Source organism: Mangifera indica, chromosome 9 (genome assembly GCF_011075055.1).
Source record: "Mangifera indica cultivar Alphonso chromosome 9, CATAS_Mindica_2.1, whole genome shotgun sequence".
Taxonomy (NCBI): domain Eukaryota; kingdom Viridiplantae; phylum Streptophyta; class Magnoliopsida; order Sapindales; family Anacardiaceae; genus Mangifera; species Mangifera indica.
This window is the reverse complement of record NC_058145.1, coordinates 16905090-17033507: the sequence shown is the minus strand read 5'-3', so window position 1 is coordinate 17033507 and position 128418 is coordinate 16905090. Positions and strand designations below refer to the sequence as shown.

Genomic DNA, 128418 nt, shown 5'->3' with positions numbered 1-128418 from the left:
GTCATTTATATATTTCTAACAAGCCAAGCCCCCCCTCTGATGAATCCCTGAAAATTAAGATGTTTTCATTTGCTGAGGGTGGGCACTTTGAATTATTACTTCAATTATATATATATATATATGTATGTTTGCGTCAATATTCGTCGCTTTCGTTTTGGTTAATCTATATATAATTATAGCAAGAATATGTAATATAGATTTGTGGCTGGCCACTAGATTTGCCATGCCATGGTGGGTTGGCTGTTTAGCGATATTTAGGCCATGCATCTACATCATGCAGGAGGGTCACCCACTAGCAAAATGAGAATGAAGTTTGCCCTGAGTTGAGTTGGCTTCAAATGACCTACGTAGTGTGTGGAATTGGGCACTAAAGCAAACAAATAAACTCATATAACCATAAATAATAAAGTAAAAAGACATACAATTTATTTCGGTATATCCAAAAATAAACTCATATACCCATGGATGCTCTCATATTCTGTTTGAATCTGTATGTACCTACAGATAAAAGATTTTTGTAAGTTGAATATGTTCATGGGTACCAGTGGGCGACCATCCTGCATGATGTAGACGTTAAGATTTAAGAGTTGTTGAGACAATAAAATCGACGAAGATATATCTGGTCTGAAGTTTAACAATCAATGGAGCCAAAGCCAAAGCCAAAGTTAACCTAATCCCCTTTGATAAATGGAAAGAGAGAAAGATGGATGCATTATTTTGCGTGATTGAAGATGATTTTATTCGCTGCATGACACGAAATATTAGTCAAAAGAGATTGGATCATTAATTATACACGAACATGTGAGACCGAAAATGACTTGAGTTGATGGAGGGCCATCAACACAAACAAACAAAAACCCCAGAGCGTCCACCAGAAACAAGTGGTTGATTGATTAATCCCATGATTGTATACATATGATTTCACTGTTAACATCATTCTATTTCATAATTTTTTCCGGAAAAAATAGAAAGAAAATGAAAGAACTCAATTTCAAGGAGAATTTCATTGCACGAATGATGGAGTTGAAGCCGGTACGTGTCAACACAAGGTAGACTCAATTAGGGTTGAATTCTATTTACTTAAATTGAGTTAACTTGGGTTTGGTTAAAGTTCAGACTGCGTTTATAATATTGAGTTTGAGCACATTTAAATTGGTTTATAGTGTCATTGGAATATTGTCAATGGACTAGAATGAATAATGTTATCAAATGAACAAACACGTCGATCTTGATCTATATTACCGAATTAAAACTTCAACTCAATATCAATTAGTTTGAGTTAAACCAATCAGGATCATATCCATTCCTAAACTCAATTAACATAAATGCAACAGATCGAATTAATAAGCATCATCACTAAATTCTTGAGTTCAAGTGGGGCATCGACGACATCAAAACTTATGAATTGAAATATTCTTCAAATGGGACATTTGTTTCATAGGATTAGGAGTAAATTCGATTTGAATATGCTCAATTTGAGTTCAAGCCTATTTGAGTTGATATACAATATCATTGAGAGGTTGTTAATGAGATAAACTGTATTATTGATAAAATAAACTATATCAACAATTGAACTGTCAAATTGAAATATAAACTTAAAATCAACTAATTCAAATCAAACAATAGACTTGATTTGACCCAGATTAGATCAAATCCACCTAGACATAAATGGCCTAATACCGTTGTTGGGGTTGAGGGATGACGATAGTTTTAAATTATCCATTAAACCCTATGATTGGTTGTTGTAAAATTGGGATGATGCGTCAGATTATGATTTATAATAAATGGAGTGTTAATTACACGATTGGAAGAGATTAAGATAAGTTAGAGATGATTAAAATGGGAGAGGCTGGAAGACTTAACATTCATACGACAGCAAACACAAAATTAGAAGAAAAAAAAAACAATGTCAATAATGAATTTCCACGATTAAAAAGAAAGAAAATGGACAGGCACATTTGCTTTAGAATATAACTAAACCAACTTTATCATCCACACAAATTAATGTTAGTGGACGAAGACTATGTACCAAGTAGTACGCAAGCACAAGGAAACAAAGTTATTGTCAATCTAATTAATTAATTAATTAATTAATTGCTCCCACTAAGCATTATTATATTTATTAATCAATATTTAATCCTCTTTAATAACATGTAAAGCTTATCCGTTATCCAACAGTCTCTGTTGATTTCAACACCCTCTTCTATCATTAAACAATGATAAAAAATGTATCACATTTAGTTTATTGGATATATAAACCCCATTAGATAAATCAAGATTTTTTGATTAATTGGAGATTTTATATGTATTTATTGGATAAATAAATTCTATCAGATAAGTCAAAATTTTATAAGTGTGACAAAGGCTTAAACCCAAACTTTTATTTTAGAATTTTTAATATTTTTGAATGATAACTTTTAATAAATAAATAAGTTATGTTAAAGTTAAAAAAAGGAGAACTAACTAATATATATAAGATTATTGAATTCTATGAAAAATTTAATAAATATTAAAGTGCACACTGAAGTTGTTTGCCAATACTATATTAGATTTATTTTTATTACTCACTTATCATCCCCAATTTATCATTAGATTATTTAATTATTAAATTTTATTAAATCAAAAGTATGATCAAGTAGGGCTGAGCTGACATTCCAAAAATTTCCAACATAGTCGGCTTGGGGTACCCAATATTTCAATTGATTTTTTTAGCTGAATTTACATTATACTGCCACAAGCTCACCATTTCTTTATTTTTACATATTTTTCCAGTTGAAAGTCCTTGTTATAATGATTGATCGGTAAGTCTGAACGAAATAGACTTATCGGATTTTTTAGTATATAAATGAACTATTCTTTTATACGAGTGATATAATAATTTATTAATAAATATATTTATTCTAACAATAGAAGTGGAGGGATATTGAAATAAAATCGATTCTATTAAATAAAGTTATATTTTGAACGAATTAAGATAAATCATATGTTCTTTCTCTATACTTTTCAGTGTGATTGTTTATTTCATTTATTTTACACTCTCGTTTAATTATAAAGTACTCCATAATTGAGACAAAATCAAATTATTGTTACATGTACCTTGATTGTTGAAAACTTTAGCTATGACGAAATGAAGAGATTAAAAATAGATTTATAAATTAATGTTGAAATTGATAAATACTTCGTTAATAAGATTGTTAACGCATACGATATACTATTAGAGTTTGTCTTAGAGATAAAAAATAAAATATTATATAAACACGTTATTCTCCTACGTAAGTGAAATAACAATTCTTTAGTAAATACTATATTTATTGTGATTAGAAAAGTAACAAAATATTAAAACTGTAATTTAAGTGAATCAGGATAAAGTGTGTATGTTCTTTTGATTAAAAATCAAAGGAGTGGTGATTTGAACTAGAAATTTACATGAGAAAGCATTAATAAAACAACAAATATCCTTGATAGCTGAAGTGGGGTGCACGACTGGTACACTTGACAATACCCCAAATAATCAAAGCTCCCCATTCGATAGCTAAAAAGAAAAACCCTAGAGAGGAAAATAATTAGGAGTCTTTTGAACATGAGGTGACAAGTTAGCCAATGAGGGCAGGACTTGGTGATTAAGCAAACCACGCGAGGCTTGGTTTGTAGGGTACCCTACAGGACTCCACATGTTGATCATGCGCTGTGGTTGATGAGTCTGTTGATTATTTTCATTTGCAGTTAAATCAAGCACCCTTCTGTGGATCACCCTGACCGCTATTTTTGGGTTGTGTTTTCGTTCCCAAGTGTTTATGGCCATTCTGGAATCGATGATCGGATGTGGAGAAGGATTCTGTAAGGTGGATAAGATATGTATGTTTAGTGAGAAGAAGTTTAATCATTACTTCCACATTTTGTTTGTGGCCATGTTTGTTTGAAATATGCAGTGTAGGGGTAGATTTAAGTCTAACCAAATTAAGTTTGAGTTCGAGCTAACTTGAATGGTGAATAAAAACATTGAAAAGAAAAAGAAGAGTAACACAAGAGAAAGAAAAGAATCATTAGAAAATAAGAGTTTTGGTGCATATGGCTAAGGGTGGATCCAATTTGAGCTGGCTTAAAATGAATTTATAGATCAATTTGATCGAGTTGATTTTGATTTGCAATTTCAACTAGACTCAAGATTGATTGGTTTCTTCATGCGATGACATTGTTCATCCTATCGGTATCCGTATAATCTCTCTGATGATGCTATTTATCGGTGGCTCTCTGGTAATATTGTACACTAATTCAAATGAAATCAAATTTAAGTTCAAACAGGGTATTTTGGCTTTAATCTAAGTTCGAGAAGGTTGTAGGCTTGGCTAGGATCAGATCAAACTGAATCCACCTCTAGGTGTAGCAACATTGACGAGTCTTCGAACTTGAATTAAATTGCTGAGCTAGAGTCGAACATGGAAGTATCAAATTATACGTACATTTGCATGTCTACTTCTACTCTACTGTACAAGTACAAAACAATGGACCAAATAACAATATAATCAGATAAAATTTCAGTGAAAAAACATTCGGTAGACAGGAAAAGAAAGAGGAGTCTAAATCTGTCTAATGATTTTTTTGACCAATCAGTCCACTCAGTTTAGAGAAAGAGAGAAGAGGGCATTCATTTGCCACCGCAGAAATTTTGTTTGTGTTGGCAATGCATCCTTTTTTATTGGTTTAGTGGAATTAAGATAGCAATTCAAAGTACATCCAAATATTTCTCCATCTCAATCTTGAAGGCTTGGACCCAGCATTATAATCTTGAAGCTGAAATCAGCATTCATTTTTGTCGTACTAAATGATAAAGGAGAGAAAAAAGTTGGGATTGGAATTCTGGTCTCTCATGATAATATAAAATTGGACCATAACAGGTCACCATTAAAATGTGGCAAGATTTTTTCTCTTTATCAGTCGTTAGTGTTCTTGTATCTAATCCAATTGACCCAAAAGATTAATTTGCTATCGCAAACTTTTGTTGTTGTTTCAAACCTTTATGCCGAAAGTTGTTAGATATGGTGACCTGAATTCAAGAATAGACATTTCAGGAGAAAAATAGATGTTTAACGGCAACAATATATAAGTTTATATCGGAAAAATCATTTAACATCTAGCCTTTTACGATGGATTGATGATATTATTTTGTGGTACAAAGCTTACTATACAAATGTGACAAAAATGATAAGGGATAAAGTGGTGTTGATGTATGAAGTGTAATTACTTTGTGAAGAGCATCAAATTAATTGAAGTGGTTGTTGAGTCATCAATTTCTTAAATAATTTAGCTCACCCTGACAATGATACAGTCAAGAACACTATTATCTGTATCTAATTTTGTATATTTAATTGAGTATCTCAATAATATATCAATATATGATTGAGTATTATTTTATTTAAAATCACTATTATCCGATCGTATAATATGACATATCATTTAATATTCAAAACTAAATACATATAATTTTGTTAAGTGAAATAATGATTATCTTTCATTCTCTCCTTTCCATTCCAATATCCATTGCGTCACAAAGTCGTATCAGCTTAAAGGGTGAAACCCCATATATCTGAGATAAACTTGGATGGGCAATTGGCCAGAACATATATAATTGTCCACTCAATTGATAAGCTTGACTAACTTTACACCATTCACTCACTTCTACTCTCTCTTACCTAAATCCCCATTAAAATAAGTGAAAACGACTATTTTCCACCCAAATTTTACTCTAATCTCAAAATTATACCCATGACAGATAAAAAATCTTAACACTCACTTATGAACTAATTGTTATCCAAATTTTTCAGTTAGAGATAGAGATAAAAGTGTCAGTTTATCTATAAACTTAGAAATTTATATTATTTCCCTCAAGTTTTAAAAACTAAACTTTAACCCATTATCAAAGTCTGAAAAATTTAGATTTTACCCATAGAGTTTGTTTTCTTCTCCGACCACTATCATTTCAACTGATGGCCAACGTTTTTTACCCATCTTCTAGATCCAGGTATGAAGAACAATCATCTAAATGGGACAACGAAACATCATCCTTCGTCTTTTAGAAGAATTGACAAAGGACGACACAACGAAGGACGACAAAGTGTTGTCCTTCGTCGAGTCTTTTGGATAGAGACGATGTTTTATCGTTTAGATCTAGACAACAAAAAATCACCCTTAGCTAGAGAAGACCTTCACTTCTTCCGATTTGAACTAAAACTTGGGTGGGAAATTGACCTTTTCCCTTAAAATAATTATTCTCCCCACAATACAAGCTTCTTTATCTCTCTCTCTCTCATGTATCATGTATCTATATGCTTCATCATTCATCAATGCATGCATATAGAATTAGGGGTGGATTCCATCCGTCTTGACTCTATTTGAATCTAATAATCGACTTAAATAAACTAATTTCAAAATAGAGCTCAAACTCCACAGTTTGGATTAAAATCAACTCATTTATTCATCTAGTGATATTGTTTATTCTTCTAATGAAGTTGTTTATTCTACTAACAATTTTTTAGTGATATTGTATACTAATTCCAATAAACTATTTGTACACTATTTTGACACATAATTTAGATGTACATATGATGTGTTATCATATGATTATATGATTTTGAATTAAAGATAAAGTAACACCCAATCATATTATAACATATTATCTATGTATTTAAATTGTATGTAAAAAATATATACATATATATTGCTTTTACATACTTAATTTGTCTATGAGTATAAAATGAACAATATCAAATGTTAAATTTATGCTGACAAAAAACTAGTATAAACTCGAATTACTTTTATGTTCAAAGTAAATAATATCCACTTAATTAGACACCCATCTTAAATATTATCCAATATTATTGGACAAATATTACATGATTAGAATGATATAACTAAAATCAGAGGTGTTGTGAATTTGATGCAAAATTGCCAACAGGGTAGGGACCTCCTAAGCCCTTTTTTCTCCCTATATAAACACCTCCTTTCTTCAACCTTTTTCCCCGTTCAATTCTAAAACTAACTGAAACAATCATTCATTTCTCTTCATATCTTCCTAAATTCAATTGAATCTTCCTCAGTTTTTCAAGCCATGCAGCCTAGTGATGTTTCAGGTCTCCATTATCTTCTTGCTTCAAACCTCTCCCCATATTCACCTCATTTGGCCTTGCCTTCTCAGAACAACACACCCACTTGCCCCTTCAACAGTTTTTTCAACCCGATTCTCAATTTTCAAAATACCGCTCCTCAAATCCAAGAAGGCAACTCCCAGTACTCATATTCCTTCAGCAACAACTCAACTTCTGATGAAGCCGATGAGCAACAACAGAGTCTCATCAACGAGAGAAAGCAGAGAAGGATGATATCTAATCGAGAATCCGCCAGGCGTTCACGTATGAGAAAACAGAAGCACCTCGACGAGCTGTGGTCGCAGGTGGTTTGGCTCCGGAGCGAAAATCATCAGCTTCTTGACAAGCTGAACCATGTCTCGGAGAACCATGACAGGGTTCTGCAAGAGAACGCGCGGCTCAAGGAGGAAGCCATAGAGCTTCGTCAAATGCTCACTGACATGCAACTTAAAGGCCCTTACTCTACCTTGGGGGATTTGGAAGACATTCAATGCAACACAGATTTGCTAAACTAGTTCAGATGGCATCGCCGGCGATCAATAGTTCAATTTTTGTTCATTGTTTCACTTTAACCGGCACTATTACCTGCCCCGTCTTAAAGCCTGTGTGAGATGATGATGATGATACAAAGAACATGGTGTTTTGAGTATTTTAATTAATAATTTCTCTCTAAATCAATCTGCGGTTTCTGCAATATCTGTTATGAACACGGTATTTTCATAAAAAACTAATACATGAAAAAATACAGACAATCGAGAAAGAAAATTTACTATGAATTCAACATTTTTTAATTTTTATATACATTTTAATACAATTTTTATATGAAAATCTTAAAATATAAATACATATACTTGCTGGTTGTATTTCTATAATAAATCGTATTTACATTACAGTAAATCATTTCAATACATAAATCGTATCAAATCTGTTCGATTAGAGTAACAAATACGCTAACAAGATCTTAACCATTGATTTATGTAAGTGAATTAGGAGAAAATTCACTTTTCAAATTTATAATACTTGGTTTGGGATAACCCACCCTTTAATTCAGCCACTACTATGCAACAATATTTTATTTCTCAATTTCTCACTAAGAGATCTACGCAAAAATACAGTGGCATGAGGAGCAAGAGATCACATTAATGGCTACAGTGAATTGAAATGTAGTTTTCCTGAAGAAACAATTTTAAAAGATTCACAAGGTATGTTGATAATGACGCACCCATACATATATATTATGAGTAAAAACAAATTTAAATGGGATGACTGTGGAAAAAGAAAGTCATCAGGTCATTCAGGTGTACTAGAACAGAAAGAAGAATGAGTGGGTATTAGGTAAAAGATTGGTTCATGATGCAACAACTTCCATGAAAAGAAATATATATATATAATTGAAAAGCTAAAGCTATCCACTTGACTCTGAAGAGTTACTGTCCCTTTAGCTTTCTGAGAGCTACTTTAAGTGGCCGGACTTTGTTGCCATGATGCAACCTTGGTTTCCTTGCTTTGTTTATAGTATTTTCAACAGAAAAACCAGCTTAACCAGTGATGTGGGGTGTGCTTTGAACACACTGTGCTAGGAGCATCACATGCAATTGAAATGCTCATCTTGTATCCCTCTCACATTTTATCGATATGATATTTGTCTAATGGTTGTTTGATTCCAGAACAGGGGAGGGGAGTATTCATGTTGAACTCAGAAATTGAAATGAATTATTCAGTTCTATTTTTCTGAACACAACAAATGAAATCTTTCATTATTGCCCTGGATGCAGCATGCATCATCAAATGAGAGAGAGAAAATAAAAAAAGAAGAAGATTATTGCCAATATCTGTGATGATGGATGCTTCCGAATGGAAGAAATTCAGTTCAATATGAAAATGCAGAGTTCAATTTAGGCCTTCAAAACGAACCCAACAAAATCACTCAGAGTTTCATCTTGTGAGCAAGGCCCCAAACGGCATCTGACACCCATTTCAAACTACCAATGGGTTAAGGCATTGCTGCTTGATTTGAAGGGCAATCATGGATCATTCTATTGCGTCAAGCAGCAGCTGTTTAACTCTTAATTATGTAAACGTTTCAGTTGAAGTTGGATTTGAGATTAATTGAACTCGAATTTTGTGCATATAATTATGTAAACGTTTCATTGTTTTCATCTTCTATGGAGATCACACTTCTAATTTTGTGTATATTTCATTGGTGTAAGCTTTTACATCAACACAATGAAAGTAAATGATTGTAGGTACCGTAAAACTTTGGTGGAGGAAAACACTTTTTTGGGTTAACTAATGTGTTATGCAGTCAAAGCTTTTTCTCTGTCAAACTTCAAAATGCAATAGCTAAAGAGATGATAAACGATTAACACATAGATATTAATCTAGTCCACAAGTCGAGATGAAACACAAACACAATCTTATCGAAGAGCAGTAATAAGGAAATGCGAATACTCATTTTTGGTCATAACCCATGTATTGGAAACTTCTTAAATCTTTTTCGTTGCTTGTATTTATGAAAATACAACATGGTATAAGCTGTTCTTATTGATGAACCAGCAATACTCAACTCTTCAAGACATGGAAAACACGTCCTTCACTGCATCAAACACCTTTTCAATAGGCCTCGCAGCATTGATCTATATCATTGCAACATTATGAGTTAAAAGAGCAAGGCAAGGCACCATTAAAATCATAGAATTGGTGGCTAAAAGTTACCTTCCGAATTTTGCCATTTGACCCGTGATTTTCCAGACAAACTCAAACAGAGTTAGTCAATGGTTTCTTTGACGAGCTCCAGCTCACCCTTAATGTTATCAAACCAAGCTTGAGTCAAGCAACACTTGACCTGGCTCAATGACACTCCTAACGACATATACAAATGATGTGTACTGACAGTTACAAATTAACATGTAGATTGAGTGATCTAATTGTTTGAATACGAAACATTATTGAATATATATTGCAACAACTCACCTGATTTCTATTCAAAAGCCGTTTTATCATCTCTTCTTCAGAACAATCAAGAAACAACACAAAATCTGGCTTGATTTTCAGCTTAAGAACGATGGAATAAAATAGTCACTGTTATAAGATCAATGTAAAAGCGTAATTATGTGACTTCTAGCTGCGATATAAAAGGCTTACAATGTGTTCAGCTGCATCAAGATTTTCTTGTTTCCGAGGAAAGCCATCAATAAGAAACTTCTTGTTTTTGCTTTCCTGCATTGCCTTCTCCAGAGCCTCGACCAGGATATCAGATGGCACAAGTTTTCCTTCCTTCTTCAAGTCCTGCATCATTTTTCTGTCAAGCATAAGAAACATGGATGCATAACAAGATGGTAAGTTATAAAAAGGTGATACGATAATTCAAATATGTGAAAAGGGTTAATCAGAAGACAAATTTACCCATAATCAGAACCAGAATCAGCTTCTGCTTGAAGAAGATCACCGAAACTCAGATGACAGAACCCAAAGTGTTTCTCAATTAGTGAGCATTGGGTGCTCTTTCCACTACCAGGTCCACCTGGGAAAACATATTTCCAGCTATAAATCGAGGTGCCATAACTAGGGGTGGATTTCAACTAACCTTCAAGTTCCTGTATGACAACTTCACCCGAGATTGATTTGGTTATCTATTTAATGAAACAGTTTGAACTAGTTCGAAGTGGGCATTACTGCAGATGGAATCCACCCCTAGGCCTAAAGATACAAATTTAATTACCTAGAACATATACAATCGTGCACTGATTTGAGGAGCTTTCTCTTGAATCCTGCCAGCAAAAAGTCGGTTTTTACAACTCCGAACTACGAGATATTTGAACTCATGTATCTAAGAAATTGTCGAAATATATTAAATATATAAGTATATATATTGAAACTCATAATACATAAAACCAATTTACTTGTGTTAAAGTTGAATTCACCACATTTATATATCATTCACTTTTATTAGATGTAAAATCATTTTCTTTTCAGTCTTTAATACTTTTTCTCAAATACAACTATCATAGATTATTAGGGTATTAATTCCACCACAGTCATCGTTTTGTATCAAAAATTTAAATTGGTGAGTTTGACAAGTCGAACACCCTAAAACTCAAGCTCGAATTTGAATTCGAAAATACCGAACTCTTATATTGGAGTTCGAACTCTTTTTAGATTTAACCTAATATCATTAGAATAATAAATAGGCTAAAGGACAATTTTCCACCAAAAGTATGTTCTAATCTCATATTCCCATCCTTTAACTTTGAAAATCTCAAACACCCACTTATAAAGGGTTAAATCTGTTAGTTTAAGGGATAAAATTATCATTTCATCTGTAATATTAAAAATAAATTAAAATTTAATATTTTTTTCCCCTTAAAACTTAAAAATTAACAATTCCCTCCATAGACAGTTTAAAAAATTGATATTTTCACTTCGAGGGTTTAGTTTTCAAACTTCAGTACTATTACCGATGGTCTCTTCTTCCTTGAAAAGTATAATTTATTTTAAATATAAATTAATAAAATAATGTATATTTAATTTTGACAATAAATAATATATTAATGTATGATCAAACAACCTTTAATTAAAATAAATTATCTTTTAATAACACGTGAATGTATAATTTAAATAATTAATTAAATATTTAAAATTGGGAATGTTAAAATCTGGCAATCAATCTCGGTCCAAACGCCGACAAATCAACCATAAGTCTGATTGTACTCATTGAATCGTTCTACTACACCGACAGATCGCTGTGTTCCGGCAAATTAGCTATCGGAACCCGAAACCTAATGGCGGTGGCCGTTCGAGGAGGCGGCGGCGGAGGTGGTGTACTTGGTATGGGCTCACGTGGCTTCTTCTCCTACCGGATCTTTGTCTCCGCCATGTTCTCTCTTCTCTTCCTGGCTACTCTCTTCGTCATTCTCACCACTCACCCCTCCACTTCTAATCACGACTCTGTGAGTTCTGTTAACTTGCTACTTGTTCAATGATTTTTTTTTTTCGTTTTAGTTTTTAATTTAATTAATAATTAATGAATATTTTGAATAGGCACTTAGGAATGCTGGTAATGTATATTTTCAACGAACGTTTTTAGCATTGAAATCCGATCCACTTAAGACGAGGTTAGTCTTGATTCACAAACAGGCCAATGATCACATCGCTTTAGTCAATGCTTATGCTGCACATGCCCGGAAGTTAAAGTTAGATGTATCTAGGCAATTGAAGACGTTTGATGATTTGGCTCGGAACTTTTCCAATCTTTCGGCGAAACCCCCTTATAAAGCTTCCCTTTTTGAGCCTGAGGGTGCTGTTGATGAGGATGTGTTGAGGCAATTTGAGAAGGAAGTCAAGGATAAAGTCAAATTTGCTAGGTTATTGATTGGTGAATCGAAAGAGAGTTATGATAATCAGTTGAAGATTCAGAAGTTGAAAGATACTGTTTTTGTTGTTAATGAATCGCTGGTTAAGGCTAAGAAAAATGGGGCTTTGGCCAGTTTGATTTCGGCTAAATCGGTTCCTAAGAGTTTGCATTGTTTGGCGATGAGACTTGTGGAGGAGAGGATTTCACATCCGGAAAAGTATCAGGATGAGGAGCCTAGCCCTGTGTTTGAGGATCCCACTTTGTATCATTGTGCTATATTTTCTGATAATGTAATTGCAGTGTCAGTGGTGGTGAGGTCTGTGGTGAAGAATGCTCTAGAACCATGGAAGCATGTTTTTCATGTGGTTACTGATAGAATGAATGTTGCAGCGATGAAAATTTGGTTCAAGATGAGGCCTGTTGAAGGAGGTGCACATGTGGAGGTGAAGGCAGTTGAGGATTATACCTTCTTGAATTCTTCTTATGTGCCAGTGCTGAGGCAGCTTGAATCTCTTAAAAAGCAGAAATTTTACTATGAGAATAGGGCGGAAAATTTGACAAAAGATGTGAATAACATGAAATTTAGGAATCTCAAATACTTGTCAATGTTGAATCATCTTAGGTTTTATCTACCAGAGATGTATCCAAAATTAAATAAGATTTTGTTTTTAGAAGATGATGTGGTGGTTCAGAAGGACTTGACTGGGTTGTGGAACATTGACTTGGAAGGGAAGGTGAATGGAGCTGTGGAGACCTGCTTTGGTTCATTTCACTGTTATGCTCAATATCTGAATTTTTCACACCCCCTGATCAAGGAGAAGTTTAGTCCCAAGGCTTGTGCGTGGGCATATGGCATGAATATATTTGATCTAGACGCTTGGAGGCGTGAGAAATGCACAAAGCAATACCATTACTGGCAGAACTTGGTAAGTACACCTCTACTTTTAACTGAATTATAGTTTTATTTAGTTATAGCACTTGTTTTAGAGCAGTCTCTTGTTAATATATATATATATATATATATTGGTATTCTCTTTTGCTTTTAATACCCCAAAATTAAATTTTATTCACATGCGTAATCAAGAAGGTTATGAAATTCAAATTGCGGCAGTTTACTCATGTTAGTCTCGGAATTTCAAAGTTGATTTTGAGGTGGGATGTGTCAATTAATTTACATATCAATTTTATTTTATTTTATTTTTTCCCATCAGAATGAAGATCATACTATGTGGAAATTGGGTACCCTTCCACCAGGCCTTATCACTTTCTACTCATCAACCAAGTCATTGGACAAATCCTGGCATGTGCTTGGACTTGGGTACAATCCAAGTGTTAGCATGGATGATATCAGCAAAGCTGCTGTCATTCATTACAATGGAAACATGAAACCTTGGCTTGATATAGCTCTGAATCAGTACAAGAATCTCTGGACTAAATATGTGGATAATGATATGGAGTTTGTTCAGGTGTGCAATTTTGGCTTCTAAGCGAGTATCACTAGGGTTCTCATTGATCAGGTAACACGCCAACAGAGTTTTTGTGATTGTTTATGGTTGGTTACCCATATCCTCATAACTTTTTTCTCATTTATTTGTTGTAACCTTTGGAGCAAAGCTTAGTGATGTTGCTGTAAATCTTCCACAAGTGGAAACGATTTTGTTGTTTCTTAATTTATGTTGGCTAGTTATGATACTGTCCAGCATAAATTGTAATTATTTAAACTGAATTATGCTCAAGCAGAAATTTTTTGAAGCTATTTTCTTGGCAAAAGAATCTTATATTGTTTGACATGTACCTCAGAAAATCTAGACATGCATATGTGCTAATTGGCCGATTTTATATTCTTTTAAAGTTATTTCTTTAGAAAATCTTTACATATTCATATAGTAATGCCTTCACTAAGTCAAGCTTGATGTATAATTTTGCCTCTATTTTTGTTCCCATAGCATATTAGAGTTCTTGTGGACTACTGTAGGGTTGTGTGCTCTTGGCATCATAACATAGCTGCAACTGTTTTAATTTGTTGAATGAAACGATGGGCACTGGTAGATGTTATAAGGAAGAGAGGATACAAACAAGGTGTATAAATTAAGATAATAACATCTAATTAGGTAATTTTGAATATTTAGAAAAAGTAAACAATTACATTACCTAATTATGAGTTGCCTCACCAAATAAGTTTGTAAAATTTGTTTGTAAACATGGTTTTATTTTATAAGGAATTATAACCTGAAAACTCCTTTTCTTGGAGCCATAAATTTCTGAAATTATTAGATTTTTTGCTTCCTATCAGTGGTTTAATGGTGGCTATGGTTTTATCTGATAGAGTATGTGTTTAGTGGGATATTATGTGTAAGTGTGCTTGTCAAGTTAGGTGCATATGCTTGTTGACTGCATTTCCATTTTGATTGGAGAAGAGAAATTAGGTAGCAAAGGGTTATTGGTGGCTCGCCCAACTATTAATCACTCCTCTCTCATCAACAATTGTTTTAAAACAGAGTCCGACTGTAATCTGGTATCAAATCTGGTTCATGTCTTAATTAAAATCTGTTTTAGTTTTAGTTGTCAGATTAGATTGATTATGAGTTTTATTAAGTAAATCGTGTTGAATTATGGTTTAACCGTTTGATTAAACGGGTCTAATTGTCATTCTGATGTCCCAGTTAAGAACTGTTTGAAAAATTTTAATCATGTTGAAGTTCAAGGATCCTCAGATTCAATGAGAGACGTTGACAAATTTAGGAGGCAGGCCAGCCCAAAAAATCATGAATTAAAATTTGACCAGGAATTTCAATGAAATATCTAAAAGAAAACTTGCATAAATTTCGTTTTCCTTTATAAAATATTAATATTAGAGAAATATAAAAAATAAATCTGGAAAGTCTATAATTGCGTCTCCCGCCTTGTTGGAAAAAAAAAAAGAAATTTTTATCAAATAAACAATAAAATTTAGTATGATAATTAGAATTTAGAAACCTACCCATATAAACATGAATTAATAAAAAAATGTATAAAATTCCCAAACTATAATGTTTTATCTATTAATAATAATAATGATTATAAATATAAGTATAAATTATTATATAATTAATTAATTTTAAAAATAAAATAAAATAATATTTTGTCATATAATAATTAAATTTTTATATTTATGTTTGTATGTATTATTAATATATTTAATACTATTAATAATAAAATTATGTATATATATTTTAGATATATAAATATATGTATATTTATATACGTTTTAATATGATTGAATAATTTTAAATTGAAGATAAAATGATATTCAATCATGTGATAATATGTATAAATATATATATATTTATGTATCTAAATTGGTTATGTATAATATTAAGCTATTAATAATTTTTATGTATAACTTTATAATTATGTGTTGTGAAATAATTTTAAATTAAATTGATTAAATAATAAATAATTCAGTCTTGATCTAGCCTTTTTTGGCGGAATAAAAAAAATGAAAATAAAAATAAATCAGGCGGAGAAGATGGAGGTGAAGTGATTTGGCCGCGTCAGCATGTCGTTGTGGAAACCAGATGACCTGGCAACTACGAACCAGTATGGAAGTGGCTAAATTTGACCAGCTGAAGAGAGAGATCTCTGGGCTGTGTCTTAAAAAAGTTGGTATTTTTTTTTTTATTTTAACAGGAGGGCTCTTCTTTTTCCTTTGTTTTTTTTTTCAAATTGCATTTGATCATTTTATTGTATATTTACTCTCTAATCTCTATCCCTTGCAAAACCCAGATCTTAGTTTTTCTTCATTTCTCAACAATCCGCGTTAAACAAGTTTAAGAGTTTCAGGTTTGGTTTCTCTCTACTCTGTGTATTTGTACATGTCTTGCTATGATTTATGTGATTAAAAAAAGTAGTATTGTTCTTGGGTTATCGTTTGGATTTTGCTGATCTGGGCTAGCTTGTTGTTTATTTGGCTATTTTCACTTGTTTTTTGATCTTGCTGGTGAATCTGATTTTGCTTGTATCTAGATCCTATTATTAATGAATCATTCCTTCATGTAATTTCACTAATTAATGATATCCTTAGTGATAATGATAGGTTAAGTGTAATTCAGTTGAAAATCCTCTTGAATCTTACTGAATACATCTGTTTGTGTTTAAAAGTTTGATTTTTCCTTCTTTTGAATATCAAGTCTGGTAATTTTAAGAAAGAGAGAATTTGATTCTTTCTTAAGTATATAATCTTTTTCATTCATTATATATATAATCTGATGGAATCCTCCTGCGATTCTCACCCAAACACACAATCCAAAACCACAACCACACACGAAACAGAAGAGAATGAAGAATATAATCTGATTTTATTTCTCTTAATGAACAAGAAAACGATATACACACTCACTACTACAATCAACCTACTCAACTACACAAAAACAGTCAACAATTGGAAATTCCAGCAATTCGAGGAGTTGGAGAACTCTTTTCAGCCAAAGGCTGCCCAAAACCCAAAAACAATATTTTTCTCCCTTTTTATCAATTTTTCCTTCTAACCACATGAATCTTTCTCCAGCCACGTGGTCCTCTATTTCAAAGTGGGTCACACTTGTTTTGGTGCCACCTTCCTCCCTCACTTTTGTGTGCCCAAACTTGTTTTCCCCTGTGATGGTAAATAAAACATTAGTCACCAAGGGGTCTAACATAATCCCAAAGTAATAGTCTTTATTCTTTATATAGTTTCACCATTTGACAACCTCAGGGTACATATTTACACCATCAGTTTATTATCAAATTGTGTATATATTTTCCTCGACAATATCTGCCTCAGATTTTGAGATTTATCATAACTTGGAATTTAGTCTTGGTGCTACTTAATTAAAATATTTCATCTTTTCATGACATCGTCGTATAAAAATAATAGACAGCTTTTATCACACACAAGAATTAGGAAGTCCATCAATTTATTCTGTTAAGAATCTTGGATTTTTTTCTTCTTTTTTTTTTTTTTTTGTGGTGTGAATGTAACAATTTTTTGGAACTGCTCTTGTTGTTTATGTCAAATCATGAACAGAGGAAGATATGGCTGAGACCAAACAACTAACAAGAATAGGCCTTGCTGGTCTGGCAGTCATGGGCCAAAATCTGGCCCTCAACATTGCTGAGAAAGGCTTTCCCATTTCTGTTTACAATCGAACTACCTCCAAAGTTGATGAGACTGTTGAACGAGCCAAAAAGGAGGGAGATCTTCCTGTATATGGTTTCCATGATCCTGAAGCTTTTGTTAATTCAATCCAAAAACCACGAGTAATTATCATGCTTGTTAAGGCTGGGGCACCTGTTGACCAGACCATCAAGACCCTCTCTGCATTCATAGAGAAAGGTGATTGTATTATTGATGGTGGTAATGAATGGTATGAGAATACTGAGAGGAGAGAGAAAGCTATGGCTGAATTGGGTTTGCTTTACCTTGGAATGGGAGTTTCTGGTGGTGAAGAGGGTGCAAGAAATGGTCCCTCTTTGATGCCTGGAGGGTCTTTTGAGGCGTACAAGCACATTGAAGACATTCTTCTTAAGGTTGCAGCTCAGGTCCCTGATAGTGGCCCTTGTGTGACTTTCATTGGCAAAGGTGGATCTGGTAATTTTGTCAAGATGATTCATAATGGAATTGAATATGGTGATATGCAGCTGATTGCAGAGGCTTACGATGTGCTGAAATCTATTGGAAAGTTGACAAATGAGGAATTGCAAGGTGTTTTCTCAGAATGGAACAAAGGTGAGCTTCTCAGCTTCCTGATTGAAATCACTGCAGATATCTTTGGAATAAAAGATGATAAGGGAGATGGGTACTTGGTTGACAAGGTGTTGGACAAAACCGGTATGAAGGGTACTGGCAGGTGGACTGTGCAGCAAGCCGCTGATTTATCAGTTGCAGCTCCAACAATTGCTGCTTCTTTAGATGGAAGGTTTCTTAGTGGGTTAAAGGAGGAAAGAGTTGAAGCTGCCAAAGTCTTCAAATCAGGTGGCTTTGGTGATATTCTGTCTGACCAAGCTGTGGACAAGAAAAAGTTGATTGATGATGTGAGGCAAGCTCTTTATGCATCCAAGATATGCAGTTATGCACAGGGGATGAATCTTATCCGTGCAAAGAGTATTGAAAAGGGATGGGACTTGAAGTTGGGAGAACTAGCTAGGATATGGAAGGGTGGTTGCATTATCCGAGCTGTGTTCCTTGACAGAATCAAGAAGGCATATGATAGGAACCCTGATCTAGCAAACCTTCTTGTGGACCCAGAGTTTGCAGCAGAAATCATTGATCGGCAGTCTGCATGGAGAAGAGTTGTATGCCTTGCTATCAACTCTGGTATTAGCACTCCGGGTATGTCTGCCAGTCTTGCTTATTTTGACACATATAGAAGGGATCGATTGCCTGCTAATTTGGTCCAAGCTCAGCGAGACTATTTTGGTGCTCATACATATGAGAGGACTGATATGGAGGGCTCCTTCCATACAGAGTGGTTCAAGATTGCCAAAAATTTGAAAAATTAGATCTTCTCACAATGCTATCTGTTTAATCCAAACTCTTTTCAATGATAATAATTTCTTCTCTGGAGTCTAGCTGGGCAGAGCTTCCTTCACCACTGTTTCTTGAAGTATATTTTAGTATGATTTATGAATTGCGGTCAAATTTCTTTCTCTTTCGTTTTCTGTGGTCGTACTTTGGCACGTTTTATTTTTTTGCTTTTTCTTTAGATGAAGATTAATCTTTAGCTTATACCTTCTAGACATTGAGGAGATGAGTCTTCTGTCACTGTGAGGCATGATATTGTTACATGTAATATTTGATCACTGAATCATGGAAAAAAAGTTGTGTGTTTTGATGGCTTGGTGTTAGTCTATTTAGCTGCTTCAAATCTTTTGTGTTTCACATTCTTGTATAGTGTGAATGGCATGAGCTACATCATTGTTGGCCTCATTTAGACATATCAAATCAGACTACTAACAAAGATTTTCGTTGTTTTCCCACATTACGTAACAGAGCACTGGATTTCAATGTTCCAAGATGGTGAAAGAAGCCTAATTTAGCACTCACATTCACGCTCATCAAAGTGACAAAATTTCCCCCTTTTACTTGTATCAATCTTTTGTTTTATAAGTCGAAATTTAGATATTTTTTATTTCTTTTCTGTTCATAAAACTTTTAGTCATTCACAAGGACCATATGTTGGAAGCCATCTCTTAGGTGGGTACAACATGGCTTTTTTTTTTTTTTTTAAAAAAAAAAAGACAAACAGGAAAAAAATATGCAAATAAACTGCCATTTGCATAAATGTTTTACAGAACTAGGTAAATTCATCTTCTTTATTGACCTGAATGCAGTAGTGCTTATTTTCCAAGTGGTCCCTTTGTATCTTCATTACCAAAAAATGAATATTCATCTTGAATTTAGGTGTATCCATGGTTAGGAAGCTATTAAGAGCTGCAGAAATGGGGTAAGTTCACCATGATTGTAATCCTATCTTTGATGAGAAGAGCTTTTATGGCTTTTTACAGTTTTCTATTAATGTTATGTTATGGGGGCTTTAATGAAACAACAGTTACAAAAGATTAGCATGAGGGAGATAAATTAATAAAGTTATGATATTTCTTTTTGATTTCTATTGTTTTCTGTCTTCTATAACACATGCAAATTCCTTTTTCCTTTGTTCCTTCTTGTTTTAAGCATGAGCAGAAGTGGTATCAGTATCATCACCACTCTTTGATAGGGCGCTGGGGAAAGTTGAAAGTGGGCTGTGTTAAAGTATACACGAGTAATTTCTTATCATTAACTAAAATATATTTTGCGCAAAATAAACTTAAACATTGATAGTATTAGTGAAAAATTAAACACAAAATAGTTTTTTAGTCCGTTGCTTGGGAACTCGCACCGAGGGTGATAATATTGGTATTCAATACTGGTTTCACGTAATTTTATTGATAAATTTTTACTGTTTTCACAATAAAATTTCTCAAAGCACAAAATTTTCATATCCTCTAACGCTCATCATTTTACAGATTGTCCCGCAAATTCTAAACCAAAATGAACTAAAAAATGGAAGAAAGATGGAAACAAAACTGGGTTGTTCCTGCTCTTAAATTTGTATTCATTGCACCTGTTGATGGCAACTACGAGCGGTTAAAAGAAATGGCGGGTGTGGCGAGGTAAGTGGGCTTGTGGTCGCCAGCCATTATGACGACAAACTTCGGCTCAGGATCAAGCGGTTTCAATTCCGATGAAGGTGGATTTTTCCGGTTGTCATTCTCACCAGAATTATGCTTCTTCATGTAATAGCAAGACAAAAAAATCAGCGCCATTGCAATCAGCAAGAAGACAAAACTCAAGCCCCTAATAAGGTAAAGAATTAGAGGCTTCCAAACGATGACGGGTAAATTTTCGTTTGCAGGCTTCATTTTTCTACCTCTGTCTTTCTTTCTTCAACAATGGACGAAATTGTGGCAAATAGAAGTAGTGCTGCAAAGGAATGGAGGCGGCGGAAAGATCAATTCATAGAGGGGCCGATTTTTGGGCTTGTGAAATGACATTAATAGACATTTGCATTTGTGGGGGGAAGATTCTATGTGCTTTCCAAAATAAGTAATAACACATATACTTAATTTTAAATATATAATTAAATATATAAATGATATATTATTATACAATTAATTATTATTTAAAATCATTTGAATATAATTTTTTTAAACTCTATGGTTAAATTATATATCTTTTAAGTGAAAATAGTTTTATTATATTTCTTTTTATTATTGTTATGAATTGTTAGCATATATTACGATAATTTTATATGTATAATTTTTATATATAAATAATGATATATTGTAATCTTATTTTTTTGTTCATTTATCGAACAAAGCAAATATTGTTTAAGTCAAACATAATTTGAGTGACTTGTAATAAAATATGTAGAACTTACAAAGGAGGTGCAATTTACTGTAAAACGAGTACGATCTATTGTGGAAATACAGCCTGTAAGCAAACAATAATTTATGCATCCATGGAAGGCTGGTCGAGAAAGAGGCAAAATCAAATTTCAATCACTTCTTTCTATGTATATATGGTAGGTTGGTTGTTTTCTCTTCTAATAATAGTATCAAAGTTACCTTCTACGACCATTTTACTAGCATTAGAAGAAACTCATCGCCATTTCTCAACTGTAGTGGCTCGAAATTTGTGTGAACAGCCAAGAAATTAAAGATGATGGATGAGTAATTCTAATGTTAAGCTGAACAGGACTATTAATGACTTGCGATGGCAGATTTTTGGTAATTTTTCTCACAGAAAAAATCGTGATTAAATCTTAATTTTTCATATCGTATATTATATATGGTATGATGTTATCATTTTTTTTATAAATTTGTATTAATAATGTTGCCGACAGCATTAAATTGTTTCTCTAATGAACACAAAGCATATGGATTGTAACTCCTTTTCATACTCAGCAATCTTTTACAGATTCCCGCAAACTAAGAGAATTTTTAGCCAAGGAAAAGAAAGAAAGAATTCAAAATACGATGTGGCTTGAAATGAATTACTATAGATTAAGCAATTGATGGAGATGTCAAATGGGTTGAGTTGAGTGGAGTTTGTTGACAAGTGCAAGCTCAGGAAGATGCTGTAGGCTTGGCCAAGTAAGTGGGATTGTCATCGCCTGCCATGATGACAACAATCTTCGGCTCCATCTCCGACTGCATCGTCGCTACTTGCTTATTGACTGATTTTTCTTCACCCTGATGATCACGATCGCCGCCTGCCGAAGTCGTCCTGGATTTTCGACAAGAGCAAGATAGAATCGTCACAGCTATGGCTATGAGCACCAGCATGAGTCCCAACCCAGCCAACAGATATGGAACCGGAGAGTTCCGATGCCCCAATCCGCCATTAAAACCTCCTGAAGTTGAGTTATTTCCAGGTCTCATGATTCCAGGAGAAGGTTTAATAAACTTGGAAGTCGAACAATTTAGGAGGCTGATAATGTCAGTATTTATGGCAGAAAGATGAAAATACACTGTGGGTGGACTAGAACAAATCAAAGAGAGATTGCTTCACGGCAATTTCATTCAAGATACCAAATTGTCTTTTATTTTTAACAAAGGGTGACTCTTTCTTGGGCAACACTCATTCAACGAGATCGACTTGGTTGATTTAGACGTTTCCTTTTTTACTTGGATACCAAGTAAATATATAGCTGTAAACATATTTATATATGTTGATTGGCAAGAATCCACTGTAACATTTTCAATTGATTCAATCCGAATAAATAAAGCCGGGGCTAAGACCTACTCTATCTCAGATAGAAATCCTAATATACAGTTTCAGAGATGGTGTAATTGTTGACAAAATAAATAATATTATAATTGGAATGAATAGTAGATAAACAATCGATTCAATCTCGAGTAAAACTGCTGAGTTGAAACTCTGATCCGAAATCAATTTATTCAAATTTATAAGCCGTGAATTTGATCCCAACCATCTCAACATTGGAAAGAGGTAGCACAGTAAAATCCATAGGGTGGAAATTCATGTTCTCTGGATGAAGCAACCAACAGTGAAAAGGGTTCCAAACGTGAATCATGCAGTTCCCATAACCTTATATTATAAAAGGGTTTCGTTCATCACTTAACATTCTTTCATTTTAAGGGATTTCTTGTAATGAAAAGCAAAACCCTAAATACAAATAACTTGCAGGACTTCTTTGAGAAAAAATATTGCCACTGCACTCCAGAATTTTAATACGTCCTGACAACTTTTTAGGGACCAGAATTTTAATAACAACGTTAATATCTTGTCTTCTGTATGATATTATTAATATTATCAATCTTGATATTTGTTACATTTTCGCGAATATCTTAACACACACCTTTGTATTAATTAATAAGCTAAATTCTATAGGGTGAGTCTTCCTACACGGCCGGACGCCCGGCTCTAGACGAAGTTGCGGGAGTTACCACCACATCCTCTCCCGATAGACTCGAAGCTCTTCATAGTCAGGCGGGGTACCCTCTATCAAACCGATGGAAGCTCTTCATAATCTTTTCACATTAATCTGCTTGACAACTTCAACAACATAATGCATGGCTGACTAGAGTATTTACATCATCACCAGGCAATCGGTTGGTAGCCCAAGTTTTGCTAAGGCCAGGTCCAGCTCACTTAAACTTCAGTCAGATTTTACCGGTCTAAGCCCAGCTCTATAGATAAGCAGCCTCACCTTATCCAGCTTGCTCAGTCCATTTGAAACTTCTAACCTTAATATTATGTATATTACGAGTGTCATGAGCTGGGGTTGGCTACAGGAAAGGCTGGATCCAGCTTGGTCTCAGCTCGGTATTTGACTTCAATTCAAACGAGTTGAATTTGAGTTGTGATAACTCGAGTCTGCATCAAGCTGCCATGAATCTAGTAAGTTATTGAAAGTTCATTAATAAATTCATCTTTTTCATTAATTTTCTTTTTCTTGGAAAACTTTTCTTTTGCTCTGAAAATTCTTTTTCTTTATCATTTGTGCTGAGGTTTATTCTTTTTCAGTGTTTTCTGATGTTTTCTTCAATGACCTTATTGCCACAAAATCACATGCTCTCATGTCAATTTAAATTGATAAATTAATAAGAATTGTTCATACATGTAATATTACTCTAGTATTATTGTCGAGGGCCTTATGTCAAACTAACAGTTTAAATGGACTAAATAGCTGGAAATTTTGTGTTTGAGAATTTACCAATAGACTTAATATGATCAATGAGTTAACCCAGTATAGTTCATGAGTTCTATAATTTGAATGGACGGTTTAGTGACATTTGATGGAAGAGTAAAATAATCTCTAGGTCTCTCTCCGAAATCTAAAAAGTGAGGTTGCTTGGCCAATTAACAGTCCTTATAGAAAGACCGGTCAATGCATTCGGCAAAAATCAGGAGCAACGAAGAACAAGCCTAATGTTTGGAATCAGAAGTGAGGTGGTGAAGTGAAGAGGCTGGCATGCATATTGCAGTTATTCAATTATGGAATATCTGAAAATCATTAATATGTGAAAGGTAGGTAGAGGAACGAGTGCGCCAGGTTGATGAACTGAAATAGAGGCTGTTGTTCAAGGAATCTCTTAATCAAAAGAGCACTTTTTTCCCCAGTTTGGACGATTCCATGAAATGAAGTAGGTAAGAATCTTTTCTATGAAACGAGTGAAGAGAAAAAGTGATGCTTCTGAGCGTATGAGATTGCAGAAACTGATATTTTCAGGGCCCAAGGATTCGTTGTTTGCTTCTGCAAAAGGCAATTAAAGTAGTATCTACATACACACACACACACACACACACACATTTCCATAACTGTTGCTACTTTCTGTGGCTGCTACTGCACTTTGTTCGCTCAAGGGCCTGATCTACCTTGAATAAACCTTTCCCACTTGTGCCATTTACACTTTATCCTCATCATCATCTAAAAAGTTACAGTTGATGTTTCAGATTGAAGCAAGAATCTAAGGTGTTCCAGTGCATATGAAATTGACAATAGGAAGCCAGGAGTAGAAGGGTGATTGAGGTGACAAAAAAACTACACTGCAGACAAGAAAGGGTATCAAATGCTGCATGTGACTGTATCTTCTAAGTGAATATTTCACTGGGAAAAGTGGAAAAGTGCAGAAAGCTTTTAAAGAAGATATAAAAATGGAGAGCAATGCGTACATCAACATCTGATGTTTTGTCATTTGAATCATATACATTTATGTATCAGTGGTGCAGGGTGATGATCAGCATATAAGAATCTTAGCTTCAAAGCTTACTTGGTGGACAAGAACCACTGATGCCTGATAAATGGCCTTGCATATTTGGATACGTAAAGCAGATTGGGATCTCTTAGGACCTCGACTATAAAGCGAAAAAGCTCATCTTGACGTTCAGAGAATTAGAATATCCCTTATCCTCATGATTCCCACATTCATACCTTCAATTTGCTCTGCACTTTAGCCTTGCCTTTTCACTTTGCTCTTGCTGTAACATACAATTAAGGGTTCCTTAACGACTGTTAATCCATGGCTTTCACTCTGTCACTGGTGTGTTTTATTAGAGTCAGTTTGCACTGATACTTTTTATCGGCATATGCTATTATTGGGAATTATTACTCTTTTCACTTTTAGAATCTGATGCTATCATTTTTATTGTAAAATTTCATCCATGAAATCATGAAAAAATGTTGCTCATATTCCCTTTCTCTTTAGCAGATTTGGACATCATCCTTCTGGTGTGTAGTGCAGAAGGAATCGTCAGCAAGATACTTGTCAAGAAATGACAAAGGTAAAAGCTTTGTTTTAACAAAGAACAACTTAATGCTATAGAATTAGCAAATATTGAGCTTTCTGATCTATGGATACTGTCTAACAATGGGTCCCCTTATCATTCTTTGGCCTTGTGGCTGCAATTTCATTCTTTTGTCTCTCCCAAAAGGTAAAAATATGGTCATATAGTCTTTTTCTTCAAATTCACTACATATAGACCATTCACTTCTTATGGTTACATCTTTTGATTGCTTGATTCCTTTTCCATTCAACACAAGAAGTTTCAGAAATGAAAAATAGAAGATATTGCAAGTCGAAATCTGTAATTCCAAAACTATAAATATACTTGCATTTTTACAAGAATGTAGTTGCATGGTGGCAAGGATAAAAAAGACTATAAGACATGTTTAACAAAGCTATTAAAACTATAGAACACATATCTCATTACTTGATAGCAATTAGACTAAAAGACCTACAATATATCAGTGGTACAACTATAGTAGCAATTTCCAATAGCTCTCATGATCTGGATTTAGAATGAAGGAACAATGCCATATCCAGTTTCTGTCATTAATGTTGTGGAGAACATCTGGTCCACTTCAACTTCAACATCTGTCCTCTTGGCAAATCGGCCCTTGATTCGGGGTCTAGTTTCAGCATAGGCCTTCCTTGAGGCATACCTGATTGTCTTCTCAAACTTCCTTGTCTTCTTTTTCTCCCTATATCTAAGCACCCTGGCCTCCCTGTCTACTGGACTCAGTTGGGGGGGCATTTGAATTGGATGCCCTGAGAAGAGATCAATAGTCCCTTTTGGAGGCCTTGAATGAGAGATGGATATTTCACTTGTTGAGTCTGGTACCACACCAATATCTGTGGATGAAATTGAGACCTAAATCACATAATCACACAAAACATAATCAGTGCTGTCTTCTCTGAAACTAAACATAAGAGCCATGAACTTAATTAAGAGCTTCCTTTCCAATTAGATTCATTTGAAGCTGCAATATCTTGGGGAAATACAAGTCAGTGGAATAAATGGATTGAATCAGATATACATGACATGGACCAAAAGTGAAAGTGAAACAAAAAGAGTTGAACAATTTGCCAACAGATTCCACCCTTTAAAGAGAAAAGGGGGAAGGAAAGGGCAAAAAGTTGGCTTTGCTAGTAAAGTGCAGAAAGTGTATGGTGAAGAAGTATAACACTAGCTTGAGCAAATTCTGAGGCAACAAAATCAAAAATTAAGAATTCAGAGGCAAATCCCATTTGGACAAAGAAAATCTTACACTTTGACTAATTGAACCATTGTAACTGTAGGCAGCTTTTGAAGATTCATAATCCAAACCCAGCTGAAAATTATTAATCAGATGTTGCTGCTGATCCTTGACTTCACATTGAACATGAGGAACAACACCATCCCCCACATAACCCTTGTAAGGAAAGCCATATTGTTGTTGTTGTTGCTCCTTATTATCAGTATTATACTGATCAACATACTGAGTTTTGCCATTGTAGTCCACAAGATCCAAATACTCATCCACCTCCCCACCAAACAAGAACCCATTGCTGTTACTGTTGTTGTTACCACCATTTCTAGCAGTTGCAGGATTATTTAACAGCAACCACGAAGCCGCCTCTTCCTCATCCTCATCTTCATCTCCCTCCGCCTCAAAAAAAGGATCTTCTTCACCGGGTCCATTCGCCCGAGCCCTGTATGGGGAGCTCGAGATGGCCAGAATCGGAACACGCAGGTGGCGGCGCGCCAGCGGGTTGGCTGAGTGGATATCAGCATCACACGCACTGCAAAGCGACGCCGCATCTGCCTTGCATAGAAACTCAGCCGGGGCTTGCTCGCATGCCTCGCATACGAACACACGCTCGTGCCTCGACGCCACGCGGTTCGCCGCATGGACACGTGCGTCGCAGCCCGCACACAAATACGCCATGTCGGCCTTGCAGTACACAGTGCATGCCGCCGCCCTGCACGTGTCGCACACACGTGCCCAGCTGTTCCCGCCGCCGTCGTTTTGACTCTCTTGTTTCATCAGTTCTATTTGGCTTGTCAGTGTGGAGTTTGAAGAGTGAGGGGGAGTGAGGGGGCGGGATGGCTTGTAACTGTGTGAGGGGGAGGGAGAGAATCTGAAGTCGTCCACGTGGGGGGAATTTAGTGGTGGTGAAAAGGTGCTGCGTTATCTTGTGGTTGGCTGAGCTCCAAGGTGGGACCAGGTTGAGTCAGAAAGTTTGTGGGACCTACAGCAATGGCTTTTGGAATCGTTTTTAGGCCGCTCAGTTTCTAAGATGGATTTATTTTTTATTATTTATATTATTTTATTTAATTTAATAATTATAAAAAATTATAATATTTTTTATTAATAATATTAATATAATAGTGAATGTAAATAATAATTTGATTATCATTTTATTAAAAGAATTTTAATTTTATTATAATTATATTTTTATTTATTAATTTTTAAAAATAAAAATAATCATATTTTTAATTAATATAATAAGTTATATAAAAAATATTATAGAATAATTATACCTAATTATATTTAAATAAAATAATTTATTAGTATTCTTTTGTTATCTTTAATTAAATATAATAATTATTTATATTTATCAAATATAATCATTTTTAAAGTAATATATTTTTAAAATAATTTTTAAATTTTGATAATAAAATATTATCCAAATTAAACACTTATTAGTGTTTGAGAAATTATTTTTGCCGTCAAGGTGAGCATAAATGACAAAGCGGTAGATATTCAAACATAAATGCGAGAAATAAGTTTAAAATATCTATATTATACGATTAATTTATATAATGTAGTAATTATAAAATTAATTCTAAGATTTATATTTTAAACTAATTGTGTAACACGTGACGAGAAGGTTAAATATGTGTGAGAGATTATTATAATATATGACTCGAATTAGTATTTATGTATCTTATTTGAAATAAGAAGTTGAGTATTTAAATTATAATTTTAATAAACTAAATTGTAAGATTGATTGTTTCTATTATTCAAGTCATCGATTTTAAATTAATTCGTTTAGATACATACAAATCTTAAATTAAATGTTATTCAAATTTATTTTAAATCAAATCTATTCCTATTTAAACAATTAAATAAAATTTTTGGCCTTTAAATAAGCTTAATGGAGAACACTTATTTATTTATTTTAGATAATAATATTTGATGCATAAATAATTAGATAAATAAATAATTTATTTATTCAAAGGACTATTTATAAATATGAGAAATAGGTTTTAAATGGAATTATGGAAAAAGAGTTTGGTTGGAATCGGAGAAGAAGCGAGTGCCACAAATTAATATGAAATTTTATTAACCAATGAAACGTCACCACGTATGAATTGACTAGATGAGGATGCACCTCCTCCACAAGTTGGCAGTGGCCCAGCCCCAGCCACTATAATAGTAACAATATAATATATGTTGGTTTGGATATATATTTTAAAATAAATTATTTTATTATATTATATTTATTGCAATTTAATATTTTATTTCACTTAAATTTTTTTAAAAATTATTTATTAACCTTAAAATTAAGATTGGATCTAATCTAATCTAATCTAATTTACTCAAAACTTAAATATATGTGGATTAACATAATGTTTATTCACTAATCACGGTCACCAGTCATCTTTGCAAATGTTATATCCGTAATAAATAATATTATACCTACAAATTCGGACTGAAAGGTAATTTGAACTAGATAACAATATGTAATTGTAAAAAATGTGACAACACTGCACTGGGGAGAAGAGGATAAGGTTTGAGTTTGTATTGATTTGTCAGGTTCTTCACTCAAAATGCATGGTGGTCACTTCTACTTTGGAGCCATCAATTCTTGCAAATATGTGGCTCTAATCAATTAAACCTCATCTATGTCTACAGTTGAGCTGAGTTACTTTCACTTTTATTGTTATTTGGTTCAAATTTAGTTGAATTCAAATTGAATATTAATACGAATCTTAAGAAAATTATATCTCAAAAGTTAATTATTGAGATAAGAGAGTTCAAAATCGTATAAATCTTACACTAGTTATTTATACTTTTCAATATAGAATCTAAATCTCATATCTTATATTTGAGATCTTAATAAATATCTTTGGATGATATTGTATATTCTATTAATATTATTATTTATTTTATTAATAATATTATTTATTTTATTGATAAATTTTTAATAATATTTTTAACTAATTTAAACAAATTTAAATTTGAATTAATCGATGTAAATTCAAATTAAAGCTCGTTTCAAACTAGCGGTAACATTATCCAATGATTGAAGAAAATGCGTGAGATAGTCCTACACTTTTTGCTGAATCACAAACCCTTCTGGAAAAACTATGAAACAATTTTTATATATTCGTCTTTCATGCTACTAAGTAGAGATTTCAACGAAGACCCGTGTGATGAGAAGAATCACAGCCCATCAAATAAGTAGAATAAGTTTACAGTTAAAACCTAAATTTCGACCCAGGGGATTTGATTGGATTGACTTGTAGCCCAATGGGGTTTTATCAGACCACTTCACCCCAAAACAGTATTTTCTGGCCCTCATTTTCTAGGGGTTATAAATCTTTGATTTAATGTAAGGTTAGATTCTATTTTAACTGAGTTTGAAAACAATTTAATTTAAAATAGTTGATTCAAAATTGATGAATTGAAGTTTAAACTTTACTTAAAACAACTTAACTGTGAACATGATTTAAGCCGATTCAAACATTGGAAAGCTAAATGACATTCGCTTGCTTGAAGTTCTATGGAGACTGTTGTTTCTGAGAAATTGATTGATGTTTGTTCGCGCAAATTTGTTTGGCTTTGCCGAGAAACTGAAGCAAGTGTGAAGCATTAATTGATTCAGAACTATGAAAAATCAAGTCTAGAGCATTACATTACAAGCTCAAAATTTAAAGGGACATATCCTTGTAAAATTTTCACTCAATAAGAACAGCAAATAAATGAAGATATCATTCTAAAACTATAACTTTCTCAAACTAAAAACTGTACAATTCAGGGGGGAAAAAAAAAAAATCAAAGCCAGTTTGGAGCTCTGATGTACCACTACAATACATTGCAAACTTTGAATCGTGACAGGGACTTCTGCACAGTAGCCTTAACCATAATTCATTGTTTTGATTCTGAGAAATTCACCTTGGGCCAGAGAGCTCCATTTCTTGCACTAGTAATGATGAATCATCAGTGAGATCAGAGTATCGATCTGACGAGGAAAATTCATGGGGTTTGCATTTGGTTGCTTCTGCTCTTTGAGAAGCTTCCCATCGCTCTGCAAGGCCATCGCCTTCGAGCATTCGAACAACTTCAGACATTTTTGGTCTGTGCCCTGGAAGGTATTGGGTGCACAATAGAGCTACTTGAGCCATCTCTTCAAGCTCAATCCTGTCGTAGTTGTTTTTCAAGTCCTTGTCTACAAGCATTTCAAGCTGCTTCTCCTGGTGAATTTTCCTTACCTAAAACCATTAACAAATGTAACTCAGAGGAATATGTATGACCAGAATACATCATATAAAGATTGCTGATCATATGAGCAGCTTAAGGATTTAAGAAGCAAGTGTATAAAGAAGTTTTTGCTCACCCAATCAAGAATGGCTCCTTTCTGGTTAGCTGCCTTGCCAAATTCTAGAGCTCTTTGGCCAGTTATTAATTCTAGTAAAAGAATACCAAATCCAAAAACATCTGTTTTCTCAGAGGATTGGCCAGTGGAAAGGTATTCGGGAGCTATATGGCCCACAGTTCCCCTCACGGCTGTTGTGACATGAGAATCCTGGTGATCTAAAAGCTTTGCCAACCCAAAATCTCCTACAACTGCCTCACAATAGTCATCAAGTAATATATTTGCAGCCTTTACATCCCTATGAATTATTTTTGGGTCACATTGCTCATGGAGGTATAATAGTCCTCTACCAGCTCCTAAGGCAATTCTCCTCCTGGTGCCCCAATCCAAGACTGGTTTCCCTGACAAAGAGAATGAAGGACAGTTCAGTAGCCTAGATATAGAATTCTAGGACAGTTATATATTGTTCTAATTTTTCAAGCTGTTTTACCTTTGAGACGAGACGCAACACTGCCATTAGACATGTATGGGTAAACTAGAAGCCTTTCTGAGGATGTGATGCAAAATCCATGAAGTCTAAGGAGGTTCCGATGGACTGCTAAGCTGATCATCTCAACTTCAGTCTGGAATTGGATCTCTCCTCGAATGGCATTTCCATCTTTAAGCCTCTTGACTGCAACAACAGTCCCATCTGGGAGAGTCCCTTTGTACACATTTCCAAAACCTCCCTTCCCCAGTATGTTCTTGCTGCTGAAATTATGTGTTGCTATCTGAAGTTCTCTGAATTGGAACCTCCTTAAATTTCCAAAGGAAACCTCCTCATGATGCCGCTCTGAGATTTCAAATAAATATGGAATGAATTTAAGTGACCAAACAGCCATTAAATACCTAGTATCAGTCAAGTATTACATCAACATCACTTACCCTTAACATCTAAGAATATCTGTTCATTGTGTCTTTGCCTCCACCACATAAAGAGTCCAAATGCAAGAATGATAACAGAGACAAATCCCACACTCAAGCCAAATACAAGGGACAATTTGTGACTTCTGCGTCCGCCAGAAGGTAGATTGGCTGCAGAAGTCAAGGAATTGAGGTCATGACTCAAGATCAACAAATATAAATTCGATCAATTGGAGATGGTTAACTGAATTTAACTTTGAGCAGACCAAGCATTCAAATATCCATACTTTCTGAGCTATTCACATTCATGGACATCGGCATTAGTTGTGTCCCATAGCAGTCTGGTTCAGAACCAGTTGCACAGATCAGAGGGTTTCCAAGGATGCTGCAACAACAAAAGGTATACAAGCAATTTTTGTAACACATTGCTCCACCTGAGTGAATGTGAGAAAGAAAGAGATATTTACCTGAATGTTTTGGCAGGAAATCTTGGAACAGGGCCACTTAGATTATTGAAGGACAAGTCACTGAAATGCAAAGCAAATTGAAACCTTGTCAATAAGGCCATTCCAATAAGAAACACAATAGGTTGATTAATAATGTTCAGAATACTTACAGAAAGATAAGCAGGGTCATGTTGGCCAATGACATTGGAGGTGCTCCAGAGAAACTGTTATTATTAAACCTCCTATATGCATTCACAAAATTAATGTCAAATTTAGACCCAGAAGGGAGATACTTGTATGGTTAAGGTACACAATTATAACGTTTCACATTCCAATTCACGGATCTCCATGCTTACATGTACTGGAGACTTCGTAAGTTGCCTAGAGAGAAAGGAATTTCCCCATTGAAGAAATTGTTCGAAAGATCAAGTGTGTGAAGCTTTGATAGCCTACCAATCTCTGCCGGAATTGGTCCTGTTATGTTGTTGTTTTGTAAGAGCCTGTATATAGTATGAAACCACTCTACATGTTAAACCAGTAACAAGATAAAGCGTTCCATTAGAATTCCAGAAAATTGTCTAATTATCTTTAGTACTTACACAATTTGAAGATTTGTCAGATTGCCAATGCTTGGAGAAAGAGTACCAGATAAGTTCTGGCTTGGAATCCCTCTGCAGCAAAACAAGTTCAACAAATTCAAATATGTCCGTTCTCATTTAATCAAGTTAATAGAGGAGATTTAAATTTTAAGGAAGCTCAACAAAGACTTACAGGCCAATGACTAGACTGTCAGAAGAACAAGTAACCATTGTCCAGCTACATGGATCAACAGCATCCCCATCCCAATTATCAAGAACACCATGAGGATCATGTAAAGAGTTCTTTATACCCATTAAAGCTTGAACTGAAACAAATCACCCAGATGAAAAAATCTTCACTTCCAACTCTTAGAAGCCAAACGACAAAAGCACAACTTGTAGAAGAACCAATAAAGGATTTAAAAATCAATAAAAGAACGGAAACCCTGTACTCTTTACCTTCATAGTTTACACCTTTAGCAGATAACATTCCATTTACAGTAGTCCAAAACCACAAGAATGTCACAAAACAAAGAGCAACTTCTCTTCTAATCCTCCCCATTGAATAGAGTTACAAAAGAATCAGAGACACAGTTGCAAAAGCAGAAAGCTTGTTTAAAAGTGAACTAAACTGATAAGTATTACTAGGAAAAAAAAGAACTTTGAACTAAGTTTGTTGAACGTAATCTTTAGATCACAATAACCCACTTGCTGCTTTCTATGCCTGAAACCCACCCACTAAATCCCGTGTCAGAACTCAAGAAAAAAAACACCAAGTTTTATTGGTACTGTAAAGGGAACTAGCATGCCTGTCATTTAGTCGGGCGCTTGTAAAGAAAAGGATATGTAATGCCCATAATCTTAAAACAACAAATGCAAACGACTCACTTGCTGTGTCAATTATTCATTTCCTTGCATTTTCATATATAATATATAATATCTATGTAACTTTTTTTCTTTTTAAAGCAAAGTTTAATGTCGTTGATGTGGAAAATGCAAAAAAGTTAAAGATTCTTGATTCAAAAGCAGATATGAGAGATGAGTCATCTTATTTGCCTCGAGAAGAGTAATGAAAACATATTTTACTATGATTGTTTTGTATTTAGTGTTTGGATTATGAGAAGATGAAACCACAAATGGGGCAGAGGAAGTGCATGAGAAGACGCGAGGCAAAGGGCATAGCTTGTAACAATTGAAGAGAATTCAACATTCCCTGAGCTTGGCTATACAGTAAAATTCCCAGAAACCATATTTCGCTTAATTCTTTACTTATTTGTAACATCATATATAGAGAATGTGAGAATCTCGAGGTGAGCTCGAGATTGATGAAGGTGGTGGATTTGGTCACCCACCCACCTATGAGCCACAATGAGTGTCTTTGTTGTCTTTGCAATGGTAAAATAATACAAGGCCATATTTAGTCACTTTTGTGCTGTAAATGGGTCTGCTTTTCTTGATAGATTCCACAAACCCACTATCAGCTAACCGTCACACACTCTCTGTATCTAAAGACTTTCCTTTTGAGGGCCTCAGCAGCAGCAGCAGACAGCCATTCCACAAGCACTACTCAAAAAGAGTAAAACTTTTAAAAGCAAAAGCTGCCATTCCTTCTCTCTTTGTATTACATAATTACACGGGATATTTGTCACATTCAGGGTGGGAAATAGTCTTTTGGCTGAACAGAGAATTTTAATATCGAGTAAAATGACAAAATGCCCATGGATTAAGGGCCGAAAAGAGTGGGAACAAGCTAGATTTAATTGTCTCTTTTCTCACATAATTATCTTTATCACTCTAAATTAAAACAAGAACAATTTTGCACCCAAATTACTCAAAGTTCAAATCTTTTAATCCTTCATTTGTCTGCATTGCTTGTCTTTTCATTTTTTTGTCTTCACAACATGCAACAATGGTAGCTTGCCAAAGCTGTGAGACTATAACATTATGAAAAACCTATTAGATCATGAAAATGGCATCCTATAATTGGATTTTCCGACAGCCATGTCAATTGAGGTTCCATTAAGGGGAACGAATAATGCAGATAGCAATAAGGATAATTTAGTAAACTTCATATGAACATTAATAAGATGGGGTACAATTTGTCTATTGATAAAACACTGTCAATCATCTATAAATACCGATATAATGGAATTTCTGAGTATATAAAAGATATTAAATATGTATAAATATCTCATATTGTTTGAATCTGATGACAAAAAATTAATTAAATAATATATGAACCTTTAAATTATTAAAATGTGTCTTAGATTGTAAAACTCCAAAAAAAAATTATGACAAAGTATATGTCTAAAATGACATCTTACACATAGAGTATTATGTTATAAGCAGTTATTCCTCTTCGAAGCTTGATTGAAGCATCATTAGGTCCTCTCTTGTCTCATTAATTCACAACCCATTTTCATATTTTACCTACCTTCCCTATTCACATAATTGTTAAAGCATGCCAAAATACTCAAATGCATAGTAATGAAGATGTGTGCACTAATATATCAAACTTTCCTTTGTATGTATGCTTCATTTCCATTTGTGGGTTTTGAGAAGTGGGTTGTCACTTCATCTTCATCTTCTTCATCATTGTTGTTGTGTTGTCATTCTGGCCATTGGAGAAAAGCTCAAGAGTTGTATCAAAGAAATGTCTAATCAACAAGTAATTGATCACCTAAATTGTATATAACGATTAGTCATGTTATTACACAAATTCATCAAAATGTGAGTAGAAAACTTCACATTTTAAAGTAATGAAAAAACTTATACTTGAAAAACAAATATGTTGATGAAAGGTTAGATGAGGGGACAATTGGGTCATCATCTAATTTTCATGTCATCATATTAAAAAATATTATAATCTTTTCTTAAAAATTTAAAATTTTTCAGATACATTCTTATTATGTCATCATTTCTCTAAAAAAAAATATATCAATCTAAATTGATGATATTTATCATAATATTATATAATATATCTATCGTATTATATTAACTCAATATATCTTATGGTATATATTATTTTTTATTTGTATCGTATCAGATCGTATAATACGCATCATATATTGTAGGGCACTAATAACCATGATTATCAATCACATATTTGTTAGTTTATCTTTAAGACAAATGACAAAATGTTAATGTTGGTCCCCTCAACCTCAAGCCTTCGCTCCCCACTCGACTGACTACTTTAACAGTAACACAGTAAGAAACGTGAAGGCAATAGCTACTAATCATCTCACCATGATGCCAATTTTGTCCGACTGTCTGTAACAACATCAGTTGTCCTTAGCAGTTTCTCCTTATTCCAGAGCAAATTGAAATATTGAACACAAGACTCAAATAACTTACTGCTGTTTTTCCTGAGAAACTTCTCTTGTTTTGTCACATTCATCGCGTTTTGCTCATGGACAAGTCTCAATCTCATGCTTAGCCAAAAAAAAAAGTCTCAATCTCATTCATCCATCTGCAGATCATCCCGATGTAGAATCATGGAAATGTTGAGGCAACAGAGATTGAGATAATAAGGAGAAGAAAGGTGATAGAATTCAGATTTCTGGAAAAGATATTATAAAAAATAGGAATGAGACATCACTTTCTAGACCAAGCTTAGACAAATAAATGATGAATTTTTTCACAAATCCCCTTGAATACAACCTGGAAGGCCAAGAACCTGTAAAAGCAGCTAAATGATTTCATAATGAGCAAACAAAATATATGATAATCATATAAAATTATTACAATCTCAAGTGCAAAGTATAGAACTTAGATCCCATATTGAAAATTATGAATTTCTAATATAAGATTTATATGACTTTGATTTGAACTCTCTATTCTCAACATCTAGCTTTTAAGTGTAGATCCTTCGAGATGCATAACATTTAGTATTAAAGTTTTGAACATCTTTCAATTTAATAGTTCACGGACTATTAAATCAACTTCTCTTATCATTTCAAAACATGTTTGAGATGTTTATACCTAACATCTCTCAGATGTTTTATCGACATGAAAATAGACAAAGAAAGTACCAAAAACTCGTGAATTTATTGCATATATACATTACTTTCCCTCTCATTTATCTTAACAATTAATATACTCGATTTTCAAACTAAATATTTGCATTCTATAAATTTGTTAGTTTACTGTATAAATAACATGGTACTGAATACCCTTTAACTCCCATGCAGTGGCCAGACATATAACATTTGGATCATGAAAAAGCCAAGCCCAGCCAAAGACACAGTCGCACTCAACTCAACAATTCCTATCTTCATAAATTTTCTTCTTCACAGATATTCCAAACTAAAACAATAATGAAAGAAACCTGGGCAGTCCTTCAAGCAGAGGCTACAAACTATGCTTCACTCTGACAACACAGGACATGACAATAAATACTTGGAACATGTACATCCGGTGCTAAAAAAAATCCATAAACTGTACCAAACCGGTATCTAGACCTATGACCGAACTAGAAAACAGTATCACCAAAAAACTGGTTCGCTTAGTGGTTAAGATTTTGACCAAACCATTTCTTTTCCATTCACTTATGGGTTTCCATTAAACTATTGAAAAAAACTCCTTAGTATAGGTTCTTGAGTCAGTTTAGTCATTCATAGAACATTGAGGAGTTCAGATACTATTCGGGCCTATGGAAACTACAAGATATCTAAAGGCAGAGTAAAACGTGAAACTTGAAGACCTTAAATTTTTTATTTGCCAGTAAAAAAAGTTGATGATGGGCCAGCAGAAAACAGATTTGCTATGAGGAGTCAAAATTTTCATGCTCAAAAAAATTTCAAGAAATTCCTTATTACATCAACCTCACAAAACACAATGAAAATACACCACAGTGAAGCCTAAGCAACCACAGCAGCAGCTGAACCTCCCCCAGATTTATTCACCAGAAAGAGATTTAAAACATCAGCATGGTTGCGGATGTAACCTGGGCACTTAGACAGGAGATCTTGTGCTTCACTATGCCTTCTGGCCTGGAAAAAGGCTTCAAACAAGCGAAGAACCACAGACGTAGAAGGAAACCTCTTTGAAGTCATGGTTTTCAGGAAAGCAATAGCATCATCAGCAGTTCCAGACTTCGATACATAATCAATAAATGGATCAACAAAAGGTGGGAAACCATGACTCTTCATCAAACCCACAAGACTTAAAGCATCTTCAAACCAGCGCTGAACCAATAACTTCTTCATCAATTCTTTGTATGTTGTATGTGAAGGCTGTAAATGATTTTCACTGACATAATCATGCACAAGCTTGCAAGCATCTGTTGCTCTGTTCTTTTTGCAATAAGCATTTACCAACAATTCAAATGCATGAACAGCACAAGATGCACCCTCTTTTTCAACCATCTTCTGGAAACAATCAGATCCCCTTTCAAGATCCCCAGCTACACAATGCCCTTCAATCAGAGACACCCACATCTTGTGGCCTGAATCACTCCCTGAAGTTTCTACATGATCCATAAACTCACTTGCTTCATCCTTTTTACCACCACTAGTAAGCCTAAACACAATTTTGCTCTTCATATTACCACTAGCTACATACCCACCTTTCTCCATCACTTTGAAGATCTTGCTGCACTCTCCCAACCTACCAACACTAGTCAAAGCCTTTAAAACTGCATTGAGCATTGAGTCTGTCAGCATATTCCCATTTTCGGTAAAAACACTTACAACCTTTGAGAAAAGACCCATATCTAACTGCTTACTGACAACTATTTTCCTCAACAAAAATGTGCAACATTGCACTGAAGGTTTATTCTTACCAGCCATCGCAAACTCATACAAGTCCACAGCATCCTTAACCATTCTCCTCTTAGAAAAACTACCTAAAACCTTAACATATGTCTCCTCCTCCATCTCATACCCTCTACTCCTCATCTCATCAACAACCTTCCAGAACCTATCAATGCAATCCTCCCTCCCCAAAACTCTTGCCATGGCATTATAACTCTTCTCATCATGCTTCATCAAACCACTCTCCTCAGCCCACCTGAAAAAGATCAATGCTTTCATTGGGTCATCACCAAGATTTTCCACTGCAAATTTAACCAAATCACTAGAAAATGCAACATTCAGTTCTCGTAACTGCTTCTCAATATCATCACCCCAGACCTCACTTTTGACAATCTTGGACACCCTAGAGCTAATCTTTTCTACTGAATTATCAATCGACCCTGTAGCAAAGACCCCTTTTAGCTTCTCCAAATCACTATCTAAACCTTCTTTCTCAAACTTCTCAGTCATTTTATTGCGCACATGACCAGACACACCATAACCCTTTTTCTTCATAACATTAACCAGACCCCAAAACTCCTCAATAAACCCATTAGCACCCAAAATTTTTAACATCAAATTATAAGATTTCGAGCTCAATCTCGCACTTTCTTTCAGTGAGACCCAATCGAAAAACCTCCTAGCTACATCTGGGCTCGATTCGAAATTGTTCAACACTTTCAACACCATTTCATGAGTAAAGAGAACACTGCTTGATTCCAACTCCTTACAAATATCATTAACATCACTAAACTTATTGAAAATATCGCTAACAACCACAAAGTCTGAGTCTTTCAGCTCCATTGCTGGCTCAGATGAGAAGCTACAAATCATGGGATTCTTATAAATTGTTGAATTTTTAGGTTTTACGAGGCTTTCTAAGTGAAGATATAAAATGGGTCTTTGTGAAACGGTGCCGTTGAGATAGTGCGAGCTTGTATGAATGTTTGAAGAAAGAGTATGAAGTGATTCATGGAGAGTGTTACATAGATTGGAGTGTACCTGAGAAGAAGACACTGTAGAGAATTGGAGAGGCGATCGAGGGTACTTTCGGAATAGGAGAAAACGCCATTGATGTCTCATTTTCGATGAAAGTTGTGTCCGTGAATTGTGAGAAAGACTTGAAGGGTTAGAGGGATGAGTGAACGTCAGTTTTAGGGTTTTAGAAAGGTGTACCTCAAAGTTTAATGGACCGGATCAATCCGACCCGGAACTTAACTAACTTCGGGTCAAGGTTTTATACGTAGCTACATAAGTTCGGCCCCCAATACCAGATAATTAACATTTTTTTCAATCCGGATTAAATTTTTATTTTTTGTCTATGAAGTTAAATCAAATTAAAATTATAAAAAGTTAATTTAAATTTAGGATAGTTATCTAAATTGGTATATAATAATATTAAAAAATTTAAAAAAATTAATGATGAAACGAACACTAATACATCAATATTATGGACACAATAAATTATTCATCGTTTAATTCAAACTTAATTATTTAAACCAATTAAATTCATCTCTAATAGTTTCTACAAAATATAAAGTATACTTCTTTGTCATTATATAAAAAATATATCATATTATATAATTACCTTTTTATTTATAGGAAAATAAATATATATTTGTTTCACCTAATAATTTGGCATGTCTCTGTTAAAAACATATTGTCAAAAATTTTGTTAGAATTCTTCTTTTTAAAAATTATTTAAATTACATCTTAAACGGGCTATGATATTACTATAACCTAAATAAATTTGATATTAAATTAAATAAAATAAAAAAAAACATTTGTTTTTATTCAAGGATATTTTAGCTTCTAAACAAAACTTCAATAGAATTTTCTTAAATGGATTTAAACCATAAAACTTCATGTGTTACAATATGATTTAATAATTCTAAATTAATAATAAAATAATACATAATTACATTATGATACATTATCATTAGTGTATATATACATATATATGGCAAATACATATTAATGTTTGAATCCATTTTTATGAATAAAATCATATACATTTGTAATAAGTATTAATTTAGGCTTTAACGATAATATGTCACTATATAATTTCATAATTCTGAATTAAAAATAAAATAACACTTAACTATATAATGACATATTATCATTAATATTTTTATAAACGCGTAAAATATTTCTCTCTTGTTTATATATAATGTTCCATTCCTTCATGTACCAAACATGGCCCAGCTGAAGGCATGCATCACATTTTTAACCTAGAAGCCGAGTTGATAGTCTCACAAACACGAAAGTGAATATATCAACACAATATTTTTAAGGTTTTGTACTGTGATTGTAAGATCATATACGGATGAATGTCCAGATGTATAAACAAAACATTTCGTTGATATTGTCTTGATCTGTATATAACATGTCACTCGAAATTATGAAATATTATTCTTTTTAAACTTTATTAGTCGCACAGCAAGAGAAATAATGAATTTATATTGACTCAAGACCCTCAACTTCTATCTGATATGATTGGCACCAATCAATGTATTATTAAGAGCTTTGTTTTAATCTGGCAAGTAAACGAATATTTAGAAAACCAGAAGAATTGCCTTACAGGAAACTTTGAAATGAAGACAGAAAAGAACTACACCATTAGAGCTCTCTTCTTTCATTCTTACTTATAAACTAAAACATAAAAGACACCTAAATGAAATTTAGGCTTCTGAATTATTCGATTGACTGAATGAAGAAGCTTCAGCTTCAGCTGCTTCATTAATTTTTGTTCATCCCAGTTGCATTCTTAACAGCATCAGCAGCACCTTGTGCCTTGGCCTTCATTTGGTCGCCAGCCTACGTAAAATGAAAACATTAATGGCCTTCATTTGGTCGCCAGATATGTTTGATATTATTTGTAACGAAGCAATTATACCATGTTTTCAGAATATATACGAACCTCTTGCATTGATTCTTTTGCGGATTGAGCTGCATTGTTTGCCTTGTCCATCATGCCGCTGGCCTTCTCTTCAGTCTGGCCCTTGGCCTGGCCGGCGTGGTAGCTCATCTTCTGGGAGTTGTCAGCCATTTGTGGTTGTTTTTTGAAGCTGTAAAACGCACAGAAAAACCTTTTACTTGGGATGATAAACAAACTGTTTAAAGTTCGGTGATGATCGACCGATGAAAGTTGCCGATATTTATAGGTTCTGAAGACTCTCCATTGCTTATCTTTTTATGTGGGAAGAACCTTGACACGTGTGAGCATTTCGTTGTTTGTGTAACACGTGTAACTCTCGTTTTTGGGGATTTAGGCCTTTTGACTAGGAGGGTTTTGAAGAGTTCTTTGGAAGAGATAGGCTTTGAAGAGTTCTTTAGCACCGACTATTCAGTATTTTTAAAATTAAAATGGTTATCAAATTGGTTATTTTAATGGCTTATGATTTAATTGATTTAATCGGATTAATCTATTATTAAATTATAATAGTAATATTTGATTAAAAAAGAAATCCTAATTTAATAATTTTGGGATTAATTTAAAAAATAAAATTGAAATAAGAATAAATAAAAGGAAAAAATAAAATAAAAAGACCAAGCTTCACTCGGGCTCAAAGGGAAAATTTGAACCGGAACCGGGATGGGTTCATCAAAATAATAAAATAGGCGTGGCGCCCTAACCTGCTTGCTCCGCGGGGGTCTTAATTGTTTGGTCTATTTGTATTTTCTCTTAGCTTCTTCGCTGCAACTGTTGAGTGGAAAAACATGGATAGCCACGGGAGGAAGAAGAAAAAGGTCAAGTCTAAGAAGGGAAGCAACCTTCAACTCTCTGAAAACGGCAAGTGGTTTTGCTCTTTTTTTTTTTCTTTTGATTTTTTTTATCTGGGTTCTCTTTTCTAGATTGGTTATAACTTAGTATTGAGTGTTCTTTACTTGAAACTCATTGAATGACATCTGGGTTTGTTCTGGTTTGACTTCTTGTGTGTGAAAATACAAACTTCGCATTGTCTTTGCTTGGTACTATCTTGTGCGGGCAACTAGCTTCCATGAAAGAAATTATGACAAATTGAAAAAGATAAAAGACTTTAATCTAAAAACGAATGGAGAGTTGGAAAAACGAGGGATAAGCGTCATAAGTCAAATCGATAGTATAGCCTAATTAAGTTCGGGTAGTTTAAAAAGATATGTCTTTTGTAATTAGATTAATTAAATTTTCTCTTAGATAGCAGACTATAGATTGTAAGTGGAATTTTCAGGTTATTTTTGGAGAATTCAATTGATATATAATGCTTGAAAGGCTCACTGTGGTTTCTGTAATGTTCTGGGATTTTCACCGAAGAATTCATTGGTTGGAATTCAGTCTGTTCAAACTAATTGCAATGACTATTCAGGGTTGCAGAATGTAGTACTAGTAACATTTAGTGATTGCCTTGATAGATTATTATATGGCAAATCACTTGTGTTGTCAAATATATGATTATTGACTCTGTGAAGTTTATCATCGAGAGTGATAAAGCCTACCCTTATTTGTTTTTTTCAGATGAAATGATAAATACTGTGGAAGAGAAGACTGAGAAGAATGTACCTTCTGAGAAGAAGCAAAGGAAAAGAGAGAAAGTGAAAGCTGACGATGTTAGCAATGCTGTTCAGACTAAAACCCAAGGTGGAAATTGTGTAGATCTACTAGAATTTACATTAGAATGACTTTTGTGTTGAAATTTATTTCTCTTATTGCTGTCTTGCTTCTATTGGTTGTGCAGATAATTCAATTGAAGAAATCAGAGTTAAAAAAAGGAACAGAGCAAAGAAGAAGAAGATACCAAAAAGTGGTAATGCTTCGATTGGAAAATTTGGTCAGTTTGGTGCTGGGGATGAAGATGGTGTCGAAAAATTAAATGGTGTGTGAAAAATAAGCCTAAATCAGTATTTTATTATCTATCGTTTTTGTATTCTTTATGATGGCTTCCATCCAGTGCTCTTCTAGTGTGCATGCCTGGGACATCTTGTGGTCCTGATGGATAAATTTAAATTGAAAATGCACTATCTTGTTTTCCATTAATTATATTTGGAGGAGTAATTTCCCTTTGCTTGAACCGGAGGTTGTTAGTCTCCTCTACTTACCCCATACAAGGAAATTTGTAAAATGTTGCTTAGGTGTGAGTAATTTTATTGTTACTGTTTGCTCTATAGACAATTTTAACAAATGGCTTTTTTATCATATTTAGTTATTTTAATATAAAATATGATTTAATTGAGGTTTTTTGTTTGGTTGTTGTAGGTAACTCTAAGAAAGCTAAGAAAAAGAAGGATCATGAATCATTGAAGGAGGATGAAGATTTAGCAGAGAAGAGTATAGACGCTGATCAGAATGAAGTTTATTTTATCTCATCCAGGGATGATGACAGCTCAAAAGGAATGAAAAGTATGAAGCATTGAACCGGTGATACTTGTTTGTTGTTTTTAACTGCCTAGGATCTACTGTTAAACTTCATGACTGTCATAGATAGCTACATGAACCAAATGTTGTCTCAGATGGTAAATAGTCTAAAATATTTGGAGTTCTCTAAACATCTGATTTTACTCTCACTCTCTCTCTTGCTCATACATATATATATATATAAAACAAGCTCTCTTTTGGTGCATTTCTGTTATCCTTCAGTGTCTTTCCCTCTTTCATAGAGTCCCCTTCTTTTTGGGTTTTGACCTGTTTTGCTTGGCCATCCATAAGTTTTTATGTAGCTTGGAAGTTGCCTGAAAGAGCTTTAATTCATTTTTACCACTATCTATTAATTTCAGCCAATTGATCATAGGTCATAGTATATCAACCGACCCAATCCCCCTTCCCCTTTCCTGAGAATCAATTCAGTGTTATTAAAATAGTCATTTATTTCTTGCTCTTCCTTTAAAGGTTATTGTATGGCTATTTTCAACTTATGGGTGTGCTTTATTATTTATTTTTCTTAATGATGACTTCTTAACTACAGAATGGACCACAGCATACCATCAAAGTAGACCAGGTTTGAAGGTCTTACAACAAAGAATTGATGAGTTTATCACTGCTTATGAAGCAAAACTTGAACAGGTACATTTGCCCTTCTGCTTCCTTATCATAACTGTTCACTGACTCTCAAGTGGAAAATTCTGTCTCTGCAATCCTTGTACCTTTGTCCTTGAGAATTGTCTCATAGAAACACACAAACTAAATATGTTAACAAACACAAGAGCCATGTTTTCATGTAAACATAAGCACTTTTTAATACTGTTGCATCATATGAAATTATAAGATTAGTGTTAATGCATGCAAAATTTCTTTGAACATAAGGAAATGTTTTTGTCTGAAGTCAAAACAATTGGCGTATGTATTTTAGCATTTGATTTTTGTTTTTGCTAATGTTCAGGCTTGTACATTTAATCTTTAGATATATGTCTTGGTGCCCATATATTCGTTTATGTGCACTTGTGCAGTGTTGATTTATGAAATTCACACGATTTTCATCAACTAGTCTATTATTTTGTTTATAGATGCATATGCTCATTTGCTATTTAATAGATCTTTATTCTTCTGTTTTGGTTAGTAAACATGCATACATGTTGTCTGCCTCTAGTCCATAGTTTCTCATTCAGCTTGTTGCGGTACTTACAGGAAAGAAAAGAAAGAGAAGCTCTTGCTGCAGAAGGGGGATGGACAGTTGTTGTGCATCATAAAGGAAGGAAAAAAACCTCAGATACTGAAAGTGGAATTACTGTGGGCTCTGTTGCACAGGCTGCTGTGGAGGATAAGCTTGCCAAGAAGAAGAAGAAAGAGGTTGGGCTAGATTTCTATCGTTTTCAAAGAAGGGAGGCCCAAAGGAATGGTATGATAATCTAATTTAAAATTTAAATTTTTTTCTTCCCCTAAATTGCTTTTAGTATTATCATATGTTAACCATGCTGGTTGGAAATGTCTCTTGGTTACAATCCTTGCATTTTGACTAAAAAGTTTAAGGTCCAAACCCATTTGGGCCGTCTGTTGGGGATATGTATCTAACAATTCCCATAACTACTAAGGGTGTATGGTCTAAAAGCAAAGGAGTTATTTCTGATACCTCATACCAACTGCCAATCGTATGCAAACCTAAGGATGTTCAGCTGATAGACCAGAAAGGGGAAATAAAAGTTTCATATGCCCAATGTCAAGTTAATCACACATGATATTGCTGTGGCCTACTGATAACCTATGGATTTTCTCTTCATAACTTTCCATATAAAATTATATTGGATGAACTTTATAGTGATTTGATCTCTGTATTATTGATTCATACTCTGTTTCCTCGCAGAAATTATGATGCTTCAAAGCAAATTTGAGCAGGATAGAAAGCGAATACTACAATTAAGAGCTGCTAGAAAGTTTCGACCTTATTGAATTTTATAGACGCATTAACAAGGCAAGGGACTTCAACTCTCAAAGCAACAGTTACGGTTTCATCAAAGATAATGAACTGGGAATTGTGGGGGCGGGGGGTGTGGGGGGTCTATATCAATAATTAGCATACAAGCCCTTTCTTTTCAAATTTTCAATTTCTGGTTAGGTTTGCTGAAGAAATCACAGGCATATTGATAGATACTAATTATTCTTGACAGTGTACAACCTTTGAACAATCAAAATCGGATAATTTGTTCCATTACTGAGGAATGCATGATTCCCCTACCCCTGGTTTTATGTTGGCATTATGAATGAATATATCATCAAGCCACTAAAGATTCAGGTCTTTTTTGAGTGCATTATCTGATTCTTCATGTTTGCCCCCACTACTCAAATGGATTTCCAGTTCAAGATTAACAATTATGCCCATTTCTTGCAACTATGAATCTTCCCAATCTTTACATAATCTTCCGAAGAGAATATCTTTTGCTTGAAGGAAATTGAGCCCAAATAAAAGAGAAAGGTGGCACTTGGCAGGCATTTCATTCGCTTAATTGCACGACTATCCATCAGTAGGCAGCAAGTTGAATAGCCAAGTAGAACAAGTAAACCAAAATACAATTTACAAGAACCTTGCTTTTAGAAGAATGAACATGGTCATTCAGAATTATATTTCTCTATTCATGTGCCAAATCGTATCTATTCGTTCTTCCAACACATGGCCCTGTCTTTTAGCTAATTTAAGTTTTCTTTTCTATTTATGGTCAAGATTGGCAGCCGGGTTGGCTTTCTTTTATTCACTTTCAACATTATTTTTTCCAACCTTTCCCATCATATCAGGAAGGATTTTGAATTAGTGGCCCAAACTGCACCCGCATAAAAGGACATCACTTCTCACCACAAGTTTTTTATTTAACAAGTCAAGGAACAGACCAAATATTCTATTAATATAGATAGATTTGGAAGTCAAGAACACTTATTATAGTGAATTTGATTTTGATATTTTATTGGAAAACCTTTTTTTTTTTTTTTTGTATCGGATGATAGAAGTGTAACTGCCTTTAATGCTTTCTAGGTAAATACTGCCAAACATTTTTGACAATGAAAGTAAGCCCTAGCACAGAATAAATAGCTTCAACTTTTCTTACTATCATGCAGACTTTGACAGAAAAAAACCTTGTGAACACAACAAATAATGATACTATGAAGATCATCAAGAAACCAGATACAGAACTCCCGAATACTTGAGACAATTTAAAGCATAAGCAACACAAATCATTTATTTAGATAGGTAATGATTTAACAGCACTATGTCTGCAAATCTAAGGACATAAATCTTGTCCAGAATATCTTAAACAGTAAACTAGAGATCCAGCAAGCAAAGTTGCCAAAACCCTACAACTATTACATAACCCCATAAAACAACATTTTATTTTTATTGAAAGCAATTAAGGAAAAATTAAAAACAACAAACAATATCAAATGAGGAATTGTTTCCCTCAACTTCCTCGTCCTTCTCGTCCTCGCTCCAGCAGCATTTCAGAATGGACCTGGGAGATGAAGAACCGTCAACTCTGGTAAAGCTGTAGTAGATCAGCGAGCCACCATTACCAAGCACTTGAAAACTCTGTTCTCCAAGAGCATATCCCTTTAAGTCCACAGGGAACTTTGTTGCAAGTTCTTCAACAATGTCAGAATGCAAAGAAACAGAAAACTCAGCTGGCTTAAAGCAGGCCAGGACCCTCTCCAGCATGGGGACCAACTGGTCGATCTCAAAATCATATCCAACGGTTTCAAAGCTTGCATAACTGAAACCATCTTCAGGTGTGACATGTATGGTCGATATAGCATCCCTTTCAACGCTATTCATAGAGTAGCCACAAGGGTCAAACTCGAAATCACATATGTCAGATTTTGGAAGAATCTTCCTGATACCAGATTCAACAGTCATCTGAGCAGCTGAGCTTGCCTCAGTTTTGTAGAAGACAGATGCCCTCTTCTTGTCTAAGCCAGTCATGCACATTTCAAGAGAGTAAACTGGGTCTAAGTATTTTTCTGTTTTAGCAGAGGCAGAGTAAACATGCCATTTCTTGGTGTTGTCAGGACTACCCATCACATAAGCAGTGCTCTCCAAACCAAACTTGCCGAAGTGACCATCCAGGACAACTACTTCTTCAGAGAAACTACGATGTGGAAAAGGCTGGGCTCCAGGAAAAATGAAGCTTCCACGAGTATACCTCACGGATTGAACCTTGAGGGAGAGTGAATCAGCCAACTTAAGAATGGCAGGGATTGAGAGAAGCAACTTTGTAGTACCACAAGTTTTGATGATAACTTTGTAGGGGTACACAAAGAGGCTAGATTCCGAGAGCACGTAAGAATCAAGATACTCGTTAGACAATGAGGAAACAATAGTGCATGCAGCTGGTTTCAGTATCTCATCCAGTTGGTCTTTGGAGAAAGTGCGAAAACCAGCACCTTCAGGATCAGCAAAGACACCAGGCTTGAAAAATGAAACCTCAAGCCTCTTTTCAAAACCTTCAAATCCAATTGCAGATACTGGCAATTCCATCTTGCCTTACAGACAGCAAAAAGAAACGATGATTGCAAAGAGTGCAAGAGCAAGAACGAAAGAGTACGAAGGAAGCAGAAAAGAAACAAGCCAAGCAAATTGAAGAATTGATAAGAAAAGAAAAAATTAAAATAGCAGAAAGAGAAAGCTTAATGGGGTTATGTCAAAACTTAGAGAATCTCAGGATGGCTTTCGGATGCACTGCATAAACAAAATACAAGAAACAGTGTCAACTTCACAACCCATTCATGTTACTAGAAGGAACAAAATCATGAGATGAAAATTACGTTAGAGTATGCAGCAGATCTGAATTTCTTGATTCCACCGTGAGGCCTGACGTCTTCAATGCTGTAACCGAGGGGAGCTTCGTAAAACAAGGATTTACTACTACTGCTAGACTTCTTTTTACCACCTTTGGTTTCCATTAGCTCATTCAAAATCCTGTGAAAACCATCACAATATAAATCAGCACCATATCCATGACAGGCAATATAAAGTAAACCAACCATTGAACATTCAAGTCCATGTCAATAACATCAAAACACAGAGAAAAATACTCTTTTACAACGATTAAACGGAAAAACAGAATCAACACGTAGGCAGCAATTGTAACAACAATCAACTTATTCAGATCTCCACAAAAATCAAAAGAATAAAATATTTCGCACAAAAACTTAATATTCAAGAACCCAGATTCTAGAAACTGAAAAGTTTGAAGAAATCCGTAAGAATATAATAGGGTAAGCGAAAGGAAAATGTTAACATAAAAAACTCAATAAGAATTAAACGGGGTCTCCAGAAACTTGATAAGATTAAATCTTTCATGTAAAAAGCTCTTAGAATATAAAATTTCTCACTCAAGAACAGAAAAAAAAAAATTCAATAAACGGCTCTTGTTCAAATATAGAACTTCTTTTCATCACCGCATAAACACACAAAAATCTACAAAAGGAACCCAATAAATCTTAAAAAAAAAAAAAACCATTACACGAAAATCCGTAAACAAATACAAATATAAACAGAACCCACAAACACAAACGAAGGCATGCAAAAGCAACAATCTTTCATAAACTTACAATATTTAAAAGACGCCAGAGATGAAACCCGAGAAGCCAGGAACCGCCAAATAAACCCTATAAAATATTAGAAGATAGAGAGAGCGCAAAAAGGAAGCTTAAATATATATTGTGAAAGAGACTTCTTGAGATACCCCGCCGAATGCAACAACAATTCCTTCTCCTTCCAAGCGGAGAAGACGAGAAATCTCGTTATATAGGAGGACTTCCCAATTATTGCCACTACTCTTCGACAAAATTACGGTCGTATCCTTCAAATTTTAGGGTTTTTTAACCTGAATTTCCTCGAAGCATCGACTGGTGTGCATTATGGGTGTGTGCTGGATGATGAAATGACTATATTGCCCCTCCCGGGTCCTCTGTATCCGAATTTTAGGTAAGAGATTAATCAGCAGTAATTATAATATTAAAATTCTAATTAATTTAGAATTTTATTAAATATAGTAATACACAAAATTTAAATTTTATTTAATATTATTAAATAAATATGAATTCAAAAATGGGAATTTATTCTAATGGGAGTAATCTTGTACACGTGGAGAGTAGTCATTGGAAGGCACAAGAGAAAATCTTGATGGCTTGGCATCATTTTTGGGGCAAGAAATCTATCTCAAACACATAATAATGTTTTAATTAATCATAAAAATATAAAATCCCCACAGAATTATTTGGTTCAATTGGTCTAATATGAACATAAAAATGTTAATAAATTGAGATTTTAATTATCATTTATATTAAATTATAATTTAATAAAAAATTTATATTAACTTATGAGTGATTTAAGTGATGAATAAATCTAATGACATGTACATTGAAAATGTTGGATATTAAAATATTAAAAAGATATAATATAGATTAAATTAGTTCAATTAGATAAATCATGATAATTAATTTTTTAAAATAAAATTAAAATTTTCCATATATAAAACAACAAACCCACAAAAAATTCACTAAAATTAAAACAATAATCATGAAATTTAAACATAAAAACAATATTTAAATATAAGTTTAACAAAATAATTATAAAAAAAACAACCTCGAAGAAGAAAAAGATAATGATAAGTTGGGCCTATGGATAAAGTAGTGACAGGAATATGTGAGCTGGTTTTTTGTCTTTAATCTGAAATTACCTTTATGCCCTTGAAAACACCTACATCGCATTTTTTATATTCTGTTACATTTATTTACTATTTCCAACCACCCCACGAACAAAATCACACGTCCAGTTTGGAGTTTATCATCATACAAACCCAATGATAGGAAGATTAGTTAGAGATGATTAGTTTTGTTATCTCTGCATGAATGCTCAATAAGAAATACATGTGATGGATCTAATTCAATCAGGTTCGTTTTGAAAAAATCGATCTCAAACTAAAAATTTTATTTAATAACTCAATTCGAGATTAATTTTCTTATTTATTTGATAATACCATTTAATATTAATTTAATTTGAAACAAATCCACTTTTAACATTAATAATCGATATAAATATAAAATATAAATTATAATACTTTAAATTTAATATTATTTTATTTATAATTTAAAATTATTTATTACGGATAAAGTACTTTTTTGTAATTTAATAATAGATAAGTTCAGGATAAGCGCACTTTATATTAAAATGTGCTGGTTGGCATTAACGTTACTTGACCTTACATACATTATCAATTCAGCATGGAATAATTTTACTCTTGACTATTTTATCACCACCTCTTCTCTACCCAAAAATAGGAATCATGAAAATATTCCCTATTAAATGAAGATCATGGTAGACGATTCTTGTATCAAAAATTTAATTTTTCGTATCTTGTATTATGTATGGTATCATAAGATCTACCTTTTTAAAAAAATAAATAATAAAAATTTATAAATATTATATTATCATCTTTAAAAATATCTAAAAACTATCAAAAATTCTAAAATATCTTAAATATAACCTTATCACGTCATTATCTCTCTAAAACAGAGTATCGATTGATATCAATAATATATATTAAATCATATGATGTATCCACCGTATCAGATAATTTCTAATGAACCTGTGAAAATAACACTTGTGAACATGCATGCAATTCTTATTATTCACAACTCTTTACATTCTCACTGAATTTAAGCAAGGTGCTTGGCAGAACTAGCCCACCACACACACCTAAACATTTAGATCTACACTTCTTTATACACATATAGACAATAAAGCAGAGAATTAGAGACACAAAGAATTGGAGTGTACGGATTAACAAACCATTGTAGTAGGTAGAAGATCCTTCATTGCAGCTTTTTTAAATTAGTTTCTGCAGACTGAACTAATTTTCCATTCTTCTTTTCATACTCATGCTTCAGTTCCTCCAAACGCCTTGAGACCTACCGATTAAACAAGGCATATATATGAAGAATGAGGATGCAGTAAAATCAACATAAACTATTAATCAGCAATCATGCACAAAATCAAACATAAACTACAACCAGTCAGGCAATAGAAAGGTTAAATCTTTCTACTGATTTGCCCAAAAAAGAAGAAAGAAACAATCTTGTTGTCAGGAGGATCTGCCTAGGAGTCAAGATTTCCGTCTAAACTTCTCTGACATGGGCTTACAGGGAGAAAAGGACAATTTTAACCCAATGGTTGCAATGATATTATGACTCTACCTTAAGATACAGGCAGAACACATCGAGGGAATTTTGGCTTAAATTACCTCTGTTGTGAAGTTATTTGTTCAGAAATCACATTTTTTTAATAAATTAAAATCATCAATAAGGTGCCATAAACAACTCTCTGCACACACGTAATATACAAATAAGGTAAACATATCCTGCAAGCAAAGGCTTTTGAAAAGAATTTCCACGAAAGAACAAGAATAAGAGAAATTTAGGACACAGATATGCTTAGAGGAAGAGAAAAAGGAAATCCAAAACCAAGAAAATAACATCTTCAGGAGCCTATTTTGGGCTCTGACAAAGATTTCTCCTTACCCTCAAATGGTGGTTTTTAAGCTCCATCTCGATAAATGTCCTTTTAATTACATTCCATCCACATTAGAAATGTAAGAGTTCCTTTTTCTGTAACTAAAGCTATAACAACTACTGAAGAGTTCAACACCAGATTAAAGCATCACTCAGAAAAACCCATATGGAGAAAAGGCAAAGCACCATAACTCATGGATAATCACACAATGATGGTAAATGATCCACAGTTTCCCTGTCCCTTTATCAGAATCTAAGCTGCTATACCCTCAAGGATGATCTGACTGCTTTACTAACTTGGTGAATTAAGCAAATGATCACATTCATATACTATTCTTAGTTACAAATGTGATGATGATAGAGGCCTGATCACTAAAGTGTATTTTCGTAGGCCCAAAAAGAGGAGAGAAGAAGCTGAACCAGAGGAGAAAGGAAGAGATGATCCAAAGAAGTTCTCAGCTGAAGATTCAAAGAATAGCAGTATGGACGGCAATCTGGCGATTAAAGAAGCTGGTCTGGAACAGAATGATCTTGGCCATTCAGTTGGTACACATGGCAGCTTATGAGTTGGCAGAGGAGAGGATTCTGTTAGGGAAACTCATCATTTTATATGACAGCGGAGAAAGAGAGAGGGGATTCTTTTTCTGAAATTATGTTGCTAATGTTTTGTTGGTAAAGTTGGAAAGGGCTGGCTCTCAAATTCCAGTACCAACAGTGTCAATTTTTTCTTCTTGTTTGTTCGTTTGTTCCAATTTGAGTTGTCAAAAACACCTTGTGTGAGCACATTCCTGTTGTTAATGAATGAATGGAATGAACTGCGTTTTCCTATTTCTATTTGATTGAAATCATAATGTCCAGATTGAATGTTGAATATTGAAGCTGTGTAAACTGCAGTTTTCCATTTCTTTCTGCAAATCTCCAATAGAAGAGATTGCAGCTTGAGCAGGTACGCAACAGATGAGAACTGGTTAGAAGCAACTGGAAGCATAGCTTCTGAACATATTTTGAAGGTCATAAATATGTTAGCCATTGCTGTTCAAGGCACATGTTAGAGGATGGTAAATTACTTATTTCAGTCAGCAAGCAGAAATAGCTTGAATAAACTCTCTGTTGCCATAGAGGTAAAGCTCTGAAAGCTAGGATTACAAACAATCATCATGTTCTAACCTTTCGTAGCATGTTGATAGTTCTCAACACATTTGTCTAAGAATGAAATGTAATGGTTTGGGATAAAAAGGATTCTCACAGACAAGGAAGAGAAAGAAGACCTTTATCGAGTAAGCCATTGGCAATAGTGTATCTGGTTCCATGGCATGCTCAGGGAAGTTACGCAAAGCATGTATGAGTTTCTCAAAGGGTAATTTTACCTGAAAACAGAAATACAATCTATAAGCAGAATATCGTATTTTTCAGATGTGAAGTAGAGTTTAGGTACTTAGTTACTCACCAAGCCATCATGGCAGTATTTCAAGAGGGCCAAACCAACTTTGAAAACAATTTTAACACCCTGTGGAAAGAAAAAAGAATATATATATATATATATATATATATATATATATATATAGACACACATTTATATATGCTAATATAACAAAATGAGCTTCCAAACAAGTCATAAAAAAACCATATAAGTGAATACTAACTTCAAAGAGGAAGACATCCCAAATTCGGAGCGCCAAATGGAATGGAAAAGAGTAAGAGAAAACAGTTATGAACCACTGACTTGCATACATGCTAGGATTTATCATTTCTTTAGTAAAATGTTCTCCAAGCCTTGGCAAGTGCTCTTGCACCAAGTGGTCAAACTGAAACAAGTACTGTTGCACAAGAGGTAGCCCCACCTATTTCACAGGCATAACATGAAACTCTCAGGAAGCTGTGAAATACTTAATCGAAGTTCTTTTGAGTTCATATATATATATATATATATATATATATATATATATGAAAGCTCTTGTACCAAACTCCATCCAGAAAATGTTGCAGATCAAATATATATATTATTTTAGTAACGACTTATCAAATATTTAGTTCAACCTCCACAAATCTTATGTTAATCTGAATGCAAAATCCTCAGAATAATACCAAGAAGCTCTTAATAGTAAGGACTCACCTGATACAATCCTTCCATTGGGGCATGGACAGCACCTTTCAGTAATGCAACCAGTAACCAAAACGCGTCCTCTTCGCTCATGTAAAGAAGTAAAAGACCAGCTAGAAATCCCATTCCCTGCAAGTCAAGGTTGCAATTATCAATCAATATATTATCAGAGTCAATACATAATTCATTAAAGCATTAGAGTGTCTCAGTCAAACCTGAACATATCCAACATCTCTGTCATATACAGAATATGCCTTCAAAACATTGTAAAGAGACCTTTGACCAGGTCCATGTCTCTGGCGGAAGAAAACATGAGAAGGGAAGGTACGTGAAATATCCCGAATTATATCCAGTTCTGAAGCTGATGTCTCATATATTACTAATTGCTGCCACAAACAAGAGACAGTATTTGAAGATCTGAGAGAGAACTATGTATATAAAATTAATAAACATTTCCATATAAGAAACCCCTAACATCAACCTAAAACACATTTAATTTGCTTTACCAATTCAAGCATTTAGGGTAAAAGATAGCTAGGATTATTATAAAAGAAACTGGCAACAGTCATTTGATTACTTGATGGATTAGAATAAGTTTATTTAGCACCACTAAACAACAGCAGAAAAGTTGTCCCTAGGTTGTGAATAACCTAGCTTTTTAAGGATTTTAGAAATCGAATTGATCTTGAATATTCTCAAAGAAACCCATTTGGCCATCCTCTAGAACATTAATGAAGACAGATAAATAAAACAATGATGATGCAATGAAGCAAAGCATAAAATCACCACATTTCCTTCAAATTTATCGAGAAGGATGAATTAGCAATTGAGGAAAGAGACATTCTCCCATGATTACTCAAAAGCTGAATGCAAACTCAAGAACAAACAGATACAAAGTCCACGGCATAGAAGAAATAAAAAATCATTTATCAAAAAGTAAGTACAATCTTCAATGCCATATATCAAGAAGACGAAGATGAGTACCTCATAAACACCAGGGTTCATCAGCAAAAGATCCCGACTTCCAGAGATCAACTGCCAAACAAGACCCCTTAAACAATCAGGAATTCCTTTCCTTACACGCCTTTTGACCACATGAGGTTTTCGCCTAACATAATGCTTCCAATCACTCCCTCCAACCCCAATCATCTTTCTCCATTTTCTAACTTTTCTTTCCTCCCTGAAAAATGTAATACAAGATAATTGGCAAAGTAGAAGCAATTGCTGCCATATTTCCAGAACCATTCTAACTAAACAAGTTTCAAATGTTAAAAACTAAACTGAAAGCATACCTCTCAAATTCAATGGCTGACCTGCTCTTGATTGCACCTTCAGGAGGACTAGTTTGTTCCTGCTTCACAAAACCAAATTTATCTACTGGTCGAGGTGAAGGAACTGGCCCTGGTTCATAATCATCTACTCTTCTCCTTTCCATTCCACTATCCCCAACAAGCTATAGCATGTTACCAGGCAAATAACTAAACTTTACTTGAATTAACATGGTGATCCCGTACCAACACTAGGGTCAAAAACTGCAATATCTGAAAGAGAGTTAATAAAGCACATGATCTTGTTTTCAAAGTCACGCTAGTAAATTTATCAATTAAAAAATGCTATGGATATTCAATAACCAATCAGATGCCGTGATGAATATACTAAACTATAACGTGTAGTCACAATCAAATATTGATAAATCACCTGGAGTACTTCCTTATGTGATGAAAGTACCCAAATATGTTGAAAAACTGAAGTACATCGGTGACAATTTATAGTTAGTCAGAGAATACGAAGACCAACAATGCTATTGTTAAATCATTATATGATAAACCTATAATATAGAAATAATTACCAGAAGCACCCAGCCACATTTCAATAGCTCAAATTCCAGGAAAAAATATCCAGGAAAAGAAATAATATCCAGGAAAAAAAAACAAACAGGAGAAAATTTCAATACTAAAATGGAAATGTCAATCTACTACAAGACAAGAAAACGAATATCATTCTTTTAGATACCCAAATACAACTTTTTCGAACAAATTTCTTACAACAAAACCAAACACTATTCAAAACCAATAATCAAATATCTACAACATAGACATTACAAGCAAAAACACAAATAAGAAACCGTTAGACAACGTTGAAGCAAGCACGTCATATAAAAATAAACCAAACCCATATCAGAAATAACAAGCAGCTCCAATATCAAAAAGTTACTGAAGAATTGAAAGCAGCAAAAACAGCGTGAAATGTGAAAACATTGAGGCAAAAATTGAAACCCACAAACGATGTCCATGAAGATGAAATGGGTCATTCCCTAAACATAGAATTACAATAGAAAATTACGAACCCCTGCAAGAAATCTAAAAATGATCAAGAAAGCCAACCTGGGTATGTTTCGTTTTGGGAATTTTTTTAAGCCTGCGAATGATCGATCCCTGTTCTTCTTTGTTTTATCATAAATATCGTTCTAAAAACACAAAAACAAAAAAACAAAAATCTAAAAATGGCAGCTCTGGAGTAATATTTTCAAGCCGATAGGAGGCCAAAGCGATGCCATGTGAAAGTACATAATTTGATCAGATTGAACGGATTGTAATGTATTTTCCGGAGCAAATGTGTGCGTATTTGACCGACCACTAGGAAGCATCGATACGACGTCGTTTCTATTTCCTTGCTGTTTAGTTTTCCTTGCGATTGTTTCTAGCTAAAATCACAAAATTAGAAATTTTACAAAAATTCATAGATATCTTTTAACTTTTTTTATTTTTAAATATATTTTTATTATATTATCATTTTTCTGAATAAATGTATTAAAGTGTAGTAATATCCTTCATATTATATTAATTTAATATATTTTAAAATATTTATCAATTTGCCAAAAAGACTTATTTTCACCCATGATTAAGTGAAATCTTAAACTCATGTATTCTAATTTTTTAAAATTCAAATATTCATCCACTAATAAAATTTTGATAAAAATCTCAATTAATATTAAAGATAAATTCGTCATTTAACAAAATAATTTTAAAAAATAAAATTTTATTATATTTTCTCTCTTCAATTTAAAATTTTAATAATTTTTCTCATTAAAAATTTAAAAAATAATAATTTCACCTATAGGGTTTTAAAACTATCGTTGGAAATGTCAAAGTTCGTCGTCTCTAACTACATTAGCTCTTTTTTTCGCTTTATCTCCTCATATTGATTTGTTCCCATCCACCGACGATAGGTATTTCCTTCGACAAAGATGACATAGTCTTCGTCAGAATTAATCTCTTTAGTTGATGGGTGGGAATAAGTTAGCACAGAGAGACAACTTGGGTGAGAGGACGCACATGGTCGGAGACGATAAATTTTGTTGTCTCTGGATATGGTTTCAAAATCTTAAAGATGAAATTATTATTTTTTAAATTTTGAGTGAAAAAAAATATTAGATTTTTAAATTGAAGGGGAAAAATGTAATAAAACTTTATCTTTTAAAATTATTTTGTTAAATGATGATTTTATTTTCAACATTAACTGAATTTTTTAACAAAATTTTATTTATAAGTGAGTATTTTTTTTTCGAAAAGTGGAAAAAGTCATTTCGGGGTGCTCCTATACCTTGGGTGGGATTAAGTCATGTGGTCTATCAATTTTTATCTATGATATATCTTACCATAAAATACAAAAGTGGTGCATTACAGGAAATGTTATGAAGAACCCATTTCTATGAAGCTAGCGATCATTAGGAAAACCTTTCGGAGGTAGGGGTCATAAATAAAATTAGGGGAACTAAATTGAAATAGTGTAAACATTTAAAACCCCGGTTCAATAGCTCAAATCCCTAAAACCTCAAAACCAAATCTATTTCACGGGTTTATTTGGCGGTTCGTCGCTTCTCGGGTTTCATCGTCTTTTAAATATTGTAAGTTCATGAAAGATTGTTGCTTTTGCATGTCTTTGTTGTTTGATTTTGTTTTTTCATTTATATTTGTGTTTGATTACATATTTACGTAATGGTTTTTTTTTTTTGGTTTATTGGGTTCGTTTGGTAGATTTTTGTGTGTTTATGCAGTGATGAAAAAAATTTCTGTATTTGAACAAGATCTGATTATTGAATTCTTTTTCCTATTCCTGAGTGAAAAATTTTATATTTTGAGACTTTATTTGAAAGAGTTAATCTTATCAAATGTACTGGAGACCCCATTGAGTGATTGTATAAGAAACTGTGATATTCTTATTGAGTTTTCGATGTTAATGTTTTCCTTTCGCTTGCCCATTATATTTTCTTGCGAATTCCTTCAAACGTTTTAGTTTCTAAAATCGGGGTTCTTGAATATTAAGTTTTTGTGCGAAATATTATGTTCTTTCTAATTTTTTTTTTTTTTTTAAAGATCTGATTCTGTTGATTGTTGTTACTATTGTTGCCTACGTGTTGATTCTGTCTTTCTGTTTAATCGTTGTAAAAGAATACTTTTCTCTTTGTGTTTTGATGTTATTTGCATGGACTTGAATATTCAATGGATGGTTTTCTATATATTGCCTGTCTAGAATATGATGCTGACTTATATTGTGATGGTTTATCTTTCTCAAAACCAAAGCACTCCAAGTTGTTGTACATATTACTTGACATCAGAAACCCAAAAACCTCATTCTCCACCAGCCCGGATCACAGTCACTGGCGGAGCACCTGGAAAGATGCCACACAGAACCCGACCAATGACAGCTCTTTTGGTGTTCACAGGACTCAATGCCATTTTGTTCACTACTATTTCTCCTGTTTATGATTTCGTTTGCTTCCTCCCTTACTGGGAAAGACGGGTAATTTATTTATTTGTTTATTGTTTTGCGTATCTGGATTTCAATTTATAGCGATGAAACCATTTTTAAAATCTGACTGCTAAGTAACTGTTTTTGGTGGATACAAATGCTATTTGTTTACATTAGTGAAGAGCAAACAAAGCATATTATTGAGCAAAATATGGAAGATTTAATTCTTTGAGGTTTTGTTTTAGAGCTCTAGTCTTGTTGGAGTTAATCGTGATTTTATTTTGTTCCATTAGTAAGAAATGTATATGTAAAACGGAAATGAAAATTCAGAGGGTGAGATTGAGAGTTAGGAGGAAACTAAGGCTTCTTGAAAAGAGAAATAAATAAATAAAATGAGGTTGAATTGAATCTGAAAGTTAAAAGAAGAGGATCATTGAGGTCTTGTTTTAGAGCACTAGACTTTGAGGAGTTGATTTTAGTGATTTAATTTGTTTTGTTAGCAAGTATTTTAGATGTATAGGAAAAATAAAAATTCAGAGGGTAAGATTGATTGTTTGGGGGAGATGAAGTCTTATTGAAAAGAAAATGAATCAATAAAATGAGGTTTAAAATGAATTGAAAGAAAAAAAGGAGAAAAGTTTGATTATGTTTACTCATGGCTTAGCAATTCCATCAACTAATGCTGAAACTCTTGAAACTGGAATTATAGTGATTTTAAAATTAGATTAGGCTTCCACCATTTTATATTTTCTGTCAGTGTAAGCATGATATTGTTTATGCTTTGTGAGTGGGAAATACCACTGCTTCTTGTCCTGTCAAATCTTAGTGATCTAAATTACCAGAGTGGTATCATGAGCTATTGCTTGTGGAAAGGTCATCTTATAATTTTGTTAATGCTGGAAGTTTCAGAGAATCAGAATCTTCTCATTACCTTGATGTTATGCTATGATTTTGGTCATGGATGGTTTGATGGGTTAACAGTGCTTTAGAATTATTGATAATATGAAATATTATAGCTTCTTTGGTATTTAATAATTTTCATCTTTGTTTCTTATTGTATTGCAAAACAGCAAGAGCATGAAGTTTTGTCTTTTTTTTGGAGACTTTTAACTATTCTAAATTCTAATTCCATGTAAAGGGAACTGGACCTGTAGACAATGGCTTTCCAAGTAGATTCCAATTATCTGTTATTTGTGACTAATGGCTATATTGTCCTTTGATTTTTTGCATATAAAAACATTGACCTTGCCCCTCAGATCATCTAAATTTTTGCTGGCATTGTGTGTATGTAACAATATCATAGTATAGACATTCATTTGGACAAGGAGAGAATAGGTTTTTTCTTACTTAAGTTTAGTGGTTGTGACATCTAGTAAAAATTTTTTTCAATGATAGTGATTATATGAAATCCTAAATGAAATTTAATTGAAATTTTTGCAAGAACTAACAAATAGAGTTGCCAATAAGTTTACTGATCTTTTGAGTTTGTATAAGTTGGTTGACTATATTTTCTTTACTGTTAGTATTTTATTTTATTTTTAATTTTTATACATTTTAGTGTATTTAAATTTGCATTTCTATTTGTTTGTGCGTGGCAAACTTACTATTTGCTGTAAGGCAAAACATTAGGGTACAATTCTTAATATATCAAATGAAGAAATAATCTCCTTTTGTTAGATTTCTGTTAATATCAGTTTCTTTGTTCTTGCTTTTAATGGTTCGTATCAGCGAGAACGCCACCGTCAAGAACGCGAAGCTTCTCGACTAGCTAAAGGTTTTGGATCAGGATAGAGGAATCAGACCTCTTGATAGTATGTTTTCTAAATAATAATTTACTGTTAGTGCTACACATGCAAAGACTCTGAATAAACTTGTGTATGCAAACTTCTTTCATTTTGTCATTTACATGAAAGTGATTGGAAATGGAATCAAACTTTGACAGAAATACTGGAAAATGGATGATCAACAAGTCATTTCACTCAACCTCTTATAAGCATCAATGTTAATGTTGATTGTCATTTTCAAATCTCATCGTATTTAAGGCGTAGAAGTAATGTCTATTGGTGTTCTTACTAAGCTTTCCACTGAAAATGTTAATACAGCTTGGAATGTTAATTGTTCTTGAAAATGATCTTCTTGTTCTTTTATTAAACTTCCTACTTACATATTTGTCAAGCATCTCATGAAAATAGTGTTTCTGAATTTCAGAAATTTTAGAAGGATAGTTTTTAAGATGATGGTATGATAATTAGAATTTATTATTATTATTTAAAAAATCATTGTGTTTTTAATACTCGAATCTAAAAAATATTATTTTTATGATAGTCTAAGAACCATAAAATATGAAATTATTATTTAAAAAGGGCAAATTGCTGGAGAGTTTTACTAACTTGTCAACTTAATTACAAATATTTGCAATTTCCCATCCTCTTCTTCACCTGCACGTCCATCTTCAACTTAGAATAGTGCTGCACTCAGTCTTCTCTTCAGTTCCTTGCTGCATTCACATCCAGAGCACATTTCGTCAACATCTTTTCAAATACGTTACCCTGTTTTTTTTTTTTTTTCTTTCTGAAAACATTTTCGAAAAACAAATTTTATTTTATTTTTTTACCTCATGAGTTGCCTATCAAGGTTTGAAGCAGATAAAAATCCCCTGTTCTCCTCTGCCCTCCTCAGAAGATATGGAATCACCATGTCAATGGGTCCGTATGGCATGTATTTGCTCACTTTAAACCCTGCATTTCTCAGTCCAAATGATAGAGCTTCTGACATTCCATATAGCTGTGCAAATTCAAGCCTCGAGTTCTTCTTATCGATCCCCAAATCCCTCGCCTTTGCTGCCGCCATTTGCCCTGTGTAGATTTTCAACATTTTGAGTTAACTTCTGGAGTGAAAGGTACCACCAAACCCAATATTAGAATAGAACAAAATTAATAAAAATACCAAAATACTTTTTAACATTAATTTTTTAAAAATATTATTTTTTTAAAATTTAAAACACAATAAAATTATATATATCCAACATAACTATTATGAATATAACCACCCGTTTAATATTCAAGGACTCGAGGCGGCCATCAAGCCCTTGCATTGGGATCGAACGAAGGATTGGGCTCTAGACCATGCAAATGGAGACAGGGGTTGGGTCGGTTCCTATCTCTAAGGGCACGGACTCTATAGGATCGGGTTTGGGGCTTGGGCCAAGTCTCTATTTGTCCGTCTATGATTGGACTCGATGTATGTGTTGCGTCAGTGGACACAGGAATGGAGTGTGAATGCAGTTGTAGTGGTACCTGATTTGACGTTGTGGGTTGCAAGAACAAGTGCACCAGAACCATTGGCAATCTTACCGAGCAAAAAGGAAGCACAATCATTGTAGCAAGCGTGCGTCTCCTCGATGCTGTTGTGAATCGGAGACTCACATCCTAAACAAGAAGCAATCTTACTTTCACTGGACATGTACGCTCCTCTCACCAGCTTAAACCCCATTGGAACTCCCATTTTCCCGGCGGCCTCCGTCGCCAACAACAACCTCTCTTTCGCATCCTTCAAATACGCTTGCATTGTGTTGTAAACAATCAGATTATCAACCTTATTGTATGTAATCGCAGACGCGTATGTCAAATAATCGATGGCGGGTTGAACCACCGTGTCCTCCGCATCGACTACCAATGGCACAGTTCCTTCCTGGCATTCATGGCATAGTTTTAACAGTCGCTCGTAACCCAATCGAAGTTCGGTTTCTTCTTCTGGCGTCAACGGTTCGGGTCTCTCCAGCGTGTGGTACAGCGGGCTGATATCAGAGAAAATTGGAAAATCGTTGAGCTTCCATGGAAGACTGAAAGAAGAATCCTTCTGTTGCCATCTCAGTAAGTCACTGACTCTCTTCAATAAACTCATGGAGCAAATTGCAGAGATCTTCACAACCACGAAGCTCACCTGTTAAAAATAATAATTAAAAAATAAATTTCACACATGACAATTGAAAGATTCCATGTGTATGTACCGAACTTTGTCAACGCCGTAAATTCCAAATAAACAGGGAGATGACGGCAGAACAGGAGACGACGGCAGAACAAGGTAGTTGGATCATCTTTTATAAACAGAACCAACCACAAGCTTTCGTCTAATAACTAATCTCGTAACTAATAAATTACGCGAGTCAAGAATTTTGACACGACACTTTAACCCCCGCCTTCCGTATACGGAAGCTTCTCTTTTGCTTCTCAAAATACAAAGTAGCTTATTTTACTCTGTACCATTGAAGAAGATTATTTGGATGAACTTTATAAAAAAAAAAAAAATCTTACCGAAGATGGAGCAAGGGATTTTGCAGATTCGACAATCTGCAAAAACTTCTGCAAATTCTGATCGCACTCACTTTTATCATCCGTATGCTCCACTGCATAAACCAACATCCCTCTCAAACCCGCATCGTTAACTTTCTGCACGCAACGTTTGGCGTCGGCACTGGATTCGCCGGCGCAGTAATGTTCGTAAAACGTATGTTTAAGAAAACCGGTGATGATTCCGCGCGTGATGTTGACGTCCATGAGCCTGGAATTCATAACCCACATGCCGAGATCAGCTACGGGCTCGAAGGCGGCGAGGTTGAGGTTGAGGAGCGAGCGTAACAGCTTGGAAGTTGAAATCAAACGGAAGAGCTTCTCATGGTCGTGAACGTTGAGCGGAGAAGAAAAGAAGTAGTCGTGGTGGTCGTGTTTCTCCACGAAATTCAGCGGCGAAACGGCGGTTAAGGAGGAGGAAGCAGAGTTTAGCTGCCTTGTCCAGTGGTGGAAGTTTTGGAGGAGCTTTGGTTGAAAGAAACGAATGGCCATGAGATGGAACTTTTGTTTTTCTTTCTTTTCTCCTTAGGCTTATTGGAATCTCTCTAGCTCTTTGTTTCAACTGCGAGGAGGTATATATGAAGAAATATAATTTATAAGGCGTAAGCTGGAATTAAATTAAAATACAGGGAAGTCAAGTCAAATAATAAAATTTAAATAGGGTTCATGAAAATTTTTAAGAAATCAAAGGAAATATTGACTGAAATATTACGTAATACTAGGAAAGTGCTAGATTCTAGAATATGCTTTGGATTTATACCAAAATTTTGAAACATATTTATTAAGATTCTTAAGGGAGAATATTCACCATTCATAGAATCTGACAAAAAAAAAAAAAATACTTTTCTGATTAATTAAATTATTTTTCATTAATCATTGTGATTACCTTAACTAATAACAAAACCTTAATTACTTCGTAATGAAATATTTGTAATACAACTATGATTCCCCTAAATAGAAAATATGAATCAGTACACTTGATTTTTTTTAAAACCACATTGAAAAATGAGATTTTTTCGAATATTATTAGAATCTCTTCATTGTTCAATTTGAAACCTAATGGGTTTCTCTAAAAGTGGTACATTTTATCTCAAAAAACTAGTTTAAAATGTGAAATATTCCCTCACACTATATTCCGACTCAATTCAATTCATGTCCCAACCAATAGGGGATGCAACACTCCTGCTCATACTCAAACCCAATGACCTTCTCTTACCTTAATTAGACTGACCAAAAAATAAAGAAGAGAAACTTTCCCTATATTTAAGTCTCTATAAATGAGATTTATCCTATGAAATCTAGATGAAAATTTTCAAACCTTGAGTTTTGATATTAATTTGTAGGACCTTTAGAAGCGATGTTGGTCTCTCCCACCCGGACTTTTATTTCCAACCAATATGGGATTACCATCATGAACATATGTAAAACAAGCAAACAATTTAACAAAATTTCAGAAAATAAGGAAATTTTGAGAGAAATTATGTCTAATTTTAAATAGAAAAAAAACATGATCATTTTTCACAATTTCATCTAGCTGAAGACCTTCAAAAATATCCAAAACCTATAATTGTCCTATATGTAGAGTAGAGGAAGCTGTTCTGAAGAAATTGGGTAAAAGAAAGAGGGTTAGAATTAAAGCAAGAGAAAATGAGACATGAGCTTCATGTGGCAGCTTCTCCATGAAATCTCCATCAGTTAGCAGATATTGTCAGCGGTATCCCTGGTCCAATGCCAAAAAATGCTCCAGCTTCAACCATATGGAGACACATGTCACCTGGCATCACAGATATCTAAAAATGGCTTGATATCTACACACTATAAAGCTGTGTAGGGAATGAGTTCAAATTCATCAAAGCAATTGAGTTTTGAGTTTTACTTCCTACTGTCTTTTCAGTTAATTCCAGAGGAAACTGAAGATGAACCAATCCCAGAACTCAGGTTTCCAAGCTGGCCAGGCCAAAGGCCAAGCTCAGGCAAGTTCGTGATTGGCTTACATAAATGGACATTAACATTATCTAATTCTAATTCAGTAGAAAATGATGTATATTTTTGCATTTTCTTCCAGGAAAAGAGCAGCCAGATGATGGACAAGGCTAGGAATGCTGCCCAATCTGCCAAGGAATCAAGCCAAGAGGTATATGTACAGAGCATACAATAAAGCTAGCTTCTAAAAATTTCATTAACATTTCCACTCACAACAAATGTATGCAGGCTGGCCAGCAAATGCAGGAGAAAGCTCAGGGTGCTGCTGATGCTACCAAGAATGCCATGGGACTCAACAAATGAAACCAGTGGATAAGAAACACCCCATCTGCTCCTCTTTGATCAGTGGACATTTATTTTGTTTTTGCCATTGTTTTGCTCATCAAGAGCTGGCTGTTTTTGTGTCTTTTTTTTTCTTTATTTTCTGTCACCAATGTGTACTTCGAACATAAAGAGAGAGCTTTAATTATTTTCTTCTAGTCTTCAAGCATTCGAACGTATGATGCCTCTTCACCATTTCAATTCTATCTCTCGGACTCCAGTCGACCTGGATTGAATTAATGGTGTAACAGGTCACTGATAAAAGATTATCTGAAAACACATTCTATTAATCCAATTGATCTAGACTCCATATTTCACACAATATATGAAATGGGTTCAGAATCTGGAGTCACAATATACCAATGGCCAACTCATGGAAAGATCAAGATCACTGCAGCATATCTCCTGAAAAAATTGATCTTTCGTTGAATTCAACAGCATTCCAATCCCTTCAATCAGGGACATTTACTGATTCCTAATGTGCAGCTTCAACAAGCATTACAAATCTTCCTCTTTTTTCAGAATTTTCAGTAGGATTGTGATATAAACCTTACGATAACCACACCCTAAAAACTATCTTTTGGGGTGTTGTTTTCTTAAGGTTCATATTATTTAGTATCAGAGTCATCACCACATCTCTCAATTGTAATTATACGTCGCGGGTAGTAATGCCAACATTGTAATGTTCCCCCAGGGCTATTAGTGAGTTAGCACACACCCAACCTACGTATACGATGAGACTACAGAGAATGGTGATAGGTGAATATCCCAAGTATAAATTATGAGACTTGGATCCTATATTAAAAAATATAAGCTTCTAATGTGGGATTTATATAGTCTTAGACTCTCTAATCTTAATAGCTAATTTTTGAAGTATGATTCTCCCAAGATTCATATCATATTGTGGCAAAATGACCGCACATGGATGTAAAAAATTACACCCTAAAAGGAGATTTGGCTTACTAGTTGACACTCTTATTTTACTCTCTTTCCATAAATGGGAGAGGGATTTAAAGCATCCTAGTCCAATAGCCTAAACCACAATGATATTGTCCACTTTATACACAGTCTATCACAATTTTGCTTTTGAGTTTTACTATCCAAAATGTCTTTCAACAGTTTAAAAGCTCATCAGCTATTTAATCATAATAGGTGAATGTAACACCTTAAAAAATACCCACATCGACAAAACATGGGAAAGATAGTGGATATGAACACTTCACATTGTTTGAGAATGATAAAAGAAGATTGGTTAAATAACTTATGAGTTTTTAAACTATTAAAATACATTTTGAATTGTAAAACTCAAAAGCAAAACTGTAACAAATTATATATCCAAAATAGATAATATTTTGACAATAAGCTGGGCTACTTTATGTTGGGTTTTTTTTGAGCCCTCTTACTTCCGAGTTACTTAAATCAAGCTAGTCATGGAACATTGAAAGAAAAAGTTCCTTAAACATTTGCCAAAGAGTGACGGGGTTAATTATCACAACCAGATAGAAGGAAGATTAACAAAGAGAACACACATTTTTATTGGCTTGATATAATGTAAACATACAAAAATCAATATTCAATTACAAGAGACACGGTACCTCTTATATCAGCAATGGCTCTATGTCAGAACAATCTTATTTTTCCCACTATCAGATTGACAGTTTTTGATATGCATAATCAAAACAGTAGTAATAAAAGATAACAGAGAACAGATCCCCTAAAAAGTCTAAGCTGATTTTTGGTGGGCAAGTTGTAGTATACCATATATGTCGATGATGCCAGGAGGGAAGGGTGGATCTGTTGCAGCGGTTACAGCTACCTTAGCCACGGATGTTACATGGACTGGAGGTATAAACAGTGGACCAATTAGCGGAATTTTAGACAGCAGTTTGGCATGCTTCAGAATCTGCATTAATTGAAACAACAAATTGCTCATAAACAGAAGACAGAAATACATCTTAGAAGAATTTTCATGCACGGCAAGAAAAATCAGAGATCGATCACAATTATCAAGTTCAAATGGAGCCTCTAAACAGAGGAAACTTCATCTGCTCAACATATATGTTATATGCTATCAAATGGAGGAACCACTCAAAGGCTCTATCTAGAATTGGCTCTATAATGGCAGCTTCAACTATTCTGTAAACAGCCATAATTTACCATCTCCAAAGGAGCCCCAATGATGCTTAGAGGCAGTTTCATCTGCCCCACCCGACGAGTCCCATGTATAAAGCCAGGCCTCAAAATTACACCTGTTACAATTGAACAAAAGCAATCCTTCTTACTATTACTCTGCTCCAAAAACTAATTATCAAAATCATGAAGTGACTATGGAAGGGAGGGATTACACTTGTTCGTAGCCATCTTGGTGGATTTCAGGAATTTCTCAACTAGAAGAGAATGGATATAATTTTGTATGAATTGATATTTTTTATAATCATATTAATTTCCATGTAAAAATTATGAAAAATTGAACTTAATTTTTTATCGTGTCATATCTTATTTAGTCAATTGAAGGGATGCTATGCAAACAAGCAAAGAAATAGGATTTCAAATAAAAAGAAAGAAAATCAAGAAGCTTTTAACTTAGGCGACTCATCTGTTTATATTTTTCAAATAATGCATCTCTCTACCTTTGCATGACCAGTTATCTCTTAATTGAGATTTCTGGAGGAAATGTTCCCAAGTAATCCAGAAAAATTCCCACCATCTAGCCGAAGACAATAAAAACAGAAGTCTAGAATCAAGCAAGAGAATACAAGACATGACCTCCATGTGGCAGCTTCTTCATTAACTCCGCCTCAGTGGCTCTCTGCATCAGAGTAAAGAAATATTATCAACTAGGGAGTAGAGAGGTAAAAGGAATCTCCAAGTGTACCACGTAAATGATTCATTGAGTCTGCACCAACTAAAAACCTGACTTTGATAAAAGAAGAAATAACTGCTATTATGATTGGTCAAGAAGGCAATGAGCAAAGATGAAAACTACATGATCAGGAATGCACAACATATCGGTGTATCTATGTATGTTCTGTCCAACTTTATACCTTCTATTACATCTATTGATGGTAAAATTCCCCGTATTTACACAGCCCCATCTCCCTAACATGAGACTGTTTATAAATTTTCATTCAAAATCATATAATTTGACTCCAGATTGACACATAGTTACTTCATTGATTGTAATAGTAACTAGTGAGCAAAGAGTACCTTGCCCTCATAATATCCTCGTAGCAAATAATTTACCAAACCGAAGTCAGCAGCAGAGATATACACAAATTTTTTTACACCTGAAGGAAACAATGTGGATGAAGCAGCCAAACAACTAAATCAGACATCTACATAAAATACAGAAAATCAACAGCATGAAGAATTAAAATATTCTTCTAGAATTTCTGAAAAAGCGAATTATTTATAATCAAATATGATTCATTTCATGACACATCTTAATGTGGGGTATGTATGTACACGTGCGCGTGTGTGTGTGCATAATTAGGCAATTTGCATCATGGATAACCAGTTACAGTCGATAAAATAAGAATCACTTGACAGCAGGCAGACCAAGTCAACAAAGTTAATAGTAGGCACTGAGCAAACAACATGGAAAATAATTATTTCATCATAATCTGCATAAAATATTATCAATCAAAAGAATTGGATTAAAAAAATGCCAACATGTGTGACAGGAAATCATGATTTCTTAATTTACATCTTGAAAGGTGTCTATCTCTTTTCAGGTCTAACAAAGAAAAGAATACAGAAAAGAGCAGGGGGAGGGAAGAGGGAATGTACAGCAGACAACTTCATTTAAAAAGATGCATAGTCATCTTCTACATTGTATAAAATGAATGAAAAATGTGTGCCTATTAATGATAGGAAGACAGTTGTGTAAAAGTGTGAATATTGCACAAGGAATTATGGCATACCTAGCTCTGTCGCAGCTATTACAGCATTTATGTTTGCAGTCCCATTAATTTTATACATATGCGAGTTTGATCCAAAACCTCCAACACATGAGATCTACAAATTTCACATCTAATCAACAAGCACATAGATTTATCTCATGAACTGAACATCTGAGAATCTGGTAGCTATGCTTTAAAGAAGATTGCAGTGGCAATCAAGAAGTTGTGTCAGCAATAGAGAGTTTAAGTTTATGCATGCATATTGTACAGATCAATATGTATTGCTAGACAAAGATAGAAAATCCTTCTAAGCCTTACAGCAACGAAATTACATTGTAAATTCTCATACACAATAAAACCATGGTAGTGATAGGCAAATTGAGGTTGCATAGAAAATATATCTAAGCCTTACAGCAACGAAATTGCATCATAAAATCGCATGCACAATCAAACCATATGCTAATTATAGGCAAATCGAGGTTAGAAGATATATGATCATATTAATTGCTACCTTTAACTTTTTCCACAGATTTTGTTTTATGATTATAGTTCTTATACTGACCTAGACTCACAGAACCACTATGTAAGATCACATACCACAGAGGTCACTCCAGTCAATGCACTCTTCAATGAGTCAGGTGAAAGCAGATCTCCTGCAATTCAGAAGCCAGACAGTGTTCGACTTGATCAACAAGTTACCATAATTTGTCTAGTAAACTCTCACCTTGATGCCAGACAATGCTGTTGGTCCAAGAATCCTGATAAGATGGCCTACCAGACCTAGAAATAGCAACAAAGTGCACAAACTGTTCAATGTGTTTGAACAAATATATAATAATTTACATATAAGGGTGGGTATAAGGAAGCACAATCCTAATAGTAATCTGTTGGAAAAGAAAAAGATAATATTTATCTATGGTTTTCTTGCTCTGTCTGCGGTTGTAGAAAAGTGTGAACCTGTCAAACATTTACGAGCCAACTTCACACAACTGTCCAGATATCAGGTAGAAGCCCAGAAAATTCATGAATGTCCTCTGTGATATTTCTTTTAAAAAAAAAAAAATTGAGGTATGAATTCAACAGCTATATGGATTATACAGATTATCGGTTATAGGACGGAATACCTGCTAAGGCTATGCACGGTCAAACCACGCTCTAGCGCTTCTCTACAGATATGCGAACCAACAAAGCCGTTTCCACCAAAAACAAGTATCTAAGCAAATCAGAGGCAAGTAATAGTTAGAAATAGTACAATGTGAAGTATGAATCAAAAGGAAAAAGTCAAAATCATTAGAGGCCTTCATCAATGCAGTAAAATTACCTTCTCCATTGAAGGAGATTTGTCACCTAGTGTCTCATCTCCCTTGTTTGAACTAGTTGACAACAGTCTCCCATTTTTGGACGCAGCAGCCATTTTGCTGCCTCAAAATAATCAGAAAAAGATGACAAACTAAAAAACATATCTTTAAAATTTAAGAAGATCAGAAATTTAAATCTTTTCACGCTCTAATCTAATGGGAAAAAATCTCTTTCTTTAAACATATATTCCACAACATAACCCTACATAAATCAAACACATTTTCCTCTAGCATTACAAAAAACCCAGATGAGAAGACAAGCATAAACTCAAGAAAACCAAAAAATGTTGACAAAACGACAACTGGACCCCTAACTAAACTTGGCCAAGTTAAGAAAAAAGAAACAGTTAAAAGAGTAAATAGCAGAAGCATTTACATGAGTCTAGGAAGCAAAGGCTGTGAATCAACCAAACGTGAAGCGCGAATCGACTTCATATTGTGAGTCTAAGCTCTTTGTGTTTTCTCTGGGTGAGAATTGCGGATGCTTGATCGATTAATATTGAAGTGCTTTTTCTAAAGAAGCATCTTCTGAACCTGCAACGTAGAGAAACAGAGAGAAAACACATGGCGCGTAAATGAGCAGCAACAATTTTTCTATCAGATGTACAGTGTAAGCCCACGTAGGTTGTTTTATTTTTGCATCTTCCACATAGACTTGTTTCGGCACCAGCAAGGCCCATCCGCATGTGGACCGTGCTAGGAGTTACAGGATAAGGCACAACCTAAGCCCCTGAGCCACGTCGAGGACCCTTTAATCCTAGTGGATTAGCCTGGGCCTAAGCACAATGAGTCGTGTCAGAGGTGATATGACCTATTGTCATTCCTTCTTTCAATTTTTTTTAAATGTTTATTTACATCTAGTTTTGGTATATAATTAAATATTAAATATTATTTTATTATTAAATCAAAATATTTAACCTCGTCCTAATTATTAGTCAAAGCTAAGAGATAAGTTTCAAGGATTCTTTTTCAAGCATGACAGCAACCCACCTTAGTTTTTTCTTCTCTTTTTAGTCTAATTAAAGATTTAAACTTGAATTTGTTACATGTTGTGAAGAGCTCATTTTTAGTTATATTGAGATTTTTGTGTTTCTTCTTTACAATATTTTTAAATTGTAACACCTTTGTGCAAAATTTATATTTACGAAATATTAAAAAAAAAATTAGATATATATGAACCTCTCACATAATTTGTATGAAAAATAATCAATTAAATACTAAATAAGGTTTTTAAACTATTAAAATATTTTTTTATTATAAATCTCAAAAACAAAAATATATTTTAACAATGAATTGAGTTATTAAATCAAAGTATTACAAATTATATTAAAATAACTTCGCATAATTTAAAAATGAGTTAAGTTTTTGGTTGCCTTTTTTTGTTTTTCCAATTTTATGGTATATAGTTATGGTTGCATGTTGACTTATGTCTTTACTTGTTTTTGGTTTTGTCGATCTTATGGATCCACTTGAAGTAGGCTTAGAGTGTGAAAGTTACATAGAACATAATTCTCATTTTGCAATTCACTTACTTTATCATTTATTCCATTATATTTATAACAATTCATAGAATTTGACCAAAAAAATAGAAAATATTTTTCTGATTAATTAAATTATTTTTCATTAATCATTCTGATTTCCTTAACTAATAACAAAACGTTAATTACTTTATAATGAAATATTTGTAATACAACTATGATTCCCCTAAATAGAAAATATTGAAAAATGAGATTTTTCCCAATATTATTAGAATCCCTTCATTGCTTAATTTGAAACCTAATGGTTTTCTCTAAAAGTGGTACATTTTATCTTAAAAAACTAGTTTAAAAGGTGAAATATTTCCTTACATTCTATACTCCGACTCATTTCATGTCCCAACCAATGTGGGATGCAACACTCCTCCTCATTCTCAAACCTAATGCCCTTCTCTTAATCAGACTGACCAAAAAGTAAAGAAGAGAAACTTTCTCTATATCTAAGTCTCTACAAATGAGATTTATCCTATGAAATTTAGATGAAATTTTTTAAACCTTGAGTTTTGATATTAATTTGTAGGACCTTTAGAAGCGATGTTGGTCTCTTCTGCCCGGACTTTTATTTCCAACCAATATGGGATTACTATCATGAACATATGTAAAACAAGCAAACAATTTAACAAAATTTCATAAAATCGGGAAATTTTGAGAGAAATTATGTCTAATTTTAAATAGAAAAAAACATGATCATTTTTTACAATTTCATCCAGCTGAAGACCTTCAAAAATATCCAAAACCTATAATTGTCATATATGTAGAGTAGAGGAAGCTGTTCTGAAGAAATTGGGTAAAAGAAAGAGGGTTAGAATTAAAGCAAGAGAAAATGAGACATGAGCTTCATGTGGCAGCTTCTCCATGAAATCTCCATCAGTTAGCAAATATTGTCAGCAGTATCCCTGGTCCAATGCCAAAAAATGCTCCAGCTTCAACCATATGGAGACACATGTCACATGGCATCACAGATATCTAAAAATGGCTCGATATATACACACTATAAAGCTGTGTAGGGAATGAGTTCAAATTCATCAAAGCAATTGAGTTTTGAGTTTTACTTCCTACTGTCTTTTCAGTTAATTCCAGAGGAAACTGAAGATGAACCAATCCCAGAACTCAGGTTTCCAAGCTGGCCAGGCCAAAGGCCAAGCTCAGGCAAGTTCGTGATTGGCTTACATAAATGGACATTAACATTATCTAATTCTAATTCAGTAGAAAATGATGTATATTTTTGCATTTTCTTCCAGGAAAAGAGCAGCCAGATGATGGACAAGGCTAGGAATGCTGCCCAATCTGCCAAGGAATCAAGCCAAGAGGTATATGTACAGAGCATACAATAAAGCTAGCTTCTAAAAATTTCATTAACATTTCCACTCACAACAAATGTATGCAGGCTGGCCAGCAAATGCAGGAGAAAGCTCAGGGTGCTGCTGATGCTACCAAGAATGCCATGGGACTCAACAAATGAAACCAGTGGATCAGAAACACCCCACCTGCTCCTCTTCGATCAGTGGACATTTAGTTTGTTTTTGCCATTGTTTTGCTCATCAAGAGCTGGCTGTTTTTGTGTCTTTTTCTTTTCTTTATTTTCTGTCACCAATGTGTACTTCGAACATAAAGAGAAAGCTTTAATGATTTTCTCCTAGTCTTCAAGCATTCAAATGTATGACGCCTCTTCACCATTTCAATTTTATCTCTGGGATTCCAGTCGACCTGGATTGAATTAATGGTGTAACAGGTCACTGATAAAAGATTCTCTGAAAACACATTCTATTAATCCAATTGATCTAGTTTCCATATTTCACACAATATATGAAATGGGTTCAGAATCTGGAGTCACAATATAACAATGGCCAACTCATGGAAAGATCAAGATCACTGCAGCATATCTCCTGAAAAAATTGATCTTTCGTTGAATTCAACAGCATTCCAATCCCTCCAATCAAGGACATTTACTGATTCCTAATGTGCAGCTTCAACAAGCATTACAAATCTTCCTCTTTGTTCAGAATTTTCAGTAGGATTGTCATAAAGCTTAGGACAACCACACCCTAAAAACTATCTTTTGGGGTGTTGTTTTCTTAAGGTTCATATTATTTAGTATCAGAGTCATCACCACATCTCTCAATTGTAATTATACTTCGCGGGTAGTAATGTCAACATTGTAATGTTCCCCCAGGGCTATTAGTGAGTTAACACATACCCAACCCGCATAAACGTTGTGACTACGGAGAATGGTGATAGGTGATTATCCCAAGTGCAAGTTATAAGACTTAAATCCCAGGTTGGAAAGTATGAACTTCTAATGTAAGATTTATATAGTTTTGGGGTCTCTAATCTTAATAGCTAGTTTTTGAGGTGTAATTTTTCTAAGATTTATATCATACTGTGGCAAAGTGACCGCACATGGATGTAAGAAATTACACCCTAAAAGGAGATTTGGCTTACCAATTGACGCTCCTATTTTACTCTATTTCCATAAATGGGAGAGGGATTTAAAACATCCTAATCCAATAGCCTAAATCACAACGATATTGTATGTTTTAGACAATTTATTACAATTTTGTTTTTGAGTTTTACTACCCAAAACGTCTTTAAACAGTTTAAAAGTTCATCAATTATTTAATCATAAGAGATGAATGTAACACCTTAAAAAATACCCACATTGACAAAGTATAAGAGAGATAGTGGGTATATATGAACACCTCACATTGTTTGAGAATAACAAAAGAAGATTGGTTAAATAACCTATAAGCTCTTAAACTATTAAAATACATTTTAAATTGTAAAATTCAAAAGCAAAACTGTGACAAATTGTATATCCAAAATAAACAATATTTTGACAATAAGCTACGCTACTTTATGTTGGGTTTCTTTTGAGCCCTCTTACTTCCGAGTTACTTCAATCAAGCTGGTCATGGAACATTGAAAGAAAAAGTTCCTTAAACATTTGCCAAAGAGTGAGGGGGTTAATTATCACAGCCAGATTGAAGGAAGATTAACAAAGTGAACACACATTTTTATTGGCTTGATATAATGTAAACATACAATAATCAATATTCAATGTACAAGAGACACGGTACCTCTTATATCGGCAACGGCTCTATGTCAGAACAATCTTATTTTTCCCACTATCAGATTGCCAGTTTTTGATATACATAATGAGAACAGTAGTAATAAAAGATAACAGAGGACAGATCCCCTAAAAAGTCTAAGCTGATTTTTGGTGGGCAAGTTGTAGTATACCATGTATGTCGATGATGCCAGGAGGGAAGGGTGGATCCATCGCAGCGGTTACAGCTACCTTAGCCACGGATGTTACATGGACTAGAGGTATAAACAGTGGACCAATTAGCTGAATTTTAGACAGCAGTTTGGCATGCTTAAGAATCTGCATTAATTGAAACAACAAATTGTTCATAAACAGAAGACAGAAATACATCTTAGAAGAATTTTCATGCACGGCAAGAAAAATCAGAGATCGATCACAATTATCAACTTCAAATGGAGCCTCTAAACAGGGGAAACTTCATCTGCTCAACATATATGTCATATGCTATCAAATTACATTGTAAATTCTCATACACAATCAAGCCATGGTAGTGATAGGCAAATTGAGGTTGCATAGAAAATATATCTAAGCCTTACAGCAACGAAATTACATCATAAAATCACATACACAGTCAAACCATATGCTAATTATAGGCAAATTGAGGTTATGAAGATATATGATCATATTAATTGCTACCTTTAACTTTTTCCACAGATTTTATTTTATGATTATAGTTCTTATACTGACCTAGACTCACAGAATCACTATGTAAGATCACATACCACAGAGGTCACTCCAGTCAATGCACTCTTCAATGAGTCAGGCGAAAGCAGATCTCCTGCAATTCAGAAGCCAGACAGTGTTAGACTTGATCAACAAGTTACCATAATTTGTCTAGTAAACTCTCACCTTGATGCCAGACAATGCTGTTGGTCCAAGAATCCTGATAAGATGGCCTACCAGACCTAGTAATAGCAACAAAGTGCACAAACTGTTCAATGTGTTTAAACAAATATATAATAATTTACATATAAGGGTAGGTATAAGGAAGCACAATCGTAATAGTAATCTGTTGGAAAAGAAAAAGAAGGTAATATTTATATATTGTTTTCTTGCCCTTCTGCGGTTATAGAAAAGTGTGAACCTGTCAAACATTTACGAGCCAACTTCACTCAACTGTCCAGATATCAGGTAGAAGCCCAGAAAATTCATGAATGTCCTCTGTGATATTTCTTTAAAAAAAAAAAAAATTTGAGGTATGAATTCAACAGCTATATGGATTATACAGATTATCAGTTATAGGACGGAATACGTGCTAAGGCTATGCACGGTCAAACCACGCTCTAGAGCTTCCCTACAGATATGCGAACCAACAAAGCCGTTTCCACCAAAAACAAGTATCTAAGCAAATCAGAGGCAAGTAATAGTTAGAAATAGTACAATGTGAAGTATGAATCAAAAGGAAAAAGTCAAAATCATTAGAGGCCTTCATCAATGCAGTAAAATTACCTTCTCCATTGAAGGCGACTTGTCACCTAGTGTCCCATCTCCCTTGTTTGAACTAGTTGACAACAGTCTCCCATTTTTGAACGCAGCAGCCATTTTACTGCCTCAAAATAATCAGAAAAAGATGACAAACTAAAAAACATATCTTTAAAAATTAAGAAGATCAGAAATTTAAATCTTTTCACGCTCTAATCTAATGGGAAGAAATCTCTTTCTTTAAACATATATTCCACAACAGAACCCTACATAAATCAAACACATTTTCCTCTAGCATTACAAAAAACCCAGATGAGAAGACAAGCATAAACTCAAGAAAACCAAAAAATTTTGACAAAACGACAACTGGACCCCTAACTAAACTTGGCCAAGTTAAGAAAAAAGAAACAGTTAAAAGAGTAAATAGCAGAAGCATTTACATGAGTCTAGGAAGCAAAGGCTGTGAATCAACCAAACGTGAAGCGAGAATCGACTTCATATTGTGAGTCTAAGCTCTTTGTGTTTTCTCTGGGTGAGAATTGCGGATGCTTGATCGATTAATATTGAAGTGCCTTTTGAAAAGAAGCATCTTGTGAACCTGCAACGTAGAGAAACAGAGAGAAAACACATGGCGCGTAAATGAGCAGCAGCAAGTCTTTTATCATATGTACAGTTTAAGCCCACCTAGGTTGTTTTATTTTTGCATCTTCCCATAGACTTGTTTTGGCACCAGCAAGGCCCACCCGCATGTGGACCGTGCTAGGAGTTACAGGATAAGGCACAACCTAAGCCCCTGAGCCATGTCGAGGACCCTTTAATCCTAGTGGATTAGCCTGGGCCTAAGCACAATGAGTCGAGTCAGAGGTGATATGATCTACCGTCATTCCTACTTTCAAATTTTTCTTTTAAGTTTATTTACATCTAATTTTAGTGTATAATTAAATATTAAATTATCATAATATTAAATATTATTTTATTATTAAATCAAAATTATTTAATCTTATCCTAATTATTAGTCAAAACTAAGAGATAAGTTTCAACGATTCTTTCTTTATGCATGACGGCAACCCACCTTAGTTTTTTCTTCTCTTTTTAGTCTAATTAAAGATTTAAACTTGAATTTATTACATGTTGTGAAGAGCTCATTTTTAGTTATTTTTTTAGTTATATTGAGATTTTTGTGTTTCTTCTTTACAATATTTTTAAATTGTAACATCTTTGTGCAAAATTTATATTTACGAAATATTCAAAAAAAATATTGGATATATATAAACCTCTTACATAATTTGTATGAAAAATAATCAATTAAATAATAAATAAGGTTTTTAAACTATTAAAATATTTTTTTATTATAAATCTCAAAAACAAAAATATATTTTAATAATGAATTGAGTTATTAAATCAAAGTATTACAAATTATATTAAAATAATTTCGCATAATTTTAAAATAAGTTAAGTTTTTGGTTGCCTTTTTTTTTTTTTTCAAATTTTATGGTATATAGTTATGGTTGCATGTTGACTTATTGTATTTACTTGTTTTTGAGTTTTGTCGATCTTATGGATTCACTTGAAGTAGGCTTAGAGTATGAAAGTTACATAGAACATAATTCTCATTTTGCAATTCACTCACTTTATCATTTATTCCATTATATTTGTAACAATTCATAGAATTTGACCAAAAAAATAGAACATATTTTTCTGATTAATTAAATTATTTTTCATTAATCATTCTGATTTCCTTAACTAATAACAAAACGTTAATTACTTCATAATGAAATATTTGTAATACAACTATGATTCCCCTAAATAGAAAATATTGAAAAATGAGATTTTTCCCAATATTATTAGAATCCCTTCATTGCTTAATTTGAAACCTAATAGTTTTCTCTAAAAGTGGTACATTTTATCTCAAAAAACTAATTTAAAAGGTGAAATATTCCCTCACACTCTATATTCCGACTCATTTCATGTCCCAACCAATGTGGGATACAACACTCCTCCTCATACTCAAACCTAATGACCTTCCCTTAATCAGACTTATCAAAAAGTAAAGAAGAGAAACTTTTCCTATATCTAAGTCTCTACAAATAACATTTAGATAAAAAATTTTAAACCTTGAGTTTTGATATTAATTTGTAGGACCTTTAAAAGCAAAGTTGGTCTCTCCCGCCTCTGGACTTTTATTTCCAACCAATATGGGATTACTATCATGAACATATGTAAAACAAGCAAACAATTTAACAAAATTTCAGAAAATCGGGAAATTTTGAGAGAAACTATGTCTAATTTTAAATAGAAAAAAACATGATCATTTTTTACAATTTCATCTAGCTGAAGACCTTCAAAAATATCCAAAACCTATAATCGTCGTATATGTAGAGGAAGCTGTTCTGAAGAAATTGGGTAAAAGAAAGAGGGTTAGAATTAAAGCAAGAGAAAATGAGACATGAGCTTCATGTGGCGACTTCTTCATGAAATCTCCATCAGATCAGTTAGCAAATATTGTCAGCGGTATCCCTGGTCCAATGCCAAAAATGCTCCAGCTTCAACCGTATGGAGACACATGTCACATGGCATCACAGATATCTAAAAATGGCTTGATATCAACACACTATAAAGCTGTGCAGGGAATGAGTTCAAATTCATCAAAGCAATTGAGTTTTCAGTTTTACTTCCTACTGTCTTTTCTGTTAATTCCAGAGGAAACTGAAGATGAACCAATCCAAGAACTCAGGTTTCCAAGCTGGCCAGGCCAAAGGCCAAGCTCAGGCAAGTTCGTGATAGGCTTACATAAATGGACATTAACATTATCTAATTCTAATTCAGTAGAAAATGATGTAAATTTTTGCATTTTCTTCTAGGAAAAGAGCAGCCAGATGATGGACAAGGCTAGTAATGCTGCCCAATCTGCCAAGGAATCAAGCCAAGAGGTATATGTACAGAGCATACAATAAAGCTAGCTTCTAAAAATTTCATTAACATGTCCACTTACAACAAATGTATGCAGGCTGGCCAGCAAATGCAGGAGAAAGCTCGGGGTGCTGCTGATGCTACCAAGAATGCCATGGGACTCAACAAATGAAACCAGTGGTTAAGACACACCCCACCTGCTCCTCTTTGATCAGCGGACATTTATTTTGTTTTTGCCATTGTTTTGCTCATCAAGAGCTGGCTGTTTTTGTGTCTTTTTCTTTTCTTTATTTTCTGTCACCAATGTGTACTTCGAACATAAAGAGAGAGCTTTAATTATTTTCTTCTAGTCTTCAAGCATTCAAACGTATGATGCCTCTTCACCATTTCAATTCTATCTCTGGGATTCCAGTCGACCTGGATTGAATTAATGGTGTAACAGGTCACTGATAAAAGATTCTCTGAAAACACATTCTATTAATCCAATTGATCTAGACTCCATATTTCACACAATATATGAAATGGGTTCAGAATCTAGAGTCACAATATACCAATGGCCAACTCATGGAAAGATCAAGATCACTGCAGCATATCTCCTGAAAAAATTGATCTTTCGTTGAATTCAACAGCATTCCAATCCCTCCAATCAAGGACATTTACTGATTCCTAATGTGCAGCTTCAACAAGCATTACAAATCTTCCTCTTTGTTCAGAATTTTCAGTAGGGTTGTGATATAAACCTTAGGATAACCACACCCTAAAAACTATTTTTTGGGGTGTTGTTTTCTTAAGGTTCATATTATTTAGTATCAGAGTCATCACCACATTTCTCAATTGTAATTATACGGCGCGGGTAGTAATGCCAACATTGTAATGTTCCCTCAGGGCTATTAGTGAGTTAGCACATACCCAGCCCGCATAAACGTTGTGACTACGGAGAATGGTGATAGGTGATTATCCCAAGTGCAAGTTCTAAGACTTAAATCCTAGGTTGGAAAGTATGAACTTCTAATATAAAATTTATATAGTTTTGGGGTCTCTAATCTTAATAGCTAGCTTTTGAGGTGTAATTTTTCTAAGATTTATATCATACTGTGGCAAAGTGACCGCACATAGATGTAAGAAATTACACCGTAAAAGGAGATTTGGCTTACCAATTGACACTCCTATTTTACTCTATTTCCATAAATGGGAGAGGGATTTAAAGCATCCTAATCCAATAGCCTAAATCACAACGATATTGTCTGCTTCAGACACAATCTATTGCAATTTTGTTTTTGAGTTTTACTACCCAAAACGTTTTTTAACAATTTAAAAGTTCATCAACTATTTAATCATAAGAGATGAATGTAACACCTTAAAAAAATACCCACATCGACAAAGTATGAGAAAGATAGTGGGTATATATGAACACTTCACATTGTTTGAGAATAACAAAAGAAGATTGGTTAAATAACCTATGAGCTCTTAAACTATTAAAATACATTTTGAATTGTAAAACTCAAAAGCAAAACTGTGACAAATTGTATGTGCAAAATAAACAATATTTTGACAATAAGCTGGGCTACTTTATGTTGGGTTTCTTTTGAGCCCTCTCGCTTCCGAGTTACTTCAATCAAGCTAGTCATGGAACATTGAAAGCAAAAGTTCCTTAAACATTTGCCAAAGAGTGAGGGGGTTAATTATCACAGCCAGATAGAAGGAAGATTAACAAAGAGAACACACATTTTTATTGGCTTGATATAATGTAAACATACAATAATCAATATTCAATGCACAAGAGACACGGTACCTCTTATATCGGCAACAGCTCTATGTCAGAACAATCTAATTTTTCCCACTATCAGATTGCCAGTTTTTGATATACATAATGTAGTAATAAAAGATAACAGAGGACAGATCCCCTAAAAAGTCTAAGCTGATTTTTGGTGGGCAAGTTGTAGTATACCATGTATGTCGATGATGCCAGGAGGGAAGGGTGGATCCTTTGCAGCGGTTACAGCTACCTTTGCCACAGATGTTACATGGACTGGAGGTATAAACAGTGGACCAATTAGCGGAATTTTAGACAGCAGTTTGGCATGCTTAAGAATCTGCATTGATTGAAACAACAAATTGTTCATAAACAGAAGACAGAAATACATCTTAGAAGAATTTTCATGCACGGCAAGAAAAATCAGAGATCGATCACAATTATCAACTTCAAATGGAGCCTCTAAACAGGGGAAACTTCATCTGCTCAACATATATGTCATATGCTATCAAATTACATTGTAAATTCTCATACACAATCAAACCATGGTAGTGATAGGCAAATTGAGGTTGCATAGAAAATATATCTAAGCCTTACAGCAACGAAATTACATCATAAAATCACAAACAGAATCAAACCATATGCTAATTATAGGCAAATTAAGGTTATGAAGATATATGATCATATTAATTGCTACCTTTAACTTTTTCCACAGATTTTATTTTATGATTATAGTTCTTATACTGACCTAGACTCACAGAATCACTATGTAAGATCACATACCACAGAGGTCACTCCAGTCAATGCACTCTTCAATGAGTCAGGTGAAAGCAGATCTCCTGCAATTCAGAAGCCAGACAGTGTTAGACTTGATCAACAAGTTACCATAATTTGTCTAGTAAACTCTCACCTTGATGCCGGACAATGCTGTTGGTCCAAGAATCCTGATAAGATGGCCTACCAGACCCAGTAATAGCAACAAAGTGCACAAACTGTTCAATGTGTTTGAACAAATATATAATAATTTACATATAAGGGTAGGTATAAGGAAGCACAATCCTAATAGTAATAAAAAGAAGGTAATATTTATATATTGTTTTCTTGCCCTTCTGCGGTTGTAGAAAAGTGTGAACCTGTCAAACATTTACGAGCCAACTTCACACAACTGTCCAGATGTCAGGTAGAAGCCCAGAAAATTCATGAATGTCCTCTATGATGTTTCTTTAAAAAAAAAAAAAAAATTGAGGTATGAATTCAACAGCTATATGGATTATACAGATTATCAGTTATAGGACGGAATACGTGCTAAGGCTATGCACGGTCAAACCACGCTCTAGAGCTTCCCTACAGATATGCGAACCAACAAAGCCGTTTCCACCAAAAACAAGTATCTAAGCAAATCAGAGGCAAGTAATAGTTAGAAATAGTACAATGTGAAGTATGAATCAAAAGGAAAAAGTCAAAATCATTAGAGGCCTTCATCAATGCAGTAAAATTACCTTCTCCATTGAAGGCGACTTGTCACCTAGTGTCCCATCTCCCTTGTTTGAACTAGTTGACAACAGTCTCCCATTTTTGAACGCAGCAGCCATTTTACTGCCTCAAAATAATCAGAAAAAGATGACAAACTAAAAAACATATCTTTAAAAATTAAGAAGATCAGAAATTTAAATCTTTTCACGCTCTAATCTAATGGGAAGAAATCTCTTTCTTTAAACATATATTCCACAACAGAACCCTACAGAAATCAAACACATTTTCCTCTAGCATTACAAAAAACCCAGATGAGAAGACAAGCATAAACTCAAGAAAACCAAAAATTTTTGACAAAACGACAACTGGACCCCTAACTAAACTTGGCCAAGTTGAGAAAAAAGAAACAGTTAAAAGAGTAAATAGCAGAAGCATTTACATGAGTCTAGGAAGCAAAGGCTGTGAATCAACCAAACGTGAAGCTAGAATCGACTTCACATTGTGAGTCTAAGCTCTTTTTGTTTTCTCTGGGTGAGAATTGCGGATGCTTGATCTATTAATATTGAAGTGCTTTTTCAAAAGAAGCATCTTCTGAACCTGCAACGCAGAGAAACAGAGAAAACACATGGCGCGTAAATGAGCAGCAGCAAGTCTTTTATCAGGTGTACAGTTTAAGCCCACGTAGGTTGTTTTATTTTTGCATCTTCCACATAGACTTGTTTTGGCACCAGCAAGGCCCACCCGCATGTGGACCGTGCTTGCTAGGAGTTACAGGATAAGGCACAACCTAAGCCCCTGAGCCATGTTGAGGGCCCTTTAATCCTAGTGGATTTGCCTGGGCCTAAGCACAATGAGTCGCGTCAGAGGTGATATGATCTATTGTCATTCCTACTTTCAAATTTTTCTTTTAAGTTTATTTACGTCTAGTTTTAGTATATAAATAAATATTAAATTATTATAATATTAAATATTATTTTATTATTAAATCAAAATTATTTAATGTTAACCAAATTATTAGTCAAAACTAAGAGATAAGTTTCAAGGATTCTTTCTTCAAGCATGACAGCAACCCACCAAAGTTTTTTTTTCTCTTTACAATATTTTTAAATTATAACACCTTTGTGCAAAATTTATATCTTCGATATATTAAAAAAAAAAAAGATATATATGAACCTCTTATATCATTTTTATCAGAAATAATCAGTTAAATAATAAATGAGGTTTTTAAATTATTAAAATATTTTTTATTATAAATCTAAAAAACAAAAATATATTTTAACAGTGAATTGAATTATTAAATTAAAGTATTACAAATTATACTAAAATAACTTTGCATAATTTAAAAATGAGTTAAGTTTTTGGATGCTCTTTTTTTTTTCCCCAATTTTATGGTATATAATATAATTGTGATTGCATGTTGACTTATTGTAGGCTTAGATTGTGAAAGTTACGTAGAACATAATTCTCATTTTATAATTCACTCACTTCGCTATTTATTCTATTATATTTATAACACAAATGATTTTTTTTTTGCTTTTTAATGGGTGATGATTTTCATCAAGGAAAGTGGGTGATGGATGAGTAAATAAATTTCTCAAACTTAAAGGTGGAAAATTTTTTTAATTGAAGTTCAGGTGGTCGGCGCTCAATTTGTACTGCCATGTTCAGATCTTGAGAAGCTGTCCCCATCACATCAAGCAAAACTTCAGAATTTGTATTTTCCAATATCATGAAATGAAATAGAGAGCAAAAGTCTCACTCGGCTTTGCTTACCGCAGACTAGTTCTAGTTTTGGAGGTTTTGAGGAGAACTGAGAGTTTCTGGAAATGGCGTCGCAGCCACTGATCTATGCCAACTCACTTCCCTTTTGGAGTTCAAAAAGAATTCAGTTCCAAGGTAATTTTTTTACATGTTCTCTTTTGAAGCAAAAGTAGTCAAGTTATCATGTTACTGTTCCTTATTAATTTATATTACTGCTACACCATTTGATGATCTGGGGTCAGCTCGTGCACTCTGTCGTGTTGAATTTATGGCTGATTCTTAACCCTTCTTTTATGCACTCTATCTGCATTGGACTACTGTGATAAGATGGCTAAAAGCTTTAATCTTTAAAGAAATTGGAAAAGTCAATGCGCGGCTTTGAAAAGACAAGAAAGCATTTGGGTAGATCTCAATCTGTTCTGTTGAAAGATCTTGATTTCTGTTTGAGCAAATAATTTGCCTAGTAACTTACTCTATTTGGAGGCATGGTCACTCTTATACGATAGAGCTTCAACGCATCCTTCCTGAAGCTCTTGAAGTGTGGTAGGTTTATGTGGGGAATTAGTGAGATGAGACCTTACCTGTTTGATAGGTGGATTCACTCACTCTATCACCAGACAAGTAGTCTATAGCATTTCTCTGTGTTTATAAGAATGCAGATACTGTTACAATTTCGTTTCCAGAATCAACTATAAGTTGCTCTGTTATGTAAATATTGACCACATTTCATGTTACTTATAGGAGAGATCATTGTCTTTACTTCTAAGGAGACTTAGTCTCAATCTTCTTTACTTGTTTCGATGTTGCTTTATGTAACTTCTAAGTACCTTTTATTACCTTCAGCTGGGGAACAATTTCTTGGGAGTTTTGTGCCAAAGACCAAGATTGCACATGTGAAACTTTCTAATGGTGGTAGAGTGAGAGCAGCTCTGAACGCTGATGTCAAACCAGTCAAAATTCCACATCAATGGTACAATCTGATTGCAGATTTATCAGTAAAGCCTCCTCCTCCTTTGAATCCTCAAACTTTTGAACCAATCAAACCTGAAGATTTATCTCCCCTGTTTGCTGATGAATTGATAAAGCAAGAAGTTAGCAGTGAAAGATTCATAGATATCCCTGATGAAGTTCTTGATATCTATAGGCTTTGGCGCCCAACACCTCTAATCAGGTATTCTTTGCTATCATGAAATATGATCTCTTTATAGATTTTTTTTTTTTTCTGTGCAATCCTCAGAATTATCTCACATTATTTAGTTGAATTCAGAGCCAAGAGGTTGGAGAAGCTTCTTGGTACACCTGCCAGAATTTACTACAAATATGAAGGTGTCAGCCCAGCTGGATCACATAAACCTAACTCTGCAGTTCCACAAGTTTACTATAATGCACAGCAAGGCATCAAAAAAGTTGTGACTGAAACTGGTGCTGGCCAGTGGGGGAGTTCACTGGCCTTTGCATGCAGCTTATTTGGTGTGGACTGTGGGGTATGACATACTATATTTCTTCTTTAATCCAACTTAATTTTCAAGTAGATTTGAACCGAATTGGTTTTATTTGTTGATATTTTTGGCTGAATTGGTAGCGTTTCTAGATTTTTTCACTTCTACTGATTTCTTGTATATCGTTGGTTCATTAGGTTCTAAGTTGTGTTAAATCTGACTTCATTCTTATTTTCAATTCCTATAGTCGCGAGTTAATTACCTTTTATTCAAATATTTTATAGGTCTGGCAAGTCCGTGCTTCTTACGATCAAAAACCTTACCGGAGATTAATGATGCAGACTTGGGGTGCACAGGTATACCCATCTCCATCTAATATCACTGAAGCAGGTCGTAAAATCCTTAAAATGGATCCATCAACCCCGGGAAGTTTAGGAATAGCTATTTCAGAAGCAGTGGAGGTTGCAGCTACAAACGCTGATACTAAGTACTGCCTTGGAAGTGTTCTAAATCATGTCTTGCTACACCAGACTGTTATAGGTGAAGAGTGTATAAAACAAATGGAGGCTGCTGGTGAAACCCCTGACATTATCATAGGGTGTACTGGTGGTGGATCCAATTTTGCTGGGCTTAGTTTCCCATTCATCCGGGAGAAACTTAGTGGGAAAATCAACCCTGTCATACGGGCAGTTGAGCCCACAGCATGTCCATCTCTAACAAAAGGTGTTTATGCATATGATTTTGGTGATACAGCTGGGTTGACTCCATTGATGAAGATGCATACACTTGGACATGATTTCATTCCTGATCCAATTCATGCCGGTAACATTTTGTTAATATCAAAATACTAAACTAGATTCTCTTCATATTTGTCTTCAGTGAAGAGCCTTAATTTGTTGGTACAGGAGGACTGCGATATCACGGTATGGCGCCATTACTTTCGCATGTCTATGATTTGGGTCTCCTGGAAGCGATTTCAATCCCTCAGAGAGAGTGCTTCAAAGGCAAGTTTCACTTTTTCTGGACTTCATCGAGGGATACAGTTTTGGGATCTTAAGTTTTTTTTTTCCTGTTGCAGGCGCCATACAATTCGCACGGAGTGAGGGAATAATACCAGCCCCAGAGCCAACACATGCAATTGCAGCCACCATCAGGGAAGCTGTCCGATGCAAAGAGACTGGAGAAGCAAAGGTTATTCTCATGGCGATGTGTGGGCATGGTCATTTTGACTTGGCATCATATGAGAAGTATTTGCAAGGAGCCATGGTGGATCTATCTTTTGAAGAAAAGAAGATACAGGAATCTCTTGCCAAAATTCCTCAAGTGGTTGCTTAGGTGAACCATGCATGAATAAAGTTGCTATATAGGATGAAATTTGCAGCATTAAAATCATACTTCTGATGAATCAGTATGTAATCCTGATGACTGGTGATGTAGAAGATCTTCCCAATAAAAGTTTTGGCCGGATTTCGTGAAGGAGAAAATTTAAGTAGTAATAAAATATTAGTATATTATTTTACTTAAATATTTTTAAATATAATTATTTAAAAATATTTTTTATATTATTTGTTATATTAATTAAAAATAAAATTATTTTTTTTTAGAAAAATTAATAAATAAGAAAATAATTATAATAAAATTAAGATTATTTTGATAATCTTTTAATACTTAAGATGAATATGATAAACAGATTATCTTTTATATAATTTATTATATCATTATAAGTAATAAAAGATTTATTATCAAAATTTTTTATTTTTTATAAATTAAATAAAATAATATAAATAATAAAAAATATATTACTAGAGTAATCTCTAATCTCCCTCCCTACCAAATGCCTTAAAGATCTCTTTTACCTATTAGTTTAAGTTTTTAGTTATGATAGACTTTGTGACTCCGGCTAGTATTGACAAAGCATAAGGTTATATATGGCATCTGCTGGAGTTAATGGTCTCATCTCGTGGATCTTGTCGAAGTAGACTTGGGTTGTGGAAATGGCACAATACACCTTTACCAAAATTCTATTTCGATTTAATTCAGACATCAAGTTATCAATCTCGAATTGATTTTTTAGATTCAAATCGATCTGAAACTTGACTTTATTTAGACTTCATCTATATCCAGTCTTATCCTAATTGCATTTACCAAACTAATGTGGATACTCTCTAAAGTAAAAATTAAAAATACAAATGTTTACCACAAGCCCGTCATTAAAATTAGGAAGATGTCAGCAATGCAGGTAAGGGTGGAAGAGACAAACAATTTATGTTTGAGGAATGATATAAATATATAGTTTTGATTACAAAATTAAGTATTTAAATAATATATTATTATATAATTAATTATTATTTTATTTTTAATTTAAAATTAGTTAATCACATAATAATATATAATCTGTATAATTATATTTGTATAATTTTATAATAAAATTATTTATATAAATAATAAATATAATTTTATAAATAATAAAATATTATTAAATAATTTTGATAACATAATATTTACTCATGAAATGATATATAAATATTTATGAATAAAATTCCAGGTACCCTTTATGTCCATGTTGCCACTTTTTTGGGAAATTGGTCTGGATAAGCGACTCGTCGGATTCGGGAAATTAACACAAACGGCTTGTCATTACTCAAACTGGTGGGAATTCAATACCCTTCCTTGGATTCTGTCGCCTTTATGGTCAAATTTATTTTTTTCGAAATTCTAATTGGCTGAATGACAGTTTTCCACCGGAACTTTGATGAAATAACATTTACATCTTTTAGTTTGAAAATTTTATTTATCTACCAAATATCCATTTCTAATAATAAAAAATCATTTGGTTTTTTTATAAATTACTAATTTATTATATTTAATGAAATAATAAAATTATACATATAATTTTTTATATATGATTTGATACACATATGATATATCATTATATGATTAGATAATTTTTAATTAAAAATAAAATAATATTTAATTATATAATAATATATCATATATATATTTAAATTATATATAAAAAATATGTACACATAACATTGCTCTTGGTAAAAATTATAAGATTTCCTTAAACACTCAATATAAATTTAAATTACTAATTTGCCATTAATTTTATAAAAATTATAAACAACCTTCTCCTCCTCCTCTTTCAAAATCAAATGTCCAAATAAACTATAATAACTAGAAAAAAAAAATGTCTCTTAAACCACCACATTTCTTCTTAAAACAATATTAATCCTGCGAATGTAAAAGGCGTAGATACTATTGGCTGTGAATTTAGAAAGAAATTTTAATCTGTATCACATGCCTGTAACACCCAAGTTTCCCTTGTAGCATCATTTCATTAATTACAAAAAATTTTTTACTTTTAATTTTTTTATCTCAATGTTGATTTCCAGCTTTGCACGTATGGAATTGAGAAGTTTTGTCCTTTATATCACATGCTTGAGAGATCGAAGCCATTAACACAAGAGGAAGAAAACCAACTGCATTACCACATTGTTGCCGCCGCCGCCACCACCACTCTTTTTAAGTTTGTGCAAATTGATATTTGTGTTCTTTTTTCTCCCAACGGTTTTCATAGACTTTTTAAATTTACCAGTGAAATTTTGTTGTTTCATCGAAGTTCATGTGGGAGATAATCATTCAGCATTTCTGAATATACAGCCATGTTCAGATGCTGTCCCCATACCGGTAAATGCAATAATGAACGTAAGTCTCAGCCTTACTTGGCACATATCAGTTCTAGCTTTCGGGGTTTTCAGCAGAACTGAGAGTTGCTGGAAATGGCCTCGCAGCCACTTATCTATGCCAACCCACTTCCCTTTTGGAGTTCAAAAAGAACTTACTTCCAAGGTAATATTTTACATGTTCTCTTTTGAAGAAAAGGTAGTCAAACTCTCTTTTTCTTAACTCATGATTTGAAGAAGATCATGTTACTGTTCCTTATTAATTTGTATCACTGCTACAAGATTTTAGGATTTGGGGTCTGCTCGAGCACTCTGTGGTTCTGAATTTATGGCTGATTTTTAACACTTCTTTATGCACTCAATCTGCATTGGACTACTGTGATAAGTTGGCTCAAAAACTGTAATCTTCAAAGAAATTAGAAAAGTCAAAGTGTGGCTTTGAAAGCATAGGAAAGAATTTGGGTAGATCTCAATCTACTTTGTTGAAAAATGTTGATTTCTGCTTGAGCTAGTAATACGTCAAGTAACCTACTATAATTGGAGACATGGTTACTCAATATGGTAGAGCTTTAAGGCATGTTTCCTGAAGCACTTGCAGTTTGGTAGGTTTATACGGGGATCATGTGAGATTAGGCCTTACCTGTTTGATAGGGGGATTCAGTCACTCTATCACCAGACAAGTAGTTTTTGATGTGTCATAGCATTTGTCTGTATTAATATGAAGTGCGGATACAGTTACAATTTCTGTTCCAGAATAAAATACAAGTTGCTCAGTTATGTCAGTATCGACCATTCTGCATGTTACTTATGGGATATATCATTGCCTTTACTTCTAAAGAGACTTCGCGCCAGTTTATGCACTGCGTTGTCTCAATCTTCTTTACTTGTTTTGTTTTGATGTTGCTTTATGTGTCTTCTAAGTACCTTTTATTACCTTCAGCTGGGGAAAAATTTCTTGGGAGTTTTGTGCCAAACACCAAGATTGCAGGTGGTAGAGCGAGAGCAGCTGTGAATGCTGATCTCAAACCAGTTGAAATTCCACATCAATGGTACAATCTGATCGCAGATTTACCAGTGAAGCCTCGTCCTCCTTTGAATCCTCAAACTTTTGAACCAATCAAACCTGAAGATTTGGCTCCCCTGTTTGCTGATGAATTGATAAAGCAAGAAGTTAGCAGTGACAGATTCATAGATATCCCTGATGAAGTTCTTGATATCTATAGGCTTTGGAGCCCAACACCTCTAATCAGGTATTCTTTGCTATTATGAAATATGATCTCTTTATATTTTTTTTTTGGAATTTTCTCATATTATTTAGTTGAATCCAGAGCCAAGAGGTTGGAGAAGCTTCTTGGCACACCTGCCAGAATTTACTACAAATACGAAGGTGTCAGCCCAGCCGAATCACATAAACCTAACTCTGCAGTTCCACAAGTTTACTAAAATGCACAGCAAGGCATCAAAAAAGTTGTGACTGAAACTGGTGCTGGCCAGTGGGGGAGTTCACTGGCCTTTGCATGCAGCTTATTTGGTGTGGACTGTGGGGTATGACATAGTATATTTTTTCTTTAATCCGACTCAATTTTCAAGTAGATTTGAACCAAATTGGTTTTATTAGCTGAATATTTTGGCTGAATTGGTAGCTGTTCTAGATTGTTTCACTTCCACATGTTGAATACCCAAAAATTGGACACCATATACTCTGTTAACCCTTATTGGTCAATTTGTTTACATCACGCATGCTAATTTCCTGTATATCGTTGGTTCATTAGGTTCCTAGTTGTGTTAAACCTGACTTCATTCTTATTTTCAATTCCTACGGCCTTGAGTTAATTACCTTTTATTCTAATATTTTATTGGTCTGGCAAGTCCATGCTACTTATTATCAAAAACCATACGGGAGATTAATGATGCAGACTTGGGGTGCACAGGTATACCCAGCTCCATCTAACGTTATTGAAGCAGGTCGTAAAATCCTTCAAATGGATCCATCAACCCCGGGAAGTTTAGGACTAGCTATTTCAGAAGCTGTAGAGGTTGCAGCTACAAACGCTGATACTAAATACTGCCTCGGAAGTGTTCTAAATCATGTCTTGCTACACCAGACTGTTATAGATGAAGAGTGTATAAAACAAATGGAGGCTGCAGGTGAAACCCCTGACGTTATCATAGGATGTGCTGGTGGTGGATCCAATTTTGCTGGGCTTAGTTTTCCCATTCATCCGCGAGAAACTTATTGGGAAAATCAACCCTGTCATAAGAGTAGTTGAGCCCACAGCATGTCCATCTCTAACGAAGGGTGTTTATGCATATGATTTTGGTGATACAGCTGGGATGACTCCATTGATGAAGATGCATACACTTGGACATGTGTTCATTCCTGATCCAAATCATGCTGGTAACATTTGTTAATATCAAGAAACTAAACTAGATTCTCTGCATATTTGTCTTCAGTGATGAACCTTAATTTGTTGGTTCAGGAGGACTGCGATATCACGGTATGGCACCATTGCTTTCACATATCTATGAATTGGGTTTCCTGAAAGCGATTTCAATCCCTCGGACGGAGTGCTTTCAAGGTGACTTTCTCTTTTTTTGTGCGTCAACGACTAACAATTGAGGGATACAGATTTAAGATCATGAGTTTTTTTTTTTAATCTGTTGCAGGCGCCATACAATTTGCTCGGAGTGAAGGAATAATACCAGCGCCACCATCAGGGAAGCTCTCCGATGTAAGGAGACTGGAGAAGCAAAGGTTATTCTCATGGTGATGTGCGGGCATGGTCATTTTGACTTGGCATCATATGACAAGTATTTGCAAGGAGCCATGGTGGATTTATCTTTTGAAGAAAAGAAGATACAGGAATCTCTTGCCAAAATTCCTCAAGTGGTCGCTTAAGTGAACCATGCATGAATGGAGGTGCTACGCAGGATGAAATTTGCAGCATTAAAATCAAAATTCTTATGAATAAATATGTAATCCTAATGACTGTTGCTGTAAAAGATTTTCTCGATAAGAGTCTTTGCCCTATGGCTTGGTGAAAGAGAAATTTGAAGTGGGAATAGAAGGTGCCCGAACTCGAGTTCAAACTCAAGTTTAAATTCAATTTGATTAAATTAATAATATCAAATTGATAATTTCTTAGATTCGAGCTTACACTAAATTGAGTTTAATTCGAAAATTATATTGTAACTCCTTAATTTAAAAACTGAGACCCCAGGTAAGTGCAATCGATAGGCTTATAAAATGTACAAGAGATTGAATCCTTTAATTATCAAATAATACACAAAAATTAGAAAAAAAAAAAAAAAAAGAAGCTAGAGCAGGAAGGTCCAGGCTAATACGGCACCGTATCGTTTCAGTCATCGTAGTTTTAATTTGTCCATTTTGGTCCCCTTTTTTTGTATATTCCCATTGCCTTTTGCCGGGTTTTACATTACCACGACGAGTTGAGCTTGCTTCTTCTTTCTCTCTCAACTCTAATAATTCTCTCGCGATTTTTCTCTGCTATCTCCTTTCAGGTAAGTGAAAACGATGCCGTTTCATCTTTTTTTTTTTGTCCTTTTAACTTCCATCTTCAATAGGGTTTCAGGGAAACATCTATATGATCATCTTTCTTCGTTATGTTTCTTGTAAATTGGTATTCACTCCAATCGATTGTCATCATATTGTTTCAATTTTTTAATTTTGTTTTCTGGGTTTGAAATCAATTTCACTTCTAGCTGTTTTTTTTTTTTAATTTTCTTTTACTTGCTTTTTTTATTAATATTATGGGCTTGTAATTTAAATTCCAGTTGAATCATCTTGACAAACATAATGTGACCCATTTTGGGCTAATGATAAATTTGAATTTGTAGTTTTATTTATTTATTTATTTTGGTTAGGATGTTTCTGCAGTTAGTAGACTAGAGATGTTTTGATTGAAAATTTAGTGTTATGATCAAATTTTGTGCTGTCAAATTCTCCTGTATGGACTACACTCACACTGATATTAACTCAGTTTTGATCTTCTTTCGCTGTATAGGAGTACTGATTGTTACGGTGTAAAGATTACACCAGCATTGTAACTTTTTCAGTTCCTAGCAATTAGTGTTTAAGTTGATGCTGTGCAAGCCAATTTGCACTGTCACATTATTGTGATTTTTTTATTATGATTGGTTATATTTCTTATTTCAGGTAATAACCACTCGCAATGGCAAGTAAAGGTCGAATGCCACCACCTCATCTAAGGCGGCCTCTTCCAGGCCCGGACATAATGCATCCTGACCCATTTGGTCCTGGAATACGTCCGATGCCAGGTGCCTTTCCTCATTTTGAGATGTTGCCACCTCCAGAAGTTATGGAACAGAAAGTTGCTGCACAACATGTAGAGATACAGAAGCTTGTAACAGAGAACCAGCGGCTTGCTGCTACTCATGGAACCTTGAGACAAGAACTTGCTGCAGCACAGCATGAGTTACAGATATTGCATGCTCAGATAGGAGCTATGAAGTCTGAGAGAGAGCAACAAATGAGAAGCCTTAGTGACAAGATTGCCAAGATGGAAGCTGATCTACAAGCTGCAGAGCCTGTTAAGTCAGAGTTGCAGCAGGCAAGGACAGATGCTCAGAATTTGGTTGTAGCAAGGGAGGAGCTTATTAATAAAGTTCATCAACTGACTCAAGATCTTCAGAGGGCTCATACAGATGTGCTGCAGATACCAGCCCTGATGTCAGAACATGATGGCCTCAGACAAGAATATCATCATTGCAGGTATACTTTGGACTCTTGTTTAGGGGTGTCCTAGATTTAGTTTCAGTAGAAATAAACTTGATATTTTTGAAAAAATGAAGATAAATATTAATTTTAGCTGCTTAGGTGTATAGATTTGACCCACTTTTCAATTTTCAGATTTCTATAACTGTTTCTCTGAGAATTGTACAACCGTGTGTGTTATTGAAGTTGTACACCCAGAAATAAAAATTATTTTTATTTGCATAAATGAGTATCTTTGTAGAAAAATTGGATCCAAGTCATTGCTTTTTTAACATCCCTGGTTCTGTAACAATTAGTAATGTATCCTTCTTTCATGCAGCTGTTTCAACAAATGCCTATTGTTGTATATTCCTCCTAATTTGCTTCTATGTATAGACATTTTTGACCTTCTATCATTTGATCATGCAGGGCTACTTATGAATATGAAAAGAAATTTTACAATGACCACCTTGAGTCACTTCAGGTGATGGAAAAGAACTATATTACCATGGCAAGGGAAGTTGAAAAGCTTCAGGCAGAGTTGACAAATGCCTCAAATGTTGATAGAAGAGCTGGTATTTTTATTCTTTCTATGCTTCCTCCCATTTGGATTACTTTTTTGTTTCTTGGTCATGTAATTTACTGATGGTTCATATTTGACAACATAGGCGGGCCTTATGGTAGTGCAACTGGAAACAATGAGAATGATACCTCTGTACATCCTGTGCGACAGAATGCTTATGAAGATGGTTATGGTGTTCCCCAGGTACGCTACTTTCCTGTTTTTTGGTTTACTTCATTGGTATCAAAAGGAATGGTGATCAAATTAGTTGACAATTTTATCCCTATGTGAATTAGATTTTTTATTGTCACTTTTAAATAGAGGAAACAACTGAAAATAATATAACACAAACCTGGAAATATCAATGGTCTGTGGCTTTGCATGAAGTTGCATAGTTAGAACATGAAGCTACACTGATTTTATAGACTGAGGTTGACAATTTTTGTTGCACAGAAGTATTTGAACTTGAAATATTAGGTGGCGGTGAACTATGACTAAAACATGAGGGCAAATTTAAAACCTGGTTGAACCTGCTGGATGGGAAGTCATATTATCATCATTTTTATTGTTGATTTTTTATGGAAGACTGATGTCACACTTCAAATTTTGTCTTATAGAGGCATGGCCCTCTCGCTCCTGCTAGTGCCAGTACTCCTGCTTATGCTGGAGCTCAATCTGGGCATCCTGCTGTGAGGGCTGGTTATGATGCACCTAGAGCATCTGGTTTTGAGCCATCAAAAGGACATAGTTATGATGCACTGAGAGGTCCTAACTACGATGCACAAAAGGGACCTAATTATGATGCACAGAGGGGGCTTGGGTATGACATTCATCGAGGTCCTGGTTATGATGTGCAGAGAGGGGCTGGCTATGACCCACAAAGAGTAGCTGCGTATGATCCACAGAGAGTTGCTGGTTATGATGCACAAAGAGGACAAGCTTATGATGTGCAAAGAGGACCTGGATACGATTCATCTAGGGGCAGCAGGTATGATGGACCGGCAAGAGGTGCCACTGCTCCGCATGGACAAGTAACTCCTCTAAGTAATGCACCTTACAGTTCTGCAACACCACCTGCCCGATCTGGAAGTGGGTATGAAGCACCACCTCGAGGTGGAAATCCTGGTCGAAGATGAGCATGGGACACCACACTCGTATTGTGCATTAACCTTCCTTGTGTAGTACTGCAATCACAAGCCGTGGCGTATTTCAGGTTCATCTCTGTTTCCCGTCCAGCTGAGTAATTGCCCCGTATGGAGAGCATTGTATTGAGGCGGATTGCTGCCCCTAAAGCCAATTTGTGATGTTTTATTATTGCTTTTCCTTTATAATTTAAGTCGATATTTACAGGCAGCTGAAAATGGTTTCCATCATTTGTAGTGGACCTATCTGAAATTGGAAAGCACATAATATGGAATAAACATAGTTAATTGCAATAATTTCTAATCTACTGATTGGATTGGATTGGATTGGATGTGATTGCTTAATAAGATGATTTTCTTTTTTCGTATTAATGGCAACTCGGTAAAAATATGTTAATGAAAATAAACTGTGTGGGTAAATTAGGATTGAATTCAATGGAAGCCAAATTTGAATAACGGCCACTTGGAGATGGGTAAGTTAAAATTTCTTTTGTTTGTGTTCAATTTGATTTTAAAATTAACTCTCAAACTCAGTTGATGTCAGTTGAGATAAAATTTAAATGTTTAATTCGATTTGAACTCAATTCCGCGGATTTGGCATGATATAAGTTCGGTGTCCCTAATTTTCCGCCCAAAATGAATTCAAAATTTTCAAATTCCAGGCATTTTGTTCTCCAATGGAACTCCCTTCCCGATTCGCTCTCCTCTCATCTCAACCAATATATCTCTTTCACTCGCTCATCACACCAATCACGCGGGTTAACAATCAATTCATTTTGATTTTGAATTGGATTTAATTACAACTCAAACTCACCAAGCTGATCTCAGAAGACGCTGGTGCTAGTTACGTTGGTGCGATGTCGAGATCAACCACACATCTGGTACGATTTGGTTCTGAGTTGAGTAAAAATTTGCGTGCCTTTAAGTTTGGTGTTGGAGTTTTGACTATGATCACTGTTTGATGATTAGATGTGTTGGAAATCTGACGGAAAGAAATTCGATCTTGTGAAGTTTTAAACGACAATAGTAAATCATCGTCGGGTTGTCCCTGAAGCTCCTTATACGCTGTAATGGTAAGATTTTTGTTTGAATTTCAGTTGAATTGAGATAATTTTGATGCTTATTCTGAAGAGTTGGGGCTTTGAATGCAATTCGTTGTTCTCTGGGAAAATGGAGATCTAAGAAATTTAATGAAATGTGTTAGGCTGATATATCAAGAACAGTAATTGTGTTTTTTTTTTTTTTTAAAGAATTTAGTAATTAAATGGGAAGATGCGAGTCAAATTTGGACCTTAGCCAAAGAATTTTATAAGAAACTGCCAATAAACTATTGAAGGATAGAGACCATATGTTTGTGATATGGCAATTCTGGAGAGGAACATCTGAGAGAACAACAATGTTGGGTAAACTATGCATAATAAAAGAAGAAGAAGAAGGTGAGTTCATAGATCCTTAGTGATCATTAATTTGATGTGGGGAGTTAGAAAGCATAAGTTTTGATCTTGGGAGAATCAGCAGTTTCGAGAATGTCTTCCATAAGCTTCCTTGCCTTTCGGCTCCTAATTTCAACTCTCATGCTTTCAGTCTTCTCAATCATGTCATAAGGTTTCTTCCTCATCTTCAAAGACCTTATTTTGGACTTCAAACTCACCAGAAACCTCTCTAAACCCATCATCACCATGCCTCCTGTTAAACATCCAACAACCACCCTCCATAATAGTTAGCACAACTTTTCTCAACCCGAAAAAAAAAAAAAAAAAAAAAAAAAAAAGAAAGAAAATCAAGTTTAGGGTTTACCTAAAGGAAGTTTGAGAGTTGTAGTAATGGGATTTTGACAAAATTAACCAGACTCTAAGAGAAAATTGTGAGAGTTTTTACAGAAAATTATTTATAAGAGGAAGAGGGGAAAACAAGTGAAAGATTACAAATAACGATTAAAATGAAAACCATTAGGGAAAGTAATAATTTTTTTTTTTCTATAAAACTAAATGCATCTTGAATTTAAAATACCAATAACAAGATAAAACTCTAAATCCTAAATTTTAAATAGTATATCATCATATGAAATCATCAAAAGATTAAAATAATAACATGAAAAATATATTTTTAAAAAATGTTTCAGTAATAAAATGTTAACTTATAAAAATAATTTAATTTAATGGTAAAAAAATTCTAATATATTATTAATACGAAGAATATTTTATAAAATACTTACAATATTTATTTATATTCAATAATCTTTTATGAATTGAAATAATATTTAATTATTTATAAATACAAATTTCATTATACATGATAATAATTTATATTTTGTAATTTTTAAAGTAATATTTTATTTTTGTTAATAAGAAATATCCAAACTAATCACACTTATAAGGTAATATGTTATAATTTTATAGCCTATGTTCATGCATATTTCATCAGATTATAGAGAAGAGTATTAATATACATCTAAAATGACATCTCAGAATGCTTTGTATCAAACAGTGTTTTGTTTTATGAAGAATGGGACATTATTAAGATACAAAATTTAGAATATTACTTAAAATGTAAGATATTTTTGTAAAATATATTCACAAATTACAAATAATGTCATAAATGTTATAGAATGTTGATGTCTCTCTCATAAATTTGTGGTGTTTCTTACTTTCCTAAGTTGGATTATCCAGATCTTAACATAAATTTGAGGTTTTTTTTTTGGTTAATTTGGAGAAACTCTTGTGGTAAACCCTCAAAGGACCATAGTCATCTAGACTCGTAACTACGGCTCAGACAAATCAAAAAATAAATTTTATTATAATATATTATACTAAACACTTAAATCAAACCCAAAGCCTAAATTTGAGTTTATTGGACGTGAGGGAAGAATATGGGATTGTACCTCTTGTTCGTGGAGCCCATTTGTGGGCCGATTGCTCACTGGGTCAGCCCATTTGAGGTCATTGGACCTCAGGGATGAATATGTAAATATGATTGATTTAATGACCAAAATTAAATTTAAAATAAATGAGAAATAAAGTTTATATTATATGAATTTTATATAATAAGACACATTATAGTCACCATAATTCTCAAAAGATGACATGGCCATTATTGACAGATTGTATTTTAAAATAATAATGGTAGTTATGATAATGAAAAGCCAACCTATTTTTTAGCTAATTAGAGTTTATATATATTAATTAAGTATGATTGTCATGTAATACCAACTTATTATAGAGACAGATTAATATAAATAGAAGAGACAAATGTATTTTAGCTGGGTGTTAATCCGATATTCATTTTAATCAAAATTAAAATTCGACAATGATAGAAGATCAATTCCATGCAATATTTATTTTTTTATCTAATTGAATTAATTTCTTTGACTTGTCTAGTTAAAAAGTTCAAGTCTGTCTCGTTCGTTACACAATTTTTAAATAGCACTTGTGTGTAAACTAGTTGAATTGTTTGTGAATACTCTTAACTAGATTCAATTATTATTAAATTGAGTTCAAACGTATTGTTATTTAATTTGATAAACTCAGGAACTTATTATTTGACTTGAGTATGAAATTAATAAATCTTTGAAAAATTAAAATCATATTTTTTTAGTTAAACTCGGATAAATCATTTTTGTATTGAATTCGACCTTACAACTTGCTCTCATTAAGCTTGAACGAAGAAAATTTGGATTGCAGTGCTTTATTTGTATTAATGATATAAAGAATTAGCAAGAACCCAATAGAAAAGAAAAAGGTTATGAGCAAATAAACACTTTTGTAGATTCACTTAATTTGATAGGAAAGGCTGAAGCATTTGTCTTACATCTTTCTAATTAGATAGAAAGTTGATTAGAAAGAAAGTGAAAGTTAAAGTTAAAATGAGTTGGAAAGAAAAGATATCAATGTGTGATTACTGCTTAATTTAATGACATTTTTAATGGGCAGGAGAATCCTATAGCATTATGAACTGTAAAGTGGATTTATGGCTCTGATTTTGATGCCACCTCCCAATCATCACCCCTTATTAATATTCCTTCGCGAAGATTATTTCTGAATGTTTTAGGAGTGGATGGAATATGGGCTAAACTTTATTTTGACAATTGAAATTGAAATTTATTTGATAATATTATTTATTTAATAGATCATTATGCAGCGTGTTGAACTAATAAAAAAAAAAAAAGGATAGTCAAGTTCAATGAATATGAACATGAGCAGCCATCTCTTTGAGGCTTTGGATGTCCACATATCACTTTCACTCCCAAGAATTATTCGAATTAACGTGAAATATAAAAGCTACTTGTAATCGTGAGGCAACATCAAGGAGAGTATGCTTTACGTAATTTTCTTATTGTTTTTGTTCGGAAGATTAAGAAAGAGATTTGATAGATACTTGACATGTGTATTTGTTTGATTGTCTTTATGCAATAAACCATATTTTATATTGTTATATTCACTATGTTCAACCATAAGAGCAACTAAGGTTGAATTCAAATTGAACTGAGTTTGAGTTCGGTTTAGTTTATATATAGCTGAGTTCAAGTTCAAACTCATGAAAGCTAAACTCGAATTCTGTTCGAATTCAATTTAACTCGTTTTTCGTTATTAAAATAACGCCGTTTTAATATATATTGATCAAAACGATATCATTTTGTATCAAAAATTTTAATTAAAAAATTTAATGGGTAACTTGAGCTCGACCGAACTCGTATAGGGTTGACTCGTTTTGAACTCATTCGAATCAAATTTAAGCTCAAACTCGAATAAACTTGATTTGAGTCCAACCCTACGAGCAACCGTTATATTTACTAAGTGAATTAAAAATAAGTCTTTCTTTTATTACCATGGATATTCTTGATTTACCTTTTGCAATTTAAACTTTTTGAATTCAGGTAACCTTTGACAAAATTTTAATCACTACTATGCAACAATTACTTGTATCAATAATCATCACATCTCTCATTCACTTCGGACCCCATTAAGTTGACAATTTCAATAATCATTTTAGTTGTAGTAGATCACCATATATTTGATTATCATTAATTAATTAATTAATTAATTAGTTGAGGTTATGAAGATCCATTCAATATAAATCCACCAACCTCGTCTAACCTTTTATATTTTAATATTATGTCATTCTCTTATTATTTTCTTCTTATTTACTTCATGTATTAGAATTTAGAATTGACTGCCCATGTTTCGTGTGTTGGAGTTTCATAATCTAAAAAAGGTCGAAGGACTTATTCACACTGAAGAATGTTGTTTTCTTAAATTATCACTTTTCAACTTTAAAAATCTCATTTACTTACTTATGAGTTGTTATATCTATAATTTTTTGGTGTCATCTCCAACAATTTCTCCCTCCCAATGGTTCCTCTTCCTCCGATGGTCTATCTCAATGTCTCCTCTCTCTTTAACAATCGTGCATCGCTTATTTGGAAAAATAAACCATCTTTTCAAATAAAGACAAGATCAACGATCATCCTTCTAAAAGAAAACTAGTCATCTGGAAATCTCGTTTTCCCAGAAGAAGACAAGTCATCTTTTTCTTTTTAGACGATTCGTCTTTTTTTGGAAAGATAATTGTCTTTTCAGACGAAGATATGATTTCTCGTATTCTTGGTTTGAATAGTTAGCTGAAGGAAAGAGAGATGATGAGAGAGATATTGTTGGAGGAAAAGGGAAAGGTTGTCAGTGATGACATCAGAGATATTGCTAGAAATTGAAAACTAAATTCTAAGAAAAAAAGTTATTTTTTGAAACTTAGTTTATGGAGAAATTATTAATTTTCAAAATTTAGAAAAGAGAATGAGATAAAATTTTAAGGGGTTAAGATTTTATTAACTTTAATATTTTATAGATAAATAAATAAGACTTTTATAGTTAAAAGATAATAACTTGAGAAATCATCTATTTATGAATAGGAATAAGTTTCTAAAATACAATGAATTTAATTATCTTGACCTACCATGGGCGTGCGCAAAGCGAACTGTCAAAAATAGGTGTGCTCAGGTACCATTCGGAACAGTTTTATGTGTCAAACCTGTAAGACCGTGACAACTGCCAACCAAATCAATTTTTTATATACAATAATTAACTAAAATTATAAATTAATTAATTAATCATCATCCAAATTTTGCTGTTTAAATATCGCCATCGTTCCTTTATATTTTCCCTTATTGCATGCTTACATGTTCCCTCTCCCTCCCCCTCTTAATTTTCTTGTCTCTCCATGAAGCTTCATAAATCCATGGAGCTTCATTTTCCCAAGAACCAAACAATCCAAAGAACTCCGAAAATAGTTATTCTCACAACCTTTACCCTAATTCTTCTTTCCATCATTTCTCTCAATTGCCCTCAACCCAGAAACTTTTCCTTTTCATCTAAATCTTCTTCTTCTTCTTCTTCTTCCTCCTTCGATAGCCTTTCTCCATCGAACGAGAATGATCATGACAACATCGATCATCATCCCGATACCAACCAGAACTGGTCAATACATGATCAAATTAAAGACTATCTAAATTCTAAAAAATCTTGTGATATATTTTCCGGAGAATGGGTGCCGAATCCTGAAGCGCCGTACTACACAAACACGACGTGTTGGGCGATTCATGAACACCAGAACTGCATGAAATATGGACGGCCAGATAGGGAGTTCATGCAATGGAAATGGAAGCCGGACGGCTGTGATCTTCCTGTGTTTAATCCTGGTCAGTTTCTGGAAATTATGAGAGGAAAATCTGTGGCTTTTGTTGGAGACTCGGTAGCTAGAAATCAAATGCAGTCATTGATTTGCCTCATTTCTAGGGTACGTACGTAAGCCTCCACCTACCTTCAGCTTTCATATAATTCTTTAGTATTGCATGGAAATATTCTTAGTAGTAGTCGTCAACGTAAAGGATTTGCCATCATAATCTAACTTAAAAATTATAAATTCTACACCAAAAATTATAAAATTTTGTTTTTCATATTTGCCGTCAACTCATCGCCCTGGTGTAGATTCAAACCAAATTAACTTTAGGAGTTAAAACAATTTTAGCTTATTAAATTCAAGTTCAGCTCGCAATTGATATTGGTATCAAAGTTTATCTAAGTGACGATTTTTTCCTTTTTTTTCCCTTTTATCTAGCGATTTTTTTATAGTATTTTGTTCATCAACTCGAGAGAGTTTGAGCTAGAGCTGATTGTTTTAAATTTGATTTGAGCTTAAGTTAGCTGTTATTCATATTTAATTTAACTTGAATTCAATCCCTAACATCGACTAAGAATCATCAGGGCTAGATATGATTCATATCTTTAAATCTTTTTACATGGTCTAAGACTGTCACAATGAATAAGTGTTTTAAATCTCAAATCCACCTACTAACATGATTGAAAATTGATGATAAATTTGGTTTGAGTCATAGTTAAAACTTATTATAATCATCATATTAGATTAACTCAAAATTGAGTAAAGTGATTCATACTGGGTCGTAATTACATCATCAAGTAAGATTAACTTAACCGGCGTGCTGACATGGAACCACAGAACCTATATACCATGTGATCAACCGATTTGTTGTCTAAAATAATAAACAAATACAAAACTAAATTATTGAGAGCTTGTCTCCCTTTGTTTATATATATTAAGACTGATGGATTTGGATTACGTCACACTTTCATTTGACATTCCAACCAATATGCCTAATAAAACTAAGCATGATTTGTTTATAGTTTCCGAGTTTCTATTCTCATTATGTTGAGTTGTTCAAGCTGGCTCCTAAGCTTATGTAGGTGGAGACTCCACCTGCCGTGATTTGGTCTTATTATTTAACTCAATAATTTTTCAAACCCACCTACCAAAATGGAGTAGGGGCACATGCCCCTTTGAAAATTTCAAATTCATTTTAAGGAACTATAATTATAGGTTTTTTGCAGTGCTTTTAAACTCGAATGAGTCATGTTTAGTACTAATTAATATAAACAAATTAACGTATGATTGTATAAATAAAATTATATTATTTATTTATCTTTAATACAAAAACACTTAATCATTTAATTAATAATAAGTTTGTTTGTTTTCGAATTCACGGATGAAAGGCTCTCTGGAGTATCCTAAAAATGTTAAGAATTTGAGTTGGAAGGTTTTTTTTTTTTTTTTGGGTCAAGTATTGAATGTTTTGTCTTTGTATTGCAATGTTTCAGATTGCATATCCTGAAGATGTTTCATACACATCCAATGAAAATTTCAAACGTTGGTTGTACAAATCCCACAACTTCACGCTAGCTACCTTTTGGACACCCCATCTGGTGAGGTCGAAGCAAGCAGACGCCAATGGACCGACTAACACAGGCGTCTTCAACCTCTACCTGGACGAATACGATGAAGAATGGACAACCCAAATCGAACATTTTGACTATGTCATTCTCTCCGCCGGGCACTGGTTCTTCCGTTCAATGGTCTTCTATGAAAACACCCAAATTGTGGGCTGCCGCTACTGCCTCCAGGAAAATGTCACAGATCTGCCAATGTATTACGGCTACCGGAAAGCCTTCAGGACGGCCTTTAAGGCCATCAATAGCCTGAAAAATTACAAGGGAATAACATATCTCAGGACTTTTGCACCATCACATTTTGAGAATGGACTCTGGAATCAAGGGGGGAATTGTCTGAGAACCAGGCCATTCCGGAGTAATGAGACAACATTGGAGGATACAAACCTGGAGCTCTACATGATCCAATTGGAAGAATTCAAGATTGCTGAGAGAGAAGGGAGAAAAAATGGGAAAAAATTTAGACTGCTTGACACCACTCAGGCTACATTATTGAGGCCTGATGGTCATCCTAGTAGATATGGGCACTGGCCTAATGAAAATGTAACATTGTACAATGACTGTGTGCACTGGTGCCTGCCGGGACCAATAGACACGTGGAACGATTTCTTGTTGGAGATGTTGAAGATGGAAGGGATTAAATCGTATGAGGAGAAGCTTTACCCTGCAGAAGATAGAAAAATGAAGTTTAGATAGATGAGAGTCTTTTATTATTTGTTCAGCTGTATGTTATTGTGCTTTAGAGTTGTGTAATTGTGCCTAAAATTTGACTTAAAGAATGCAAGTTGAGATATTGCCTTATGAGAATGAAGTTCTAATGGTTAAAAATTAAGAAATATTAGATTATTAATTCAATTCCAGGGCCCCCAGTTGAAAAAATCAAACAAAAATATTCTTCCCTAGGAAGCTGAAGTTTTTTTATCAGCCGCAAGGCTGCTGCAATCTTCAAGATTGCCACTGAAATTATGGTTCATGTCTTTGAGTTTTATCCTGGAAGAAAGCTGTCAAATTCCACCACGATCAAAGTTCTCCTGCTGAGTCTCATCATAACTCTCCCCCCTGTAATCCATCTGTTCTTCTTCAGCAGTTCCTCCACACCGTGGCTGAACTTCAATTCTTATGTTGACAGCATCAAGGAAGGAAGAAAATGCAACATGTTTAGAGGGAAATGGATTCCTTCTCATCAAGATCCTTACTACAGTAATGAAACTTGTCATGAAATGCATGACCAGCAAAATTGTATGAAGTTTGGGAGACCAGACAGGGAGTTTCTGAAATGGAGATGGAAGCCTGATAATTGTGAGCTTCCTCTCTTTCATGCAAGGGGTTTTCTGGAGATTGTGAGGGGGAAGTCTCTGGCATTTGTTGGAGACTCACTGGGAAGAAACCAAATGGAGTCACTGTTCTGTCTCTTGTCAAGTGTAAGAATTCAATGATACTAGAAATATTTTCAATGATTTTGTTTACATATTTGTCTTCATTTCTCAAACTTTATTCTGCTGCATTGGTTGTTTCCAGGTGAGCAATCCTGAATTTGTTTCTCACAAAACAAATAAGATCACAAGCTGGCTGTATAGGGACTACAACTTCACTATGGCATCCTTCTGGGCTCCTCATCTGGTTAAAACGATAGATGCAGACCCCAATGGCCCGAAATACAATCGCCTAATGAAGGTTTACTTGGATGAAGCTGATGGCAGTTGGGCAACTGAGATTGAAACATTTGACTACGTGATTGTTTCAGCTGGAAGATGGTTCTATGGACCACAGATTTTCTATGAAAATGATCAGGTTATTGGCTGCCATGAATGTGGAAGTGACAACATCAAAAAGCTGTCGATGTTTTACGGATACAGAAGAGTATTCCGAACTACATTTAGTACTTTGATGAGCCTTGAAAGGTTTAAGGGCCTGATAGTTTTGAACACATTGTCCCCAGCTCATTTTGAGAATGGACAGTGGAATAAAGGAGGGAATTGTAACAGGACGAAGCCCTTTTTGAAGAAAGTGATGGGACTAGATGGAGGAGATTTGGAGATGTATCTGACTCAAATAGATGAACTGAGAATAGCTGAAAGGGAAGGGAAGAAGAAAGGAGTGAAATTCAGGTTGCTAGATGCAACTGCAGCCATGCTTATGAGGCCAGATGGACACCCCAACCATTATGGACATTGGCCTCATGAAAATGTCACCATTGCTGATTGTGTTCACTGGTGCATGCCTGGTCCTGTTGACACATGGAATCAGTTCTTGCTTCAGATGTTAAGAATGTATGATAGTTGACATATATACGCATATTTTCTGTAATGATTATCAGCTGAAGTTCTTTGTTTTTTATGCAGAAACCATTTGACATGCTGCTAAATGTAAACAACATATCTGAAAACACCCTTTACTTAAAATTCTGTCAGTGGAATAACCTAAGTACTTCTGACTCATAAATACAGACTGCAATTCTGCAACACATGTTTTCGAAAAGCAAAAAGGAATTATCAGATAATTTTTTTATCCATTGGTGATTGGCTGTATTAAAAGACAAGGAAAAGAAGGAATATCATCATGGTGCTCTCTAAAGCGACGCTGCATCAGATATGGGCAAAGCTCTTTATTGGTGATAAGAACATTCATTTTAGCACAATCTGAGGCGAAATATTCGCAGATCCACAATTTTATTAATTTATCTAAAAGAAAATTCTCTGCTTGGCTGTCACACATTACTTGAAGAAACTCAGTGGAAGGTACAGAATTAACAAAAGGACAAGCCAACTGGAGTGCAGGATTTTCAATCATCAATAGCTTTGCTGATAAGCCACTCCATTGTCAGTTAGCACAGAATTATATACGTTCAACTCCAGACAGCTTAATGCGAACAACCATGAAGTGACTTATTGTATAATTCATCAAACTTGTAGTAGCTACCAGCTAGAAATGGTTGACAAGGGCAAAAATAAAGGCCCCAGCTTCTCTAGAAACTGTCCTTAACTCTGCAAGACTAAATCAACCTAGTTGACGTATTCAACTAGGAAAAAAAGCATGGGAACTAATTTTTCCAAGCAGCCTTTTAAGAAACTTGAAATTAAATATTATAGCACAGTTTTTCAACACGGAAGGGTGATTAGTCTGGTTACAACTAAGTTGGATAATAAAATTAACATCATAAGTCTTACCAAACCTAAAGAAAAAAAAGTAGTACAAATACACAAATACTTAATATAAGAACACAAGTATATTACATGAAAAACCTAATATGAGAAAAACTAAGGATAGATGATAGGTAAAAATTTTCGCTATGAATGAATGAGATTATAAGATGGAAAAAAATTTATTCTCTCTATCTAAATTTTTATTCTTAGTTCACTCTATCTTGTAGCACACACTCTCGCTTGTTTTACATACATTTTAATAAAATTTTTATATAAAAACTCTAACTGACAAATACTTGACATGTGTATTTGTTGATCGCATTTTCACAAAAAGTTATACCCACAATATAGTAAATCATTCCAGTCCATGAGTTATGTTAGCTCTATTTAATTATACTAATAAACAAACAAAGATATAACTGTTGTATCTATTTAAGTGTATTAAAAAAGGTTTGTACATACTTAATCGTTTCACCTTATATGAGATCATTGGTGGGTTACAATATTAGGTCTTTCCTCTGCTACCACCACTAATCTCTTTGAAAATTCACCTTTCAAATTTATACTTCTTGAATTCAAGTAACCCTTTTTAGGATATGGTGATTATAAGGAACTGTATTACATTTTAATCATGTATAGTGATGCCTCACTTTAAGTTAAAATGTTTCATAATGGTGGTCTGTGGTTTAACCCAAGAATATTTACCTCAAAGTTAAATTTTCTAATCCAGAGTTCATGTTCAAGAAAACAGATCAAACCGCATCCATATAAATTCAACCCCGAATACAAAGTTTCTTACTTGACACTGCACCATGAAGACTTGTGTCACTGAGCTCAGTGGAAGGATCACACCTTACAACACTCAGAGAAAAGTTTCCTTACTGGCACTTACCTTGATTCTATTCGTGATTATCCATCTTCTCAAAAAGAATAGCCAGTCACCCTTGATATCTCCTTACTTCAAAACTAGTCATGTGAGAGGCATTTCAGTGGAGAAGAAATGTGATATTTTTAGCGGAAAGTGGGTTCCTCATCCTGAAGGGCCTAACTATTCCAATGATACTTGCCATCTGATGATTGACCAGCACAACTGTATGAAGCTTGGCAGACCTGATAAGGAGTACATGAACTGGAGGTGGAAACCAGATGAATGTGAGCTACCTGTATTCAATCCAGCTCAGTTCTTCAAGCTTGTTCGAGGGAAGTCAATGGCATTTGTTGGAGATTCTGTGGGGAGGAACCAAATGCAGTCATTGTTGTGCCTGTTATCCAGTGTAAGAACTTCCATTACTCATTATACCATAAATAAATTGCTTTGAATGATTTCAGGTGGCATATTCATCACAGCCTAATAATATTTCATGCATTTTTCAGGTGGCATATCCAGAGGATATCTCCCACAAGTACTCAACAAACACAGATTATTTTAAACGATATTTCTATGCAGATTACAGGTTCACTGTAGCAACGATCTGGTCTCCATTCCTGGTTGAATCCAAAGATGCAGATCCTAATGGCCATACCTTCGACAGCCTCATGGACCTCTACTTGGACAAAGCTGATGAGTCATGGGTGAGTGAAGTTGAAAATTTCGACTATGTGATTGTTTCAGCTGGACAATGGTTCTTCCGGCCTTTGATATACAAAGAAAATAATCAAGTTATTGGGTGCCATAAATGCTATATAGAGAACATGACAGCCATTTCAAAATACTATGGATACAGAATGGCCTTTCGAACTGCCTTTCGAACTCTTCAGAGCCTAAAGAACTACAAGGGTATAACATTTCTAAGGACATTTTCTCCGTCGCACTTTGAAAATGGTGATTGGAATAAGGGAGGAAATTGTGCACGAACAAGGCCGTTTACAAGCCAAGAAATGAAGTTAGAAGGGTTTGTAATGGAGTTCTACTTGACACAAGTGGAGGAACTAAGGGCTGCAGAGAAAGAAGGGATAAAGAGGGGCTTAAAATTTCGATTGCTTGATACTACTGAAATTATGTTGCTGAGGCCAGATGGGCATCCAAACCGGTATGGACAATCACCACATAAGAATGTGGCAGTAAATGATTGTGTTCATTGGTGTTTGCCAGGCCCCGTTGACGCATGGAATGAGTTTTTGCTTTATATGATGAAGACTGAAGGTCAGGGGCCATTTGAGGGGAAGATTTAATGAAAATTCTTCATGTAAATTTGATTAATATATTTTTTTCTATTTATATATTTGAAACCCTTGTTGGATTTTTTACCTGTGAAAACATCTCCTTTTACTTTTTGTAATGATCAAAATTTGTTTCATTTCAACATCAATGTGCTGATAATGGAATAATGTAAAACACATCAGATAAATTAGAATCAGTACTGAAATTTCAGAAAGAAACTTTAGAATTGCTGCGAGCTCAAAGAGAGTGAAAGAGAACATAGGAAGAGGGTGACTTATTTTTCAATGCTTCTAGGAATTACATTAATGTACAGAACTTTTTGAAAGAATTTAGAGTATAGTACAATCAAAAAAATTTACATCACTTTTTCACTAATTGATTATTGTTAAGATCTATTTAGTATGTATTACTAGGGATTTTCTTTAGAATGAAATCTTGATGAAGACAGCAATGTGCAAAACTAAAATGTAGAGCACAAAAGCCGACCTGAGTAGCATGAGCTTCTGCTGGCTCTCACTCAGGCCGCCAGTGTAATAAGGAAGTTTGTTATAAGCATCACCGATAAAATCTGCTGAAGAAGATCCTTTCCCAGAATTGCTCTTTCCAAACCGGTTTCTCGCTTCTGAATTGCTGCTTTCGGTTCTTCTCCACAAACCATTCAATCTTTCTAGTTCCATTTCTTTCAAATGGATTTCACCAACCAAACCTTCTGCTTGTGCCTACCAATACAAACGATATTATTTAATAATTTCTTCTTGAATTAACAATAATTAATAGAAATTTAACTGACCTGTTTCACTGCTAGTTGCGCAATGAGGCTGTGAAGCTGTTTGTCTAACATCTTTTCTCTCTGAGCTGCAAATAGTATTTGTTTAAAATCAAATATACAAGTTATTACTGCTGCAAACGTGTGGCAAAAATTTACAGCCATTACAAGTAAAATGTCTATACAATTTTGCAGTATACAAGAAATTAAAAATAGACCATATCTATAGCTTTATGAAGCAAAAAGAAAAATGTTAAGCATCATGGCAACTAAGCAAAGGCCCCAAAAGGCTTATGACCTGAGGAAAAATTTCCGAGTGTATCAATTTTTAAGAGATGGTGAACAAAATACTGCAGTAAGATAGTATTAGTATACTAATAACATGTGGGTTGACAAGTGACTATATGAACGATTTCTTTTTTTTTTGGGACAGAAAAACGATTCTACAAATATTTGCAAGCACAAAATTTTAAAGGCCTTGATATCCTGCTGTAGTTATAAAAACTAAAATTTTTCCCAGAACTACATTTACCCAGCATCCATATTCAGCAATTACAAAACCAAGTTTGCAGATAAAAGCAATAGTGATGCAAGCAGAGTGTGACTGATACACATACAGCTAATCCCTGACATGAACACCCATATTGATCAATAAATGGAATAAGCTCTTACCAAATCTAATAGTAATACTAGTAATCAATGAAAAGCAGGAAATACTGATGAATTACCATATAATGAATTAGAATCTCAGCAAATAGCTAAATTATGGAAATTTGATATTAAGGGCTCCACAACAAATCAATAATAGAATATACCTGGGGACGGCTGCTTCAGTGCATCATGCTGAACTTGAACCCACTTTTTCTCCAATTCCTGAACTACCTCTTCCATTGAACTCTATAAGCATCAAATATTTTTTCAGCATCAAAAGCAGCAACAAGCACCCATAATAATAAGGGAAAAAAATAAGAAATATAAATTAAAGATGAAACTGACCAATTCCTTTTTCTTGTCTTCTAATTTCTTCATAAATGAAGACTTTTGAACTTCTCTATCTTCTCCAGATTCATCTGCTTTTTTGGATTCCTCAGCAGATTCAACAAGCTGTCTCTGGTTGCTGGCTAGCAATGTGTTTTGCTTGCTTTCCAGCTCAGCCACCAATTTTTTTTCAATTTCATCCATCTCCTATTAACATAAATAAAAAAATAAATAATGAATTAATTTGGTTTTGACTTTTACTTTTACCCACACTATCAGCAATGTAAGCAAAATCATTTCAGAATATAGGAAAATTACCCAAATAGGTTTCTCATTCTAAGAGTTAAATTGGTAGAACACTAATAGGATAAGCCCATAGAACAATGAAATTTAAGACAGCGTCATTTGAAAGTAAGCTTTGAAAAGTTACTCCAGACCTTTAACTTTCTTTGAAGTGAATTTGCTTCCTGAATTTTCTCTTGTATTTTACTTTCGCAACTTGATATGGCCTTTTCATATGCAGCATTTTCTTCCTGCAACATAACCTCTCTCAATTGGGCCTGGTCAAAAGTTCCATAACAAATTGTGAGGAAGAATTCACTCATAAGCCAGAGCATCTATATGAATACCTAATCCTTCAAAAACAGAACTAATACTATCAGAGAAACACTGTCTTAATACGGTAACTTTTCTTTCTTCCCTGGCAAGATGGTATGTGTTTTACACATAATAAAGATCACGAAAGCTATTAACTGCCCAAGCTGAGTCAGGCTTAGATTATTTAATCTTAGCATTACATTATATTTCATTGAACTCAAACTAAACTCAAGCTTGATTCACATAAAGTTATGCTTGCTCATAAGCACAATTGAGTAAGTCAAGTATGCGCATCTAACAATGCTACATCTAAGGGATCAGCATTACCATTTAACACGTTAAATAATGCGCAAAAAATTCATTCACAAGATCAATCAAAAAACAAAAACCACCATTTCTGGGTGCCTTTGGTCCCCTTTTTTGATATAATTCAGAAAACAGTATTCTGAAAAGAACACATATTTCACCAACACAAAATCTTCAGAATCAAAATCAAAATCCCACATGACAAACCGCACAAACTTTATGAAAGATACTGCAACCAAAACGAAATATCCAGAATCCCAGATAACAAAATAAAATACTTTAACAAACAAAAATTTTAAAAGATAAAAAACCTGTTCACGAGTAGCAGAGTGAGAGTTGAGCTGGAGGGCAAGAGCAGCATTGGAGGCAAGGGAATGAGCGTGAATGTGAGGGAGGCGTTGGGCGATATCAGGGGGAGGCAATCTGAGGCGCAGATCTTGAATCGAACGGCTGAGAGAGGCGGCCTTTCGGTCAAGTTGTTGAACGTAGTTTTGCTGTTCTGGTGTGAAGAGAATAGGGATTGAATCATTGGCGTCTTGGTGTTCATCGTCTTTGTGGGCTCCCACGACATCTGCCGCCCAGGCCAGTAATCCCGCCATATCTCTCCCTCTGCTTTCTCTCTGCTTGATCTGAAGTTAAATTTTGCAGTGAAATTACCAGATGAACCGGAAATTGAGACCGGTTTACTCAATCATCCCGTATTTCATTTTCATTCATACTTACTCAAAGTTACACAATCAAGTTTTAGGAACCGGATCAGCCTGCTCCAACCGATATCCAAGCCTAAGCCCAGTCCGGATTTGTCCGAATTTGGGTTTTGTAAAATTCCGTAATTGTTATGTCCGAAACCCGAAACCCAGTATCTCCTATGTAAAGATGGGCATGTTCGATTATGATTAAATTTAATTTCAATTAAATATAATTTAAATTTAATATTTAATTATTAAAAATGTAAATTTATTTTTAATTTCCCTATCTCATTAGGGTAAAAATGAATTTAGAACTCACTAAGATAACAAAGAACAACAACAATGCACAAATGTTTATGAATTTTCTATCAAATTAATTATAAGTTATTTATAATTTTTCTTTCCTAAAACAAAATATAAAACTTGCAAATATGACATTCGTGAAGATGATTAACTACTAACAAACACATGCTACATCAACTTGTATGTCGAGAAGAAAATTTAGATAAAGTAAAACCTCATCCAAAAACTACAAATAAAAAACAGAGAGTTCAATCCGTATAAAGTTTCAACAATTACAATCAAAGTATAATAGCTCTCACTTTGGCATTTTATCAAAATATTTATATATGTAACGCTATACTTTACTTATATAAATACTTTAAAGTATGAAAATTAAAGGAGATATACTTTATTAAGCATTCAATTGACTCTAAAACTTTATAATCTTTTCTTTTTTTGTTTAAATTATTTAAATAATCAATATTTACTATCGCAAATGAAAACTCTCGGTTTCTTTACATTAGTACACTAAATTTCTCGATGATTCGAAGTATCTCATGCCAATCAAACGTTAAAGCAACATGACTCATGAACTAACATCTTTGGTATAAAAAAAAGAATACAAAAATGACAAGCAAACTAACCCATATTCAAATCATTAGCTCAACAAACTAGAAAAAACAGAAAAGTTTCCCATGAAAGTTGAAAACAACATTCACCAAAACCATAACAATAATAATAATAATACTAATTATTATTATTATTATTATTATAAATCACTAATTATTCCAACAAATTTTTATTGGTTTGCCATTGTTATTCAAGCAAAGAAGCGAGATGGCAGTTAGAATATAAGGGAACCCAGATCCACATTTTTATATGTTATATTATTTTATTATATAGTCTAGTATTTGCATCTTTATATACATTATGGTATGATAAATAAATTAAAGGTCAAAGTTGTCATTATTCAGCGCTGACTATTATTGGAATATGAATCCCAAATGCGGCCTTGATTTTATAAACAAAAATTAATTATAATTTATTTATTTATAATTGACTTATTATTATTATTATAATAAGATGTGGCCTCTGGGCATTGCCATGCCAATTATAACCTATAAATTTAGGCATGCGCACGAGGCTCAAGTATTGCCTCCCTCACCGTGACACTCCCATGTTCTTGTATTTTAATTTTCTAATAAAAATAATATTATGTATATCTATTTTAAAAAATACATATAATTTTATTATTTTTACTTGTATTTTAAATCAATCTTTATATAAGTAATAAGTTTAGTCATTATTTATATAATAAACAGTTTCTTTCAGATTACTCTTGTACATGATATTTAAATTGTGTATTGTATAATATATCGAAACATAATTTTTTATATTGTATATTGTATGTCATACAATATAATATAATTTTAAAAAATAATAAAATAAAAAATAATTATCATATTATTATTTTAAAAATATCTAAAATATTTAAAACATTGATTCAAATTTTAAAATTTCACATATTCTTTCAATTACTTTATCACTTAAAAAAAATTGTAAAAATGAGTATTAATAATATAAATCATATGGTATTATATAATTTCTATATGATATGATTTTTGATATAATTTAAAATAATTTTGTCTTCATTGTGTTGTGTATGACTAAGGTTTGGGAAGAATTTTCCAACTTCTTCCTTGAGAAATGATAATTAATAACTGTGATTTTGAAACTCTAAATTCTTTGTTTGATCATGAAAGACAGAGGAACGATAAATATTCTCATTTTTCTATGAAAGAGAAAGAAAACGAGACAACTTAGTTGGTAATGGTAGTTAACTTGTGATTCTCTGAACAGGTTGTGAATGATTAGTAAACTGATTGCTTGCTGTACATGTGATGGATACCCTCGACTCGACCCAAGTGGCACCCACGTTTCTCTCCATATTTTCCGTTTTCCACGAAAGAAAATACCTTTTTTTCCTTCCTTCTAACGAAAAAGAAAAATTTTGGATTGCCCTGTTTCAAAAACTATTTCCAACCTGTAAGACAATTGCATTGCTAATCTCTTTTTGGTTTTCAGTTTGTGGGTTGTGCTGCATTTTCCCTTTGAGGTCAAGTTTTTGTCTTGGTGGTGGTTGTTGAAGACCAGACCAGGTTAGGACTCTTTGATCTGTTTCTTGCTGTAAATTGTTTTTTGATTTGTATTTTTGTCTACAAAAGGGTATTTTGAACTGGTTTCTGCTTTTTTTTTGGAATAGGTTTCTTTGAAGGTTGATATTCTCTGTTCAAGAGTTGGTAGATTAGCTTGGAGTGACTTTTTGAAGCAGTGTTTTTAGAGGCTGTTGATTGTAGAGGCTTGGAGAATTTGGCTTTTACTGTGAAATTTGCTGTAGATTTATCTATAGTTGCATAGTTTTGAGATGATATTGGATCTTTTCCTGAGAATATGGATGTGTAGTTGCACTTTACATTTTCTCTGAACATTAATTTGGAGAAGGAAAAAATGAGTTATGTGTCTTTGATAGCACTGGGGTCGCCTGACAATTCTCCACTAGCACAGCCATCAAATTCAACTACAACCACTTCACCACCACCTACAACATCACAACCTGACAAGACCACCGACTCTCCGTCCCCTTCGACGCCTGCAACTCCTTCTACCCCTTCAGCACCACCCCCTCAATCTCCTCCTCCAGCTGTCCCTGCTGCCCCTCCCCCATCACCACCCACATCCCCGCCACCATCAGCAAGTCCTCCTCCAACTTCATCACCACCAACAACTGCACCTCCATCGCCACCCGCCGCACCCCAACCATCACCTCCAGCTGTTGCTTCACCTCCCCCTGAAAATCCATCCCCTCCACCACCGGTGGTTGTTTCTACTCCTCCACAGGCCACCCCATCACCTCCAACCTCTCCACCTCCAACCCCTACACCTCCTCATATTATTGCACCTTCCCCGCCTCCTCCAGCTAATGATCCATCGCCACCTTCCTCCAACTCTCCGCCTCCACCTGTGTCAAACCCACCTAAAAGTGTTCCTGTACCACCTGTTGTTTCAAGTCCCCCGCCTGCATCTCAATCTGCTCCTCCACCAGTTACAAGATCACCCCCTCCACCTACATTGTCACCACCAGCTCCTTCAGTTCCTTCATCCTCTTATCCGCCTGCTTCTCCAAGTAATTCATCTACAACTGGAAGTCCTACTACTTCACCTTTACCATCTATTCCAACAGAGAAACCAACAGCAAAATCAACTAATCTCCCTGCTGTTACAGTGAATACCTCATCCAGGAGTGCAGGGGCTTTAGGCACTAGAGGTGCTGCGGCGATAGGCATTGCAGTGGGGTTTTTGGTACTAAGTCTTCTTGTTATGGCTCTGTGGTTTGCACGGAGACAGAAGAGAAAGAGAGCAGGATCACATATTGGTTACACTATGCCTTCTCCTTTTGCATCCTCTCAGGATTCAGGTTATGTTTTGATCATTGCTCAAGCATTTTTGCAGTATGGCCTTGTGGTTATTTGTACTCTAAATTTTTAATCTTGAAGCAATTTCATTTTGATACTGATTAGCTGTATCACTAAATACTGTCTGCACTTTTTATACAGCCTTTAAAAGTGAGGGATTTGTACAAAATGTTGATCTTAATACTGATTTGCTATGACTATGGTTTGAAGAAAGAAATAAAAATTTGTTTACTGTTGGACTGTGTTAACCTTTCCTTCTACTGGAACTGCATTCGGAAAATTTTTACAATATATTTTTCACTGTCTAAAGAGAGTTGACAGCATGCCATTTGATGCCATCATTGTTTTGTTCATTCTCGAAATTGTGTTTGAACATGGATGTTTAATGGTTGCAGCATGTGTGATATATTCAATTGAATTTTTCAATGTTATAAATTGGGTCAACTCCATTGAATGGCAAGTCATATTTATTGCAAGATCTTTTTTTCTCTCCCTAGATAACGAAGTGAAGGCCAGGGGGGCATAAGTTTTCCACATTTTACCTCCAGTTTCTGTTTTTGGATTTGAAGTATGATTGTTTCTTTTTCATGGAATGACATGCTTAATTGCTACTGTTATATATGGATGACTGGATCCATTCTTTTGAAGTTGTTATTTAGCTAGCTTTAACTATTTTAGTGAAATGTGACCATTGAAGTAAATTAGTTAAGTTGCATGTGCTTTACAGATGCAGCATTTCTGAAGCCATATTCTCCAACTCTCCTAGGAGGATTTGGTTCGCATAGTGGTTTCCTATATTCATCACCTGAGTCAAGTGGAGTAAACAATTCAAAATCATGCTTTACTTATGAAGAATTAGTTCAGGCCACAAACGGGCTTGCAGTACATAATGTTTTGGGTGAAGGTGGATTTGGTTGTGTCTACAAAGGTGTACTAACTGATGGAAGAGAAGTAGCTGTGAAACAGTTAAAGATAGGTGGTGGACAGGGTGAGCGTGAATTTAAAGCAGAAGTTGAGATCATTAGCCGAGTACATCATCGTCATCTGGTTTCACTAGTGGGTTACTGTATATCTGAGCATCATAGATTGCTTGTCTATGAGTATGTCCCGAACAATACTCTTTACTACCATCTTCATGGTAAGACATACTTCTGATTTTACTTTTTTGAGGATATTTTCCTCCCTAAGCATGCAAATTCATGTATAAAACTTAAAAATACAGTTCAGGGTCAAAGTAACATCTGGAACCATTTGATACCAGAAAATCATTTCTTCCTAGATTAGTTCATCCTTTTTTAATTGTCATATGCCAATAAATTTTTTAGTAGACAGGTGTTAGAATCCATGCATCACTTCAGAATTTTTCCAAAAATAGCACCCATCTGAAAATAATCTGTCAACTTTTCTGATCTGCTGTGGAATTTTGCAGCTGAAGGCAGATCAGTGATGGATTGGGCAACCCGAGTCAAGGTTGCTGCTGGTTCAGCTCGTGGGATAGCTTATCTACACGAAGACTGTAATTTTTTTCACTTACTCATACTTTCAATATATTTTTCCTTTAATCACATTTTTTAATTTTTCCTATGGACTTTTAATTGTAAATCAGAGACACTGCTATCAAGATCAGTATAAGCAGCAAAAGCATCTTTAATTATTGGAATAAGGCTATGATTTATTATGGAAACCTTTTTTTATTGTTAGCATTGTCAAAAATGTTTATAAAACACAACTTTATCAAGGAACATTATATACTTGAGTTCATAACCTTTGTGTTTTTCTTGATTTCTTCTTGGCTAAAACTCATCTGCTTTTATTTCTGTTGCTTTCTGAGATGTTTCCATTTGTACCAGGTCATCCTCGCATTATTCACAGGGACATTAAGTCGTCAAACATTCTTCTTGATAACAATTTTGAAGCTAAGGTATTAAGTTTCTGGAGCCTTATTTTTTCTTGTAGATAAACAATCTGCTTTGAACTGGATTGGGATTATTGCTCCTAAGCATCAGTTTTTTTACTGAGCCTTGAGAGTTGATGGAATGTCAACGATATTTGTTAAATAAAGTTTAGTTTGGCAGTATTAGACTCATAAGACGACTAACAGGTCCTGTTAAATGCACTTGGCTAGTGGAGCAGATTTATAATTTTACCAATGTAACTTTGTAGCTCAGAATTCATGTTTCTAAATACTTCCTTTTCTATATCAGGTTGCAGATTTTGGGCTTGCAAAGATAGCATTGGAACTGGATTCAAATACACATGTGTCTACACGTGTAATGGGAACCTTTGGGTGGGTGATTTTATCTGATGGATGATTCTTGATGTCTCTTAAAGAATTAACCAAAGTTCATGCTTATGTGGAATTGTGATTCTGTTTTAATCTGCATCATGTGAGCAAAATAAGATACTGATTAGTATTTATATGGGTAAATTAGTAAAAGTCGACTTTTAGTGGTTTTTATTTACAAATGTCTTTTAACAGCGTGGTTTTATTAGAAGCATTTAACAGACCTTAAAAAGGGCTTTTCACATCAATTAGGCTTAGAGTGATACATGTTTTATTTTCAAGGCTGTATATTATAAATTCTCAATGCATACGTGTTCATATGCCTTGTTTGTATTTTTTTGATATTGAAGCTGTGATTTCCAGATACATGGCTCCTGAATATGCAACAAGTGGCAAGCTGACTGAAAAGTCTGATGTTTATTCATTTGGGGTTGTGCTTTTGGAGCTAATTACAGGTCGCAAGCCTGTTGATGCCTCTCAGCCATTGGGTGATGAGAGCCTGGTTGAATGGGTAAGTTGTACGAATGCAGGATATAAGAGGATTGATTGATGGAAATAATATCTTATTTTCTTTGTTTCGTAACAGAATTATTTTTAAAGTAACTAGGGTAGAGAACTATATAATGACACTAATTAAGTGAATGATCAAACAAACACATGGAAGAAATTTCCTTGTATGTAATCATTTTTTATTCATTGCTATAAGTAAACATTTAACTATTGCTATTTCTTATATTTTTTAGATTTAATGTAAAAAAAAAAAAGATATTGTTTCTGGACTCTGAATACTTCTCAAGGGCATCATGCCTTACAGTCTTCATTTAGTATTATTATTATTTTTTTGTTAAAAGAATTGAGAGCTAGTTTTCATACACCACTGTTTAACTTAATTCATGTGTGCTGCAGGCCCGACCATTGCTTGCTAAAGCACTTGAACTCGAAGATTTTGAAGAATTGGTGGATCCGATGCTGGAAAAGAACTATGTTGCAAGTGAAATGTTTCGGATGATTGAGGCAGCTGCTGCTTGCGTGCGCCATTCAGGTGGAAGAAGACCAAAAATGAGTCAGGTAATCAAGTTTAAATTACAACAGAAAGTTGTCTCTTCTTAACCATATCAGGCTTAATTATACGTATTTTATATTCTTCGCCTCAGGTAGTGAGGGCTTTAGACTCATTAGATGAGTTATCAGATCTTAGTAATGGAATGAAACCTGGCCAAAGTGAAATTTACAATTCGGCACAAGATTCTGCACAAATCAGAATGTTTCAAAGGTTGGCATTTGGCAGTCAAGACTACAGTTCAGACTTCTACAACCAATCACAGAGTAGCTGGGGAAGTCGAGAATCTGGAGACTTCATGAACCGGAGTACCTTTATACCTTAAATGCATCAAGAATATGGAGCAACGGAAACAAGTTTAATGGTACCCTGTTGATCCCAGTTTCAAAGTTCCAACACATGATCAGAAATCAGAAACAGCTTGTTACAGAAATATGGTATTGATTTTTGTCCATTTTGGAATGCGATTTCAGGCCCCAGATTGAGATCTTGACACCAGCCTCCCTACTCATTTCTTGTACAATCTCATTTATGCATTTTTCTTCTAACCTAATACAATCAAGTTGCAGGACTGTGCCTTTTTTTTTAATTCCTTATTATATAGCATCATACAGCTTCAATTCATATCTGTATTTGTTAATTTGGTATAAATATACATGTTTTATTATTTTTTAAAATTCTCTGAACTCTTCTTTCACACATGTATCCAGTTTTAGGGATAACTGATCTTCAGTAACTTTTCTCAGCCAAGTCTCATTAAATGATTCTAAATTTTGGGACCATAATGAATTAAGCAATTCGTAAAACATTCTAGACAATCCCAAATGGATAAAGTTTTCATGACAAGTAGAAATATTTGTTCTGCGGAGGATAATATGAGGCCATCTTGACATTTTAAACTTGGTATAGAGATGGAAACTTGACAAAGACTGATGACTGCTATGTGGCACCTAGACTGTAAGAGATTATACTTGCCACCTTTGTGCATTAATTTCCATCTAACGTTCTTCATCTACCAAAATTCTACTGTTCTGCATCACACTCTCCCTAATAATATGAGCCCATGTACAGTGTGTGTGGAGAATGACTGAGATGGTGATGGAATAAGTTTTGGCTAAGTCCAAACTACTGGAGTTGCATTTTGCAGCTTTGAGTGAAGGCCAGAAGAATTGTAACAATGTAAAAGGTTTAACTAGCTATGCAGGTTTGAGTAGCAGAGAAGAAGAGGCTTTTCAGAGAAGAAGAGATGAACCAACTAGAGAGGGTTGTGGTAGCAAAGATGGGGGAAGATTTTAGAGGCTGCCGTGCTGTTTTGCACACCTCCTCCTTTACTGACCCACATGGAGTCTCTGGCTATTCAGTAAGTTTACTGTTCAGTTCCATTGCATTCCAAGTCTCTAAAACCATTTAACACTCATTGGCATTGGATCCTGCACCCCACATAATCATTTGCAGGAAAGATGGCATTTCTTGAAACTGAAGCAACAAGGATTGTCGTTGAAGCTTGTGGCAGAACAGCATGTGTGAAGAGATGCATATTCGCCACATCTCTTCTTGCTTCAATCTGTAATGGCAACAACATAGACATTGTTATCGATGAGCATTGTTATAGCAATAAGGAATTCTGTAGAGAAAACAAAGTTTGAAACATTTAATTAGGATTATATTCAAACTTTGAATTATATATTTGTCATGGAATATCACAGCTTCGGCTTGCATTGGGGAAGAAAGAAGCAGAAAGGTTTCTTGGAACAAGTCAAGAGAAATGAAGGTGAAACTCTTGACTGTTAAGCCATCTGGACTTCTTATGGCTTCATCACTCCCAAATGCTCACATTGAAACCTCTGAGGGGGTAACAGACAAATCCGAGCCTCTTCCATAGATCACTAGTACTTATTATCATATTAGTCGGTGACACCATTCTAAATCCAATCATAATCTTAATCTAAAAACTGAGCAACATTCCGCAATTCATGTGTTAATTTAAAAGGTTAATGCAGTTGGGTTGCAGGTGAGGTTGCAAAAAGGGGTGCTAGCAACTTCAGATGTGAAGAAGGTAGAGGAGGCACATGTGCAAAATATATGAAGCCAAGGATTATGGAGCCTGTGGACGATATCACTGCTTTGACAGAATTATGCAAAGCTTGGATGAAGCCATTAAACTTGAAACTGAGTTAAAGATGCTTGGTTTGTTATCACAAGCTCAAACAGATGATATAAGTAGCAAGCTTAGGAATTCAAGACTTGCCAAATTGTTATATCTAACTCCTCAACACTCATCCTGCAAACAATGAAACCCCATTTCTGGGCTGCAAACTTATGCCAACTCCTCGTAAAAACAGTGGAGTTTGCTTCTTCAACAATTCAAACAAGACGAGCACGATCTCGAGTTGGCTATTCTAGATTTGAGCCAAACTCATCCTTGGTGGAAATTCTTAGATGTCTTATGATTATACAGCATTGGTTACATAATATGGTGTTGTTTTGCACCATTCATATAAAGATGATTCCTATGTTTTCAAGTCTTATATGCTATTACTTGAGGAATACAAAGCATGGAAAATTCCTCATTGGAGCAGCATCGATTCTCAGAGAAAGCTTTCTTTAAAGCTTAATAATAAGATAATCAAATACTTTAGCTAGCCTTTTGTGAAATCTAGTAGATTGCAGTGAGAGGATCTGATTCCCACAGTAACTGCACTCAGTGCATCCATGTGAATAGCTTGGCTATTTGACGAGGAGAGTGTATCGATCTTGCAAAGACTGCAAAATTGAAAAGGTTGAAAATTTATCCCATCCCATGTTACTTTCGACAGATGAGCTTGAGTTAAAGAACGATGACTCAACTTCTATTTGAATTTTAAATTGATTGTTTGAGCTCCATCATACTTGAGTTGCTCCGAGGTGTGTTGATGCGATATTTGGTGTCAAAATAAATAATAATATTACTACTAATTTTTGGTCAAATACTAGAGATAATGTGACACAAATTTAACATGATTAAAGTTCTAAAACGCATTTGAACAATGTTGACGGAAAATGACAATGTTCATATGAAGATAAATCTGGTTTAATCGAGCAATTAAACTAAGGCTTAACACGTTAACCCAAATTAATTTGATTTAATGATTAAATAACTTTTAACTTTGATTTAACAAGTTTAATAAAATTATACTTACAAATATTATATATAATTTTGTATATAAATAATAATATATTATTATATAATTAAATATTATTTTATCTCTAATTTAATATTATTTAATCGTATAATAATATATTATTATTTTACATAAAATTATATACATTATTTATATATATTATTTATACACATAACACTATCAAATCCAAATTAAAAAACACAGCCCGACTCTACTGGCCATATCAATTATGGCTTCCAAGAAATGAAATATTTAGACAAGCAACTGCAATGCTAAATTGCTAATAGCTCATTTTTATTTATTAAAATTGAAAATATATTTATTAAATGTTACCCAACCCAAGTTAAGATCCGAAGGCAGTTTTTACTTTTAGGCCGGTAAAATTAGAAAAAAGATGAAAAAAAAAAAATGGAGTCAAACGACGACGTTTTTAGGAACCAATTCGTGGACAGTCCATTGATAGAACAGCAGGCGCAGACTAGACGGGCCGAGACGACTTGGGGCTTCAAGAGAGTTCTTTCATTCATTCTTGCAGTATTGTTGTTGGAGAGGAAAGTAATGGTGGGAGACCGAGAAGATCCCCAGAAACTTAAGAGAATTGCAGCCGCTTCGTACGATTACGATAACGACTCCAGATGGGCCGAGTACTGGACCAATATCTTGATTCCTCCGAACATGGCCGCTCGTTCTGACGTCAGCGATCACTTTAAACGAAAGTTCTACCAGCGTTATATCGTCCGTACACTTATTCTCTATTCAGTCTCCCTTTTTTTTTTTTTAGCATCTGGGTTTTTTTTCTGTGTTTTGCTGTGAGTTCAAGGTTGAAATTCGATGATTTTTGTCTCAGTTTTTAGTTTTCGGTGTATGTGGGTTTTTATCTGTTGTGTTTTTTGTGGGTTTTTGGTTCTGGTCAACTTTGGGATTAGTTTTTTGGGATCTATGTTTGATTATTAGATTGTTTTTTTTTAGCATTAAAGTTGGTAAATTTAGTGTAGTTAAGCTTACTTACTAAGTTGTTTCCATCCTTGTAATTTTCAATGGAAGTTGTGGATCTCATCTTTGGTTTTGTATAGTTACTTTGGAAAATTTTCAATTTTGTTGGCATTTTTCCCTGAAATGGAATCAGTTGTTTATGTGTGCAGCATATGCTCGGATTTGTTGTAAAGGTGTCTCGGTTTTACATTAGTTTTTCGCTTTTACTATTTTTTAAGTTTAGTAATTCAAATTTAGTGAGAAATTGGACATGTGACTGTAAAATCATTCTTTGAATATCGTTTGATGTTTTATCTTTGACATGGAGTTGTTTTTGATAATATTTTTGTTAAAGCTTATATTGGCTTAGGGCTGTATATTTCATATATGTTGTGTTAGGGCATTGTTTTCTGCATTTTCTTGTTCATTTATGGTTTTTGTTTTATTCTTATACTGAGAATGTTTCTAAAAACCAGGATCCAGACCTTGTTGTGGAGCCAATGTCTACAACCAGTTCATCTCAACCCTATGCAGCATCCTCCAACTCATCAACTCCTGCTAACAGACCTCGATCACATAACTCAGGTAGATAATTAATGATTTCTACTTCTGAGATGGCAAAAATATTGAAATGATGACTTCTGAGATTGCTATATCTCGATTAGAATCTTAGTTAAATAAATTTCTTGAAAGGTCTGGATCTTTTAATTGAATTGAACTCAAATTCACCATGCAGGATCAACCAGAACCTCTGGAACTTCAGCAACTGCTGGTTCTAATGCAACTTCAGTACGCTGGGATCGGCAAACAATACAATTTTCTGTCAATGCTTGGGTACTGTAGTCTCCTATGCATGCATGATTCATATGTGTATATTTACTTTTTGAAGTGTGTGCACACATTTTCTAGGTTTAATTCTTCTGATTTTACTTGCAATTAATTTTAGGTTTTGCTGAGCTTCATTCTATGCTTTTTTCTTCTAGGTTTTTGTGGTTGGACTGCTTGCAATATTTCCTCTTGTACCAAGGCATCTCTCAAGTAGGGCATATAGGCTGTCATTTATGGGCACTGCTTGTTCTTCTCTATATTCTTTGTACTCAATTTACGGGGTAACTTTCGTATCTCTGTCCTTTTTATTATTCACTTAATACTATGCTGTTCCTCCTTTTCCATTGAGTCATCTTATATTTTTGCAGAGACCCAGGGCATGGAACTTGCAAGCTTTGCAAGAGTACTTTCAGTCAGTAATTGCGGCCAAAGATTTTATTTACTTCATCTACTGCCTTAACTTTGTCACTTCACAACTTTGCCTTAAATGTGAGCAGTACTTGGCCTCTAAAATATTTTCATTGTGTTAAATCTTTATCTTTCTTTGAATTTGTAATAGGTGTTGTCATTTTCCTAATATGATGAATTGATGGTGTTAACCTTTCATGCAGTTGCTTTGATTCCCATATTATGCCGTGCTATTGAACATGTGGCCAAGTTCTTGAGGCGTAATTTTAGTCGTTCTTCCTTGTACAGGTGAACTAATTCTGAAATTTCTCTCTAAGACAGATTAGCTGTTAAGTAGTTTTATATTAGATTCATCAGCATAATCTTTTTCTGGCTATTCTATATATATGCTTCACCTTTTATGGCTTGAGAACTTCTTATTCTTCACTTAATGATATGTCCTTTTGCACTTAAGTATATATCTTCACTCAAGTATATAACCAATAAAATTTTCATTTATCATTGTTTTCTCTTTCTGAAACTATAATTAAAAATGTAGAGAAGTTTCTCATTGTCTTCCATCCTAGATTTCTGACTATTATGAAAATGAGAGATATCTACATTGCCTAATGTATTAAATATCCACCCATAATTACTCTATCTTTTGGTCATATTTCCACCTCCCAATTTGTTATAAGCCCAGTCATGCCTGGACTTCCGTCATCTTGTTTCCAGTAAAGTCTGCGTACATTTGCAGTGTTCAATATACTTGTCCTTTGGAGGAAGCAGAGCAGACTTTATGTTTGAGTGCTAGCATCCTGTTACAATATGTTGAAATTCTGTAATCTTCAGTATGCATACATGAAAGTCCTTGTAATAATTTCTAATGAATCTTTCTTTTTGATAATCATTTAGCATTCTATGCTATGGAATATAATAACTGAAACTTTTTCAAGTTATGCTGGCCCTCTACATGAAGGAGACAGCATCTTATGGTTGAGTCTAGCTTCCATTCTGATGCATTAGTTAAAACATATGATCTGATCTGTTACAATTATGCATGAAATTTCTTCTTATAGTTTTTTCTTTTGACGGCCAGGAAATACTTGGAAGATGCTTGTGTGTGGGTGGAGTCAAACGCTACTACCCTTGGCATTCTTTCTTCACATGCTGAGATTGGACTTGGCTTTCTTCTAATCATCTCTTTACTCTCGTAAGTTGCTCAAATCCTATCTCCTTATGTCACCACTTGCATGGCCTTTTTGTACAATTAACATATTCTAATGCTTAATTATATTTGCAGGTGGCAGCGCAATATAATACAAACATTTATGTATTGGCAGGTTAGGCACAGTATTTAAAATCAATGCAGTCAGTCAATTTCAAATGTCCAATTTATACAATTTTGGTGTTGTACCTATGTGCACCTATGCCCACTGTGTTCTGTGGATGAGTTTTTGGTTGGCACGGTCAAAAACATATGCTTACGAGGTATCACACCATAACTTGATCTAACCTTGTTTTCTCTCTTTCAATTCTTTCTGGCAGCTACTAAAGCTCATGTATCATGCCCCCGTGACTGCCGGTAACCATCAAAGTGTCTGGGCCAACATAGGGAGGACTGTTAATCCACTTGTTGATCGTCATGCACCTTTCTTGAGGACTCCAATTTC

The 128418-nt window shown here is 34.2% G+C and overlaps 28 protein-coding genes, 1 long non-coding RNA gene and 1 pseudogene across 35 annotated transcripts in view; 17 read left to right on the top strand and 13 right to left on the bottom strand.

The window, feature by feature from the left end:
• Positions 1 to 6992: 6992 nt before the first annotated feature.
• On the top strand, positions 6993 to 7820 carry LOC123226038 (basic leucine zipper 43-like). Its single transcript, XM_044650490.1, has one exon. The coding sequence runs from the start codon at positions 7106 to 7108 to the stop codon at positions 7655 to 7657; it is 552 nt and encodes a 183-aa protein (XP_044506425.1). The 5' UTR covers positions 6993 to 7105; the 3' UTR covers positions 7658 to 7820.
• A 1892-nt stretch (positions 7821 to 9712) lies between these two features.
• LOC123226349 (UMP-CMP kinase 3-like) lies at positions 9713 to 11183 on the bottom strand. Its single transcript, XM_044650852.1, has 7 exons — positions 11175 to 11183; positions 10864 to 10912; positions 10548 to 10665; positions 10287 to 10443; positions 10116 to 10196; positions 9962 to 10030; positions 9713 to 9778 (listed from the first exon to the last, which is right to left on the bottom strand). Exons 1-7 carry the CDS (start codon positions 11181 to 11183, stop codon positions 9713 to 9715), a joined length of 549 nt encoding a protein of 182 aa, XP_044506787.1.
• A 605-nt stretch (positions 11184 to 11788) lies between these two features.
• Positions 11789 to 14251, top strand: LOC123224670 (probable galacturonosyltransferase 9). The gene is made up of 3 exons (XM_044648336.1): positions 11789 to 12091; positions 12183 to 13421; positions 13707 to 14251. Exons 1-3 carry the CDS (start codon positions 11924 to 11926, stop codon positions 13980 to 13982), a joined length of 1683 nt encoding a protein of 560 aa, XP_044504271.1. The 5' UTR covers positions 11789 to 11923; the 3' UTR covers positions 13983 to 14251.
• Positions 14252 to 15980: 1729 nt separating this feature from the next.
• Positions 15981 to 19346, top strand: LOC123225818 (6-phosphogluconate dehydrogenase, decarboxylating 2-like). 3 transcript variants are annotated; one of them, XM_044650096.1, is made up of 3 exons: positions 15981 to 16074; positions 16261 to 16317; positions 17540 to 19346. In XM_044650096.1, exon 3 carries the CDS (start codon positions 17548 to 17550, stop codon positions 19012 to 19014), a length of 1467 nt encoding a protein of 488 aa, XP_044506031.1. In that variant the 5' UTR covers positions 15981 to 16074; positions 16261 to 16317; positions 17540 to 17547; the 3' UTR covers positions 19015 to 19346. The 3 variants fall into 3 exon arrangements, with proteins under 3 accessions (XP_044506031.1, XP_044506030.1, XP_044506029.1); XM_044650095.1 differs by having other exon boundaries at positions 15992 to 16136; XM_044650094.1 differs by lacking the exon at positions 15981 to 16074 and having other exon boundaries at positions 16146 to 16317.
• A 2776-nt stretch (positions 19347 to 22122) lies between these two features.
• LOC123226348 (protein GLUTAMINE DUMPER 2-like) lies at positions 22123 to 22437 on the bottom strand. Its single transcript, XM_044650851.1, has one exon. The coding sequence runs from the start codon at positions 22435 to 22437 to the stop codon at positions 22123 to 22125; it is 315 nt and encodes a 104-aa protein (XP_044506786.1).
• A 3652-nt stretch (positions 22438 to 26089) lies between these two features.
• Positions 26090 to 27920, bottom strand: LOC123224969 (zinc finger protein CONSTANS-LIKE 2-like). Its single transcript, XM_044648775.1, has 2 exons — positions 27072 to 27920; positions 26090 to 26674 (listed from the first exon to the last, which is right to left on the bottom strand). The coding sequence occupies exons 1-2, from the start codon at positions 27828 to 27830 to the stop codon at positions 26318 to 26320; spliced, it is 1116 nt and encodes a 371-aa protein (XP_044504710.1). The 5' UTR covers positions 27831 to 27920; the 3' UTR covers positions 26090 to 26317.
• A 2727-nt stretch (positions 27921 to 30647) lies between these two features.
• Positions 30648 to 34644, bottom strand: LOC123225210 (protein NSP-INTERACTING KINASE 1-like). Its single transcript, XM_044649117.1, has 11 exons — positions 33776 to 34644; positions 33510 to 33642; positions 33338 to 33409; positions 33095 to 33238; positions 32909 to 32980; positions 32760 to 32819; positions 32580 to 32677; positions 32314 to 32463; positions 31880 to 32221; positions 31411 to 31790; positions 30648 to 31285 (listed from the first exon to the last, which is right to left on the bottom strand). The coding sequence occupies exons 1-11, from the start codon at positions 33876 to 33878 to the stop codon at positions 30965 to 30967; spliced, it is 1875 nt and encodes a 624-aa protein (XP_044505052.1). The 5' UTR covers positions 33879 to 34644; the 3' UTR covers positions 30648 to 30964.
• Positions 34645 to 37997: 3353 nt separating this feature from the next.
• On the bottom strand, positions 37998 to 40269 carry LOC123226093 (pentatricopeptide repeat-containing protein At3g02490, mitochondrial-like). The gene has a single exon (XM_044650569.1). It carries the CDS (start codon positions 40189 to 40191, stop codon positions 38176 to 38178), a length of 2016 nt encoding a protein of 671 aa, XP_044506504.1. The 5' UTR covers positions 40192 to 40269; the 3' UTR covers positions 37998 to 38175.
• Positions 40270 to 41601: 1332 nt separating this feature from the next.
• Positions 41602 to 42261, bottom strand: LOC123226389 (stress-induced protein KIN2-like). The gene is made up of 2 exons (XM_044650901.1): positions 42029 to 42261; positions 41602 to 41925 (listed from the first exon to the last, which is right to left on the bottom strand). The coding sequence occupies exons 1-2, from the start codon at positions 42155 to 42157 to the stop codon at positions 41848 to 41850; spliced, it is 207 nt and encodes a 68-aa protein (XP_044506836.1). The 5' UTR covers positions 42158 to 42261; the 3' UTR covers positions 41602 to 41847.
• A 456-nt stretch (positions 42262 to 42717) lies between these two features.
• Positions 42718 to 46724, top strand: LOC123225051. Its single transcript, XM_044648898.1, has 7 exons — positions 42718 to 42901; positions 43604 to 43726; positions 43824 to 43961; positions 44342 to 44485; positions 45048 to 45145; positions 45707 to 45917; positions 46380 to 46724. The coding sequence occupies exons 1-7, from the start codon at positions 42829 to 42831 to the stop codon at positions 46463 to 46465; spliced, it is 873 nt and encodes a 290-aa protein (XP_044504833.1). The 5' UTR covers positions 42718 to 42828; the 3' UTR covers positions 46466 to 46724.
• Positions 46725 to 47718: 994 nt separating this feature from the next.
• LOC123225980 (S-adenosylmethionine decarboxylase proenzyme-like) lies at positions 47719 to 50292 on the bottom strand. The gene is made up of 3 exons (XM_044650380.1): positions 50114 to 50292; positions 49325 to 49478; positions 47719 to 49238 (listed from the first exon to the last, which is right to left on the bottom strand). Exon 3 carries the CDS (start codon positions 49035 to 49037, stop codon positions 47925 to 47927), a length of 1113 nt encoding a protein of 370 aa, XP_044506315.1. The 5' UTR covers positions 49038 to 49238; positions 49325 to 49478; positions 50114 to 50292; the 3' UTR covers positions 47719 to 47924.
• A 1875-nt stretch (positions 50293 to 52167) lies between these two features.
• On the bottom strand, positions 52168 to 57814 carry LOC123226458 (EVI5-like protein). 2 transcript variants are annotated; one of them, XM_044650978.1, is made up of 9 exons: positions 57560 to 57814; positions 56468 to 56707; positions 56160 to 56355; positions 55391 to 55561; positions 55188 to 55304; positions 54718 to 54915; positions 54522 to 54581; positions 54343 to 54441; positions 52168 to 52474 (listed from the first exon to the last, which is right to left on the bottom strand). In XM_044650978.1, the coding sequence occupies exons 2-9, from the start codon at positions 56608 to 56610 to the stop codon at positions 52379 to 52381; spliced, it is 1080 nt and encodes a 359-aa protein (XP_044506913.1). In that variant the 5' UTR covers positions 56611 to 56707; positions 57560 to 57814; the 3' UTR covers positions 52168 to 52378. The 2 variants fall into 2 exon arrangements, with proteins under 2 accessions (XP_044506913.1, XP_044506912.1); XM_044650977.1 differs by having other exon boundaries at positions 56468 to 56716; positions 57560 to 57812.
• A 1045-nt stretch (positions 57815 to 58859) lies between these two features.
• LOC123226159 lies at positions 58860 to 61910 on the top strand. Its single transcript, XM_044650662.1, has 3 exons — positions 58860 to 59082; positions 59759 to 59978; positions 61656 to 61910. Exons 2-3 carry the CDS (start codon positions 59856 to 59858, stop codon positions 61716 to 61718), a joined length of 186 nt encoding a protein of 61 aa, XP_044506597.1. The 5' UTR covers positions 58860 to 59082; positions 59759 to 59855; the 3' UTR covers positions 61719 to 61910.
• Positions 61911 to 62256: 346 nt separating this feature from the next.
• Positions 62257 to 64914, bottom strand: LOC123226154 (proline dehydrogenase 2, mitochondrial-like). The gene is made up of 4 exons (XM_044650655.1): positions 64241 to 64914; positions 63224 to 63869; positions 62542 to 62782; positions 62257 to 62424 (listed from the first exon to the last, which is right to left on the bottom strand). Exons 1-4 carry the CDS (start codon positions 64766 to 64768, stop codon positions 62385 to 62387), a joined length of 1455 nt encoding a protein of 484 aa, XP_044506590.1. The 5' UTR covers positions 64769 to 64914; the 3' UTR covers positions 62257 to 62384.
• Positions 64915 to 65755: 841 nt separating this feature from the next.
• Positions 65756 to 66749, top strand: LOC123226157 (stress-induced protein KIN2-like). The gene is made up of 3 exons (XM_044650660.1): positions 65756 to 66249; positions 66342 to 66410; positions 66488 to 66749. The coding sequence occupies exons 1-3, from the start codon at positions 66193 to 66195 to the stop codon at positions 66560 to 66562; spliced, it is 201 nt and encodes a 66-aa protein (XP_044506595.1). The 5' UTR covers positions 65756 to 66192; the 3' UTR covers positions 66563 to 66749.
• A 1342-nt stretch (positions 66750 to 68091) lies between these two features.
• LOC123226155 (uncharacterized protein At1g32220, chloroplastic-like) lies at positions 68092 to 72440 on the bottom strand. The gene is made up of 10 exons (XM_044650657.1): positions 72217 to 72440; positions 71804 to 71900; positions 71607 to 71695; positions 71207 to 71262; positions 71080 to 71135; positions 70504 to 70597; positions 69788 to 69867; positions 69347 to 69389; positions 68738 to 68829; positions 68092 to 68483 (listed from the first exon to the last, which is right to left on the bottom strand). The coding sequence occupies exons 1-10, from the start codon at positions 72273 to 72275 to the stop codon at positions 68304 to 68306; spliced, it is 846 nt and encodes a 281-aa protein (XP_044506592.1). The 5' UTR covers positions 72276 to 72440; the 3' UTR covers positions 68092 to 68303.
• Positions 72441 to 74387: 1947 nt separating this feature from the next.
• Positions 74388 to 75014, top strand: LOC123226158 (stress-induced protein KIN2-like). The gene is made up of 3 exons (XM_044650661.1): positions 74388 to 74524; positions 74617 to 74685; positions 74763 to 75014. The coding sequence occupies exons 1-3, from the start codon at positions 74468 to 74470 to the stop codon at positions 74835 to 74837; spliced, it is 201 nt and encodes a 66-aa protein (XP_044506596.1). The 5' UTR covers positions 74388 to 74467; the 3' UTR covers positions 74838 to 75014.
• Positions 75015 to 76367: 1353 nt separating this feature from the next.
• LOC123226156 lies at positions 76368 to 78551 on the bottom strand. 2 transcript variants are annotated; one of them, XM_044650659.1, is made up of 6 exons: positions 78344 to 78551; positions 77931 to 77982; positions 77734 to 77822; positions 77331 to 77386; positions 77204 to 77259; positions 76368 to 76760 (listed from the first exon to the last, which is right to left on the bottom strand). In XM_044650659.1, the coding sequence occupies exons 1-6, from the start codon at positions 78400 to 78402 to the stop codon at positions 76581 to 76583; spliced, it is 492 nt and encodes a 163-aa protein (XP_044506594.1). In that variant the 5' UTR covers positions 78403 to 78551; the 3' UTR covers positions 76368 to 76580. The 2 variants fall into 2 exon arrangements, with proteins under 2 accessions (XP_044506594.1, XP_044506593.1); XM_044650658.1 differs by having other exon boundaries at positions 77931 to 78027; positions 78344 to 78546.
• Positions 78552 to 80231: 1680 nt separating this feature from the next.
• On the top strand, positions 80232 to 81152 carry LOC123226467 (stress-induced protein KIN2-like). Its single transcript, XM_044650989.1, has 3 exons — positions 80232 to 80672; positions 80765 to 80833; positions 80911 to 81152. The coding sequence occupies exons 1-3, from the start codon at positions 80616 to 80618 to the stop codon at positions 80983 to 80985; spliced, it is 201 nt and encodes a 66-aa protein (XP_044506924.1). The 5' UTR covers positions 80232 to 80615; the 3' UTR covers positions 80986 to 81152.
• A 1368-nt stretch (positions 81153 to 82520) lies between these two features.
• On the bottom strand, positions 82521 to 84665 carry LOC123225436. 2 transcript variants are annotated; one of them, XM_044649381.1, is made up of 6 exons: positions 84479 to 84661; positions 84066 to 84162; positions 83869 to 83957; positions 83477 to 83523; positions 83350 to 83405; positions 82521 to 82906 (listed from the first exon to the last, which is right to left on the bottom strand). In XM_044649381.1, the coding sequence occupies exons 2-6, from the start codon at positions 84156 to 84158 to the stop codon at positions 82727 to 82729; spliced, it is 465 nt and encodes a 154-aa protein (XP_044505316.1). In that variant the 5' UTR covers positions 84159 to 84162; positions 84479 to 84661; the 3' UTR covers positions 82521 to 82726. The 2 variants fall into 2 exon arrangements, with proteins under 2 accessions (XP_044505316.1, XP_044505317.1); XM_044649382.1 differs by having other exon boundaries at positions 82861 to 82906; positions 83477 to 83699; positions 84479 to 84665.
• A 939-nt stretch (positions 84666 to 85604) lies between these two features.
• Positions 85605 to 88715, top strand: LOC123224704 (tryptophan synthase beta chain 2-like). The gene is made up of 6 exons (XM_044648397.1): positions 85605 to 85935; positions 86644 to 86971; positions 87068 to 87284; positions 87524 to 88061; positions 88145 to 88243; positions 88318 to 88715. The coding sequence occupies exons 1-6, from the start codon at positions 85866 to 85868 to the stop codon at positions 88572 to 88574; spliced, it is 1509 nt and encodes a 502-aa protein (XP_044504332.1). The 5' UTR covers positions 85605 to 85865; the 3' UTR covers positions 88575 to 88715.
• Positions 88716 to 91783: 3068 nt separating this feature from the next.
• Positions 91784 to 93960, top strand: LOC123226468 (annotated as a pseudogene).
• Positions 93961 to 94248: 288 nt separating this feature from the next.
• On the top strand, positions 94249 to 97661 carry LOC123225911 (protein FLX-like 2). The gene is made up of 5 exons (XM_044650270.1): positions 94249 to 94447; positions 95103 to 95678; positions 96090 to 96235; positions 96329 to 96426; positions 96840 to 97661. The coding sequence occupies exons 2-5, from the start codon at positions 95119 to 95121 to the stop codon at positions 97356 to 97358; spliced, it is 1323 nt and encodes a 440-aa protein (XP_044506205.1). The 5' UTR covers positions 94249 to 94447; positions 95103 to 95118; the 3' UTR covers positions 97359 to 97661.
• Positions 97662 to 97909: 248 nt separating this feature from the next.
• Positions 97910 to 101493, top strand: LOC123225913. Its single transcript, XR_006504220.1, has 3 exons — positions 97910 to 98245; positions 98334 to 98437; positions 101294 to 101493. It is a non-coding gene; the product is annotated as an uncharacterized LOC123225913 (long non-coding RNA).
• A 2040-nt stretch (positions 101494 to 103533) lies between these two features.
• Positions 103534 to 106459, top strand: LOC123225910 (protein trichome birefringence-like 19). The gene is made up of 2 exons (XM_044650269.1): positions 103534 to 104153; positions 105530 to 106459. Exons 1-2 carry the CDS (start codon positions 103578 to 103580, stop codon positions 106352 to 106354), a joined length of 1401 nt encoding a protein of 466 aa, XP_044506204.1. The 5' UTR covers positions 103534 to 103577; the 3' UTR covers positions 106355 to 106459.
• Positions 106460 to 106487: 28 nt separating this feature from the next.
• Positions 106488 to 107993, top strand: LOC123225912 (protein trichome birefringence-like 19). The gene is made up of 2 exons (XM_044650272.1): positions 106488 to 107079; positions 107177 to 107993. Exons 1-2 carry the CDS (start codon positions 106624 to 106626, stop codon positions 107939 to 107941), a joined length of 1221 nt encoding a protein of 406 aa, XP_044506207.1. The 5' UTR covers positions 106488 to 106623; the 3' UTR covers positions 107942 to 107993.
• Positions 107994 to 109515: 1522 nt separating this feature from the next.
• LOC123224863 (protein trichome birefringence-like 19) lies at positions 109516 to 111109 on the top strand. The gene is made up of 2 exons (XM_044648604.1): positions 109516 to 110075; positions 110176 to 111109. The coding sequence occupies exons 1-2, from the start codon at positions 109614 to 109616 to the stop codon at positions 110971 to 110973; spliced, it is 1260 nt and encodes a 419-aa protein (XP_044504539.1). The 5' UTR covers positions 109516 to 109613; the 3' UTR covers positions 110974 to 111109.
• Positions 111110 to 111209: 100 nt separating this feature from the next.
• On the bottom strand, positions 111210 to 114283 carry LOC123224864 (kinesin-like protein KIF15). Its single transcript, XM_044648605.1, has 6 exons — positions 113921 to 114283; positions 113144 to 113266; positions 112725 to 112913; positions 112544 to 112625; positions 111753 to 111817; positions 111210 to 111681 (listed from the first exon to the last, which is right to left on the bottom strand). Exons 1-6 carry the CDS (start codon positions 114206 to 114208, stop codon positions 111385 to 111387), a joined length of 1044 nt encoding a protein of 347 aa, XP_044504540.1. The 5' UTR covers positions 114209 to 114283; the 3' UTR covers positions 111210 to 111384.
• A 2210-nt stretch (positions 114284 to 116493) lies between these two features.
• LOC123225273 (proline-rich receptor-like protein kinase PERK8) lies at positions 116494 to 122094 on the top strand. The gene is made up of 9 exons (XM_044649197.1): positions 116494 to 116739; positions 116844 to 118055; positions 118781 to 119191; positions 119483 to 119569; positions 119904 to 119974; positions 120258 to 120340; positions 120701 to 120848; positions 121244 to 121405; positions 121492 to 122094. Exons 2-9 carry the CDS (start codon positions 117089 to 117091, stop codon positions 121720 to 121722), a joined length of 2160 nt encoding a protein of 719 aa, XP_044505132.1. The 5' UTR covers positions 116494 to 116739; positions 116844 to 117088; the 3' UTR covers positions 121723 to 122094.
• A 2857-nt stretch (positions 122095 to 124951) lies between these two features.
• LOC123226571 overlaps positions 124952 to 128418 on the top strand; it is a 3828-nt gene continuing 361 nt past the window's right edge. For both annotated transcript variants that reach the window (XM_044651116.1, XR_006504348.1), the window contains exons 1-9: positions 124952 to 125293; positions 126007 to 126115; positions 126267 to 126364; positions 126514 to 126639; positions 126727 to 126847; positions 126970 to 127054; positions 127845 to 127958; positions 128049 to 128088; positions 128294 to 128418. The exon at positions 128294 to 128418 is cut by the window's right edge. In XM_044651116.1, the coding sequence (XP_044507051.1) occupies positions 124967 to 125293; positions 126007 to 126115; positions 126267 to 126364; positions 126514 to 126639; positions 126727 to 126847; positions 126970 to 127054; positions 127845 to 127958; positions 128049 to 128088; positions 128294 to 128418 (1145 nt within the window). In that variant the 5' untranslated portion in view covers positions 124952 to 124966. The remainder of the gene's footprint in view (positions 125294 to 126006; positions 126116 to 126266; positions 126365 to 126513; positions 126640 to 126726; positions 126848 to 126969; positions 127055 to 127844; positions 127959 to 128048; positions 128089 to 128293) is intronic.

What these genes read in the sequence shown, in the direction of transcription:
- LOC123226038 (XM_044650490.1), top strand. Translation starts at nt 7,106, where the DNA reads ATGCAGCCTAGTGATGTTTCAGGTCTCCATTATCTTCTTGCTTCAAAC.
- LOC123226349 (XM_044650852.1), bottom strand. An exon ending in TTGATGCAGCTGAACACATT is followed by an intron (nt 10,197 to 10,286) that starts GTAAGCCTTTTA and finishes ATCGTTCTTAAG; the next exon opens with CTGAAAATCAAGCCAGATTT. An exon ending in GGCTTTTGAATAGAAATCAG is followed by an intron (nt 10,031 to 10,115) that starts GTGAGTTGTTGC and finishes TGTAACTGTCAG; the next exon opens with TACACATCATTTGTATATGT.
- LOC123224670 (XM_044648336.1), top strand. Translation starts at nt 11,924, where the DNA reads ATGGCGGTGGCCGTTCGAGGAGGCGGCGGCGGAGGTGGTGTACTTGGT. An exon ending in CCACTTCTAATCACGACTCT is followed by an intron (nt 12,092 to 12,182) that starts GTGAGTTCTGTT and finishes TATTTTGAATAG; the next exon opens with GCACTTAGGAATGCTGGTAA. An exon ending in ACCATTACTGGCAGAACTTG is followed by an intron (nt 13,422 to 13,706) that starts GTAAGTACACCT and finishes TTTTCCCATCAG; the next exon opens with AATGAAGATCATACTATGTG.
- LOC123225818 (XM_044650096.1), top strand. Translation starts at nt 17,548, where the DNA reads ATGGCTGAGACCAAACAACTAACAAGAATAGGCCTTGCTGGTCTGGCA.
- LOC123226348 (XM_044650851.1), bottom strand. Translation starts at nt 22,437, where the DNA reads ATGAGACCTGGAAATAACTCAACTTCAGGAGGTTTTAATGGCGGATTG.
- LOC123224969 (XM_044648775.1), bottom strand. Translation starts at nt 27,830, where the DNA reads ATGAAACAAGAGAGTCAAAACGACGGCGGCGGGAACAGCTGGGCACGT. An exon ending in ATGGTTCAATTAGTCAAAGT is followed by an intron (nt 26,675 to 27,071) that starts GTAAGATTTTCT and finishes TATGTGATTTAG; the next exon opens with GTCTCAATTTCATCCACAGA.
- LOC123225210 (XM_044649117.1), bottom strand. Translation starts at nt 33,878, where the DNA reads ATGGGGAGGATTAGAAGAGAAGTTGCTCTTTGTTTTGTGACATTCTTG. An exon ending in TTACGAAGTCTCCAGTACAT is followed by an intron (nt 32,981 to 33,094) that starts GTAAGCATGGAG and finishes GAATGCATATAG; the next exon opens with GAGGTTTAATAATAACAGTT. An exon ending in GATATTCTTAGATGTTAAGG is followed by an intron (nt 32,222 to 32,313) that starts GTAAGTGATGTT and finishes TTGAAATCTCAG; the next exon opens with AGCGGCATCATGAGGAGGTT.
- LOC123226093 (XM_044650569.1), bottom strand. Translation starts at nt 40,191, where the DNA reads ATGAGACATCAATGGCGTTTTCTCCTATTCCGAAAGTACCCTCGATCG.
- LOC123226389 (XM_044650901.1), bottom strand. Translation starts at nt 42,157, where the DNA reads ATGGCTGACAACTCCCAGAAGATGAGCTACCACGCCGGCCAGGCCAAG. An exon ending in CAAAAGAATCAATGCAAGAG is followed by an intron (nt 41,926 to 42,028) that starts GTTCGTATATAT and finishes CATTTTACGTAG; the next exon opens with GCTGGCGACCAAATGAAGGC.
- LOC123225051 (XM_044648898.1), top strand. Translation starts at nt 42,829, where the DNA reads ATGGATAGCCACGGGAGGAAGAAGAAAAAGGTCAAGTCTAAGAAGGGA. An exon ending in CCTTCAACTCTCTGAAAACG is followed by an intron (nt 42,902 to 43,603) that starts GCAAGTGGTTTT and finishes TGTTTTTTTCAG; the next exon opens with ATGAAATGATAAATACTGTG. An exon ending in TGTTCAGACTAAAACCCAAG is followed by an intron (nt 43,727 to 43,823) that starts GTGGAAATTGTG and finishes TTGGTTGTGCAG; the next exon opens with ATAATTCAATTGAAGAAATC.
- LOC123225980 (XM_044650380.1), bottom strand. Translation starts at nt 49,037, where the DNA reads ATGGAATTGCCAGTATCTGCAATTGGATTTGAAGGTTTTGAAAAGAGG.
- LOC123226458 (XM_044650978.1), bottom strand. Translation starts at nt 56,610, where the DNA reads ATGGAAAGGAGAAGAGTAGATGATTATGAACCAGGGCCAGTTCCTTCA. An exon ending in TCAGCCATTGAATTTGAGAG is followed by an intron (nt 56,356 to 56,467) that starts GTATGCTTTCAG and finishes TACATTTTTCAG; the next exon opens with GGAGGAAAGAAAAGTTAGAA. An exon ending in AATACTGCCATGATGGCTTG is followed by an intron (nt 54,442 to 54,521) that starts GTGAGTAACTAA and finishes TTCTGTTTTCAG; the next exon opens with GTAAAATTACCCTTTGAGAA.
- LOC123226159 (XM_044650662.1), top strand. Translation starts at nt 59,856, where the DNA reads ATGCCACACAGAACCCGACCAATGACAGCTCTTTTGGTGTTCACAGGA. An exon ending in TCCCTTACTGGGAAAGACGG is followed by an intron (nt 59,979 to 61,655) that starts GTAATTTATTTA and finishes GGTTCGTATCAG; the next exon opens with CGAGAACGCCACCGTCAAGA.
- LOC123226154 (XM_044650655.1), bottom strand. Translation starts at nt 64,768, where the DNA reads ATGGCCATTCGTTTCTTTCAACCAAAGCTCCTCCAAAACTTCCACCAC. An exon ending in AATCCCTTGCTCCATCTTCG is followed by an intron (nt 63,870 to 64,240) that starts GTAAGATTTTTT and finishes TATTTTTAACAG; the next exon opens with GTGAGCTTCGTGGTTGTGAA. An exon ending in AACCCACAACGTCAAATCAG is followed by an intron (nt 62,783 to 63,223) that starts GTACCACTACAA and finishes AAATCTACACAG; the next exon opens with GGCAAATGGCGGCAGCAAAG.
- LOC123226157 (XM_044650660.1), top strand. Translation starts at nt 66,193, where the DNA reads ATGAACCAATCCCAGAACTCAGGTTTCCAAGCTGGCCAGGCCAAAGGC. An exon ending in AGGCCAAAGGCCAAGCTCAG is followed by an intron (nt 66,250 to 66,341) that starts GCAAGTTCGTGA and finishes ATTTTCTTCCAG; the next exon opens with GAAAAGAGCAGCCAGATGAT. An exon ending in CCAAGGAATCAAGCCAAGAG is followed by an intron (nt 66,411 to 66,487) that starts GTATATGTACAG and finishes AAATGTATGCAG; the next exon opens with GCTGGCCAGCAAATGCAGGA.
- LOC123226155 (XM_044650657.1), bottom strand. Translation starts at nt 72,275, where the DNA reads ATGAAGTCGATTCGCGCTTCACGTTTGGTTGATTCACAGCCTTTGCTT. An exon ending in TGACTGGAGTGACCTCTGTG is followed by an intron (nt 70,598 to 71,079) that starts GTATGTGATCTT and finishes TGAAATTTGTAG; the next exon opens with ATCTCATGTGTTGGAGGTTT. An exon ending in TTGGGGCTCCTTTGGAGATG is followed by an intron (nt 68,484 to 68,737) that starts GTAAATTATGGC and finishes CAATTAATGCAG; the next exon opens with ATTCTGAAGCATGCCAAACT.
- LOC123226158 (XM_044650661.1), top strand. Translation starts at nt 74,468, where the DNA reads ATGAACCAATCCCAGAACTCAGGTTTCCAAGCTGGCCAGGCCAAAGGC. An exon ending in AGGCCAAAGGCCAAGCTCAG is followed by an intron (nt 74,525 to 74,616) that starts GCAAGTTCGTGA and finishes ATTTTCTTCCAG; the next exon opens with GAAAAGAGCAGCCAGATGAT. An exon ending in CCAAGGAATCAAGCCAAGAG is followed by an intron (nt 74,686 to 74,762) that starts GTATATGTACAG and finishes AAATGTATGCAG; the next exon opens with GCTGGCCAGCAAATGCAGGA.
- LOC123226156 (XM_044650658.1), bottom strand. Translation starts at nt 78,402, where the DNA reads ATGAAGTCGATTCTCGCTTCACGTTTGGTTGATTCACAGCCTTTGCTT. An exon ending in CCTTTGCTTCCTAGACTCAT is followed by an intron (nt 78,028 to 78,343) that starts GTAAATGCTTCT and finishes ATTTTGAGGCAG; the next exon opens with TAAAATGGCTGCTGCGTTCA. An exon ending in TGACTGGAGTGACCTCTGTG is followed by an intron (nt 76,761 to 77,203) that starts GTATGTGATCTT and finishes CAATTAATGCAG; the next exon opens with ATTCTTAAGCATGCCAAACT.
- LOC123226467 (XM_044650989.1), top strand. Translation starts at nt 80,616, where the DNA reads ATGAACCAATCCAAGAACTCAGGTTTCCAAGCTGGCCAGGCCAAAGGC. An exon ending in AGGCCAAAGGCCAAGCTCAG is followed by an intron (nt 80,673 to 80,764) that starts GCAAGTTCGTGA and finishes ATTTTCTTCTAG; the next exon opens with GAAAAGAGCAGCCAGATGAT. An exon ending in CCAAGGAATCAAGCCAAGAG is followed by an intron (nt 80,834 to 80,910) that starts GTATATGTACAG and finishes AAATGTATGCAG; the next exon opens with GCTGGCCAGCAAATGCAGGA.
- LOC123225436 (XM_044649381.1), bottom strand. Translation starts at nt 84,158, where the DNA reads ATGGCTGCTGCGTTCAAAAATGGGAGACTGTTGTCAACTAGTTCAAAC. An exon ending in ACCGTGCATAGCCTTAGCAC is followed by an intron (nt 83,524 to 83,868) that starts GTATTCCGTCCT and finishes TGGGTCTGGTAG; the next exon opens with GCCATCTTATCAGGATTCTT. An exon ending in TGACTGGAGTGACCTCTGTG is followed by an intron (nt 82,907 to 83,349) that starts GTATGTGATCTT and finishes CAATCAATGCAG; the next exon opens with ATTCTTAAGCATGCCAAACT.
- LOC123224704 (XM_044648397.1), top strand. Translation starts at nt 85,866, where the DNA reads ATGGCGTCGCAGCCACTGATCTATGCCAACTCACTTCCCTTTTGGAGT. An exon ending in AAAAAGAATTCAGTTCCAAG is followed by an intron (nt 85,936 to 86,643) that starts GTAATTTTTTTA and finishes TATTACCTTCAG; the next exon opens with CTGGGGAACAATTTCTTGGG. An exon ending in TATTTGGTGTGGACTGTGGG is followed by an intron (nt 87,285 to 87,523) that starts GTATGACATACT and finishes AATATTTTATAG; the next exon opens with GTCTGGCAAGTCCGTGCTTC.
- LOC123225911 (XM_044650270.1), top strand. Translation starts at nt 95,119, where the DNA reads ATGGCAAGTAAAGGTCGAATGCCACCACCTCATCTAAGGCGGCCTCTT. An exon ending in CAAGAATATCATCATTGCAG is followed by an intron (nt 95,679 to 96,089) that starts GTATACTTTGGA and finishes TTGATCATGCAG; the next exon opens with GGCTACTTATGAATATGAAA. An exon ending in AAATGTTGATAGAAGAGCTG is followed by an intron (nt 96,236 to 96,328) that starts GTATTTTTATTC and finishes TTGACAACATAG; the next exon opens with GCGGGCCTTATGGTAGTGCA.
- LOC123225910 (XM_044650269.1), top strand. Translation starts at nt 103,578, where the DNA reads ATGAAGCTTCATAAATCCATGGAGCTTCATTTTCCCAAGAACCAAACA. An exon ending in TGATTTGCCTCATTTCTAGG is followed by an intron (nt 104,154 to 105,529) that starts GTACGTACGTAA and finishes GCAATGTTTCAG; the next exon opens with ATTGCATATCCTGAAGATGT.
- LOC123225912 (XM_044650272.1), top strand. Translation starts at nt 106,624, where the DNA reads ATGGTTCATGTCTTTGAGTTTTATCCTGGAAGAAAGCTGTCAAATTCC. An exon ending in TGTTCTGTCTCTTGTCAAGT is followed by an intron (nt 107,080 to 107,176) that starts GTAAGAATTCAA and finishes GGTTGTTTCCAG; the next exon opens with GTGAGCAATCCTGAATTTGT.
- LOC123224863 (XM_044648604.1), top strand. Translation starts at nt 109,614, where the DNA reads ATGAAGACTTGTGTCACTGAGCTCAGTGGAAGGATCACACCTTACAAC. An exon ending in TGTTGTGCCTGTTATCCAGT is followed by an intron (nt 110,076 to 110,175) that starts GTAAGAACTTCC and finishes TGCATTTTTCAG; the next exon opens with GTGGCATATCCAGAGGATAT.
- LOC123224864 (XM_044648605.1), bottom strand. Translation starts at nt 114,208, where the DNA reads ATGGCGGGATTACTGGCCTGGGCGGCAGATGTCGTGGGAGCCCACAAA. An exon ending in ACTCTGCTACTCGTGAACAG is followed by an intron (nt 113,267 to 113,920) that starts GTTTTTTATCTT and finishes ACTTTTGACCAG; the next exon opens with GCCCAATTGAGAGAGGTTAT. An exon ending in AAGACAAGAAAAAGGAATTG is followed by an intron (nt 112,626 to 112,724) that starts GTCAGTTTCATC and finishes TGATGCTTATAG; the next exon opens with AGTTCAATGGAAGAGGTAGT.
- LOC123225273 (XM_044649197.1), top strand. Translation starts at nt 117,089, where the DNA reads ATGAGTTATGTGTCTTTGATAGCACTGGGGTCGCCTGACAATTCTCCA. An exon ending in ATGAGAGCCTGGTTGAATGG is followed by an intron (nt 120,849 to 121,243) that starts GTAAGTTGTACG and finishes TGTGTGCTGCAG; the next exon opens with GCCCGACCATTGCTTGCTAA. An exon ending in GAAGACCAAAAATGAGTCAG is followed by an intron (nt 121,406 to 121,491) that starts GTAATCAAGTTT and finishes TCTTCGCCTCAG; the next exon opens with GTAGTGAGGGCTTTAGACTC.